General features: G+C 34.3%; 3 protein-coding genes across 4 annotated transcripts in view; all 3 read right to left on the minus strand.

The window, feature by feature from the left end:
* Nucleotides 1-23,762: 23,762 nt before the first annotated feature.
* LOC123533943 (sodium-dependent serotonin transporter-like) lies at nucleotides 23,763-97,345 on the minus strand. The gene is made up of 14 exons (XM_053519077.1): nucleotides 95,971-97,345; nucleotides 55,159-55,293; nucleotides 53,530-53,626; nucleotides 50,975-51,100; nucleotides 46,992-47,130; nucleotides 45,869-46,003; nucleotides 44,647-44,750; nucleotides 44,122-44,246; nucleotides 35,401-35,513; nucleotides 33,781-33,909; nucleotides 31,386-31,485; nucleotides 30,449-30,549; nucleotides 29,243-29,410; nucleotides 23,763-27,701 (listed from the first exon to the last, which is right to left on the minus strand). Exons 1-14 carry the CDS (start codon nucleotides 96,365-96,367, stop codon nucleotides 27,294-27,296), a joined length of 2,277 nt encoding a protein of 758 aa, XP_053375052.1. The 5' UTR covers nucleotides 96,368-97,345; the 3' UTR covers nucleotides 23,763-27,293.
* A 42,862-nt stretch (nucleotides 97,346-140,207) lies between these two features.
* LOC123535169 (uncharacterized) lies at nucleotides 140,208-143,576 on the minus strand. Of its 2 annotated transcripts, XM_045317726.2 has the most exons (5): nucleotides 143,081-143,576; nucleotides 142,703-142,892; nucleotides 142,014-142,233; nucleotides 141,500-141,649; nucleotides 140,208-140,936 (listed from the first exon to the last, which is right to left on the minus strand). In XM_045317726.2, exons 2-5 carry the CDS (start codon nucleotides 142,880-142,882, stop codon nucleotides 140,587-140,589), a joined length of 900 nt encoding a protein of 299 aa, XP_045173661.2. In that variant the 5' UTR covers nucleotides 142,883-142,892; nucleotides 143,081-143,576; the 3' UTR covers nucleotides 140,208-140,586. The 2 variants fall into 2 exon arrangements, with proteins under 2 accessions (XP_045173661.2, XP_053375053.1); XM_053519078.1 differs by having other exon boundaries at nucleotides 142,703-143,576.
* A 140-nt stretch (nucleotides 143,577-143,716) lies between these two features.
* Nucleotides 143,717-144,179, minus strand: part of LOC123535167 (collagen alpha-5(VI) chain-like) — a 10,295-nt gene continuing 9,832 nt past the window's right edge. The window contains exon 8 of the mRNA XM_045317723.2: nucleotides 143,717-144,179. This exon is cut by the window's right edge and continues 2,079 nt beyond it. The gene's annotated coding sequence lies outside the window, so the exon portion shown is untranslated.

Here is a 144,179-nt window from a genome sequence, read left to right on the forward strand (position 1 = left end):
CTGTTTGTGTTTCAATGGATCCCAGTTTTCTTGTTTCTAGCATATTGTTCTTGTTACTTCAATGAAACCATTATTCTATCCACGTTCATACCGTACGTAGATTGTCACAGTATTTGCTTTTAAAGCTCCAGTCACTTTGCCAGGTATCAGTACGTTTTTTAAATCCAGGATTTTACTTAAGTTTTCATTTTGTCATTTTTGGTAATATGCATAACAGTCATACAAATCATCAGTAGAAATGTCGGCCCAGTTGTTCAAAACATTAACAGGCGATTAAGCTAACAGTTAATTGACTTTTAGAGTTATATTTCGACATTTTAGAAAACTTAGAAAAACTAATGGATGAGTTAATGATTATGAACACTAAGATGTCTCTACAGTTAAACTATAATCTCGTACCAAGACCAGTACTTTGAATCAAAATTTAACAGCCGGTTAGTTTAACAGCCTGTTAAAGTTTCGAACAACTGGGCCTTGATCTATTCTTTGCTTAAGAAATAATAAATCTGTTCCTATATTTTATCAGTTAATAAAATATGGGCAGGAGTTTGGATGCGTAATAATTAAATCAAGAGTGCGTAGCACGAGTGATTTAATTATTCGCATCCAAACAACTGCCCATGTTTTATTAATTGATAAAATTATTGGAACATATTTATTATTTCGATTCTAACAACGCAAATAATTCGCATTTTACAGTACTACATTTTCAGCGTAATACGTCAATCGGGTCATATGCTGTTACAATTTACCCCCTATGGGTAGAAAGTGTTGTATAGCCAATGGAACGTATAGATATTTATTTCTTTTTTATCAGAATTTTGAGAAGTATTTATAAATTAGTAACCTAACAGCTCGCAAACTAATTATGAACAGAATCATCAAAATGGGCGAGTTGACCCTGTGTTACGAGTGACGAGCTTAGCTTTTATATGACGTCACATCATTATGACATCATACTTTATGTCATACATTTATGACGTCACCGCTGAATCATAATTAAGCTAATTGAATTCGCTCGTAGAGATCAGAACGTGTTTTACGGGCCTACACATAAGTCAGTACGACTTTTTATTATATTTATGTTTTTGAAATGCTGTTTTCAACCGTTTGGCCCTGAAATAATTCGTATGTAATGGAACTGAAGTAGAATCTCTTATGTTACAATCATAGGGGGGTGAAATGTAACAGCCAACCATGTTTTATCGTAGATTCATGTATAGGCGATTTCGCTATATGTTTATATAGCAATTGCTGCGGATCGTGTTAGAATTATTGATAATGATGATTTTGTATCATGCTTTTTGTAACAATAGTGTGTACATGTATGTATATGGAAGACTGACTTGTTCAAATTCTGTTATTTGAAAAAATATACAACTTCAATATGAAATATGAAAATACTACGATGCATCAGATCTGATAAATTACAGTAAGGAACAGAAACAAACGCAAAGATATTTAGGTATTATGTAGGACTTCTCTGGAAAACGGCAACAAATCTAGCCATTTGCTTCCCAATGAATAATTGTTCAGCTAATCGTGCATTTATTTAATATACGTCAGATTTGCTTGCAGAGTCTGCTCGCTCTATAAATGTGGGACAAACAATGTAAATGAAGACATGATATAATACACTTTACTTTTAAGTTTACATTTTTTAAAGATAAGTTTAAGATAGGAAGGCATCACTATAAGTTACATTTACGTATTTCAGACTTATTTTTTTTATATTTTATATGGACAGAGTACTGCAGAAGTAATTGATGTTTAAAGCGTGATGGGGTTAATTATTCATTTCAAACGAAGAGAAGTTTATAGTTCTTTTTATCTGTGTTATAATTATATTTCTTGTTATCAAATACTGCACATTTTATATACTGCTTAATTCTTTTAGTGCGTCTTGGGTGAATGCAGTTACAGACGCATGAGGGTAACACCAAAACATTACTAATTCATTCGCATGACGTTCGGTACAGGACTAAATCAAGAAAGTTAATGCTAAATGTGTGCGTTATGAGGCAGTTTTTTCGAATTCACCAGTAAAATACTTAATCGTAATTATTGCAAATAAACCTTTTTCCGCAGCGGCGTCTCAACTTTAATGACTTTACACTCGGCACCAAAACTTTTGAAAATAAATTTTGAATCTAAACACTGATCACCGGATAGGACATGAATTCATTATGACAACGAATGTTGAACTTCACAATGAATGTTAACTTGTTCATGATACAATGCTGAAAAGCGCATACGGATACAAAATCTTATATCTAGAGGTTCAGCAAAGTATGGACGTCTCGGCGAAACAAGTCGAATTGCTTAACTCAATAAATAAATAGATAAATAAATATTGGAACTATGCTTAAGTACCTATATCAAATTTATCTTAGCTAGGTAAGCAAACCAGCCTATACTTCCTTATATTTATTACTTCACTATCTGTATTTATTTCTTATTTCAAAGACAGACATAGCACTAATTCGGATTAATTGAATGACCCTCTTGTGCCCCGCCCTAAAATCGCGGCGTTGTCTAAACTTGGTAGCACTTGCTAGTAAAATTGAAAAAAAAAATACGATTTTACCTAAATTGCGACAAACGTCATGTACCTTGTGACTGTGTCATCGAATATATACCTCTTTGCGGTATAATGTCTTTTTCCTGAACAACATCCATTGTTTATCTGTTTTCTTAGGGAAAAAGAACACAGCCAGTATAAAGGTCGTTGCCTGAAGACGCCGGGCGCATTTTTATGAACTCTGGTGAGACCTTCAGCTTTTCCCGGAATTGCTGAATAAGAAAGTACACAGACAAAACTTGTTAAACAAAAGTCATATTTGTATTGGTCTACGTTCAGGGTTCACGCGCCTGGTTCAGCGTATGTAAAAGTGCGCGCGTAGACTTCTTTTTTGCTAAGTGGGAGTAAGATTTTAGCTCTTTCTTAGATCTAAAACTATCTGGATTGAGCACGACATGTGAGTTTTCTATCTATGAAAACTATTTGCGTGTGGTCATTACCAACTTTTAGTAACATCTCGAAACCGATAAAGCGGGACAGATCTACCTATCATAAAAATCAATAAAACCAATAATCCGATATCATCGCTATCGGACGGATTCGTTGATTTCCGTTCTAATTGTTGTTGTTGTAGTAACACGGGGGAAAATCGATAATTAACATCTTTGGTCATTATCTGATGTATTTACAGGCTGGCGGTTTGCTAAACGATGTACTTGAATTGAATGAAGTTTTGGTAATTATTAAAGTGAAAAATCAGATCAGATTCTGGGATATCCTTGCTAGAATTTAAGCAATTATAATATTTTTTGTTTCAAAATGAAGTTGATTAAGCTTTGTATTATAAATACGGAAGTCGAAAAATTATATAATACTTTATAAATTGTCAAATAAAAGTAATATTTAAGAATATGAATATGTTATCTAAAATATTTAGAAATCGTTACATTTTATACATCGAACACATAGATTTACTTTCTTTTTAATACATGAAACATCATGCTAACGTATATCTATGTACAGAAAAGAAATATTTACGCACACTGTCTGTAAATAAAATAAGTATTCAAGAATATGAATATGTTATCTAAACATCGTATATACTTCCTCTATACAAAGAAGTATAAAATACAATTTATTTTTATAGCTCTTTGCTCTATACGCGCTTTCTTTCACATATTATGAACATTAGAATATGAGCTTTTGATTCTAAAATATTTTCAAAATTCTAAACCACTAACGTTTTTCGATTTTCATCGCAAAAGGTAGTAAAAGCAGCAAATGCTCATGTATTTCTATAACATAAAGTTTGTCAGTAATTAAGTTTTGAAGCCTTCATAAGAAATATAGCATTTTTTTTTCAAGACATCTAAAAAGTATTTTATTGTCGAACGATCTGGAGGCCGGTCGCTTTAAAGAAAAAGAAATATAGAAATAAGACTAAATACTTAACCCTTACCATGCTGAACACGATTGGTTCTTCCTTTGAAATCAGTGTAGATCATGATCAGCATGCACATCCGTGCAGACTGATCATGATCTGCACTGTCTGCCATTCAGCCAGTAACTTTTTGGTATGCACCCTTTTCATAATTAATAGTAATGTCCAAACTGAACGATAGACAAGTTCATTATTGTAATTTAGCATGGTAAGAATTTAGTTTCTTATTTCGTGCCTAAATAGAAATATCATATTTGCGTGACATGAATAAGTACTGCTGAAAAATACTACTACCATAGTATACTTTAACTATAAATATATTGTTACAGAAAAAAAAACAACAACATTTAATAACAATAACTTCATCAGTATCTCAATTTTAGAATAGCAGACTTAACTAAGTAATAACTTAAGATTCTTCGTGAAATTTGGGCCAGGTTCTTTACTCAGTAAATATTTACGGAACAACCCTATTAACGATGTGAATTTTAAATTTGTACTGATTCTTCCTACTGTCATACGATTTATGAAATAAGGGTAAAAATCGTAAAAACAAATTTCATGAAAGAAAGGGAAAAGACTATATAAAGACAGAAGAAAGTGAAAAACATATATTACAACACAAAAACCATAAAACAATAAAAATACCTCTCACTTATAGTAAGTGGGGTAACATATCTTTTATGACCCGCCTTGAAACAACACTGACCGGATATTGTTTTCTCCTAAGCAATATTGTAATACACAATAAAAGTCAAAGGGTAATTTTAAGATATTTGTTACAATTAAATCAAATAATAGCCTGATATCGCAATTTTTTAAAACGAATGATTAAAGAATGTACCAAAAACATGCATTAATTTAAGAATACAGAATAATATATACAAAGAATTCGGAAAGAAGCAGAATTATCAGTTCATCAAGGCTATCTTTCAAATTAAAGTTTGGTCATATTATGAATAATAGAAAATGATTTTTTTTTTGTTTAAAAATTATTAAAATATCCCATATGAAGAAAAAAAGATGACCGCGTCGGAGATCGAACCCGGACCGCCACGGCAATAAAAAAGTCTCCAGATCGTTCGGCAAAAAATAATATAGGTATCTGGAAATTAATAAATTAATCATCGTTATATTTCTTAAGAATGCTTTGAAACTCAAGTACTGACAGACTATATTTTACGGAAACACATGAGAATTAGTTGCTTTAAGTATATTTTGCGATCAAAATTAAAAGCATTTGTATATTTATAATTGCGAATTAAAGACTAAATCCTCTATAGTGTTATTTTAAACGACAGCAGATCTAGGTTTCGGCGTTTCTGAGTTCAACAATTAATTTGTTTTAAATTCTCTAATTACAATTTTTTTTTTTGTCAATGTGAAGTTGCCTACAATTTATAGGCTTTGAGCTATAACAATTTGTACCGCCAAAGTCAGACTAGCAGACGACAATATTTTCCGTAACAGCTTCCGAGTACATACGGATAACGGCGGAAAATGCCGGAATTTTTTAAGAAATGTTCACTGTACACACTAAAATGCAAAAAGGACCAAACAAACCATTATAAAATTTAAAACAAATTACACATAACGAAAATTTAATAATTTTTCTACATTTTTAGGGGTATCGAATTTTTGATTTTTTGCGGAAAATATCTCATTTTATCTGTTATATTTGAAAAAGTCAGTTTTTTTATCCGTTTCCTACAGAGTCTATATGAACTGAGGTGGGTCTATTTAAAGTCAAAAAGGACCAACCAAATATTAAAATATTTTTTAAAAAAAACATTCATAATATCCGGAATAAATTAAACTTTAATTTGTGGGGTATCGAATTTTTGATTTCCAAATAGAACTTTTTCTATTGAAGTTTAAGTATTTTTTTCCTTCTTTGTTTATATAGGCAAATTTATCGATTTTCCAATAGATCGATGTTACTAAAAGTTGGGTAATGAGAAAACACAAATCCCACAGGGGTTCGTAACGGAACAAGGGTATATGGAGATGTTTCGGACCTCGTCCCATTGTTCATAAGGCCCAATTTGATGTCTAAAAGAGTCAGTATATGCCCCAAGTGTCAGATATTTCTGTCGCTCTTTTGAGTTTAAAGTTTACCTACGTCATAACCGAACTCTTGGTGTTTTACATCGTTTCAGTATGTACAACAGTGCTTACGTCACCTAATGTAAATATTGTTGTCCTATTTCTATAGATCAAACTTACAAACGTTTGTGTTTTGAATAAATGCATGAATAATTAAATGGTGATTTATTGGAAGCAAATCACTGGATTTATTTCCTTTTCTTAGTCAAGTCTTACATAATATCTTAATATCGTTGTGATGTTTTCAATTTCTGTCATTTGCTTATCAGATCTTGTGTACCAATAACTCTATTTCTAGTTTAGCAATGTTTGAGTGTAAAGTTATTATTTCTTTATACAATAATACCTAACATAATACTAGTATTAACCAAAACAATGTTTTGTATAACTAAGCAATCTGTGTCCGAGAATGTCTGCAGATCTTATGTAAACGGCACAGAAAATGGAAAAATAGGAGATATCAGAAATTTTATGAGTTTTCATATGTCATAGTGACATTTTTAAAGGTATCTTACAAAGCAATCAGTATATAAACATATTAACATATAATAACATTTATCTAGGTACTTCGTATAAGAAAACGGATTAATAAATTTGTAATTTGAAATAATGTGTGTGTTTGTGGTGTAGGTTTCGTTTTGGGGAGGCTGCGATTTTGGTACGTGGCATTCCCTGTTTGATATTTGTCTTTGTTTTCAACATTTTAAAATTTTAACAGATCTGCTTCCACTTTCAGTTTGGGGAAAGTAAAACTGTCTTTCAACAGTTTTGTACATATATTTAGATGAGAATATCTGTTTTCTTTGCAATAAAAGAAAAAATGTTGAAACAATATGTAAGAGTTTAAAAACTTGCAAATGAAATATTATTCATTTTTAAATGGATCTTTTTTCGTAACTGTCGTTGATTTCAAAATTGCTTAAAATGTAAAACGTAAAGACATGTATCAGAATATTTTTGAGCAGCGCAAACAATCTTCTCCTTCCAAAGCTTGCATTTGACATTAGGTACCTCAAAACACACAGATTTCATAGGATGCAAAATTTAATCGCATTTGAAAGAAAGCATATAACTGATGTGTCATTTAAGCAGTGAGAAAAATAGGACAATATTATATGTTTTCAGGAGGCCCAATATTGTTTTACGTCAAGAGATGTAAATGAGACATATAGGTATTTTGTTGACATAGAGCAAACTGTTTGGGTTAGTAAACAAGGAAAACAAGAAATATCTTTAAAAATAATGGTCGGCGAATTGTAATAAGGAAAGAAGCTTTCATCTAACATTTTTCAAATTGCAAAACTAAACACCGCACTTTAACAATTTAAATGGTTCTCTTTTAATTTTTCGCAAAGGTTTCGTAGGGTTGCAATTTTGTTTCGTTTATCCTTAGACGAATAATTACAGCAGTAGTTTGATGAAGATTCATGAAGCGGTTCATGAGAAGAGGTCATTAAACGTGTTTATATTTTTAGCTAAATTGGTCCCTATCCCCATTTGTAACAAAATAGCAAGAGACCTTACGATATTGTTACACATCAAGTTTGATAAAAATCCATTACATTTTAGTGGTTAATGCGAAGAAAGGCATATCTACTTTTAGCTATAGTGGTCCCTAATAGGGCCCAAGTTCCTATATAAATAAATTTTGAAGAGGACCTTATAATGATGCTCCAGACCAAGTATGACAAAGATCCACCAAGCTGTTCATGGGCATTTCTAGTTTTAGCTCTAGCAACCCCTAAAAGAGGTCAAATGTCCCAGCTGAACAAAGTTGGCTGCGGGCCTAATAAAGATGCTACAAATCAAGTTTGATTAGAATACATGAGAAAAAAATCAATTGAAGGATTTTTTTTATTTATTATTTTTATTTATTTCTAAAATAGGCCAACTGATCCCGCTTTAACAAATAGCATATTCGCTATTCATGAATCTCTGGACAATGACGTCACACCTATAAAAAAGTGAAGGTCAAGCAAAACATACAATTGTAGTTATTTCAATATTTCTGTTTCATAAGCAAAGTTTGACCGTAGTCATATCACAGAGATAAACTGTATGCAGCGTACCTTCATTTCAGGGTAATGAGATTCAGTCATTATATAGCATATATATAATAAAACAGATTTCAACTGAGTTCAATATTTGCAAACCATACTAAAGAAAAATATTCATATATAATAAATCAGTTAAATAATTTATAACAAATATATCAAAGCAAACAAGTACTCATTTTAATATGCAATTTGAAAAAGTCACAAAAGCAAGAAACATTTTCATATACAGACGACAATTGTAACAAGGAAAATCTTTTAAAAAGCACTTCTCTACATAAAAGACTCTTATCACACCCTTATTCATGTGATACGCAGACCGTATTCAGCTCTTTCTTTAATTTGATATATGTTGGTATTTGAACAGGTTTTTATCATATTTATTAATTTTACTTATCATTTTGAGATATATCAATATTCTTGCTAAATATACTAAGCCAAAGTTAGCTTTAAAACTGTGAACAGCGTCGTTTAGGATAAACGCTTTGTCTACATTTCACTCAGCGTAGCACAATCAACAGTGTGAAAGAAATTGACACTCTCGTCCAATCAGGCAGAGTGTTGCATAAATCTTCCATTTCGATAAATTATCTATAATGCGTTATCAAGTAGTTTGATTTGCAAACTGATGTCACGTTGCATAGGTAACGAAAACGAATTTAGACGGCGTCGCCGAAAAATAATGATTAAGTGTAAGAGTTTTTCACGAAATGTACATAAATACAAATTTCCCCTATAAACGGACTGCATGCAAATGTACAAAACAATAAAGATTATAGCAGACACATTGTGAGCATTGTACACAGCAAATATAGTAGGAACCACACATCGCAAAGTTGACCAATCAAAACTTGAAACTGTAGTGGAAAGATATAGCAGACAGGTTTTACTACAATTAATCCAATTGATGCCCACAAAACATTTATTTGATCAATGTCTGTAAATCCGTAAGGGTAATGCTCTCTAATATATTCAACCTTGATGTTTCTTGTCTCAGATCGGAAAGCTTCTGTCTGTTATAGTAACCCCAGAAAGATAAATGTTTTAAGGGCTGTCTAGTTATAAATTATGTCATTTTGCATGATTTGGCCAGAAAAAAAGAAAAACCTGTTACAATGTAGAATCTTCCTAAGCAATCATTTTATGTTTTAGCATAAAAAAAAAGATTTAACAGAGCCAGTCTCCTTTGCATGCATTTGGAAAATTTCTGAGTGAAGTACTTTGTTGAAGACGATAAAGGAAGACAAACTCATTTGATTTTCAAATTTACAAATTCTTTAGCATAACACGTGGCGGCTGTAAAATCTCTTCTCGTATTTTCACACATTGTTGTTGTATTTTCTGGTCCTTTTGGATTATGGAGTCCCTTTCTTTTTATTATGCTAGAGTTCCACTTAAGCTGATGCTAGGGGGCGTAGGGAGTCTTGCACATTTCATTACCTCTCATGAACAGACGCAGCCAAACAGAGTATATTATTTTCATTAGCTACGGTATATGCTTCCAAAAGATCTTCTTCTAGATTTTGATATTTATTATAAGATTATATGTGTGCGTTATAAATATATGTTATGTAAGAATTGTTTTAAACCAACTTACTTTAAAAAAAAACAATTTTCGACACGATTTCTGAACTGTGAGTGTATTTTTTACCACCGGCACACAAAATTTTGAAAAGAACTTATCGCCAGATATTTCATCTAATACATGATGTCGCAAAGAAAATGATTACACTCACACTTATACATGTTGTGTTCAGTAATGAGAGTGTTATCGCCGATTTTCGAATAAAGCTGCTATCTGAATCGACCATGATGCAACGTTGAAAAGGTGTGCAAATACAAAAAAAAAATGATAACAAGGGGTTCACTAAGGTACGAATGTCTTGGCTAAGAATTTCTTAATTTAATGAATAAATTATGCGTGATTACTCTTGTATAAGTGAAGGTGATCTTAAGCTCGCAAACCGGCTTGTACTTATTTCAATATTATGCTATCTTTCTGATCCTCCGGATATTATCGAAAGCAAGATGATGGGGAACATGTCGTCGGGCAGGGTAACCTAGAAATATACGGTTTACAATATTACTACTATAATAAATTTAAAAGAAAAATACTTTTGTAAACATACAACACAACCAAGTAAAGCATTACAATCTATGCTTCCACATAAACGTCTTATTGCATTTTATTAAGAGAAACGCTTATATGATAACACATTGACTGAATAATAGCAATATATTAATGGCTTTTTTTACCATTCAAGTTTGATATGTTTTACGATCTTGTGGTTTGAAGTGAGCTTCAAATCTCACGTCAAAAGTTTTTGACATTATTTCCGTATTAAGTGCATGTCAATTTGATCTAGAGAGAAGGATTTTGTGTTTGCATTTGCATTGTTGTCCCATATCTGAAGATCAAACTTCCTAGTGATTCGTATTGTGAATAAATGCATGAATAATTGTATGATTATTCTTTAGAAACAGGATTTGTTTCCTTTTCTTAGTAAGTCATACATAACATTTAAATATCTTTAAGATCTTTTTTCAAATTCTGTAATTTAGTTATTATAAGAATTAATCTCGACTCAACCAATGCTTGAGTGTAAAATCATTGTTTTCTTTATGCAGTAAAATCTGCATAGCGCTTGTATTGAGAAAAATAAATGTTCTGTGTAATTACGAAAGTTGTATTCGAAAGTGTCCAGACGTTATGTAATCGATAAAAATGAGAGAAAATATCTGTATCTTATAATTTAACTAATCGTTTGTTATGATAGTATATAGTGACATTGTTTTAAAAATACCTTACTCGTAGAGGGGTCTCTGTGACTGTGGTTAAGCTCGCCGACTTTGAATCACTTGCCCCTCATCGCTTTGGGCTCGAAATCTCGCTTCGGGCGTAGTATATTTTCACTTTAGAAAGCCATCCAGACGGCTTGCGAAAGGCCAGTGGTTATACCATAGTGCCCGCTAGCGCTAGAAATAATGCTTAGGGTTGGCGCCTTGGGTCTTCCTTTACAACCAAAACTTAAAACCTACAGCTGTGTCTATGCGACGTTAAATCCATCCAAACAAGAACAAGAACTTATAGGAAAGGTTTCCTAGAGATGTTACTGTATTTTGAAACACATGTTATGCCTGTTATAACGCATATTTTGACTGCTCATTGATTATTTTGAAGAAAACATAAAACTTTTTCTCTTTTTACAGATTTTATTACGTATACTTAACCAAAGAGCTAACCCGCCATTTGCTATTTTGCAATTAAAAAAAAAACAAAACTGGAAGTAAATTTCTTTAATTAAGAGGACAGTTAGAACCATCTATAAATATTAACATGTCAAAATATCAGTAGTATTAAATTACAAAATAATACAATTTATTCATTTTACTACCAAAGCTGGTTTTAAAAAGTCACAAAAATACACATGAAATATGCGTTTTGAAAAAATGAATATATACAATTTATAGAAATAAAAAAGTGTAGATTTTTATTTTTTATTAGGAAAGTTTTAAATTTCACACATATAACCAGGGCATGACAGCCATCATTCTGTTTGTGTTGTCATTTTCTTCCTGCATAACGTGTTTCGCAAACTTGTAAATTCTAGATGTTTTAATGTATTTTTGTCACTTTTCAAAGATGGGTTTAAGTCGTGCACTGAGCGAATTTATATTATAGCATAATTTGATTGTCAACAACATATATTTCTAAGCGTAGAATAAATTTGAAAATTGTACGTTCTGTAATTTTTTAATTACTGGCAAAATTGCTAATGGCGGGTTAGCTGTTTTATTCAGTATAGTTTTATAACTTATCTGTTTGACATATTTATCTAGATACTTCGGAAAGCAAAAAAAAAAATTAACATCTCTCATTTGAAATATGCAATCTTTAGAAATGTACATGTTTTTTAATACTTTCGCCTATGTATTAAACATACGATCTGAGTACGGACTAACAGATTCATATTAATCTGATGCCAATTAACAGTGTTATAAGAAGTTCCTTATTTCATTGTTTCATTTCAGTACAAATGTGTCTGTATTTGTGAAACAGTAAGAAACATAAATCTAGAATAGGTAATTTTCTTTTGCTTCAGACAAAGGTTATGTTGAATAGATTCAATTTATATGTATTTGAGTTTGAGAAGTTCGTCAGGTTCGTCTAGAGATAAACAGTTTATTAGTGTGTGAAGCAGTAGCTGTAGATTCAAAGAGGACATAGTAATCAGTCTGGATGATACATTACAAACGACGAAGAAGAATTACGCATGTTTGAATTGTCTACGTCAGTATCACGTGATTATGCCTAAGAACACAGGGAAGAAGTAATTTGCCAAAGTTGAAATCTAGCTCTACAAGTCAACTCTATTCCAATAAAAAATTTTTATACATAGTGTTCTTTTGAAAATGATATCGGTCGTAATGCATTTTGTCGGAGACAATATCGATCATTTCTTTGATCATGCGTAAAGTGATAATAAAATCTGTTTTAAAACTTAAGACATAATTTCCTTTAAATTATCTATAATTGTAACTTTCCTAGTAATTTGTGAATTCGAAACAAGGTACAACATGAAAATATCAACGGCAAATTGATATGTATTCAGCAAACACCACTAGAGATGTATACAAATGCCACACGTGCCCCTATTTACTGTCACTGTATGGCCATTCCGCCGTATATGCCCTTGTAAACGCTCACGGGGCATTACTTTAAACAAAAGTGGGATGGGGCGTTTGTTAACACGCTTCATATTTTAGTCAATATAAACTATAGATTCAACTTATAATATATGAATTTCAACTATCATAACACTATATAGTGCTGATCTCAACTTATGGCCGAAATTAACTTAGAAGTGGAAAACATGGGGAGTGCGTTAATTAAGGAAAATAAGGTATATTTCTATTTAGACAATGCAAGACTAAATAAACTTCCATTTATAATTTCATTTTAAACAACTCAAATCCGGAAAAGTAATGTCTAAAGGATAAAATCACCACTGATAAGAGGTGCTGAATACTGATAGTAAAGTTAAAAAAACCCTTACATTTGGGGTACCGACTGGGGGTTAGGGTACGATACCACCAGACATCATCAAGGAACAAAAATACAATGTATTAAAATTGTTAGGTGCACAGGGGTGGAGGAGGTGAAGATACCACGGGAAATTACTTGGTATCATGAAACGCAACAAACATGAAACTTAAACGAACGTTTACGGTCCTTTATTTGTGACTAAATCAATGCTTGCTGAGTAAAATTCCAAACAATACCCTAAATGCGCATCTTCAGATGCTGGATAACAATCCTTTAAAGACGCGCAACAAAATAACTGTATTCTTTTGTATTTCCATGATAATAATTATACATGGTTTGCATGAAAAAAAGGAGAAATTAGAAGTATCTAGTTACAAATTGACAGTGACATATATTAAACCAAGGCAATTAATGTATTAGTATGCATATACTTGAAGTAGTAATGTGAGTTTATACCACACTTTGTTTCTACAAAGCAATAAAGTTATTATTCTATGTTTTTAAAACTATAGTCAAAAGAGAATGACTGAATAAGTTTGCAGATGAATTTGTGAAAACATATTAATTCATAGAGGGCCTAAATTTTGTACCTGTCGTCTTATACCTGTCATCTGTATTATTTTAGTATTATCGGAATGATTTTCACGAAGTTCATCCGGGAGGAAAAAGTAGGTCGCTAGGTTATGGTGAGTCTTTAAGTAACGATGATTGATGACTACACTCCGGAAGAGGTATGTCCCAACGTAAGTCAAGTCCCAACGATATCGTGTTGCAAACTATCACCTACAGTTTTATCACGTGACCTCTCTCATCTGCTCATTTGCACAGAAAAGTGTACTGAGTTGTATGTTTTGTGAAGGATAAGTATATTTTACGTGAAAGAGAGATTTATAACGTAAATTGCAACAACTATATGAATTGTGAAGACAACATAGCGAAAACACTACCCAATATTACCTGCTAAAACGGAAATTGAAAGTAAAATTTCGCCAGCAATACTGATGTCATATTGATGCGCAATTAATACATTTTCAATTAGTTAAATGCTGTCACTTGTAAACGCTTTCCTAAATCTACCTTTTTATCTATAAAATATTGTCATATTCACTCGTTTAGCATATAAATGTACATATTTCATTTAGATCCACACTCTACACGAATGTTGGAACGTTTCATCAAAAACTAAAACAGTGTTACTGTTTCTCACTTACTGTGTTACTAAATATCAACGACGGAGATTTCATCTGAGAGAATGAACCTGTAAAAAGGAATTCCAGTGTATAAAGCGCGTTGATTTTTATATGATTTCTGTCTTTACATTTGCACTTAAATATATTTGAATAATTCAACGATTTGAACCAAAAAAACTTTACAAATTTGTGACAGATCTCACCGGCGGCAAGTCGGAGAATCCAATGCCTGTTGTTGAAAATGAAAATACGCTAGCTGACAAATTTGCTGACTTTTTCATGGAAAAGATTCAGAAAATACGGGACAGCTTAAAAGATTTTGAAAACTATAAACCATCAATGAGAAATGTGCCGGAATTTGGAAAATTTGATGAACTTAGTGAGGATGAAGTTAGAAAACTCATTAACCAGTTACAAACAAAGTCGTGTGAAATTGATGTTATTCCAACAAAAGTGTTGAAGTCATATTTAAACGAGCTCCTCCCAATTATAACTAGACTAGTGAATCTTTCATTGACTCAAGGAGTCTTCCCAGTGCAGTGGAAACAGGCAATAGTTAGACCTCTGTTAAAGAAAGCTGGTCTCGAACGTATATACTCAAACTATAGGCCAGTGAGCAATTTATCATTCTTGTCCAAATTGATAGAGAAAGCAGCACTGTATTTACTTAATAAACATGTAAATGAACATAATCTCCTTCCGAAAAATCAGTCCGCATGCAGGCAACATCATTCGTGCGAATCGGCTTTATTGAGACTTATCAATGACATCTTGGACGCTATGGAACATCAAGAAGTGACTGCATTGATAGCATTAGACCTTAGTGCAGCTTTTGATACGGTAGATCACGATATTCTTTTGGACGTTTTGAAATGTCAGTATGGTGTCTCTGGTGTTGCATTGGACTGGTTGAACTCATATCTGAGGCCACGGAGCTGCCGCGTGAGTGTGAATCAAACAGTGTCATCAGCACGTGAGCTTACGTGTAGTGTCCCCCAGGGAAGCTGTTTGGGGCCGTGGCTCTATCTCACGTACGCAGGAACGATTTTTGACATTGTTCCCCCGTCCATTTTCGTCTTTGGCTTTGCCGACGACCACACCGCAAGCACACGTTTTAAGCCCGAACCATCCATCGAGGCTAAATCCATTGGTGAACTAGAGGAGTTTGCTACAGATTCAAATGAGTGGATGAACAGTAACAAACTAAAAATGAATTCCTCAAAAACTGAACATATTGCCTTTGGAAGTGCCCCTCAGTTGAATAAGTTAAACATTCACGAGATAGATATTTGTGGTGATAAAATCAAGAGACAGAGTAACATCAGATATTTGGGGGCCTATTTGGACGAAACTTTAACTTTCAAAGAGCATATAAAAATAAAGTGTAGAACGGCAATGTTGAATTTTTTCCGAATCAAAAACATTCGCAAATATCTGACTCAGGATGCAACTGAAACCTTAGTGCTATCGCTGGTTATTTCGCATTTAGACTACTGTAATGTTATTTTATACGGTATTTCTGATTGTGACATCGCAAAACTGCAACGCATTCAAAATATGTGTGCGAAATTAGTTCTGAATCGTAGAAGAAGAGACAGTTCTAAGCAGGCACTCTACGATTTGCACTGGCTGCCGATCAAAGCCAGAATAAACTTTAAGATCTTGACGTACATGTTCAATTGCCATGTTGGAAATGCGCCTGCATATTTAATTGAACTCTTAACACCGAAAATCCCCCAGCGCTCCCTCAGATCCTCGGAGTCATCAGTTGACTGTTACATCGTCCCTTTCAACAAGCGAAAAACTTTTAGTGATAGAAGCTTTAGTACTATAGGGCCAAAGTTGTGGAACAATTTGCCGTTGAACATCAGACAAAGTTCTTCAATTGACTGCTTTAGGAAAAAGTTGAAAACGCATTTCTTCAGAGACTACTTTGCATTATTCTAGGTTTTGACTGAGTTTTAAACAGTGATGCTGGTGACAGTGATAGAAATTTAATGTTTGTCTGTGATAATTGTATGTTAGTAATATTTTAAAATATAGTATTATCATTGACTTTAAATTAATAATTGCTATTTTGATTCGTTTTAATTAATCTTATTTAAAATATTTTATATTTAATATTTTATTTCAACTTGTATTGTAAAACGCCATTGAATATGTTTTAAATGTAGAAATAGGCGTTTAAGCAAATAAACCAGTTTCAGTTTCAGTTTCAAAAGACCATTTCCAAAAGCGTGAAGTTTCCAAATGGTAATACTGTAATAATAATTTTGCAAACTTACATTTCTAATGAATTTCGACTAAATATGTAATCGTCGAAGCAAATCTTTGACAAACTTTGACAAAAATAATACAATACTTCTTATTCTCATATAATTCCTTCGGAAAAGTTACTTTATCAAGTTTTATTTATGATAGCATAATTCTTTCTTAGTTGAAAAAATTGATGTTTTATGTAGATGAAAAGAAACAAAAACTAATTAGTAGCTTTTAAAATGTTTTATATGTTTCAGCTGATCCAAGTTTTCTTGGTTGGCACTTCTGTGAAAGCATTATTCTATTCATGTTCATACGGTACGTAGATTGGGACAATTTTAAAGCCCCAATCACATTGTAAGGGCTATGTGTATCATGTACAGAAATGTCATCTATTACACTTTTAGTTTGTTTTGTGAATAAAAACACAACTTCAGTTTGGTCCCTATGAAAATGCTTCAATGCATTAGATCTTATAAATAACAGTTAGGAACAGAAACAAACGCAACGATATTCAGTTATTATGTCGGACTATGCTGGAAAACAGAAACAAATCCAGCCATTTGCTTCCCAATGAATTTGTTCAGTTAATCGTGCATTTATTCAAGAAACGACAGATTTCCTTGCAGAGTCTGCTTTTAAATTTTAAATTTTCATTTTAAAAGATAAGTTTAAAATAGGAAGTCCTCACTATAAGTTACGTTTATGTAATTCAAACTTAAAAAGCGCTTACATCACTGTATGTAAAGCTATGAAAGAATATTTTGTGTTTACATTTGCATTGTTGTGCTATTTCTATACATCAAACTTACAAACCTTTTGTGTTTTGAATCAATGCATGAATAATGAAATGGTAATTTATTGGAAGCAAATCACTGGATTTATTTCCTTTTCTTAGTTAAGTCCTTCAAAATATCTTAATGTCGTTGTGATGTTTTCAATTTCTGTCATTTGCTTATCAGATCTTGTGTATCAATAACTCTATTTCCAGTTTAGCAATGTTTGAGTGTAAAGTTATTATTTCTTTATACAATAATACCTCACATAATACAAGTATTAACAAAAACAATGTTTTGTATAATCACGCGATTTTTGTCTGAGAAAGTCTGCGAATGTTATGTAAACGACACAAAAATGAAAAATAGGTTGTTTTCTTTTCAAATGTCATAGTGACATTTTTAAAGGTATCTGACAAAGCAATACAGTAGATAAACAAACTAACATATAATAACATTTATCTAGGTACTTCGGATAAGAAAATGTATTAATATAATTTTGGAATTTGAAATGATGCTTCAACATTTTACAATTTTGACAGATCTGTCTCCACTTTCAGTTTGATAAATTCATTATTGGAAATATAAAGCTGTATTTCATCAGTTTTGTACACATGCGTTTATTGTAACAGTCGATATATTTAGATGAGAATATCTTTTTCCTTTGCAATAAAAGACAAAATGTTAAAAAAAAAAACATGTTAGAGTGTAAAAACTTGCAAATGAAATATTATTAATCCATCATGACATTTAAAATGGATCGGATCTTTTCTCTTAACATCGTTAAATTTAAAATTGGTTAAAATGTAAAAAAAAAATACAGATATGTATCAGAATATTTTTGAACAACGCAGACTCCCTTCTTCTTGCAAACCTTGCATTTGATATGACGCACCTAAACACCAACAAATTTCATAAAGGGCAAACAATCAATCGCATGTGAAAGAAAGCATATAACTGATGTGTCGTTTAAGTAGTGAGAAAGATAGGACTTCAGAAGGTCCAATATTGTTTTACGTCAAGAGATGTAAATAATAAAAGTGTATATTTTGTTAAAACAAATTCTCAAACTTGGAGAAAACTGTTTGGGTTAATAAACAAGGATAAAAAAAATGATAAGATTAAGTGTAAGAGTTTTCCACGAAATGTGCATAAATGCAAATTTCCCCTCTAAACAGACTGCATGCAAATGTACAAAGCAATAAAAGATTATAGCAGACACACTGTGAGCATTGTACACAGCAAATATAGTAGGAACCACACATCGCAAAGTTGACCAATCAAAAATGGAAACTGTAGTGGAAAGATATAGCAGACGGGCTTTACTACAATCAATCCATCTGATACCCACACAACGTTTATTTGATCAATGTCTTTACATCCAAAAGGGTTATGCTCTCTTAAATATTCATCCTAGATTTTTCCTGTCTCAAATCAAAAAGCTTCTGTCTGATATAGTAAACCCTGGAAGATAAATGTTTTAAAGGCTATCTAGTTATCATTTATGTCATTTTTCTTGCTTTTTACTGACAATTTTTTATTTTGTTGGATTTAACGTAGCACGGACACAATTTAGGTCATATTGCAACTTACCAGCTTTGATGGTGGAGAAAGACCCCTCCGTGCATTATTCCATCACGGGCGGGCACCTTGGTGGAACCACCGACGACCTTCCCACGCGAAGATTTTGTGAAAATATATACGTAAAGCAATCACTTAATGTTTAACAGAAAATTATGGTATGATTACAGAGCTATTCTATTTCGAATTTACTTTGTATGATTGTGTCATAATAAGTATGTACATGTATTTGGAAAATGTCTGTATCAGGTACTCTGTAGAACACCATCACAGAAGTTTAACCCATTTGATTTTCAAAAAATTATTATATGAGCCGCGCCATGAGAAAACCAACATAGTGGGTGTGCGACCAGCATGGATCCAGACCAGCCTGCGCATCCGCGCAGTCTGGTCAGGATCCATGCTGTTCGCTAATAGTTTCTCCAATTCCAATAGGCTTTAAAAGCGAACAGCATGGAGCCTGACCAGACTGCGCGGATGCGCAGGCTGGTCTGGATCCATGCTGGTCGCACACCCACTATGTTGGTTTTCTCATGGCACGGCTCATATCCTTTCTGTTCAGATCATTAATTGCATAACAAATAGAACACTGTTTTATCAATACTAGTATTTGGAAGGTATTACGACACATGACTACTATAAAGGCTATAGGAAAATCGCTTCAAATCATGGAATGTAACCGAGCAAGATAATAGCAGGCTCGGTTTGAATGAATCTATCCATTAGAGGTAATGAAATATACAATACCCTTTGCGCTCCTACTAACCAACGGCTCAAAGGGAAATTTTAGCCAGAGGTATTGAATGGACTGAATAACCCCAAAGGACGAGAAAACGAGAAATACAAGGACAACGCTTGAGTCCAAGTACGAGGACACATTTTACGTGTCACTTCAAGACTTTTCTATATATACGAAAATAATGATAATTCTATGCAACCAGTGAAAATTTATATACTGCAGAAACAATTATTAGTTTTAGGTATTTTATTTATTATAATGCATTTCAGCTAAAGCCGCAGCGGCGAGGGGGAGGAGGGTGTGGGGGAGAAGCATAAGGGGTCTTGTACATTTTATTACTTCTCACGAGCACACTCAATCAAACCGAGTCTCTGCTACTTTTTTATATTGTTACGTTTTAATCTTCGATTTTTTTTTCAACTTATAGGATAGGTTTTCTAGAGATATTACTGTGTTTTGAAACACATGTTTTGCCTGTTATAACGCATACTTTGACTGCTCATTGACTGTTTTGTAGAGAACATAAAACCTTTTTCTCTTTCAAAAATTTTTACGTATACTTAACCAAAGAGCCAACCCGCCATTTGCTATTTCGCAAATACATTTTGTAGTTTAAAAATTACTGGAAGTAAATTTCTTAAATTAAGAGGACAGTTGGAACCATCTATAAATATTAACATGTCTAATTTATTCATTTTACTACCAAAGCCCGTTTTTAAAAGTCACAAAAATACACATGAAGTATGCGTTTTAAAAAAAAATGAATATATACAATTTATAGGAATAAGAAAGTAGATTTTTATTTTTTACTAGGATCTTTTTTTAATTTCACACACATATTAAATGCTCTTTTACGATATGGCATGACAGCCATCATTCTGTTTGTGTTGTCATTTTCTTTCCGCATAACGTGTTTCGCAAACTTGTAAATTCTAGATATTTTAGTGTATTTTTGTGACTTTTCAAAGACGGATTTAAGTCGTAAACTGAGCGAATTTATATTATAGCGCAATCTGATTTTGTTGAAATTCCCAAACTTATCAACAACATATTGTTCTAAGCGTACACTAAATTTGAAAATTGTACGTTCTGTAATTTTTAAATTACTGGCAAAAGAACTTATGGCAGGGTTAGCTGTTTTGTTCAGTTTAGTTTTATATACTTATCTGTTTGACATATTTATCTAGATACTTCGGAAAGCAAAAAAAATTAACATCTCTCATTTAAAATAAGCAATCTTTAGAAATGTACATGTTTTGTAATACTTTCGCCTATGCATTAAACATACGGTCTGAGTACGGACTAACAGATTAATATAATGTGTCTGTATTTGTGAAACAGTAAGAAACATAAATCTAGAATAGGTAATTTTCTTTTGCAGACAAAGGTTATGTTGAATAGATTCAATTTATATGCATATGAGTTTGAGAAGTTCGCCAGGTTCGTCTAGAGATACATAGTATATTAGTGTGTGAATCGGTAGCTTTAGATTCAAAAAGGACATAGTAATCAGTCTGGCTGGTACATTACAAACGACGAAGAAGAAATACGCATGTTTGAATTGTCTACGTCAGTATCACGTAATTATGTATGAGAACACAGTAAGAAATAATTTGCCAAATGTACAGCTATAATGTAGCTCTATAAGTTAAGCTTATTCCAATTAATATAATTATAATTATGAATATTATTCTTTTGAAAATGATATCGGTCGTTATGCATCGCTCGAAGATTAAATCGTTCTTATCAAAGTAATACATGTATATCTGTTTTAGATCTTACGGCATAATTATCCACAATTGTTGTTGTTATATTTTCTGGTCCTTTGGGATCATGGAGTCCATTCAATTCATTCAGTGTAATAGAGTTCCGCTTAAGCCGGGGCTAGGGGGTGCGTGAGAGGTGTTGCATAATTCATTGCCTCTGATGAACAGACTCAGTCAAACCGAGTCTGCTATTATTCTGCTTGGTTGCATTCTTTGCTTCCAAAGAATCTATTTTCAGATTTTAAACATTCATTGAAACAAGGTATTATATGAAAATGTAAACTAATGAAAATTTATATGTATTTAGAAAACACCACTAGATATGTGTACATAGGACACAGGTACCCCGCTTACTGTCACAGTACGGTCATACCACCGTATATTCCCTTGAAAACACTCACGTGGCCATGCATTACTTTTTGCAAAAGAGGGACGATCATTAAGACGCTGAATATTCTTTTATATAATTTAAACATATACGAATGATTGAATTGTACCATTATAGCACCACTTTATAATGCTGATATCAGCTTATAGCCTTAATTAACTTAGTGGAAAATATAGGGAAGGACGTTAATTGGGGAATATACGGTTATTTCGTATTGAACAATGCAAGACTAGGTAAACTTTCATTTATAATGTCATTTATAAGAATTCAAAACTGGAAAAGTTATGTCTGGAGGATGTTATTACCATTTAGAAAAAGAGCTATGCCCTGAAAGTAAAAAAAAACGTTGAAGTGGGGCTGGAGTTGCCGTATTGGGGTGGGGGTAAGATAGCAAAAATTATCGTCAAGAAACAAAAGATAAATAAACTAAAACAATTATGTTGGAAGTGAGGGAGGTAAAGATACAAGCAATTATCATGAAACGCAATAAACATAAAGTTCAACGTGTCGGTTCTTTATTTGTGGCTAAGTCAAGGAACACAGTTCTGGTCTTGCTGAATAAAATTTCAAACAACAGTGCTCTAAATGCGCCACTTCAAGTGCTAAATAACAATCTTTTAAATAATGATAATTGGTGACTATTTTTTGAAGATATAAGCGACACAATTGTCGGACAAATGTAGATGTGTCGCAACGATAAGAACCCTTGGGAAAAATTTGATAAAGATAAATGCTCACGATAGTTTTGATCATATAAAGTAAACCGTATTTAATATAGGCTTGGAGGGAGTTGTGGATTCAGGCTGCTCGCATGAGCAGACTCGATCAAACCGATTGTGTCATTATTTTGCCTGCTGGTTGTGTTTTATTTTTTAAATTTATCCTGTTATACATTTTATATTTTCATTATTTTCGTTTTAAATTTAGGAATATTTCACGAATGTTTTGACAAACAAAATATTTGGCAACAATGGAATCCAATGTCTCCCAACAGACCAAGCGTATTGCGTCGTCATCAGAACGTAATTTCGATTTACATGTATATTAGATGGAAGACTGTCTAGTGGGTTCTTCTAGAAATAAATTCATTTCTTACGCCATCGATTTACAAAACCACGATACAAAGAATGACAAACGAATGCATAAAATAGAGGTTAGTATGCTATTTGTACAGAGTTTGGTTATTTAACCGTAATATAATGTGAATGTCGATTTTGAATATTTGATTAAGAAATATAAACATTAAATACTACTTCTTTTCAAAGAAAGATAATTTCTAGTTCGCTCGGTTAGGCAGGCTTTCCCACAGAAAGCTATTTGTAAATATTTAGCTTGATGATAACTACCGGGCATGTTTTAATATGAATGTATTATAAAAACAGCGTTTCGTGCTTTATTCTCTCTGAGGCTTTATTAAATCTGGGAGATACATTGTTACATAATTCGTGCATAATTCTGTTAAAGATGGCGATATTCTTATATAACTAAAATAAAAACTGTGCGATTAAGGATACCCCTTCGACTTTAATTCTTTTTTCAAGATCCTTTTACTTTTTTACAAAAAGTAGAATTTATAGTATATTGCGTTTGACTATATAAAATAAAGACAATTTTAAAACAAACTTGAAGCAGAGGGAATGTGTGATATATACAAACAGATAGAATTACCACACACATGACGACAGCACACATAAATAATGCAATTGCATGAATTATATAAAACCAATAAAGTAAAAAGAAGGTCAGTTGGAGGCATAGAACACAACCAAACAAAAACAAAAGACTCAGTTTCACCGAGTGTGTTCGATGACACAATAAAACATCTTTTATGGGCATGCTTCTGCGCTAGAGAACACATATTTGTCGGATTAATAAAATAAGTCAACCATTGATATCATCTGAAACAATTTAATGATTGTTCTACATTTTAACAGATCATGTTGTAAGCAATATGTACAATTTACACTGAAATTCAGATATAACAAATATTTTTTCTTGTAACGCTTTTCAGTGTGTATTTTTCTTTCTAAAACATATGTCATTCACAGAAAAGCTCAAGATAATCCATAGAAAATATACTGTAAAAGAATATGTAAGTACCTGCTCTCGTATCTTATTCAAAAGGTAATGGTACCATTGAGCGATTTAACAGTACTCGAAACTTCCGTTTCATGCATTTAACATTGTATTGAACTGAATAAACTGAATAACGGATAACATGGTACGACTTTTAAAACAAAGTAAATTCTTAGGTTTGATATCTTCTGTTCGATTTCTGTCTACACGCCTCTATGCAAAAACGCCAGTGTACTTGAGTAATGAGTAAAACAGAAGTAAGTTATCGAGAAAACTCGTACATGTATGACATAAATAGTCTCCTTTAATATCAATTAGTGTTTTATTAATATCAACTAAATCTGACTGATGATTGGTTATAAATACTCCAAAATATTCAAAAGGTTCTAGGATAAGATAAGAAAATAGTGAGCGGATATATGCTGCCTTTTACAGACATATTTCAGTTTACGCACATACAACTGTTTAAAAACTATTTGATCTTGAAACATGTCATTCCGACTATATTCAGATTAAAGAGATATTCTGGTAGAATATCGACTGGAAGTCAAAATAATGCAGCTTATTACAGAAAGTTATTTCTTCATTTTTATTGACAAGTTGAATTAAGACAGTTCTGAATGTTTGACTATCCGGAAGTGACGGCGTAACGGCATTTATCCGGAAAACCTAGAATAATGCCTGTTTAACACTTATATTATAGCAGAGCTACCGGCGACAGCGTCGCATTACGGTTAGACGTATGAAAAAGAAAACGAATAGAGAGATCTAACTGTGTATACTATCGAGTTGAAAATTCGTGGTACTTTTTGGAATCGGTGTTGTTCGGATTTTTTCCAGTACACTATGCACATAGTAATTAATCAGTAAAGACGTCAGTAGACGCTTGTTGTTTACGGTTGACAAAAGCGTCTCGCTTACTGCTTTGAATATTGAATAAAAATGTAAATGAGCGTTTGATAATAAGAAATTAGTGTTAAATACATTTTCTACGAAGAAAAAAGAAATAAAATACAATATTTTCATTTTGAAACGACTTTCGTCACGCTGCCATTACTGAACTTTATTATATATACTTAGGTTTGTCCAGATGACGTCATAACTCCACAGTGGTGTAGTGGTTAGCGAGTTTGCGTTGAAATCCGGAGGCCGTGAGTTTGAATCTCAACTGGACCAGATTTTTTTAATTCCTTTTTTATTTCAGTTTTTTTGTTTGTTTTTTTTTTGTATTATGAGTTTTGAAAATATTGTATAACTAGTCATTCATGTGAAATTTAACAAGTGTTTTGATGTCAGGTTCCAGTGTAGTGCCTGTGCAGTAGTCAGTAGACATAACTTTAAAAAAAAGCTTTAGGATCAAATTATACAGACATTGAACTGTGAAAAGCAAATAATGCTCTTCTCCCCGTTCACATTTTTCAAACGTTAGCTTTAATATCACTGACCAGAGTTTATCAAAAAAACTAAAACTCTTGGCGATGAATTATCAATAAACATCAAAAAGATTCTTACTACCATCCTTATTCTATAGTGCTAAAAGATTAACCATAAAAAAGCCATAGATTGTTAACTTAGAAGTTCAGTAAATAATCAGGGGTTTTCGAGAATTTCGTCAAACACTGTTTTTCTCTAGGTAAAATTCTGATCATTAACTTTTAAAAATTGCTAGTCTTTTTGGTTTAAAACAAGCTTTGTACAGTCATGTAATTGACAGTAATTTTCCCATACCAGGCGTCTATTATAGCAGTATTTTTGACTGAAAGTTGGACACATTTTTCCTTCCAAAAAGAACCAAAATTTGACAATAATGACATTTAAAAGAATTACAATAGTCATTTCCAGGATAACGTAAATTCTAATTTCTATTAACTTTGGAATTGGAACATTAACTTTTTACATTAAGTCCTCATTGCCAAACATTCACACGCAAAGAGACAGAATTCCTTTGGCTATTGGCCTAATGAGATTGTTAGGTTTGAAATTTTCAAGGTTCAAGCTTTTCAATTTGAAGGAGTTATCATTTGTGACTGGTTTCCAATATGATAATAATTTATGTAAAATTGTTGATGCAGTACAGAAATTATTCAAATACGTTTTTTTCTCTTTATCTTGGTGCAGATGTTAGTCTATATCGAACTTTCTTTTGATTATATATAGAATATCTTTCGAGTTTTCACATGTCAAGAATTAATCTTGATGCAGTCTAAAACATGCATTCAGAAATCATGAATTATCATTAATACTTATAATTTTAATAGATCTAATAGAACCTAAACTTCCTAAACGAATCCATAATTCCAGATAATTCCAGCACCACTCCTTTAATTTTTAAGGGGCACTGGTGATTTTTCAAGGGAGCTCTGTCTTTTAGGTAGCACCTAATTTCATATTATTTTATATTGATAAATGAGAGAACTAATCCAAAATAACTTAAAATTGACAGCAATCTAAGGCTCTGTTTAATGTTGAAAAAATGCGAAAAAGTAAGGACATAAGCCTTTAAATTTATTTGGCCATCTGACTGAAAATAGGAAAATCTACAATCATGAAAGTTTCATTAAAATCTTGTGGAGCTTATTCTTTACACATGTTTTCAAAACTGCGATTTTCTAAAAGAAGACCAGTGTGAAAATTTACCAGTGTACCATTATTTTCAAATCAGTTTATCAATTTTTCAGTGGTTGAACTTCCTTCAGATGCAATGACGTTTTGAGAACAATATTTGTTTAAAAAATAGAAAGTTTCTTTCTAGGGTGTTCATTACTTTCATGACTTTCTCGAATTGGCTACATATGCCAGGCTCGGGTTTTATCTTGAAAATGATTTAAAATTACATATTTCGCTTTTATGTACACTTTACTAAATAATATAATTTCACTTTTAACATAATATCTTTTTGTTTGACCATTTGTTACCTATTTTCGAGACTGTACATATTGTCAAGGCGTTTTAGCACCATTAACTTTGATACAGTCACTTCTTTCAGTTTCCACTTAATAACTAGAATAGTACACCTATATCTTCGATCTATCACATGGAAAGGTGACTGTAATACCTGCAATATGTTCTTTCCGGAACTGAATTAAATTCGACAAAAACTTTCTGAGTAATGTTGTGGGTATGACCTTGTCTGTCTATAAGAATGACAATGTACTGTCGTGTAGAGTCACTTATAGGAAAACACTGGTAACATTTTGTGGTAGCTTCTTTTCTAAACATATTGCACAAAGTATTTTACCTGATTTTTGTTTACTAACATTTTCATATGAAACGTTTTTTTTTTTTGGCGAAATCTTAACCCGGATATATTCTGAACTCTTATTGTACAAAATGTTGAAAAATGTTGAAATCAATTATTCGTTTTGACACCATTCAACACTTCAACATTGCTAGTCTCCTTTGAAAACTTCGAATTTTTATCATCAACGTTTGTGATATCTTTTTCTTCAATATTTTTTATATTGCCATTTTCAAAAATATGTTTTGTTCCGTAAGTATTGAAGCCGCCATTTGGGTAATCCGAAGTTTCATCAGGTATTCGCGTCTCATTTATGTTTGTGTTTTCTGTATCCTTGGTTACAGGTTTCTCTTCACTATGAGAAACATAATTTGTCATAGTTATGTGAACCTCTTTGTCTGTGGGATTAAAGGGAACTAACTCTGGTGAGTTCATGTGTATTACACCATTTCCATTTACCGTCCTGTAGTAATCAGGCATTTGCAAACTCGCTGCTGGCCGAAACATTTGTAGCAATTTCTGTAGTACAAGAAAAACAATTGTTTTATATGCGAAATATCATACAAAGTTGCCTTTTATCCGGAACTTCCTACCAATCTTTAACAAAATTCAGACAATTTTAGTTTTTTAAATTGGCAATACTACAGAGGTATACATAAATGCGAATATTAGTTTCTCCTGAGTAAATAACATTTGTGAAACGTACATACAGATACAGAACATGGTTTGACAGTTATGAATTTTTAATGCATAAATAATATTATAATGAAACTACAAGTCTCAGCTCTTAAGGTGTAACGATAAAAGTATATAATCATGTCGCTAGGGAAACATAGTGAGGAAATTATAAAGTTCCCAGGTGTAACGATGAAACTAAATAACATATAACCCGGAAAACATAGTAACTCACCTGTCTCAAGTCTCCAGTTGTAATGATGAAACTATGTAACATATAACCGTGAAAATACAGTAAGTAACTCACCTGTCTCAAGTCTCCAGTTGTAATGATGAAACTATGTAACATATAACCGTGAAAATACAGTAAGTAACTCACCTGTTTCAAGTCTCCATTTGTAATGACGAAACTACATAACATATAATTGGTCAACATAGTAACTCACCTGTCTCAAGTCTCCAGTTGTAACGATGAAACTATATAACATATAACCGGGAAACATAGTAACTCACCTGTCTCAAGTCTCCAGTTGTAACGATGAAACTATGTAACATATAACCGAGAAAACATAGTAAGTAACTCACCTGTCTCAAGTCTCCAGTTGTAACGATGAAACTACATAACATATAACCGGGAAACATAGTAACTCACCTGTCTCAAGTCTGCAGGTGTAACGGTGTAACGATGAAACTATATAACATATAACCGGGAAACATAGTAACTCACCTGTCTCAAGTCTCCAGTTGTAACGATGAAACTATGTAACATATAACCGAGAAAACATAGTAAGTAACTCACCTGTCTCAAGTCTCCAGTTGTAACGATGAAACTACATAACATATAACCGGGAAACATAGTAACTCACCTGTCTCAAGTCTCCAGTTGTAACGATGAAACTACATAACATATAACCGGGAAACATAGTAACTCACCTGTCTCAAGTCTCCAGTTGTAACGATGAAACTATATAACATATAACCGGGAAAACATAGTAAGTAACTCACCTGTCTCAAGTCTCCAGTTGTAACGATGAAACTACATAACATATAACCGGGAAACATAGTAACTCACCTGTCTCAAGTCTGCAGGTGTAACGGTGTAACGATGAAACTATATAACATATAACCGAGAAAACATAGTAAGTAACTCACCTGTCTCAAGTCTCCATTTGTAACGATGAAACTACATAACATATAATTGGTCAACATAGTAACTCACCTGTATCAAGTCTCCAGGTGTAACGATGAGACTATATTACATATAACGGGGAAACATAGTAAGTAACTCACCTGGCTCAAGTCTCCAGGTGTGACGATGAAACTATATAACATATAACGGGGAAACTAAATAAGATATAGCCGGGAAAACATAGTGAGTAACTCACCTGTCTCAAGTCTCCAGGTGTGACGATGAAACTAAATAAGATATAGCCGGGGATACATAGCAAGGAGCTGGCAGTAACTAACCAGCCAACTACCTCTGACCATTTTGGATATACGTAAAGATCCAGAGTCAAGCCTCCGTATGCCGCTATTGATAGTATGAACAGTATCTAAAATATATATCGAAATTCAATAGAGTAATGAAAATATTAACAGTTCTATTAAATAATTACATGGAAAATGTCACTCAATGTTTGAAATTTCGGCTGAAAACTTTAAAATACTATTTTTTTTTATCTGAAAGTCAACCATTTACGAAATCTGCAAGTTTACAAAAAATAAAGTTACAGACTATAGTACTGCAGACTTGCTCCCATATTTTAGATTATGTATCTATTTCAGAGTCAGAACGAGGTTGGATACAAACGGTGTATCATCACTTTTGTCCACTTGTACTAGAATTAACCAGAATATCAAAATATGTGATATATTGTATAAGTAGAATGGTATCGTTAGGATGAAAGTTATATTCTCTGAATTTTATATAAAAAAATATATTTTCAAATATATTTCAAATAAAGAATATTTCCTTAAGCTAATTAATCTGAAATTTAACAAGCAGAATAAACATTATATAAGCCAAATCTTTTGAACTTTGCAAAAATATTATGTGATACTGAAATAATAAGATACGTCCTCTGGGGTATATAGGTAGAACGTTATCTTTAGAGTATAATTCAAATCTTTAGATTTTTATAAACTATAACAGTTTCAAACGTCTCAACAAATACGGATAGCTGAGAACTATAGAATAAGATGGGGAGTATGCTGTTGAAATTTATTTAGAATTTCAAGATTATTAAAGACACATGATAGTTTAATTAACTTCAAAAAGGAAATTCAGAAAGTTCTGTTTGCACTGTTGTTTTAATAGATGATAAATATTGAGTCGGGTTTTTTACAATTTCAATTATTTAAATCTATTTTGCTGCATTAGAAAGGCGGGTCTACCTGATCGTTAAAGGGGGCAGTATAATTTGAAGTGAGCCGCACCATGTGAAAACCAACATAGTGCATTTGCGACCAGCAAACGGTTTCTCTAATTGAAATAGGCTTTGAAAGCGAACAACATGGATCCATGCTGGTCGCAAATGCACTATGTTGGTTTTCTCATGGTGCGGCTCAAGTAAGACATTGTTTGTACTTACGAAAAGAAACAATGGGCAAATGCCAGCCCAACATATCTTCCAATATAGCCCTGGCTGAAATCCCAGCATCTTCTCAATATCGTTTGAAAACCTCTGAACTCCTAAAGACAAAACAAATATTAACATAACGTAAGGTCGTATGTAAGTTGATATGATACAATAGATAATAATAACCATTATTTATTGTTTAGTGGCGCGGAGTCATGATAGTTCATTTATTGTTGTTGCTTTGCTTCTGTCATTCGGATGAAATCATCTCGCCACGAAATAACATTACATCCTTTGGCTTGATATCCCGTTCCTCTGGAAGATATCACTTTACGGCCTTTGGTTCGACATCCATTACTTATGGACGCAATCACATTACGGCTTTTTGTTCGATATCACGTAACCTCTGGGCGATATCACCTTACGGCCTTTGGTTCGACATCCATTACCTCTGGACGAAATCACATTACGGCTTTTTGTTCGACATCCCTTACCTCTGGACGCAATCACATTACGGCTTTTTTGTTCGATATCCCGTACCTCTGGACGGTATCACCTTACGGCCTTTGGTTCGACATCCATTACCTCTGGACGAATTCACAATACGATCTTTGTACCTCTACACATCACGTTACAGAATGCTATTCAATTACGGGTTTGGTGAACAACTGAAATACCCTCATTTCAAGGAAATTTGAACCCGAATTTTTTATATATCTTACGCAAAGAATGGAAGTTTATACATTATCATAATTTCAAAAGCATACCAGATATTTAAACAATTTAAGAGTTATTTTTTATGATTTACAGGAACACTTGTAAAAATAATTGCACCGCTCAATACCTTAGCACTAAGGACCATTTTTACAAAATACACGTTGTAGAGGATTTGATTTTATCAGGAAATTACAAACAAATCACGACTGAAAAAACTACGAAAGCATTTTACCATAAAACCAGTTGACAGCTATTGCCTCTATAAAACAGATGAATATCAGTGCAGTGGGTGCTGCATGAGTGTCAAGTAACGTAATTACATACTGTCCACCCTGAAAGTACAAAAACTGAAGGTAACCATAATTGCCTTACGTGAGTCTAGAAACATTATTATAATTGAGCCGCACCATGAGAAAACCAACATAGTGCATTTGCGACCAGCATGGGTCAAGACCAGCCTGCGCATTCGCGCAGTCTGGTCAGGATCCATGCTGTTCGCTTTCATAGCCTATTGCAATTAGAGAAACCGTTAGCGAACAGCATGGATCCTGACCAGACTGCCCGGATGCGCAGGAAAATGTATATACCCCGTGACTATTAAAATCACCAAAGTATGTTTAAATCTATAGAACTTTTAAATAAATCTAACTTGAATATTCTAAATAGATTGGCTGTATTTTGTAATAAATCTTTTAAAATGAGAAATGATCATTTGAACTGTTTGTTTGGTTGAAAGATGAACTATTACTAAAGGTATGGAACCGTTCTGTTTATCCGGGTAATATCTAGTACGTGTACCTATGTATTATACAGATTTTTGGTGCGTTCTAAAAACTTTTTATGTTACCGTGCAATTGACAACTGAACATATTTCAGTTACGCTAAACGTATATTTATAGAACGAAAAGCTTTATAAAACGAGTATATATAAAATATATTTAAACTGCGTCATAATATGGAAACGCACTATAAAAACTTCTTATTAAAGACATCATTTGTATGAAAAACAGTTAATAACGTCACACATGTGCGACATACATATGTAGAGGAGTTGAACAAAAACAACAACATTTAAGTGGGTTGAACACCAAAAACACAAAATACAAGCACTGAATTTAAGACAAATATCAGTCACATTCCATGTTCTCTCAGCCAATTTTAGATTTCTCTCTGATACAGCACGCTAATATCTCTTATAATCATTACAGTTTTTGCAGCCGTAAGCTGGTATGTTGTAGTGCACAAAATCTGACAGAATTTGTATTCTTCTAAGATTTTGGTGCAACGAACTTCATGACGTTTGCTTACATTTCTGTCCTTAATATTTACCGAGTGAATAAATATTACCTTGCACGATATGACATTTCCAATGCGTGCATTGAAATACTACTGGTTTATAATTATTAATATATTTATATTCATTTTTGGTAACACACGGTCTTATAACCTGCAAAAAAATATGTTTTTTTTTGTTTGTATAAGAGAATAATTAGCAAGCCGTATGCATTCAGAAATCAAGTTTATTTTATATGCAAATTAGAATCGAAAGTTTATGTGAGTTGCAGTTTGTGTAAGTATGTAAGTGTATCTGGAAAAAAATCAACTACAATAAATGAATTATGTAAAGAAATAGAATTTTTCACTAGTTAATCCTTTGCCTGCTGGCGGCAAGTGATTTTGTCTTTCCGACCAGTGCAGACCGAGATCACCCTGCACGGATCATGGTCTGCACTGTCCACTATTCAGTCTGTAAAGTTTTAGTGAAAACCCCTTCGAATAATAAGTGGTACTTCCCAAATTGAATGATGGACCAGTCCATTCTAGAAATTAAGCAGACTAAAGGTTAAAGATGCGGATGGAAATATCTGGTTCAGCGGTAACGAGACTGTCCATATCCGCCAAACACTTAACCGAGAGCTAGATATTTCCACCCCACCTTCAACTAGTGATAGATTCTTTTCCTTGCATACCGCATTCCTTAAATATTCAAAAATTTATTATTAAAGATGTATATGAATTTACAAATTTAATAAATTTCAATACGGAAGTCATCTTGTACTCCGAGGTGTAAAACATATTTTTTTAGCACAAGCAAAAACTCAGTAAAATCCTATCATCTTCCGTTTGAGCAACATTGCTCTCTCATTTAGTTGGCAGCCTAATATCAAGCATTATCAGGTTTTTGCAGGTAAAATTTATATGATGAGGTTCGTACAAAAACTGAAAGTTGCTGTCATTTATTTAAAAGCACGGTGCAGAGTACTGATTCATAACATTGCACAGATTAACCTGACACTGACAAAAAAAAACTCGCATACTGGAAATTTTCCTTGATATGTTATTGCTCTGCACGATTTCATACGTGCTCCATGTACTGATTCACCTTAAAACGTGAAGTAAAATATTAAAGACAAGACGTCTTTTTTCTGGCAAAACCTATGAAATTTCCCTTTCGAATGTGCTCTCAATGCATTCCGCATAATGCATTCAGTCTATTTATATATATCATCTTGTTAGCTTATTAAACAATATATTCATCTTTATTATCATTATAACAACTGCTGTAATTATCATCAATATAACATCTAAGACCATGATCGTGATGCTAAATGTGCAAGTCGACTTACGTAGGTTGTTGTTGGGAGTCCACCAAGAAAGCAGTAAAGAACAACAAAGAACACTACAACCTCTCGTTTTGCAGCAAGTCTTGGGTTCATATCACATACGGCAGTAATTACAGACTCTAAACCACCAAACTGAAACAATACATTTGTAATGATTTACAATGGTAGCCAAACTTAAAACTTCAATTTTACTCATTGAGAGTGGTGTTGAAAGTTCCAATGTTTTCAAATTCTCACAAATTTAACAGAAATCGTACCGTATTAAACAAAGAAAGTATATAAGAAAAGAATAAACAATCTTGTACAGACGCTCTGAGGTGACAAGTGTGCGGTGTTGCTATCTCGTGGCCACGAGATACTAACTCGTTCCCCCCAAAATGCTTTTTCGTTCCAGCGAGATACTTTCTCATGACCACAAAATGCTATCTCATTCCCATGAGTCCGTAATTCGTGCTCACGTGCTCACGAGACTTGTCACCTTGGAACTTCCGTTCACTTGCATTGTATAAAAAATCGTTTCCGGACGAAATGAAAAGAATGAAGAATAAATCAATAAATCCGCCACTGACTGATGGTAGCTTTACAAATGTGTAGCCTACGAAGCACACCTGAACAGTCATGCTTTAATTCTCTGTCCATTTAAAATCAAATACATTTAAAGGCAACATATGGGAGATGCAATATGTATAGATGTACAGACACATCGCTTTGTAAAGGTTGGTAAACCGAGAAAAAGGGACACCGAATATTACTAGAAAATGTCAAACTTCATCATTATTTCAACTTAATGAACTTGACAGTGTAAAACATTTCTCCAATGAGCTTAATTCTTAACTTTAGCGACAAAATATTGTTGATAGAATAAAATGTAAAATGTTCTAATCTATGCCTCGGCACATTGAAGTACCAGCCGACTATTACTGCTTAAAATAGAGCCTGAAACGTCAGAATTTTGCCATTCTGACGTCTGAATGACGTCTGAATTTCAAATCGGTTGTGTGATGTCATTATGTTCCGAGTTAAAATGTTTATTCGCGGCAATATTTCGCGGCAATATTTCAATTTTATTTAAAGTGGCATTATGCGCATCTTACTGCACATAGTGTGTTTTGGTGGCTGTTTTATTAAAAGCAATTTTCGGTTGCTGTGCATTTAAATATGTTAAATTAACGATAATGCCGCATAAGTATTTGAAGTTGATGCTTTAGAAATAAAGAAATCAGACTAATAAAATAATAGTGTTTTTTTTCAATCTCCTACGCAGTGATCTCCCTTACCTATAGGTAGAGATTTCTGAAGTGGAAGGGAAGCAACTCCTGCGTGCAGTTTGACTTTTCTTAAAACGACTGCCCCAGTCAAAATAAGAAAAGTCAAATTTGGAAAGTTATTATTTTGTATTGGTAACAGGAAGAGTCTGGTATATTGGGTTAAAAGCTATTATTAACTCCACCCTTTTTACACACACGTCTATTTCAGCTAGATTTTTACTAGAAAAATGTGCATAATTTCGCTTTAAGTATAAGAACAAATTCATAAAAAAAGAAGATTATATTTAATTAGAGCCCTGCAATATTTCTGCTATTTTACGGTACAAAGTCAATAAGCTGTACATATTTTACTCACACTGCTGTCCAGCCCCAGTGTTATAAGCAGCACAAAGAAGATGATCGCCCATACCACCGAACCGTCAAGCGTCGCAATCGCCTCTGGATAGACATAGAACACCAGACCCGGACCTAAAATAATGGAAAGATAAGCTTTTTTAAAGTTAGATTTTCAATAGGCAAAAGCCCACGTGATTACTTGAAACAGACTACATAATACTTCTTTAGCTTTGAGATCGATTATTATAACAAGAGGGCCATAATGGCCCTATATCGCTCACCTGTTATCACTGCACTTTAGGACCTTTGACCCCTAAGTGTGACCTTGACCCTGAAAAGAGCCTTCCGAAACATGCGCTCTGCACGTCGTTTCGATGAGGTGAACATTTGTGTCAAGGTTCTTTGAAATCCTTCAAGGGATTCAAGAGTTACAGAGCGAAAGGGAAATTGCTAACCAACAGACAGACAGACAGACGGACACCGAGGCGATAACATAATACGTCCCTTTGGGCGTATAAAAAGGAATCGAGATCTTATGGTGATATGTAGGACCACATTTGTAACAGATCGCATTTGTAACAGATTTCGTACGTATGCGATCGCATTCGTAACAGGTGAAATGTGTTACGAATGTGTTTGTCCAACATGGGGGTTGACATGAGAAGCACATATGTATCATGCTGAGTTTTATACTGCAAATGTTCAATGAGTTGGTGGTCATCGCAACATCATTAAATGACTGCCATAAGCATATCACAAGTTAGCGTCGTCGTCGTCGTCTAGGTCAATGACATCATAAAATTATTTGAGCCGCATCATGAGAAAATGGGCCTTCGGGAATCTTCGAGGCTTTGCATCCAGTGTGGGCCCAGATCAGCCTGCGCATCCGCGCAGTCTGATCATGGCCTACACCGTTCGCTGTTATTTCAAAGAAGGCTTATTCTACCTAGATATGAAATTTTCTGACCCTGATTCAGATGCATAAATGCACAGGTCAGCCTAAATATAGACTTTTCGGAAATTCACGGAAATGTCCGAATGCCAATTTTTCCGTGACGTGGCTCATTTTTTATATTCATTTCTGCATCCACAGCCACTACCACTTTAATATGATTACAACTTTAGCTACTTCTACTGTCACCTCGATTTGCTGAAATGTAGACCCACATGCCCAGGTCACTGGTTCGAACCCGGTGGCGACATACATTTGTAGCTGTCTTTCGTCATCCAGAGCTGTTTCAATTGGTTGACAAACAGGAAGCTGCTATGTCACGGGAAAAATTATATACAACTTGTCATGGACGGAGTCGTTAGCCTTAAGTCTAGGAGGGCCCGACCTTGTGCTGCGAACTAATGTCTATGGGATTTTAAGAAAATACACCTTATTTTCTAATTGCCCTCACCCCACTGAGTCCGTCCGTCTGTGAGGTACATGTAATAGGCCTTCTTTTATTATAATCCCGCCGGGAAATAGAGGAGGCTATGCGCTCGTGCAGTTATATATATATAAGTTCATGTCCTTGGTATAACTTGTCCATTCAGAGTCAGATTTTCAAATTATTTGGTACAAATGATCAGCATGGATAGAAGGTGTGTTGAGATTATGATCTTGTTGCTACATGTATATATCCAAGATCAAGTTCACAGCTTTGAACTTAGATTTTTTTTGTTATTTTGTTGTAATATATATGTTTGTGCTCGGATCATAACCCGCTTTAGTCAGATTTTCAAATACTTTGGTACAAATAAACACCATTTATAGACAATATGTATATATAGTAGTGATCATATTACACCTATTACTGCAAATGTCTTAAATTTTGGGGCCCTGTAGAATGGTTTTGATGAATATTATCTTGGATTGAGAGCGCCTGTTTTCAACAGTATTTAGGTAATACAGTTTCAGGCAGTTAATCTTACCCTTGATCCTAGAACGGACCAGTCCAAGATGATGATGATGATTATTATGATGATGCTGATAAAATGTCAGTAATATTAAAATCAGTACAACAGTATCTTTATGTTAGTAACAGACAACGTCCCAGCTTGAAACAGCACTGAGTGGCGAAAATATCAGCAGATACGAGTAGTTTTCACCCGGTCTCGAACGTGTGTCCCTCGACACTCTAGTCGATGGTAAGTTCTTCCCATTAATTTCAATTGAAATTATACCCTGGCTCATATACGAGTTTACACTCATATGTTCGTTTACATGTCTGGTAAAACGCACCTATACACGTAAGGTATTAACTGGGGGGATGAGAGACACAATATCTCTGGAAATTCTGGCCCTGACTAGGAATTCAACCCGCTCCGCCGGTTTCGTAATCTGCAAAACTATCCACTGCACCAGCTTCACCGATGGAGTTACTCGTGTCGTTCCTATACTGGCACGCGAGTAGTCCCCGGACAGAAATCGCATATATTTCGTCCTCAAAAAGCTTAAACAATATCAAGAATAAAAACGATTAACATATATAAATACCTCAGCTCCGGTATTACCAGTTTAGGGGTTTTCCTGTGAAATGACGTCGCGTTCGCGGGGAATTAGCGAGGCCCGAAAAGGGGTCTGTAGAACGTCAAATTTTAACATCCTCGATAGTAATGCCCGGACACCATTTTTACATGAATATTTCTTATCGGGAACTGCCCATATGAGCTAGAATTATAAAAAAGACAAATGATATTTTATACAACTGTAAAAAGATCGAATGTTTGCGGCAAATTTGTTTGTCCCAGCCACACGGAAAATTGCGACAACAGAAAATAGAATAATTAAGCTTAAGTCATGGACAATAACTGGCTAATCGAACAAATTATGAAATATTTTGGCATATTAGTATTGTTGTCACAAAGAAAATAAGTTTCCTTGTTGATAGTGTGTGTATCGTCTGCTAGTCTTGAAGTAAAAACATGAAGCCTTAATTTTTAAACCCTCCAGACAGACCTTTCTTGCGCATGCGCAATAAAAAGGGAAGCCCCGCAATTGAAAATGTAAACAGGTAACCATGCGGAAGGATTTCCACGATTATTATACTCCTACGATTACCTGTGAAAAAATAAGCTTGATAAACTTCGCCAAAACAAATGTCTGTATGATTAGGCACAAAAATATTTAGACGAATCGCGAAAATAGAGCGTTGCGGGAACGTGTCCGGGGACTACTGCTGTCCGGGGACTACTTGCGTGCCAGTACTGATACAAAATAAGGGTGTTTCCATACGAATGCAGACACCAGGCCTGGCTTCCTATGCTAGTTGAGACTGCCTTGATCTTGATTTTCGAGTGCACTTTATTTGTTGTTGAAGCGATACAACCAGCGAATTGCCGATTATAAAAGTTGAACAGGGATTGCATGTGGTGTATCTTCCCCTTTAATCATACATATTCATATACATGTATTCATGCATTTAATAAAAAAAATGAAATCTTACAAACCAAAACCTATATGGGAAATTTATAAGTGACATGTACATGAAGTACTATGAACAGACCAGTCATGATAACCGTTCGGTATTCTTGCCAAGGTTAATTGCCAGATAACCAACCAGTACCAAGATATTAACCTAACCGGAAAATCACTCTATCAACAAGAGGGTCGTCATGGCCCACTATCGCTCACATGAGTAATACTACACTATACATGTTATTAAATCTGCGATTTTGCCATTTTATGGGTCATAATTCTTAAGACAAATAGCGTGATATGGCTACTTAAAAAAGATATATAGTTCCTACGATATATAATTTCTAGGCAAGCTTGGTCAAAATCAAAACATAAATGTGATCTCTGTCATGTTTACAATGCTAGAATCAGCAAATTTTGTCATTTAAGGGGTCATAACTCCAGCAAAAATGTTGCTATATAGCTGGTTTTCGTAAGGAACCGAGATGTTATAGATATATAATTTCTTTACAAGTTTGGTCAAAATTGGTCTTTTGGTCAAAAGACTTCGTACAAGTGAGCTAAAACATGTTACAAATGTGTTTCAGATGTAAAAATGTACTTTTTTGTTCATTTTACCGATTGAAAATGACATGTGACAAATGTGATCAGATGTCACATCAAAAATCGGCATCGATCACATTCGTCACAAAAATTGTTACGTATGTGCTTGATTTCTGTTACGTATGCGATCTCATTTGTAACACGTGTTACATATGCGTTCGCATTTGTAACACCTGTTACAAATGCGATCTATTACGAATGTGGTCCTACAGTGATACAAGTTGTGTGCAAGTTTGGTTAAAATCAAATCATAAATGAAGCTGCTATTGTGCAGACAAGGACAAAATAGCTAATTTTGGCCCTTTCAGGGACCATAACTCTGGAACTCATTATGGGATCTGGCCGGTTCAAGAAAGGAACCGAGATCTTATGGTGACACAAGTTTTGTGCAAGTTTGATAAAATTCAAATCATAAATGAAGCTGCTATTGTGCTGACAAGGACAACATAGCTAATTCTGGCCCTATCAGGTGCCATAACTCTGGAACCCATAATGAAATCTGGCCAGTTCGAGAAGCAACCAAGATCCTATGGTGATACAAGTTGTGTGCAAGTTTGGTTAAAATAAAATCATAAATGAAGCTGCTATTGTGCAGACAATGTCAAAATAGCTAATTCTGGCCCTTTCAGGGGCCATAACTCTGGAACCTATTAAGGAATCTGGCCAGTTTAATAAAGGAACCAAGATCTTATGGTGATACAAGTTTTGTGCAAGTTTGGTAAAAATCAAATCATAAATAAAGCTGTTATTGTGCAGACAAGGTCAAAATAGCTAATTTTGGCCCTTTCAGGGGTTATAACTCTGGAACCCATTATGGGATCTGGCCAGTTCAAGAAAGGAATCAAGATCTTATGGTGATACAAGTTGTGTGCAAGTTTGGTTAAAATAAAGTCATAACTGAAACCACTATCGTGCAGACAAGAAATTGTTGACGCACGGACGGACGCACTCACGGACTGACGACGGACGACGGACGAAGGGTGATCACAAAAGCTCACCTTGTCACTATGTGACAGGTGAGCTAAAAAGGTGAAAGCTGAAAAAGAACATGAAATCATTTGATTTTGTTTAGTTTAGTTTAGTTAGAGAAACAACGACACACTTTAGGTCATATGGCGACTTTTCTAACTTTTCATAGTGGATGAAGACCCAAGGTGCCCCTGCGTGTATGATTTCAAGCATATCAAGCCGATACCTGGGTAGGACAATCGACTTTCTGTGAACCAGCTGGACAGCTTCTTCTCATAAAAGAATTCTATCCCAAAAGCGAGGTTTCGAACCCCACAAATGGCCCCTTATCCGCTCGGATAAAAGAGTAAAATGTATTAAAGGTTAGAAAAACAACTAACGCATGGCTTCACATTCCGAAAAAAAATGGCGAGTGACTAGTTGTAAGTTGAGAGAGATTCCGAACAGATAAGACACAATACTGATAATAAAGCACCTATTGTGTTAAAAAGCAATGAAGGAATTTCTCTAAATCATCATCAGATTGGTGCCATATCTTCATGATAATAAAACAAAATAATTCTACTTTCTTATGAATCATTTTGCTGCTGACATTAATCTTAATTCATTTAGAGTTCGGTATGCTAGAAATTAATGCGAACAGGTTCGTCTTAGGTGTTCGTGTCCGATAGCAATCCGATTGCAATCTTGTTTTATCTACGAGTTGCATACTTCAATAATGTTCGTGGAAACGAAATGTGTTCAATTTATTTTCCGTCATGCAATGGACGTCATCAAATGCTCAAGCACGATAAAGAGAAATAAAGATATATATACCTATCCGTCAATTAGTTCTCCGACACGTTTGAACTTAAGTGCGGTTTTATTTATATTATAATGACAAAATGTTTATTCAAAGAAACGTCTCGCATGCATGGCATGCATCGTGATCTTCGCTGATAGGTAGCAACATGCTCTACTTAAAAAATTTGACACTATTTGATAGACCGGAATTATATGGATTTTTATAAGCTTGAGTTTCGCATGAAATTGTTTCTTCCTTCTTAATCTTCAAGTTTGTTGCGAGTGAATGCCGAAGACATAAGAAAATAACTAATTACAGCAGAAAATCGCTGCAATGCAGTGTTTCTTGTCCCTCTTTGTCAGTACCCTCAGTTCAAAATTAAGATACAGAGTAACATACATATACAGTCAAACCTATCTTAAGCGACCATCTAAGGAAGCGACAAAAAATGGCTGCCTCAGGACAGATGGCTCTGTAAGGCATTCAGACACTAAATAGAAAAATGGCGCGAAAAATAAATGGTAGTCGCATAATGGCGGATACAAGTAGTCCTCAGTTTTTTTTGCTCTGTAGATCTATTTTCCTAATTTTCTTTGCAATATTTTGGTAAAATCACATGACAGATCTATGCTTGACATTTAGGTAGCGTTTTGATAATGAAATAACAACATGACAAAATTTTTCATGGAAACTTAGATCATACACCACCACTATAATTTGGGGTCTCGTTTTTAAGCTGATTTTGCAGTTTGTGTGTTTGGCTGAAATTATTTTTCTTGCATTAAACATGACCCCCACTTTTCTTTTGATTTTTATTTAGCACTGACAATATTCTTCAAGAAAATGTAGGTTACAGACATTTAAAATGGGTCCTGATTTGTACTGCGGCCATTGGAAATAGGTCAATTTCATATAGAATAAAGAACAACAGCTATTTAGTGTGTTATAACCTGTAAGTCCGGTTGAAATTAGAAAAAAGACAACAATAAGGGAAATTTGCTGACTGACTGCGCATGGCAAGTGGCTGCTCAATATAGGTGACCGCTGAGATGATTTGAAGTAAAAAATATCCCAGCCATGATTTGAATCTACGTCTATATTCATGTATACTGAGGGCTCAACCGATAAAGAATAAGTTACGACATTATATTCAAATAATCAAATTGTCACCAAAAGTCTTGATTATAACATTTAATATGAAAATAAGTCATATCTTGTGTCGCACAATCAAGTTATTATAAAAGCGCAACAGTTCTGTTCAAAACATAACTGTTGCACGAGATGCACGTGCTTATAATAAAAATCGACCGTGTGTAAGAATACATAAAAAAACATTGATGTCAAAATCGATCTAAACTTCGCATGTTATACAATATTTAAATAGCCTGACCGATCGGAACTTCACCTTTAAAAACATATTTTATAGGGTGACAGATTTGAAGTTTTACTAGGCGTAGACACTGTAGATTTGTACATTTATCATTGATAATTGATATACATTTTCGTGTTCCATTTTGACGTCGATCCAAAGTTATTTATAACAACTGTACAGATTAGCGGAATGATAAAATAGTTCTGGAAATACCAAGCAAGAAATAAAACTAATAACTCTGATATAGTGAACATGATGAGGGAAAGTTTGCTGGTAAAATCTTGAAAACCCATCAATCCTTCCTACTAGGTTATCGATTTGATGAGAGGAAAAAGATAAAAGTGATATGCGATGATTAATTTTAGATATTTGTAACACACTTGGCGGAAATACATAGAAGTATATCGTACTTATATACACGTGATGTTATTCAAATATGATAACAGTATTGTTTATCGTTTTAAAACGTTTGATATGAAGACCATTTTGACATTTCGAAAAATCTGGCACGAACCATGCGCATATTGTATTCAAGTTTACGCCTCACAATGTAAAATAATCTGGCTATTGTTTCTCTCTTCAAATGACATTGATCAGTTAGTTTACCGAATAATTTCGGTACATTATTATACAAAACCCATCTATAGAAATTAATGTTGTTAGGGAAATAAGGATTTTTCCCTCTTTGTTCCTTCTAAGAATTTCTTTCTTTCCTCTCAAGTTTTCAAAGAGCAGTTTTCATTATCTGAACGCTACTTTTATATTGATTTCGGTGTATTATTGTATACCAATGCAAAATCGATCCATAAAAATACAATGTTGTTAGGTAAAAGGGATTTTTCCCTGTTCCTATTTGTTACTTCTAAGTCTTTCTTTCTTTCCTCTCAATTTCCTCTGATTTCGGTGTATTATTGTATACCAATGCAAAATCGACACATAAAAATACAATGTTGTTAGGTGAAAGGGATTTTTCCTTGTTCCTATTTGTTACTTCTAAGTCTTTCTTTCTTTCCTCTCAATTTCCTCTGATTTCGGTGCATTATTGGATACCAATGCAAAACCGATCTATAAAAATATAATGTTGTTAGCGAAAAAAACTGTTTTCTCTTTGTTACTTCTAAGTCTTTCTTTCTTTCCTCTCAAGTTTTCAAAGAGCAGTTTTCATTTTTTTTACATCGCCTTACCTGAGCGCTACTTTTAGATTGTATTTTATGACACTTTCCTCAGATTCAGCATCGTTACGTATCCATCACTTGGTGCTAGAGGGCGTGAGAGGTGTCGCGCGTTTTACACCACTTATGAGCAGACTCAATCAAACCGAGTCTGTTTTCATTTCACTGGGTTGCATTCCATGCTTCAAAACGATCTACTTAAAGATTTTAAACGCAATAAAAATGTCAGAATTTCCATTGCAATTCATTTGGCTTTGTATGGTATTCATCAAACGATAAAATAGACCGTCTGCTGGAACACTTTGTTGAGTAACAACTAAACACATTAACATTCTACCGTGAGCTTCGAATACCAATTCTGGAGAGAAAAAATCTGTATCAAATGGTCGATGTTAACATGATATGGTACATTAAAATTTTGTAAATGACGTTACCTTCCACAGCCAGATCTTCTATTGGTATAACTAAACGATGGCTCATATAACCAAGCACAGAAAAAACGACGAACCCAGCAAGTAAACTTGTCAGACAGTTGATAACTGCAGTCACCATGGCGTCCCTAAATTTTGCAAAAAAAACAGAAACTTGATATTTTATATTTCTAAGAAATCACAAGAAAAGAGATGAATTTAATGAAAGTTACTATAACTGCTTCTATTGTTGGACATGCTTAATTATACCATATTCAATTTGAAATTATGTAAGTATGTTTTTTTTTAATCAGATATCCATTGTTTCACTTGCATGTCGTTAGAGTAAATAAAAATTACATGTACTAGTCCCAATATGACAGTCTTAAGGCATACTGTCTTCAGTTTTCGCTGGCTTATAGCAACAAATACTGCAAAATATACGAAGCTGGTTGTTGCAGCCTAAACTAATAATAAAATTTAGAAAAATAAACAAAGGTAATACAAACATCAAAACAGATTGGAGGCAACTGCTTTATTATCACTTACAAATAACAATTATTGTTGAACTTATTATAACTCGATAATGCTAGAAGTGTTCCAAATCCTGGTCCGAGACTGAAAAATATCTGTGCCGCTGCATCCAGCCAGACCTGAATAAATATGTAATAACTTGTCATCTCCAGAATAACTAATATGTGTTAGACAATTCTGAAATATAATTCAAACAGTGAAAGAAGTGTAGTTCTTGCATCTGTATATTAGATTTGTGTAAGTCCTTAAAATAAGTATCTTTATTGCAAAATATATTTCGTTATAAAACAAATTAGAAATAAATTTGAAAATACAGTAGGTAAGTCCCTATGTGAAATTATTCCATAAGGAACAAATTTAGATTTCATATAGCGGCAAAGTGCCGATTTTCATGTTAGTCCTTATTAGAAGAAACACATAATATAATTATACTATTTAAACCAGTTTATAAATAAGGTAAATATAGAATAACACATTTATTACTTGATAGCTGTGTATGTACAACTTTCACTTAATGTGATTCATGGCCTAACTAAAACCATTGTTTCAAAAAGTTATAACGGTTATGAATAATTCGCACTGTATCTTTTCGAATACTACTCACTGTACCTTTAATGCTCAGACAAAGTTATCGAACTTGATATGTAAAACAAGACGGTGATCGTAAACGTTTGTGTGAAGTTTCAATAAAATGCGTAAATAAGCTAAAGAAATGAGCCGTGCCATGGGAAAACCAACATAGTGGGTTTGCGACCAGCATGGATCCAGACCAGCCTGCGCATCCGCGCAGTCTGGTCAGGATCCATGCTGTTCGCTAACAGTTTCTCCAATTCCAATAGGCTTTAAAAGCGAACAGCATGGAGCCTGACCAGACTGCGCGGATGCGAAGGCTGGTCTGGATCCATGCTGGTCGCAAAGCCACTATGTTGGTTTTCTCATGGCACGGCTCAAATATCAAAAGAAATGAAAGCGTCTTTACATTTTCAATGCGGCAATAAGGAAATATATCGTCAAAACAGATGTAAGAGTTATGGGACCTGGTTTTCGAACTTGTCTTATCACTGCTAGTTTCAAAATGATATCTGCGTTGGTTCCATGAATTGGACGCGATGGGACATGGATAGACAGGAGAAAGTTATTCCTAAATAGCCCTACCACCAAACCACGTCATGAAGTAATAAACAAGGAAATAATTGAGAGTTTTACATTGATCAAATGCAAGAGAGCAATGACCTACGCCACTTTCTAGAAGTTTGCTCCAAACGGGTGTGAGGTAATATTTGATACCAACATCAGCTCCAGGCAAAGTTGCCCCTCTCACCAGTAACACAAGTAAAACAATATATGGCACAGTAGCTGTAATCCACACAGCCTGGAAGAAAGATCAACGTAATGAAATTAATCTAAAAATGATATTAAAAATCAAAAGTAGGATTTTACTATTTGATAAAACGTAATTCACAGAAAGGCACGACTAATTCAAGCTGAAATATGAAAACATTCAACATGATATACTGAACAGGGAATGGCAAAATTAAAAGTTAGTTTTTTATATGGTCTTTCCATCACAAAAAAGATATTTACGAAAGCTCTCTGAATCAGAAACAGGCAAACATTGAGTCAAATGAACGAGATTTGCATTCATGTTAGTTCAGTGTGCAGGCCTTTGAAGATTCGCGGTTAACATTGGGCTTCATTCATTTTAAAAAACGTAATCCAACGTATATTCACAGATTCCTTTTAATTCAACAGAACCATTTTTTTCAAATAGACCAACCACAAATAAAAACTGTAGTGGAAAGGTATATCAGACCGATTGCGTCAAATATCCATTCACAAGTATACTTTAATTGTATAAAAGATTTGTATAACAAAGGGGGGAACAGGGGAAAGAATAAATCAAAAGAGGCCATAAAAGAGAGGGCGGGGCATAAAAAGTTGGGGTGGGGCATAAAAGTTGGAAGTGAAGGGAATAAACAGCATAAACATACAAGACAATAAACATACCTCATAAAATGAAACGAACATAAAGCATGTTGAAAATTGGGGCTCCGCCTTGAAGCGGTCAGTGACCTACACAGAGGAAACGGCGGTTTAAAGGGCTTGTCTACGTAACACTAACCTTGTTTCCAACTACTTTGATAAGATTATGTAAATAAAATGAATTCCCGCCACGTTTGGACCAAAATGTTACACAGAAATTCATCTTTTGGAGCAAACATTGACTTTATAAAGCATTACTTGGATTCCAAATGATAAACAGAATCGTGATCAATAGTTTGGAACGTTTTACACTTAGTATAATCTACTTTTTTCAGCTTTCCCTGGGGTTAAAAACATAAATATATATAGTTTCTAACCTTTCCAGATGATTTGATACCTTTCCACAAGGCAAAATAAATGGTTGCCATGACAGCCACAAGACATAAACATAATGTCCATTTAATGCCACCAATGTCACCAATTCCAGTTGACTTGTCGGCTTCTAAAACACTGAAACTATAGGATATGACAAAATGAGTAATTAGCAATCTCGTCTTTCAAAATACAGTAACGTTGAAAAATAAGCTTACCCCGAAATATTGCAATATTGATTGCAAACCATCAACGATTTCAATATAATGTACATGTGTAACCAGTTGAAACATGTTGTTAATTTTAATTATGTGTCGCCTAAATGACATCTTTTATTTGAAGGTACATGTTACTTTAACATTGGATTTACTGCAAAGGCTTAAATTATTACCAATTTTAGTGCTCAATAGTGGCACCCTTCACAAGATATTGAACGCTTTGCGTTGGATGTACCGAGTAATTTTATTTTCAAACGTGTATATGTCTATGTACCCATTTCAGTAAGATTCTCTGTTATTTTTACAATCATGGCTATATAATAATACGTTATGTGTTTGAATCATTGGTAGCTAGCTTTGATACTGCGCATAAGAATTAGACAAGTACTGGAAAGTCAATTTGTGATATACCAGCTAACCGTCCTAACATTGGTACTTAACTTTAGATTCAAATTCCTCTCTTTGAAATGGTTTAAAATACGTTAACCTGACTAGGGCCTATTCAATAAATGACAAAACCTCGAACCTTAATGAATAAATAAACTAATTAAATGATTTCAATTAGATTTCAAACGTGCTAATTTTAAGGTAAGCCATTACATGTATGAATGAAAGTGTATGTTATACTGACACGTAACGTATGAATATATCAGCTGATTAAAACGTAGGTATAAAGTTGAAACTAACAAAGGTCTGCAATTTATTTCGCAGTATTTATACCGGTTCTTCATTCTTGTATACTGAATATAGGATAATATCGGTACGTACTAAATACAGGAGTAACGAATATGGTAACAGTTTAAAACTTTTTGACATTCGGTGTATATAATACTATCCGAATACGTGTTTCATCCAAAAACGCCATTTGCCGTTTGTTAGTGCTTCAACAACAACAGTAACAGTAATGCTTTAAATACATACTTTAGAACAGTTAACCTACCAATCTTGTCAAATTCATTCACTAACTTTTTCACCAGAGAAAAATCTTCCCATATAAAAACAAGTAGAAGGCAAAAACTTGAAGTATTGCTGAGTATTTTTCGATTTTTAAGGCTGCAGTAGATCATTTGAGCCGCGCCATGAGAAAATCATCATAGTGGCTTTGCGACCAGCATGGATCCAGACCAGCCTGCGCATCCGCGCAGTCTGGTCAGGATCCATGCTGTTCGCTAACGGTTTCTCCAATTCCAATAGGCTTTAAAAGCGAACAGCATGGAGCCTGACCAGACTGCGCGGATGCGCAGGCTGGTCTGGATCCATGCTGGTCGCACACCCACTATGTTGGTTTTCTCATGTCACGGCTCATTTCTCTTCCTCAGTATCAAAATGTTAGGACAATTTCAAACGAGTAACACTTAATTGCCACCTAACACGTTGCTATTTCAAACAAACTTAATTCTTAATGAAAGACCGGATTATTAAATTCCACAAACGTATTCAGTAGATCTTTATAATAATTTTTCTCCATTTGTCTCTTTGCAATGTAATCTGTAATCATAATTGTTTACACTTCTTGTTCAAATCCCTATTTGTAAAAATGATGAATTGATGGTAAATATTATTTAAAAAGCAAGACCATTTAGATCAGTTTTATATATCGAGGTCTATTTGTAGGGAGAAAAGGGATTTTATGAAACATATCCATATAGTATTTGCTAGGGTACACAATGACCAAAAAGAAATGCTATACCATGTTATCAAATAAACCCAAGTTATACAGCAAGTTATATCGCGAAAATAAATTATAAATTATCCGATCAAATAACTGACTGTTAAAAAAGAAGTAATTGTGTAAAACTGGTGGTAAAATTCGGTAAACATTTAAGAAAGATTGATGTAATGTTATCTATAGCTACTTCAGTCCATGAAACATAGCATACCCTCCATAGGTTCAATAAGCAAAATCAAGAAAGGGGAAAAATAATGCCTGTCTTATATACCCCAACTGATATAAGAAAAAAATCTCTTGTAATCAGAAAACGCTAAAAAGTTCTAGTCTGAATTACCTGTACGTACTTTTTTAATTTCAATAGTGTTGAAACAGAGAATGTCTTTACAAAGCCAGAATAAAGGTTCAATGGTATCAAGTTTGCTTATTTAAAGAGTTTTGAACAAAAGCACTTCAATGAAAAACAATTGAGCCGTGCCATGAGAAAACCAACATAGTGGGTATGCGACCAGCATGGATCCAGACCAGCCTGCGCATCCGCGCAGTCTGGTCAGGCTCCATGCTGTTCGCTTTTAAAGCCTATTGGAATTGGAGAAACGATTAGCGAACAGCATGGATCCTGACCAGACTGCGCGGATGCGCAGGCTGGTCTGGATCCATGCTGGTCGCATACCCACTATGTTGGTTTTCCCATGGCACGGCTCAATTAGATGCTAAATAAACTCGAAGACTTCTAGCAGGTAATCTTGGTTAAATTCTAATACTTTTAGATAAGATTGTGTGACATATTCTACATTTTTTCTTGACGATTTATTTTATTTAGTTTATTTTTTATAGCCAACATTGAATCCGCAGGAAACTTCTTCTTTTTTCTTTTCATGAGAGAGTTTTTCTGATTCTTCAAAACTATCGTCTCTATCAGCACTTTAAGATTTCCCTATCACCTTTTCTTTCTTTTGAATAATATACATTAATCTTTTTTACAGTCTTGATATCAGAATTGTGTTTACATGTGATACTTCAAAGATTACGTCTTATTGTTAACTGATACGATGTGTTTAACCTTGATGCTTTTCAAATAAAATGTTCTAATGTTGTGTTATTATTTTATCTTTCTGCTCTTAGCTGTATCTACTCTTTGAATATTACTTTTGTCATATCTCTTTTAAATCGAGTGATATTGTGGTTAAAAATTTGGCATACAGCCTATTAAACCATGGAAAGTTTTCAATTTTCTGTTGCAGTTTCAATCTCAGTTTGTGTTTTGTTTTGATAAAATAGAAAACATGTTTGGGACATTTGCCCATTTAGTTCGGGTTCGAATGTTTCGTTAACATGTTTTTGACATTTGTCTAATAAGCTAGACTTCGATTATTGCGCATACTTATATGCATAATGTTATCTTATTCTATTTGTCTAATATATGCGCTGGACACATCTGTTAAAAGTTGCTTCTCAGAGGAAACATTTATTGTATTTTGGATGTACATGTATTTAATTAGAGTTACGTTTCCGAAATGTTCACAATATCTGTAATTTCTATTTCAAAGCTCAGAAGGGTATAAAACAGAGGGGCGAACATACATAAAGTCTCTTAAATTTTTACTTATAATTATTTGCATTCATCTGGAGGAGCCACTCACATGGGAAACTGGTAGCGGTTTATACGTTATTCAATCTAACCGATACTGTTTTTTTTTTCTATATTGTCATCTATGCTCTTTTATACACAATACACCAAAAGACAAATATCTCATATGGGTACTTTTGTCAGTCATCTAAATTAAAGATTAAATAAAACGTCTTCACTCGTTATTTAGATTTCATGACATTTTTTGTGACAAAGAAATAAAATCGGCATATTTACAAATTCATTATGTATTATTACATCACTCCTTATATAATTCATCGGCCAATACTTTATGCTAAACAACCTGTATATATTTAGCTAATGTTTACTGAGCTAATAAGTCAAAACATTGATAATTGTACAATGGGAATTAATTTCTGATAGCATTTAATAAAAAAAAAGTATCGAATGATTTGCCTGGTGATAGTCAATACTATTGACCGAAGTATATACATGTACTATAAGACTTACTAGAAATATTCAAGAGCTGATGGATTTGTCTGGTTGCCGACAGTACTGCCATTGTTTTCGTGGATTATGGAGAAGCAATGAGGTGTGTTCCATTCGTTATCACAACTTGCCCAGGGAACTTCTGACCTATAAACATATAATTAAGAAAAATCAGGAATTAAGGAAATCTGGAACGTACGAATCAATAATGCATCTTGACTAGGGAAGTAACTTTAAATGTAAGAATAGTGATAGGGATATGGAGTTTCCTGCAGCTTGACACTAGATATAAGGATTGTGGTAGGGGATGAGAAAGATAATTAATATACCGTTCTATTCGTTATTGCAACTTGCCTAGGAAACTTCTGACAGACAGCATTATAAAAGCAAGAAGTAGATTCCAAGCATGTACCTTAGAAATTGAAGGAAATTAAACTTGATATTGCGAGAGAAAGCATTCCAAACCCAACTCGATTAAATATCGACTGTTTTAATATGTAAAAAGGAAAAACAACAAAGAGAATGAGTATTAAACATGTTCATCGACAATGTAAATATAAACTGAAAAACACTAGATCGATATAAGGAAGTCTATAAAGAAATATATCAAAAACATAAAGAAAAAATGGCAAGACTAAGAGTCTAACAAGAAAAGCCACTTTCGAAGAACGCAGTCAGCCATACAGCACTTTACATGGAAATGCGTACATACGCTCACAGACCGTGCAAACATGTACCTAGATAATAGATTATTTGAATAATCAAAACGCACACAAGCACACATGAAGAAGGAATACAGAAGCGCAGCGGAGAAAGTCGGTGGCAAAACCATCACAGAGGAAACTGAAATAATTTATTGGAACCAATCCTACCAGTCGACCAGTCGTATCAAATGCACATAATACCTTATCAGAACTAAAGCATGTACGAAAAGAAATAGCGAAGTTCGAAGTACCAAGTCCACTTAAAACCCTACTTCAGTGTTTGTATGGCTATATTAGATATATAACAAGAGCTGTCTCCGTAGGATGACACATGCCCCCGATGGCACTTTGAATGAATAGTTATGGCCGATGTTAGAGTTCAGGACCTGGGTCTTGCGCGCGACACATCGTCTTACTGTGTCACACATTCATGCATAGTTATTTTAAAATCCATGCATGAATGACAAAGATATGGACCGGACATGCCCATCAATGCACTATCATGAAAAATGATCTTTAACGTCTAAGTGTGACCTTGACCTTTGAGCTACGGACCTGGGTCTTGCGTGTGACACGTCGTCTTATTGTGGTACACATTCATGCCAAGTTATTTGAAAATCCATCCATCGATGACAAAGATATGGACCAGACACACCCATCAATGCACTATCCTTTAACGTCTAAGTGTGACCTTGACCTTTGAGCTACGGACCTGGGTCTTGCGCACTGCACGTCATCTTACTGTGGTACACATTCATGACAAGTTATTTGAAAATCCATCCATCGATGACAAAGATATGGACCGGACACGCCCATCAATGCACTATCCTTTAACGTCTAAGTGGGACCTTGACCTTTGAGCTACGGACCTGGGTCTTGCGCACTGCACGTCGTCTTACTGTGGTACACATTCATGCCAAGTTATTTGAAAATCCATCCATCGATGACAAAGATATGGAGCGGACACGCCCATCAATGCACTATCCTTTAACGTCTAAGTGTGACCTTGACCTTTGAGCTACGGACCTGGGTCTTGCGCACTGCACGTCGTCTTACTGTGGTACACATTCATGCCAAGTTATTTGAAAATCCATCCATCGATGAGAAAGATATGGACCGGACACGAAAATTGCGGACAGACCGACAGACCGACAGACGGTTCAAAAACTATATGCCTCCCTTCGGGGGCATAAAAAGTGAGACATATAAGCAACAAGGAGAAAAACAAACACATAAATAAACATATGAGCCGCGCCATGAGAAAACCAACATAGTGCGTTTGCGACCAGCATGGATCCAGACCAGCCTGTACATCCGCGCATTCGGATCAGGATCCATGATGTTCGCTTTCGAAGCCTACTGCAATTAGAGAAACTGTTAGCGAACAGCATGGATCCTGCCCAGACTGCGCGGATGCGCAGGCTGGTCTGGATCCATGCTGGTCGCAAACCCACTATGTTGGTTTTCTCATGGCGCGGCTCATATTGGGAACAACTGTACATTTAGACGAAGATAGCATTACTAACTATGTAAACACATCAATATGTTTAACTTCACAATATAGGTTCTTACTAATAACTTGATATGTGGCAGTTGACCTAAATCCATGACACTGTTTTTTTCCAATAAGGTAAACCCAATATTTGCTTTACAATAGATCTAGACGATATCTTGAACACCCTGGATTATTGACTCAACTGCCACATTATCAAAGTTTTTAGTACAAACGACCAAGTAAGCATTACGTTTTTCCTGATATAAATAAAAATCGACGCCTTTAATATAAAAAGGGAAACATTTGAGAAGTCTTTGAGATCTAGTCATTTTGTGGTCTAGCTAGTGTAATATATGAATAAAAAGGGAAAACTGTACCTGAATGATGCGATGAGATAGTAGAGTGCCCATGCGATGATTGTGTTGTAGTACATACCAACGTATGTTGCCACTAAACAGATTGCGAATCCGACACCTGGAAGTAATAAACATATAACACATGAATTAACTGGCCTGTGTCTAAATAAACCTCCGATGGGCATCACCACTTGCATGCGTCTAAATTAAAATTTACGCTTGCCTGCGTCTAAAATAAAGTTCCGTTTTGGCATCTCCAATTGCATGCATCTAGGGGCATCTTCACTAAAATAGCTGATATATCACCTCGAATAGCTGTAGCTTTGCCTTTTGCAATTTCCATACTTTAAAAGGAGAAAATGTTCAGTATTTCGTACATTCAGACTTTAATTAATGTGAATTCTCCAATATTTTTTTCAGCTGACTAGCCTTTTACCTAAAGTACCTAAGCACAAGTAACACAATTCACCCTTTCTTTAAAAGATTTTTGGTAATGTTTAACCCTTTTATGAAATATTTTATGTAAATTAAATGTTTTAAACATCCGGTCATTTTGTCGCTTATGCTCCCGCTTAAATGGGCGAAATCTTTATTTATGGCTAAGTTGAGTTTGTTATTTGTAGCCCCCCGCCCAACCCCCCACCCGCATTTCCCCCCTACTCCTTAATAGATTAAGCGCTGAGGCACAAGAGCGTCTGATTTATTCAAGGGGCGTATCAGATACCAAAATGTGCTGTATGGTAGTCTATCAATAAAGACTCGAGCAAGAGGAAGGCATGCATATTCATTATTGACAACGTGGTCTATAACTGGACCCCTAATTTAAACCAGAACCTGGAAAGGGGAGAGTGCAGTATTGAAATACCCGCACCATTAATTACAGTATTCAAGTTGAACGATTGCATAGAACGTGAGTTATATGGGTTGCAGCATATAAATAGAATGTTAGGTGTCTTTCTGTACTAGAAGTGATCGTGATAGTCTCAGAAAACTTCAAACCACTTGGATAGTGCCTCGCATTTATATTTGTCTCCAACTCACCTGTTTAATTCAGTTACAGAAAGACACTAACCTTATATTTTGCTCGTAACCTGGTGTGCCTTTTTGTACTGCGCTTTTTTAAAGCATTTTCTTTCAAATGTGCCTATGTTTGTGGCTTTATCAAACACATCGTCTGCCAAGCTGACCGGCATTTTTAGAATTAACTTACCTATACTGAACTAACTTGAATGCATTTTCGGATTCATGGTATGCAGATTATGTAAAAAGCTTCCTGGAAACCTACTTAGACTTTAAAATCTGCTTGGACTTTATGTGTCTTATTTTATAATAAACAGTTATTCAAAGTCTCACAAGTCATGCTATCTGTCAACGATTTATTAGTTATATGTGTTACGCAGAAAACATTTAAATTTGAGGATGATACCTTGCTTTGATTATCTTTACCATTTACGTAAATAACATTGAAAGAAGCAATACGTTGAAGCCAGTTAGTTCTAAAATAGGTCAAGCAGAAGACGTTTTATACTTCCCGGAAGTTGTCTAATTAAAATCAAAAGATTACTTCCGTCCAGGAAATGCGTCACTTTATTTATTGTTTAATGACAGATATCTTCCCACATTAATTTTTAATACAGAAAAAACATCTACCTGTAAAAGCGGGGCACAAATGTTTCCATATCTTGATTGCGCCACTTCTGTGAAACTGCCCAAGTGCCAGTTCCATGTAAAATAGGGGCAGCCCCAGGAACACCAACATCAGGAAATATGGGATCAAAAACGCGCCTGCAAAATATAGAAAAATATGTAACGATGAACTTGGTGTGTATCTTACAGTGATAACGGTTTTAAAACAACTTGAAACATATCTTTCCGCGTTAAAATTTTAAAACGACAATGTTTTACGACCGTGTGATCCCCTTGGGGAAGCAGGAGAATCAGAAGCACAGGAAGTGCAAACGTGTGATTATCACGGTGCACCGGCAACGAATATTTTAAAAAATAAATAACGTATATGATAAATCTATGCAAGCAAACATTACATTAACAAAATTAAACTGATTGCATGGCACTTGAATTCATCACCAGTCTCTGACATTAGATAATAAATAAAACATCTATCAGACTTTTGCATGAAATTCGGAGTGTGAGAAATGTTCTTCGTCGATTATTTGTTCATTTAAATACATCATGTTTGAGACTAATAAATGAGGAACATACGACAACTGCACATCAATCATTTTGATATTTTAATGAAACGCAATAATATGATGGTTTCTATCATATGGTATTTTTGGAAAGTTATCACTTGAAATTGATTTCATTTCTGGTGTATGAGAAGTCGGTCATCTTTATAGAAATATCATGTCTTTTCCTATCAGTGGCATAGAGTAACAATTTAGAATCATTTATATCCTAATAAAGTTTGTATTCAATGAAAAAATATTTTCATATTCATTATACGGAGAAAATTAAGATGTCAAAAATCTTTAACTGATGTTATATTTTTTCTGGCTTTTGATTTACGCTATTTATAGATAACAGATATATTGGTTGTCAGAAATATTCAATTAATGTATTTTGTCTGTTTTTACACTATTTATAAATAACACATTGATTTTCAGATATCATCAGTCTTCAGGACAGGTTCCGCAAAGTACATGTTTTCACACGAGAGCAAGCTGGATGATGCTTATGACGTCATTCGGCGTTTATCGGTGACGATACAAGACGTTTTAATGGCTGCTGTCGTCTGCACACGCGTTAAAAGGAACATGCGAATTTATTTTGCACTTACGAAAGTGTAATTCTGTTTCAAAAATTTGCGATGGAAATGATAGATAATTATATCCAACTTATATCTGTGTGGTTTATATTTTAGTCTGCTTCTTACCGTTCCAAGACGTCTCCATCTGATTGAAATATTATGTTTTCGAGAGATTTTTAACTCTTGATTTTAAACAGCAGTCTACTGCTTTAAGAATACCTAAGATTTGCGATATATTTGAAGATGTTCGTTAAGGTAGTTAAAAAACCAATACAGGAAATGACTCACATTCAACTGCATTTCTGTGGCAACATTTACTTAAGATTCTCTCAGTATCAGAAGATTGGTCCATGATACCAAATCCTAATGGTAAAGGTACATTTCTCTTAAAACTTTTTATTTATTTAAGACTTAATTACGTCCGCCAGAAATCTTGATAAAAGGAATGACAAATGTCATCCAAAAGACCTGCCACATGTCCAATACAGAAGTAACCGTGTATGTACAAATGTGTAAATTACTGATATTTACACAAAACAATAGACAGAAAAAGTAAAGGAATTAAAAAAAACACAAATAAAAGAAAAACTAAGAGAACACAGAAAAGCACGTCCAGTTGGGAACTTTGTACCAGTAAATATTACAAGATAAAGATTTGTATTAGATTTATGCCCTTGCACATGGTGCAAGTTAAAAAAAAAATTTATCTTTGCCATTCTATGGATTTTTCAAATATATGTAGGTCCTCAACTCGATTTATGTTAGACAAACAACATTACAATTGCGAAAACGATCATTTCAATCTTAAGGTGCTCTACATATTCGGATTCAAATCTGAATAAACCCCGATTTTTCAAAAGTTCAGAGTGTATTTAGAAAAGTCGGCAAATAAAAAAGAATGGGTAGTGTGCTTGACTTTTGCTAGAGTTATTTGAAAAATTTGGACCTCACACAAGTTTACGTAGGAAAATCAGTTTTCTTTAAAAAGATAGAAACGTTGCCGTTTTAATAAATTTACTCACGGGTTACCATTTATTCATAAATTGTTTTTCATTTCTTGATGCCCAGTCCAGTAGTTGTTCTACGGTAATGACGTTATCTCATTACTTCCGGTTTATCAAACGAGCAGAACTACCGTAACGAATTGATTATACTTGACTAAATCATGCCAAAGTTGAACAACCCTAAATTATGCTGCCTAAATGCATTAAAGCATCACACTACTGACTGTTAGAATATTGAATGTGTGCATTGCTGATGATCTTAACGTTGTTGATTCTGTCTGGCAAATTGTCTATGTTTAAGACGTATATGTGATGACTTTACTGCCCGAAGAACACATGGATCACCAAAGAAAATTGTAAAACAAATGTGCAAGATAAACAAAGGCTGTTGTAATTGGTGTATTTTAAATCTGCATGGAACACTCATTTTCGGAAATCGTGATCATATTAACAGATATGAAAACAAGAAAACAAATTACAGCACCATTACAGTTGTCTAATGAGTTTTTTCAACTGAATGAGATCGACTAGAATCCAACATATAACTGAACACTACAGAACATGTTCTGTACTACTATGTTTGTTCTTTACTCCCCGCTGGCGGGGTAGATTTACATCAATTTCCACCACCGTCCATGAACAGGTTCAATCAAACCGAGCCTGCAACAGTTTCGTTTTTGTCGTGTTGAGCGACCTGTGGAGTTTCCACTTTTTTATTTTACAAAGTCTGTTCAGATCAAGTTATCTGTAATGCAGTTTGTTTGTTCATAATGACACTGATAATTTCTTAGAAAACCCTTTTCTCTCTAGGCTCATATTGTTTTTTTTTTCTTCAGAAAATGCTATCTGAGAGGAATTATATTTATGGCAGACATTTATTTTAAAGGACTCTAATGACTGATGCCAGTCTACTGGCGGGGTAGCGTAGGTTTTTCAGCATACTATTAAGATAATATAAGATACAAGAATGAAACAGTAACGTTTTCAAATGAAACATGCTCTTTTCTCAGCATGTTTGTAAGTGTGTTTAATTCCCGGCTCATTGCTACGGCTTGACTGCGCGTAGGTTACGTGCTCAGAAATAATATCTGAACAAGTTATTATTCTATCAAATTATTTAAAGTCATTGATACGTTAATATTGAGCTGAGATTTACAGAGTAAAGATCTGTGATATTTTTTAAAACTTGGTCATAAAGTTTGTACCATATCAATACCAATTATTCACTGCATCAGAAAATATATCTTTTCATGTTGAAAGTCTTTAAAAAAATAAATAATAACTTTAAAGCACGTACAAATATTGACTTATAGCCGACATTTTACATTATCTAAGTATTTAAGGAGAAATAGCAAAATGTTTCAATTATAACAAATTATATTTCAAATATAATATATGTTATGAATTTTAACGATCTGCTTATATTGCATACTACTTTGTCGATCAACACGGACTTTGACTGATATATGCAAAATATTTAATCCTTACCCTGCTAAATTTCTATAATGAACTTGTCCATCTTTCAATTTGGGCAATACCATTTATTATTCGAAGGGGTGCTTACTGAAAATTTACTGAGTGAATAGCGAACAGTGCAGACAATGATCAGACTGCACGCATGTGCAGACTGATCTTGGTCTGCATTGGTCGCATAGGTAGAATCACTTGCTGCCAGCAGGCTAAAGGTTAAAGATGTTCATTTATGAACATGGCCTCCAGTCAACAACTTCTCCTCGCAACCGGGCATTCAGAACATCCGAGGTAAGGCAGTCGTCATGAAAATGGAGTAAATTGTGAGGGTCTGTGCTCTTTTTTCTTTGTTTCTTCTAGATCACGGGTGGTAAACGCGCAATCCAGTTCCCACTGGGAATACGCTAAAAATGGGTTGCGCGACTTCCGGTGCTGGTGTTGCGCATCAATATATACAAAATCGAGGGAGGTGGGTTTTTGTTTTTTTTTTGTAAATAATGACACATTTACGAGTGTTTTCGAAAAAAGCAAAATGCTATTCGACACAAAAATGAATAAAGATCAACTTATTAATTTAAGAATCAGCTCTGTTATCACGAGAACTCTGCTGGCTCGAACTGTCAAAAAAGCATGAAATCATGAAAAATGCCAATTTTCTAACTCTTGTGCCTTCTTTCTGGAAATGTGACGCTTCTAATGATCAAACACGTGTAAAACAGTCATGGATATTACAAACACTTGAATGAAATGTTGCTTTTGGGAGAAAGATTGGCAAAAAAAGAATCGGGAATGGGGCTGCGCCCCGGGAATGGAGTTGCGTGTATACATTATATACATTATGATGTATACGAGCAACTCCATTCCCGGTGCGCAACCCCATTCCCGATTATTTTTTTGTAAATTATGTCCCCGTTATGACCCCGTAAGCAGGATTTGAAGCAAATAATTTTGATATTCGTTACTTTCAACAGTTGAGTTATCATAAAATTAATCAAATGTCCTCAGATTAGGCATATGAGGTCAGAAACGTCCATCTTTGTTGATTTTATACTTTTTTCACGCTTATTGTGACGTCCCTAGAGTTTTTGTGACAATAGAGCCGAATCATAACTTACAAACCAGATATTTTACACATATGATGTATTATCATATTTGTGTCGAATAGCATTTTGCTTTTTTTTAAGAAAATTCATTCTTGTCTCATACTAAGCAAAATCATAACTTCACATACCTCAATTTTGTCTTTTTTTCACGCGCAACACCAGCACCGGACGTTGCGCAACCCATTTTAAGCGTATTCACAGCGGGAATTGGATTGCGCGTTTACCACCCGTGAGATATGAAAAAGTAAGTAAATGCAGTTCCATATAGATTAAGTAGTGCTAGTGAAAAGGTAAATAATATTCTGACATTTGATCATGATATGTATTTTTTCTTCATCAAACCGAACCTGCCTTGGTTTACGTGGCTGTTCTCTATTCATCTAACGGATCTTCACTAAGGCAACAGCAGTCCCTAAGTCTTGTGTAGCGGCCCAGTTATTGTTTTTCTAGTCATTTGGAATTAAATGATACAGTATCTGTATTAAACAATTCTGCTTTATGGATTACAAAGTTACGCCTATGTCGCTGCTACAGGGCGTGAGGGATGTCAGGCATTTTATTACCTGAGACGCATTTAAACACTGTCTGTTGTTGTTTTGATTGATTGTGCTCTTTACCTCTAATGGATCTTCTTATATATTCTATTATAACTGTAAAATGTCATTCGGTGGAGATAATTTATGGATCTGTTATGAATCTTCAATGTTTTCCCGTTCAAAAATTACGTGAACCAGCAGAATAAACGGAATTTTCTCTGTCTAATAAGAAATCTGAAATTAAGGACATTGCTGTATCGGCAATATGTCAACAGAGTAGTTCTTTAACTGTCTGAAAAATTAAACATGTATATTTGTCATGTTTTGCTACAGCTGGTGTATTTCGAGAAAGGAACAATATTCTAAATACATTTTATTTATTTATTTATTTATTTATTTATTTGGGTTTAACGGCGCACCAACACAGTAAAGGTTATATGGCGCCAAACAGGACTACAAAAAATAAATACATTTGATAAATAATCATATCGGGAAATGTTTGTTCACTTCTGTATTTGCTACACGTTAATATATCTGTTAAGATGATATTTTATATTAAGTTACATGCAAATATTTGTCAACTTGAGTTACTGCATAAACTGGATATGCTGCTCATTTTGATAAACGTATTAGCAAAGAACTTCTGTAGCACAGGCGCTAAACACAAGTATTTTAAGAAAATTGCCTCGATTCCAGACTTCGATATGTATGACAACAAAAAAATATATAATAAAACAAATTCATCCCCCATTTTAAATCTATTTGCCGCCTATTGTGTGCTTTACGACATTGCTAGATTTTCAGACAGAGTATTGTAAACATGTGCTCTGCTTGGCAAAGGTCATAATAATCAACATCATGTGAGAGTTACTTGTTTACGTAATTTAATCAGGATGAGAAAATATATTTACTCTGTTGACAAAATATCACATTAAAAGTTCCTATTTCATCAACGCTAACTAATCTCATTTGTAGATTCTTAGAGACTGCGTTGCTATTTTCAGCATGATACACATTGTACAAAGCATACACAGAGTTGTTTTGGTTTACTCATATATTCTATGACATTTCATGGTGATGAATTCTTAATGACAATCGAAAAGTTCCGTATTATTACACATGTTCCGTATCCGATTTCGGAATTTCCCGGCTGGCTACATTAACAGCCGAAGAGCACCGAATCAGGACACGAAGATTACGTAATTGCATGGAAATTGACATGAGCCATTACGGGTCAAGTACCTTAAGTTGTAATTGCAGTATACACATCACTCAACAGTAAATGTCTTCTACTCGTTTCCTTTCCATCACTCGATAGTTAATGTCTTTTTACACATTTCCTTTCCCGTTGTATTTCGAAGAAAATGTCATCATTTATATGGTTTCTTGTCAAGTTGCAGACAAAGAAACAACTTTAGGAGGCGAATAGAACAGACAGTAATCAATCAGTGGCTGCAGATTGTTTGATAAATATTTTAGCTTTCGCAAGTCTCATGTTTGTTCGATGTTCATTTACAAATTTCCTAAATAGCAGACTGTGATTAAGTCTGGCCAGACGGGAAAAATAACAAGATAGACAAATTATTGTAACAAATTAGCTTACTATTAAAAAACGTACTTCTATGACAAATTCATAAAGTGTAGACTATGTATACTGTACAGTACTGTAGATAGGAGAGAACCAAATTACTGTGAGAACTCGATTGGGTAATTAGGACATGACAGTATATACTCTATTTGTCGACAAGAGTTCACAACGATGCCTTTCATTTTAATGTCACTAAGGATCGCTAACCTGTTTTAAATTTTTTTCTAGAACGACTGGTTTTCCCTGGCTTTACATATTTCCAAGTTTTAAGAAGAATAAAAATGAATACATCGGTACTGTAATATGGTGTGACATTTTACTATGAATTCGTTTTGCAAAACATGAAACAGTAGATACCGTGATTTGATTTTAGATTCTATGCATGCAAAAGACGGACTACACTGCTTTGCTGCGATGCCTTGCCGCGAAGAGCCTTAATGAATGTTCTGTTGGTGCTCTAGCGTCTTCAAAGACATTGAGTACATGCGTATACAGTTATATTAAACCCTTTTATCTACCCCTTATCCTCCCTCTTTTTGTATTTTGCATATAACTAAAATGTACTTGTTGGATTTATGAAGCAACCCGTCTACAATATTTTTCCGTTACAGTATCTTTTTTTGTTGTGATGCATGGCTCTATGGCTTTGTTTGGGGTGCTCTGTGCTTCCGGGAAATCTACCCTTACCTTTAAAACATTGATACACATAAGCATATCAATATCTTCCAATGTGCTCATATGATTACTATTACGTATGTATTGGTGTCATCTGGCGAGCAGGAGTAAGTTTAAGAGTGGGCTTTGTCGACAAGAAACAGGGTCAAGCTCCCTAGTGATGGTTTGTGATGCTGACCGTTCAAATGTGGTGCCCTGTCGTGTTTCCGTGACTTTGTTTTCATCTACAGGTTTGTTCCTTCTGTGTTGCTATCATTGCATTCAATTCAATTAATGTATATGTGACTACAGTCTGTATGCACGTGTGAACATTTACACGTTTGCCAATGCCATGTAGAGTGTTCAATATTTTAATTTTTAAAAGACATCTAAAGATTTTATGGAATAATATGTTTCCGTTGTTTATACATTGTATGTAGATCAAACTTATTATTATAAGTGATTTCTTTTATGTGCTGTACTGGAATAAAAACATCATTTCAAAATTATTTGACAAAATTGAAACAAATTTTAGAGAGATGTATGATGTAAATATTCAATGTAAGAATTCCTAAAATGATAATAATGAGTATAGCCTCAGAAATTTGTTTTATGACCATGATAGAATATTGAAGGCGCCACTGACAAAACAATACATGTTATAATTGTTGTCGTCTGCAGTGGCGTGAAGAGAAATGTTTAGACTTATGAACATTCTTTATTTTCTTAGTAAGATACAGAATACCTGCCACATGTGGTTCTGGGACGATCTATGTATGAAAAGAATTGGAACCACTGCCTTACCCTTGCATGATCGTAAGAGGCGACTAATAGGGTCTTAACACTTGGTTATGCTATAACTCTGTGATTCCAGCAGGTATGCAAATTTTGATTCCATACTACATGTTTTTATTTCGATGTAAATGAGATGAGAAACCAAAATTTGTAGTCCTGTTTGGCGCCATATAACATATATTATGTTGGTGCGCCGTAAAACCGAAATAAATAAATAAATTAATTATAACTGATTAATTTAATTATGGTCTAATTTATCTGCTCCAAATCTACAAGAGACGTTTGTAAAATGGGGTTTTGTGGTCTGAATTTCAACGGCTGTAGATCAAAGCTATTGCATAAAAATGTAAGCATTGCAGATATAACAAAATTCTGAATAGATACCCAAAATAGATTAAGAAAAAAACATAAAAAATATATTAATTTCACCGAATAATCAGAGAAGTAATACATCTATTAAATATTGGATTATTTGATACTGGTCACATGTTGTATAAATTGTATATATTACATGCAATAGACTGAGCCGTTACCAAACTCAGCTGAGGCAATATGTGAAAATCTGGGTCAGTATGAAATAATCTAGGCTAACATGAGAAAAAAAATAGGATCAATAAAGGACTGGTTAAGATGAAAGGGTCAAAACAAAGTGGAATAATGAAAGTGACTTAATATTGGCCACATTACTTGCCTTCTGACAGTCGTTACTGAAACGAAAGAATGCTGCATCTAAACATCCAATTAATGAGCTAAAGGAAATACATAAAGCTTCAGCAAACACAATTGCTGACAAGACAAAATGTACTGGTAAATTGTCATTTAATTCGCTACTATGCGAATAATCATTTTATTAACTGAAATGAGGAACACAGTTTAATTGCTTTATACCTGTTGATAAATCACTTAAGAAGTGAAAAATGCCCCAGATGAACAAATGTTTATTAACTGAAATGCATCATGATAGGCACTTTTTTGTTTGCTTTGAAAACCTAGTTTCCTAAATTATAATAACATCAACAGATGTGTTAATATGAAAACAAATTAAGAGCGTTATTGTGGTTATGTAATGTGAAATTTTTCGGCTGTAGTCCAAGATCAACACAAATCTCTCAGTTACGAAAGATGCAGACAAAGTTGTGTTTCTAAACAACCTTGCTGGGGGTAAAGAAGATAATGTCAAAAAGCAATTAAGGTGTAAGACTGTTTTAAGTAGTGTTCCAAGGGAAAAAATACTTCATTTTCTTGATAATATTTTTTTATTAAAAAGAATCATTTTCCATCCGATTGCACCCTATTTCTGTTTAATACAGGGATGAAGGTGCTTTGGTTCTTCATTAAAATCCTTTTATTATTCATATTCCTGAAACCATTAGTAGCAAGAAAAAGTGTTATCACTGTTGATAGATGAAAGAGAACTGCATGTATGTGGATTCATGAAAAAAATATACGGGCGTGATGTCTCAGATACTGGATTTCATTTGGTCAACAACATAATAATAAAAGTAATGCAGAACACCCGTCATTCAACATTTATATTACAGCAACCTTAATAGTATTAGTATATTACGCATGTAGTACGCATGTTGATTTTTTTTTTCGAAAAAAGGAAATAAAAGCAACAAAAATATCAGCGATCCAATTAGTTGTCGTTCAACGATTTGAAAACGTACAATGATAGTGACAATTTAATGGTGAAATCTTGTAGGTTGCAACTTTACATAATAAACAGGTGCCGGTGATTGTTACAGCAGGTACGCTTTTATATGCCTAAAGATCTCTTTTCGCCAACTTACGATTTCATCAATACATTTGTATATCATTTCCATTAAACATACAAGTTAGCATACCATTACAGTTCCCGAATGCGTTTTTGACTGAATTAGATCTATTAGAATCCAATGTCAACAAATTTATCTGGAATTTCGAGTAATATAGAACATGCCTTGTTGTTTGTGTTTTCCCGCAACTCCCATTCTAAGGGGTTGACTTTGCTGAAATAAATGCAAAATAGTCCACAATTATACAAGGAGCTTTTCATGGAGATTTGTTGTTTCCACAATATATCTTATAACAATGTTTTGTTCACCCACACCATTGCATCCGATCGTTTAGTTTCATTACACTGTTTATATCTATTCAGGCCTTATATGAAAATCATATATATATATTATGAAAATCTAAAAATGTTTAAAGGAAGTACTGAGACAAGATCCGTGTCATTTTACTGTACTCAATAGCTAATTCTACAAATCGGACATTAAAAAAATCACTGCATCAGAAATACCGATATTCGTTCATTCACAGCATGTATTATTCATAGCACGTTAAAACGTCTTTATTTATTTATTTATTTATTTTTCATTTTAATACATTAATGAAACACAGAACGACAACGCGCAGTAAAATGTAACAAATACACGATAAATGTGAGATTATAATACAAGAGCTGTTATTAGCTTTTTTTAGATTGATGAGTTAACAGAACAGTGACAGAGAGAGGTGCGGGGGTGTGTGTGAGAGAGAGAGAGAGAGAGAGAGAGAGAGAGAGAGAGAGAGAGAGAGAGAGATCAGATCAACGTGTATATCTGTAGTAATCATACAATTATCACGAAATATAAAACAGCATATATGTGTGTACTCTATGCGTTTGCAGAAAAACCATAAAGAACATTACAAAGCAGACCAGAAGACAAGTATTAAGGCAGCTCAGTCCCATTTTACTCCTGAAAAAAAAACGCCAATCGTGGAGTCTTGCACTTGCTTCGTCTGACACAAACTCTCATATAATGCGTAATATATGAAAATATCATTAAACCGTATTAAACTGAGTAATTTGCTATTGGAACTACGCAGTTTTCAAAAGCTTAACTATCAATACAAAATAAATTCTACCATACATTTGTAGAAAATCCGCCCAACATCAACTGTGTACTTTGTGAAAATGCAAGAGAGTCAATTGTTTTTATGTGTTATGAAAAAATCCTAGTAATCAACATTCCAGAGTCATTTGTTTGCTTAATAAAACCATGAGATGAAAGGATATTTACTTTGTTCATCAGCAAACCACGATAGTTAATATTTCTCTTTTCGCTATGGCTCATTGACCTCATTTGTTGAGTTGCCATTTTCAACGTTTGTATGTGGAATCCTACATTGCATACAAGCTGTTATTTTAAGGTTTACTGATAAATTTAATTTGAACTTTCAGATTTCAATTGATGGGGACTACACTTTTTCCACGTTTCCTTTTCCGTTGTATAGTAAAAAATAATGTCATAATAAGTCAGATTTCTTGACAGTTTGCAGACAGTGAAACGAATCTAAGAGACCATAAAAGAGCACTCGATCAATAGCGGCAGTTTGTATGGCAAATGCTTAAGATTCGTGCAAATGTTCTGCTTATGAAGTGTTCATATATAGACATTTCTTGATTAGCAGGCATTGATTGAATGTAGCAGGATAATTTGAGTAACTAAACAAGTCTTATGATAATTGACAATGGTAAGCGTCACGGAGATATTTAGTCGCAAAATTTCTTTTCTGGCCCCAATTTCACGAAAAAACTTAAATAATTGCTTAGCTAAGTCTGTTATTTCAAATGCTTGTTTTTGTCTTTTTATGCGTCTTCAATGTTGACTTTTTCATCCATAACAGAACCGTATATGTCTATTTCATAGATCAAAACAAAATAATTCTGAATTTTACAGAAAACGAAGTATAGAAATAACAAAATATACTTAAGCAAATACTTAAGTTCGTTATATCGTGCTTAAAGAGAAATATCATATTTGCGTGGCAAAAATAATGACAAATACTACTAACCAGAGTGTATTTTAGCTATAAATACATTGTTGTAGAAAAAAAATCAACTTTAAATAACAATTACTTAAGTAATAACACGATTTTAAAATAACATACTTAACTAAGTAATTACTTAAGTTTTTTCGTGAAATTGGGACCTGGTCCCTCGAGTCCTGCTTAAGTAGTTGATGACTGAGGGTCGTTGTGGTGGAGGGTGGATGAGGAGTACTGAATATATAATCAGTCTGCTAAAATTTTGTTTTGTAACGTTTTGTGCCTCCAAAGGATGTTCTTACAGATTCCATTTTACACTACTTCGTTTGTCTGTTTGGGTTTTTTTAAATTATTTCAAAAAGTGTATTTATGTGGCAAATTCATGATGGCTACGGGACATGTTATCTTGAATTTGATTTTTGAAGTTTTACCCTGACGCTTTATGATATCACTTTGAAATATATAGATCTATTCCATTGGCATACATTTGTAATATTTCTAAAATGTTTTATGGTTCACTATAACTATCTGGTAAATAACGTTCAAAGATTATTTCGCAAGTTAAACTGAAACAAACGTCAGCAATGTATGAAAAGGATAATACAAGTAAGAATTTGTATCAAATTTCATCTGAAAACGACTTTAGTCTCAGACATGTTTTACGGTCGCAAAAGATGTGTATGACGTCATTCAGCCTTTATTGCATGTTTTAAAATGTTGCTAGACTACTTAAGTACTAGAGATCAATCAATGGCACAAATAATAATCCTATCTGGTATTTGTCTATGCACCTTTATGACACCACATTAAAAGGAACACTGAACTAACTGTATGGTTAAAAATTTAGAGATAAGTCATTTCATTTAAAAGTCAAATTTTAAGGTAAGTATTGATTTTTTTTTCTTGTATTATATATTTAATATGGTACGGTACATATAACATAGTATCTAAATTTCAATTTTAAAAGTGGATCTGAATTTACTTTATAAGGTTTAAAACATTTTCTGATGTCATACAATATCCATGTATTTGACATCTATTTAGCAGTCAGATAAATTCTTAATTATGATTAGAGATTATATATTTATCAATGGCTTGGAAGGTAGGACTACTTACACGAGAAATTACATGGAAATTAAATAAAAATTGTTAGAAAAAACTTAAAACAACACGCTTCAAATGACCAAATCTATTCTTAAGTATTATACTTGGTTTTAAATATTATATATAACGACTACACGTTGGTTATCTAATTTATTAATTGGGATTTAACATCCGTGTGAATTACGAGGAATAATTCAAAAAGAAAAAGAAAACGTATGAAAAAATTATGAGACATCAGCAATAAAAAAATGACACACAGTTTAGATGTTTTATATATCCGTAAACATCAGTGATGAAAATGTGCCAGCTAAACAAATAGTCATTAATCGAAATATATTGATGTGCAGATTTTTGTCTGTTTGGAAAATTCATTTTCCTAAATTACAATAACATCAACATACGTGCAAATATGATAACCTATTAAGAGTACGTAATGTGTTTACCCAACATGAACACAAACAGATATACCATACAAAACACGGCTGATGCGTTGATGGGGGTAGTGCATACTATGTAAAAAACAATTAGCGTTTCTGTATTATTATTAGATAAAAGGAAAACAGGATTTCATTTAAGACATTTTGAAAAACTGTTTTATACAATTGTAACTGATTTCCATTTGTATATACGTCCTTGTTCAACTTTCCCATTCGGTTTCCCCCCCCCCCCTCCCCCACACACACACACCCACCCACCCCGGCCCCATTTCGCCCCTTTACTATTTCCTTCCCCTCCATCAATATTTAGCATGAATTAATATGTACTTGTTGGATGTTTGAAGCAACCCGTCTGAAATATTTTTCCATTACAGCTTCTTTTTGTTGTTGGCTCTGGGGCTGTGTTTTTGGTGCTCTGTGCTTCCGAGAAATCTACCCTTACCTATTATCTTTTTTAGAAGGCTATAAGGCATTAGATTATCTGTCTAAGCTATGCCATTTTATTCCTTGAAACGAAAGAAGCATGAACAAGAGGAACAATAGGAATGCAGTGTATGCATCTATATGACACCACTTAAAAGGAACACTGAACTAACTGTATGGTTAAAAATTTGGAGTTTGAAATCATCCCAATTCACACGTATGTTAACTCCCTATGTTCTAGACTTATTAAATCATTTAGCTTTTCAAATTAATGGTGAATGGCAATCTTGGACTCGTCGATAATATCTCACAGAATCATACATATCGGACGTTGAGTAGAACTGTCATTGACCTTCAACTTTATGTTTTTATAAGCTCATCAATGAACATTATGACAATCTTTCAGGAATATTTAATATTTTGTAATTTGTCAAGAACAGGTCATCAGCACTTAGAACAGAACAAATATTCAAACGACGACTGGTCTGACTGAAAATAATTCCAAAAGAAATGTTACCATGGTGACTCTTTAACATGATTTTTCATGTAATTCCGATGCGTAAGAAAGCATGACCACCAGAGCTAATAGTGTTATCTTGACCTTTGAGCCAGGATTTTCGTAGAAAACTTTTATAAATGTTTCTGTGAAACCGTTTTTTTACAGAAAAGTTTCGAGGGTAATTCATTAAAAAGCAAAACCTTGCCTAGTTAAGAGTACTTGTCTCTTCTTGACAACTCTATTTCAAAATAACTTCATGTTCCGTGGGTGGCCTTCTACAAAGATTGTTAAGAAAATATAACTTGGCAGCCAGAACTGACCAATATAATTTAAATAGCATTTCCTTTTAGAATTTATAGAATTTGAGATTATTTTACAAAAAGTTTACTAAAACTGTTTAAAGTCAGCCTGATATATCAAAAATGACTTCTTGTTGAGATTGAACTAACTTTCAACATTTGAATGTGGGGAAACTTTCACTCCTTTTTTTTGCAGTCCACTTTTTTTAATGTGGCATGATGAGGTAGAGTATTATGCATTTGTTTTGTTATAGATATAACGTAAGCGGATTTAAGTAATTTTATTTTGCAATGTGCAGTTTTGAATCTGAAACCCATTGAATTTACCAATCCTGTAAATGCTTTCGGCGAACAAAAAAAAATTATGAACTTGTTAATTAACTTATCAAATAACCGATTTATACGCGAGATCTGCGCGTTGGGAGATAAACTTTCAATTTTCTATAATAAAATCCCACATTTCTACAGCCTAAAACATTGAAACCAATAGTTGGTTGTTACAGAATCTTGCCTTTAGTGTACTCAGTTGAAAAAAAAATCAAATATCGACAAAACAATTCTAAATCATCACCACACAATAGTGGAAAATCAGCTTCAGGATGTTGCTAGAAGTCCAGACAACGTATTGTAATCTGGTATTGGAAAAGGGAAAGGTCCTAGTAATCAACTTCATTTGAGAGAAACTTGTTTGCTTAATTAAATCACGATGTGAGAAAATATTTACAAAGTGCACAAGAAGCCATAATTCTGTCTCTCATAGCAAAACGTCTCACTAATCTCATCTGTATATTCTTAGAAAGTGCGGTGATCTTTTCAGCATTCGTGAGTCTCCAAATCAGGTTAAGCATCACAGATGTGTGTACGTTATGATGCTGTTAGTGATATAGTTGGCCACAGTTTATGTTTTACTTGATTCTAAATTTAGCATTGCTATTTTCAGCATTCGCATGACGTTTTTGTAAATGACAGAAGCTGCTCCTATATAAATTGGTGTTATAGCTCTGGGAACCATGGACTAAACATTCATTCGAAGACGCCTACCTTAAAATTGTACGAAATATCCCAGCCAAAATTTCAGAAAATAAGTTTTAGGGCCATATCTGTGGCTAGAATGTTTATTCTCAATTCTTTTTATGCATTGATTTGCAAAAAAAAAGCACAATTTTATAAGGGTAAACAAACCCGCTTAATGAAATGGTGCAGCATATTCTACTTCAAGCTGTGTTGATTGAGTACACTATGTAGATCATTATCACTGAGAGGCTTTGCATATGTCATTACCTCAAACCGAGTCTGCTAGGTTGCGTTATTTGCTTCCAGAGGATCTTCTACTTAGATGATTTGCTTTCCCAGTTGTTATTTCAACAGGCACACTAAATGCCATTATTTATAGAAAGATCGTATGAATCTCGCAGACAATGAAGGAATCTTTTTCACCTCTGTGTGGAACAGATATTAAGTTTATGTATTAAGTGTCAAAGCATTTTTGTACACTCCTGGAGATATCGCTGATATAAACTTATTGCATCAAAACTGTTGGAAATATTACTAACTCAATTATGTAAGCTTAGGAGATATATCATTATATCCAACGTGTACAAATCAGTCTGTAACTTTCGCAGTCTGCTTTTTTAAAGTATTCTGTCTGGTCTCCTAGTTTTTACGGAAATGGACTGCTGCTTTCTCGTAGGTTTTACGGAAATGGATGACTATTGAACTAATGAATGTATTCATAAATATATTCAAAGGAAATAGAATGAAAGGGAAAATAGTAGATGTGTTCAGCAAATAAAGTATTCGCGTTAGACTATATATTTTAAATTTTCACAAAAGCCAAAACAAATGCAACCTCACTGTTTCCGCAATTTTGTAAATAGTTGCTTTATTTATTGTAATGAAGCAAAAAAGTTCGTTGATTTATACCCTTAGACATAAAAAATCAAAAGAATATACACCAGGTAAATGACTTCAGATGAGCATATGTTTGTCCGATTGAAAACGTCGTTTTTCTAGAGTATAAACTAATAAACAGATATGTAAAAATGAAAACAAATCAGGGCACCATTATAGTTATATAATGTATGTCTAATTGAATTTACTCAGCTGTTATCCAACGTCAACTCTTATCTGACATAGACCATGTTCTGTATCAAAATAACCTGCTGGCAGTTGCAGTGCATATAATGTAAATGGCATTTCAGGTGTAAGATTCATTCAAGTGTTCTGCAAAATAACAGGACATGTACTAAGTAATTCATTATTTTATTGATAAATTGTTGTAGTTTGTTTAATACATACTCAAGACTTGTGCATTTATTCTTTTCCAGCGTGAATTGTCAAACGTTCTTGGAATGTTGCTATTTGTTCTTGATCTTTCTCCTGGTTGTTCTGACAAAGAGCGACAAACAAAAACACACAACATTACTCATTTTATCATTCCTAGACTTTGTCCTAGAAAGATTTACTGTTACAGTACTTAGAACCTGTCCTTGCATGACTTACTGTTATAGTTCATAGAATATATCCTTGCATTATTTGTTGTTATCGTACAGAGGATCTTTTTCTTACGGCGCGCCAACACAGTATAGGTTATATGGCGCCAAACAGGACTACAAATTTTGGTTTCACATCTCATTTACATCGAAATAAAAACATGCGGTATGGAATCAAAATTTGCATACCTGCTGGAATCACAGAGTTACAGCAAAACCAAGTGTTTAGACCCTATTAGTCGCCTCTTACGATCATGCAAGGGTAATTCATACACAGATCGTCCCAGAGCCACATGTCTGTCCTTGCATGATTAACCGTCATTATGCATAGAATCTGCCATTTCATGATTAACTGTTACTATGCATAGAAAATACCTTTGCATATTTAAGTGTTATAGAGTAAAGAATATGCCCTTGTATGATCTATATAATAAGTCCTTGCATGAATAAGTGTTATAGTGTATAGAATATGTCATTGCATGATCTATATAATAAGTCCTTGCATGAATAAGTGTTATAGTGTATAGAATATGTCATTGCATGATCTATATAATAAGTCCTTGCATGAATAAGTGTTATAGTGTATAGAATATGTCATTGCATGATCTATATAATAAGTCCTTGCATGAATAAGTGTTATAGTGTATAGAATATGTCATTGCATGATCCATATAATAAGTCCTTGCATGACTACGTGTTATGGTACATAGAACAAGCCCTTGCATGACTACGTGTTATAGTACATAGAATAAGCCCTTGCTTGACTACGTGTTAAAGTACATAGAATAAGCCCTTGCATTACTACGTGTTATAGTACATAGAGTATTCCCTTGCATGAAACGTGTTATAGTACATAGAATAAGCCCTTGCTTGACTACGTGTTATTGTACATAGAGTAAGCCCTTGCTTGACTACGTGTTATTGTACAGAGAGTAAGCCCTCGCTTGACTACGTGTTATTGTACATAGAGTAAGCCCTCGCTTGACTACGTGTTATTGTACATAGAGTAAGCCCTCGTTTGACTACGTGTTATAGTACAGAGAGTAAGCCCTCGCTTGACTACGTGTTATTGTACATAGAGTAAGCCCTCGCTTGACTACGTGTTATTGTACATAGAGTAAGCCCTCGCTTGACTACGTGTTATAGTACAGAGAGTAAGCCCTCGCTTGACTACGTGTTATAGTACAGAGAGTAAGCCCTGGCTTGGCTACGTGTTATAGTACAAAAAGTAAGCCCTCGCTTGGCTACGTGTTATTGTACATAGAGTAAGCCCTCGTTTGACTACGTGTTATAGTACATAGAGTAAGCCCTCGCATGACTACGTGTTATTGTACATAGAGTATGCCCTCGCTTGACTACGTGTTATAGTACATAGAGTATGCCCTTGCATTAAACGTGTTATAGTACAGAGAGTAAGCCCTTGCTTGACTACGTGTTATTGTACATAGAGTAAGCCCTTGCTTGACTACTTGTTATAGTACATAGAGTAAGCCCTTGCTTGACTACGTGTTATTGTACATAGAGTAAGCCCTCGCTTGACTACTTGTTATAGTACATAGAGTAAGCCCTCGCTTGACAACTTGTTATAGTACATAGAGTAAGCCCTCGCTTGACTACTTGTTATAGTACATAGAGTAAGCCCTCGCTTGACTACGTGTTATAGTACAGAGAGTAAGCCCTCGCTTGACTACGTGTTATAGTACAGAGAGTAAGCCCTCGCTTGACTACGTGTTATAGTACAGAGAGTAAGCCCTGGCTTGACTACTTGTTATAGTACATAGAGTAAGCCCTTGCTTGACTACTTGTTATAGTACACAGAGTAAGCCCTTGCTTGACTACGTGTTATAGTACAGAGAGTAAGCCCTTGCTTGACTATGTGTTATAGTACACAGAGTAAGCCCTGGCTTGACTACGTGTTATAGTACAGAGAGTAAGCCCTTGCTTGATTACTTGTTATAGTACATAGAGTAAGCCCTGGCTTGACTACGTGTTATTGTACATAGAGTAAGCCCTTGCTTGACTACGTGTTATAGTACAGAGAGTAAGCCCTTGCTTGACTACGTGTTATTGTACATAGAGTAAGCCCTCGCTTGACTACGTGTTATAGTACAGAGAGTAATCCCTCGCTTGACTACGTGTTATAATACATAGAGTAAGCCCTCGCTTGACTACGTGTTATTGTACATAGAGTATGCCCTTGCTTGACTACGTGTTATAGTACAGAGAGTAAGCCCTTGCTTGACTACGTGTTATAGTACATAGAATAAGCCCTTGCATGATTACGTGTTATAGTGCATAGAGTATGCCCTTGCATGATTAACTGTAACAGTGCATAAAAGCGGCTGTTACTGACTTTAAAACTAACAAGAGGAGTACAATTGTAGTCCGTGTGATACAGAAACTACACGCTTACAGTTTAGTGTGGTAGCATTATTCAGACAAATGCATCAATTCATGACATCATAAAGTAATAAGTTCTTTTCTATTATTATTATTATTATTATTATTATTATTATTATGAAAAGAAATGAGTTTTTGAGTTTTTTTTTACAATTTACGCCCGCCCAATGTCTCGTGTCGCCACAAGCGTTGAACGTGTTCAAGTATAATGGCTTTGTGAAATGATAACATGCTTCTATAACGTGTTTTATACACACAAGGGAAGAACCAGAACTTAAACCTAAGTTGGCTGGGAGACGCACATCAGCAGCTAAGAAATTTCCGGTAGCTTGGTCTGGAATTGTACCCGGGACCTCTGGGTTGACAGTCAAATGTGTAACCAGAATTCGAGATACGAAAGGCTTAAAAACAACTTGTTTGTAGATATCACAAAAACTGATCATGTTCAAAACTTTCATACATGATTGTATGAAGCTTTTAATATTTTTTTTTCGTTTTCATGATACATATGTCATTTTGTGTGACATTTAACACAGACTTTCATTCTCTGATGGTTCTCAGTGCTTATATATCTGAGTGACAGCTTTTGATGTAATACAATTACGACGTTCTCAACAGTGATAAACAACTCTAGAAAATGTATAAAATAACCATTAGCTGTATAAAATGTTATGTCCATGTGCTCTACTGACATCCGGTGTCATATCATCACGGTTCGCCTTTTTTTAAGAAAACAAAACGTTGCTATTTCTTTTTCCTATCGCGTCAAATTGTATAAAGCATTTATTATGTTTGTATACTTATTCAATTTATCACATTCTATGACATTGTACTAGTATCTCCCTCCATTTGTTACTTTTATTAATTGTAAAATGAGACAAAAGATTTGGTGGTGTTATATCTGTGGAGACATCACTTAAACCCATTTACCTTAATCATAATTGCAACAACAGATCTGTTAATATGGGAGCAAATTACAGCGCCTTAATAGTTATTATATACAGTAATGCGTTGTTTCCAATCATTTGTAAAATTATAATCAACTGCCAACAGACCATGCTGGTCTTCTGATGAGGGTAGTGCAGATAATACCATTGGATGAAATGGGTTTTCAATTAAAACACGATCCTATATAGGTAGAGGGTAGGTTCTACACAGAAGCAAATGACTATGACATACAGCCTTGAGAACATGAGCAGCCTTGTCCAATAAAGTATCAAACGTAAAGTGAACGAAACGCAGTTGCCATAGAAATTATATAAAATTATTCTGTACTTTTCAAAAAAAGTATCGTTCTCTATAGCATAATTTAAGTCACAAATTAAACTTGAATCTACAAGGAGAAAGAACTTTCATGCCTTAATTTTCAAGCATAGGTTCTGTTTATGACATTAGACGACATTCACATAATTAAATACGACTTGTAGATAAAAGAATAGTTCGTTCACAATGAATTTAATTTATAGAAAACGTTTTTCATATTACAAACTCATGCTTACAATGGCTTAATACTGCAACATACATAATATTTAAAGCTTTAAAACATTGTTTTATTTTACGAAATTTGATTGTATTCGTTGTCTTGTTTGGTTTGGCTCATGAGAGTCAAACATATAGGAAGTGTAGCCATTTTCTAGGTTTGAAGAGCAACAAACAATAATCACACAACATTACACATTTTATAATTAATTAATTCCTTGACTTTGTCGTCTAGAAAGATTTACTGTTACAGTACTTAGAACCTGTCCTTGCATGACTTACCGTTATAGTTCATAGAACATATCCTTGCGTTATTTGTTGTTATATCCTTTCGACTACCGCTATCGTACACCGACGCACTACCTGAGACGCCAAATGCAGACTAAATTTTTTGGGTTCTCCATTACCGCTACTGTTTTGCAGACGGGCTTCCGCAGACGATTAATACGTACCAGAAAAATGGGGGTGCTCATTTCCATAGCGTATAATGCAGTATTTGGGTACTTTTAATCTTTTAATGTTGCAGCATTTATACTCCTCATGTCGTTACGGCTCGCAAACCATATTTGTAGATATCACAAAAACTGATCATATTCAAAACTTTCATACATGATTGTATGAAGCTTTTAACAATTGTTTTTCTTTTTCATGATATATATGTCATATTGTGTGACATTTAATATTGACTTTCTTTCTCCGATGGTTCTCAGTCCTTATATCTTAGTAACAGCTTTTGATGTAATACAATTACGACGTTTTCGACTGTGATAAACAACTCTAGAAAATATATAGAATGACCATTAGCTGTATAAAATGTTATGTCCTTGTGCTCTACTGACATTTTTACTTAATTCCGGTATCATATCATCACGAGAAAGAAAATACGTTGCTATTTCTTGTTCCGATTGCGTCAAATTGTATGAAGCATTTAATATTTTCGTATACTTATTTAATATGACACTGTATCTCATAAAATTTGATGGTTTTATGCCTGTGGAGACATCACTTAATGTAAATGTTTGGAAAACTGGTTTTCCTAAATTATAACTACATCAACAGATCTGTTAATATGGGAGCAAATTACAGCGCCTCACTAGTTATCTATAGTAATGCATTTCCAAATATTTGTAAAACTGAGCATGCTAGACTGTAATCCATTGCCAACAGACTATGGGAAAAGTGTAGATAATGCCATTGGATGAAATGGGTTTTCAATTAAACCACGATCCTAAAACGGGTAGGTTCAAGACAGTAGCAAACGACTATGACAACTGTAGGACCACATTTGTAACAGATCGAATTTGTAACAGATTTCGTACGTATGCGATCGCATTCGTAACAGGTAAAATGTGTTACGAATGTGTTTGTCCAACATGTGGGTTGGCATGAGAAGCACATAATGTTTCATGTTAAGTTTTCAATCAGCTGGTTTTCATCGCAACATCATTAAATGACTGCCATAAGCATCATCACAAGTTAGCGTCGTCGTCGACGACGCCAATTTTGCCATTTGAGCCATAACTCCGAGATAAATGGCGCGATATGGCTGTTTTAAAACGAAGTGAGATTATATATAAGTTTGATATAAATCAAATGATAAATGTTGTCTCCATTATGTTGACAAGGATAAAATCAGCATTTTTTTGCCAATTCAGGGGCCGTAACTCCAAGTCAAATGGTGCAATACGGTTGTTTTGAAAGGAACCGAGATTTTATAGATATATATGTTGTGTGCAAGTTTAGTCAATATAAACAAATAATGTGGTCTCTATCGCGTTCACAATGCTAAAATCAGTAATTATTGCCATCTCAGGGGCCATAACTCCAAGACGAATAAGGTGATATGGCTGGTTTTCGAAAGGAACCGAGATATCATAGATATATATAAGTTCTGTGCAAGTTTTGTCAAAATCAAATTATAAATGTTGTCTGTATCGTATTTACAAGAAAAATGTGAACGGACGGACGGTCGGACGACGGACGACGTACAAAAGGTGATCACAATAGCTTACGTTGTCACTTCGTACAAGTGAGCTAAAACATGTTACAAATGTGTTTCTGATGTAAAAATGCACTTTTTTGTTCATTTTTTTCCGATCGAAAACGACATGTGACAAATGTAATCAGATGTCACATCAAAAATCGGCATCGATCACATTCGTCTCAAAAATTGTTACACATGTGTTTGATTTCTGTTACATATGCGCGATCTCATTTGTAACGCCTGTTACATATGCGATCGCATTTGTAACACCTGTTACAAATGCGATCTGATACGAATGTGGTCCTACAACATACAGCCTTGAGAACATGAGCAGCCTTGTCCAAGAAAGTATCAAACGTAAAGTGAACGAAACGCAGTTGTCGCAGAAATCATATAAAATTATTCTGTACTTGTCAGAGAAAATATTGTTCTCTATAGCATAATTCAAGTCACAGTAGATAAGTGGATTTATTTATTTATTTGGGTGTAACGGCGCACCAACACAGTATAGGTTATATGGCGCCAAACAGGACTACAAATTTTTACGATCATGCAAGGGTAAGGCAGTGGTTCCAGTTATTTTCATACATAGATCGTCCCAGAACCACATGGGGCGTAGATAAATGGAATATACTTTATTTCATAAGGTATAGATTTGAAATATTACATGCAACTCCGGACAATTTACTTTGTTCATTTATTTAGCATGAGAGTTGTAAAGATTGAAAAAAAGCAACTTTTTTCCGCTTTATTCAATCACGATGTGAGACGACTTTCGAGACAAAGAAGCCACAATAATGTATTTCAACTTCGTCTGACGGACACTCGTTGTCAATTTTAATCACGATATATTTGAAGAAATTTACTGTTTTTGACATGAAGCCACACTAATGTATATCATGTCAACTAGACTCGATTATCTCATTTGTAGACTGTTCGAAAAAGAGTTAATGTTATCAGTGTTACTGCAGATCCTTTGGAAGCATAGAATGTAGTCAAGACACGGTTTGGTGCAACATCCTTTATATCGTAGCATCGGCCTAAGCGGCTCTCGGTTATACAGATACATTAGATAAACTCAAAATTCCCAAAGTACTTGAACATATGACAACAGAAACCTCTTAACAGAGATACTAATATATCAACAGAAGATTTAACAAGGGAAAGCTTTCTTAATAGAGATGCTAATATAACAATGGAAAATTTAATAACAGAGAGACTTTCCTAACAGAATTAGTAAAAGACAGAGAGCCAAGGTAAAGACTGCTGAAGTTCGTATATCAACAAGTGACCGAGTATTGCAGTATTACAAAAGTAATACAGAAGTCCCCTACCGGTAGTGACCTTGACCTTTGACCGACAAGCGTAGGTCATATGTTGACACATTGTGACATCCTAGGGAACATTTCAGTGTAGCACTATGATAAAACATCAATGCATATAAAAGTTATGGAGCGGAATCAATTTTTACTTGACCTTCAATATTGACATTGACCTTTGACCTACAAGCATAAGTCATGAACGTGCATAATTTACGATGTACCCCAGGCAACATAATTTGGTTTGCAAGACCGTGTAGTCATGCTATGGATTTCAATGAACGTAATCATATATTACATATTAGCTTTTTCAACAAGGCTACCGTTATAAATTAGGTAAATACTTTGCTAAATTTTACTATCTTAATTCAGATTTGGTTTTAAAATATAACAGTAATAATAAAGACACTTTTCCGAGAAGGTATTTCAAAACCGATTGTGAGGATGTGGTATACAAACTTCTTAATATTTTGGGCCATGGCAATTTTCCTATTGTATTTAGTAAAATTATTAAACTTTTCACTAAAAGAGGTTACGACCCAACTGTTTTGAGACACACCGCATGTTTGGTGTTCAGCCCTTTTACAGTTGGACGCTACGCTTTCCTCTTGGATTGTGGCGGAACAGGTGGAGGACTCTGATAGGTGGTTCTTAAATCCGACCGGGACTGCGCTATTCTGATTTCTGCCTTCTGGCCTGTTTCCTCGGGCCCTTAAGGGTGTTTCCCTTGTTGTCTGTCTTCTGCAAAGGCATTGAGTACATGCGTTTTAGGTTCATAAAGATTCCTTTTTATGTAAATATACAAGAGTATTTTTGAGTTTTACATAACATGTCTTCTGTTGCCTTTGCGTATGTTAGGGTTTCACCTGGCGGGGATAACTTTTATTTACACTGTCCTGTGACTTTGGAACGTGATGGGGGTAAGTGTGAGGTACGGTGCACCATAAAACGGTTTAAGCTCCCCAGTGGTGGTTTTGCCAGCGTTGCCACACTGTGTTCCTTTATTTGTTCATTTTGTCCTAGTGTGTTTGCTTTGTGCGAGTGTGTGTGATTTGTGTGAGTGTGTGTGTCGGTCGTATGCTGGGTTAACGTTTAGGGAGGCTGCGTATTTACAACGTGGCATTCCCTGTTGGATATTTATCCTTGTTTTTATACCTGCGGAGACATCATTAGGAGTACAATTAAGCGCCGATAAAACAAATATTCCTTAATCGAAATACTTTGTAACGAAAATATTCAATATAACACAAATTACTGCCACAATAACAAATAATAGTTGCCTGGGACATTTTCAATTATTTGAGGTTGACTGTGATCTAATGTAGACTTAACAACTCCTACCATTACAGATATTGCAGACTATATGAAAGGCAAGATCCCAGAATGTCTCAATAAAGGCAAGTTTTTGATAACATTATTTTATTTCATACCAAACTTCACTTAAATACTATTTACATGGCCAAGCTATTTTTTCAAGATTTTATTAATTCAGCTAGAAAACGTGGTTTAAAGTGCGGCATCTTGAAGGGCACTATATGTTCGGAAACAGAACCTCTCCTAAATGTTGTGACTAGGAACTGGTTATACATTTTTCTTCTAAATCTTTCACAATGAATGTACTGAATAGTGTTCTCCTTTACTCATTTACTAGTATATTACTTAGTTATACCTTTAAAAATGTACGTTTTTCACACTTAGGAATGTATGTTAGATAAAGAAATGATTTCGGACAAGCCTTGTTAAAGAATTTGTGAGCAAAGTGTCACAGGTTTTGTGTCGTTCTGTGTTATTTGCCGTCACTGAAAACAAAAGTAGATTCAATTTTCATATACTGATACATATGTTCATTTTTTAATTATTTTTGACAATATGATTATTGTTATTCGGAGTCAATTAAGTGACTACAATTGAACAGATTATATAAATAGCAATGTACTCCTTAAACTAGAGAATGTTGAAATGGAATATGGAAAATACGTAATTCACGAAGCGTAACAGATATCAATTGGTGTAAGGGAAACAATCGATTTTACCGATCTGGCTTAATAATCAAGGGACAATACTAGTACTCTTCTAATCACAGTCTCATTTCTGGACATGTCATCACTGGTCCACAGCTTTGAAGAACCCATACGTTCCAAGAGTTGCATTGAACTGATAGCGTCGGTGGGTGAGTGTTCGAAACTATCGACCCTTATGGAATGTATTTAGATTTGCAAAGTTAAGAGGTCGACAACAGTAAAATTAATCTGAATTCAAATGAAATAGATCCTAGACTGTTCTCTTACAAAATTGCTTAAATTCCAGATTATATTGCATACGATATTTCGTTACTGTTTTTGCTATTGGAGACATGATCAACTTCATTTTGAGAGTTACTTGTTTACTTAATTTAATCTCAATGTGGGAGGATATTTGCACAGTGAACAAGAAGCACGGATGATGTTATTGCTCGCTTAAATGATCAACGTTAGACTTTGTCTTTCAAATTCTTAAAATGTCACCGACTGTAAATCTTATTCCATATAGTGCTATTTTGAAATATAACAAACATATTACTTTTGTCATTTTTCATTTGTTTATTATTACGGATTATACATTTTTTTGTTTTTGTTTTTCTTCTGCTTTTTTGTTTGTTTGTTGTTTTGTTTTTGTTTGTGTGTGTGTGTGTTTTTTAATATTGTATAGTTATCTAGCGGCCTATTATTTTAAAAGCATATATGATACATGTACATATTGCCATATTCTTTGGCTTAATTTGTCATCAGTTAATCGATAAGGATATCCGTCGGAAGCACAGGACCGAACCAAGCAGAATAATAGCATACTCGGTTTGATCGGAACACCACTTGTGCCCCATCTATATGCAAAAATAGCAAACTAAAGACGCTTCTATGACATTAATTTATATTCTGGGAACTAGGTTTGAATGACAGATCATGGTGATATGAATTAACCACATTGAGTAACGTAATTAGATTAATTTTAGTACAAGTCAACTTCACAATAGACAAATTACGAAAAACCAACACCTTGGTTTACAAAAATATTACCGGCATACTATTCGACAACTATTAAACAGTTTAAAAGCACTGACCTCCAGATCGTACGACAACAAAATAGAGAAATGTTTGGGTATCAGAAAATTATTGCTATATTTCTAAAGTCATTAAGCCTTGAAACATGTTATGAAAACGTTGTTTTCACTGTTTCCATTCTAAATAGAAAAACGTTTGTAACGGGGTACCGGAGGTAAACTGCCTTAATTATAAATGCAATTATATTTAACGACCATTATGTATGTCTTCCTCTGTTGTGTATCGGTCCAGAGCGCAGGAAATAGTTTATTGCCGCGGCGATCCGGTTCGATTCCCGACTCGGGCAATTTTTTCTTGATTTGACATTTTTAAGATTGTTAAGAAACAAAAACTTATATTCTGTTGTTCATAATATGACCAAACTTCAACTTTAAAGAATGATAATTTAGCTAAACTCTAGAGGTCATTGCCTTTAACAGCCTTGTGAGAAGTACAAAATGTACGTCAGTCTTATAGAATATATCAACGTTTGCTCGAATTTTGTCTTTTATTCTCTGTTGAAATCGCCCTTGAATTATTTTACAATAAATGTCTCACATAATGTTATCAACTAATACAGCCAATATTGATCAAAATCTCAACATAAATATTCTATTTTTCACTTTAATTTCCGTACAAAAAGAAATATGTTGACCTTAGTGTCAATAATATGTCCGGCCTTTCCAGTAAACGGTGGATTCTTGCTCATGTGGTTATTTACATAATGAAGTAAACACACATAATGGTGGGTAACCGTAGTTGCGTCAGATTGCTTAAAAAACATTAACCCGTACATATACGTTTGTTCAATAACTTAGGTCGTTAGCACCGTAAAACATAACCTCAGAATTCCCCATCTTTTATGTTATCATCAATCTGCTAGGCAGAATGGAGTAGATCATGTCCTTGTAAAGGAGCTTGGGTCACATGGGGGATTCTACAGTGACGTCACACAAAAACCCCATTATTTTCCATAGATCTACATGCACTTCCAATTTTCATAAGACTGTCATATCTCAGTGAAATGAAACATATACTGTTCATACTTATACTCTGTTAATGCATAAAACACTGCCCTACAAAATAAAATCAAAATAAGAATTGCAATTATGTTCTACAAAAATTTACAAAAATTAGTTAAGTTATTTTCCCCAGTTGTCTTTCAGTTTATCATTTCAACTCAGTTTTTGTTCTTTTAACACGCTGGAGCCCGCCCGCTTAGCTCAACAAGGGAGAGCGCAAATCTAAGGATCGCGGGGTCGTTGCGGGGCGTATGTTCTGCGCGACGATTTGATAAAAGACATTGTGTCTGAAATCATTCGTACTCCAACGCTGAGTCATGTGGAAAAGTTTGCAGTTACTTGCGGAGAACAGGTTTTTACTGGTACAGAATCAAGGACGACTGGTTATTCATGCCGTTACATAACTGAAATAATGTTGAAAAACGGCGTTAAAAAACGGCGTTAAACCCGAAAGAAAGAAGCAAACAAATCAAGAACACTGGTGAAAGAAAATTACAATAATGTTGGAATACATGTAAGTCTATGGGAAAATAGTTCTGTGAACTTTGAACACGTTATTGTATAAATTTCATTCTAATTTCGTAAACATCTTATTTATTACAATTAAGGCATCCGGTCAACAAACAAGCATGTTCCATATAACAGTGCTATTAAAATATATCAAATATTGATGCCTGGTAAGCTCATATAATTTTGATTTCACTGAAAGTGTACTGTCTACTGAAAAGGAAAATATAAATTACCTGACAAAAATATGTTATAAAATTTCTATTTTTTTACTTGATAGCTAGTTTTCAATGATACTTCAACTGAAATCCAGTTATAACAGTGTGAGAGTATAATTTCACAGTCAAAAACATGACTGTAATGATTCGTGCATATTATTTATGGTTATCTTATTTACAAATTATTGTTCAGCAGACACACCTCTTTCAAATGATACAAAAAATGGGGGTCACCAGGCATCGAAAGTTTACCTATGTGGATCATATTATTAAAAACATTGACAGTAAGGATCTGATTTAATATGCCGTAATATGCTAAACGGATATATTGGATGTTGTGGATGTTTCTAAAAATAGCGTTTCGATGTCTTTCCGTATACTTCCAGTCCGTTCGTATTTCAAAAATGGACCGTTTTGTATCCTGTTACATCCGCGAGATAACAAAACCTATCTAAGCACATGTATATTGTTATTTTGATAATACCCTTCTGGCGCAATTTCGTATGTTGATAAAATGCATGCAACAGCTATTGAATGTTTTCTCTAACTCTAATGGAATATCTCAGATAATGCCATCATTTACAATTTTCTTCGCTTGCAGAAAACTAATTCTGTATATTGGCCGAGTTGAAATTGAAACGTAAATGATTAATTTCAGTAGATGTTAAATAAACAGTTTCATTGTCTATCCTAGGCATTGAAGTTGAACACGTATTTATTATTTCTACATTTGCGAATTTATTGTTTTGTTGGCGTTGTATGCAGTACAGAAGAATAGCGGTCTTGTATGATGCCAGTATGACCATTTTATTATTTTTGTCAAATAACATTTAGCTTTTTTTTGGCATTTAGCATTTGGCATTCCAAGTGGCGCACCTTGCATATGTTTTAACGAAACCGATCACTCTATATTAAAAAAGTTCTGCTTGCTCGACAACTAAGCAAATTGTATCAAGTTGTGCACAGCGTGTTATTGTAGCATATTTTGTGTATGATGTCATGACTGTATCAAAATAACTTGTATAAAAAAACTCATAACTGTCACTCAGGAAAGATTTTGGCATACTTGCACTATTTTCACTTCACTGGCATTTGAAGCAGAATGTAGTTCCAACCGATGCACAGTTATTTGTGTGACTTGTTTGTTATGGCACTAATTCGGTCAACAGGTGAGATGAAAACAAACTAATGTCAGTTTCAACCTAAATCATAATAGACTGTATAGATGTACAAACGTAATCTGGCCATTTTCTGTCATTCTGTTAGTAAGGCTGTTTGAGACAGGGTTCATCAAAAGTAACAATTGGACAATAAAATAGGGTTATTATAACAGTAGCTTGATCTGGGATGCAGTATTCGGCTCGAGTTGATTTTGCCAGATCGGATCTCACGAGGCGCGCAAGCGCCGAGTGTGATCCGACCTTGCAAAATCCACGAGAGCCGGATACAAAGTCCCAGATCTAGATACTGTTATAATGACCCTTTTATTATATACCTTTACCATTTTGATTCTTGTTTTGTTCTTGAACGAAATCTTCAATGTTTATCGATATTAAATGGAACTTAGTGAAGTTTTAATGTGCGCTATTTATAGAAATGTGCCGGGTCATGCATATAATTGAAAATAGTCCGGCAGCATACAATACGGAAGGTACAATACGGAATTTAAAAGGTACAATACGGAATTTATGTCTGTCTGTTCATATTTATTTGTAAAATACAAGCCGATTTTTTACAGGATTTTTATAGGTATATAATAATAGTAGATACAGTGGTACTAGAATCTGTTGTATATTTCTGTAGTTTGTCTGTATACATTTTGTATTATACTTAAATTCATTAACTACCCATTTTTTCCCTATTAAACAATGATATGTCGTTTTATTATTTATTCACTATTCTGTAACATCCTGACTTCATTTATGGTTACAACAAATTCATTTATGGATGTCCATAATTTATTTATGAATATCTTTAATTCATTTATGGATATCATAAATTCATTTTAAATTTATACTACGATATCGTTATTTGTTGATACCGTTAAATGCATTTTTCGCTATCACAAAATCATTTATGAATATCCATAATTCAATCATTGGTAATCTAAAGATCAGTTTAATTTCATGATATTTTTTATTCAATTTAATGATATCGTAAATTCTAACTTATGATATCCATAAAAAATTAGATATCACAAAATGAATTCAAGATATATAGTAATGTAATATATAGTAATGTATAGAAATAAAATAAAAGATATCGTAGATGGATCGACTTTGTGATATCACATGAGCAATTTTGGATATTTTACATTCGATTCCTGGATATTATTAAACAAATGAATTATAGATACAAAAAAAAACCCCAAAGAGCATCAAAACTGATTTTATAATATCATCAAATGAATTAAAAACGTGCAATAATACTATTGTATACGAAATATTGATATCAATAAACTGAAGTTAGGATATCATAAAATCAAACGTATTTTGAGATATCCTTAAAAGACTTACTGATATCGTTAATTGTACTTTGTATTGAATATATTAAGAATATCATCGGATCGATTTAAAGATATGAAAAGGTATTTGTGAATAGGGGTATCCAATATTCTATTTTTGATTTTCTTTAAAACATTTTATGATATCTTTAAATTGTTTTAGGATATCACAAAAGACATTGATTGATATCTCAAATTTAAAGTAGTGATATCATTAAATACTCTGCATTTAGATATACATGTATCACAAAATACTTTTAATGATATCATAAATGGAATTAAGATTTCATAAAATGAATTAAGAAAGGAACAAAATAGTGTGCATGAATAGTATAACGGCACCCAATACAAATAAGACTTAGAGTAGGACGATATTGTGCTGCGCAGCAACATCACTGTTTGTATGTCACAACATCAAACTTCATAGCTGTGCTGAAAATGGATATAACAAAGGAGCACAATTTTGTAATCCTTGATATCGTGATAAAATCGAATAAATATATCTGTAAACAGTGATTTTCTCTGCGCCCTCGTGACTAAATTGTTTCGCATTTAAACCTTCCAAGCTATGAAATAACTGTCTGAGATATATGTCTTTCTTAAAGGCCTGCTCCCGTCCTACCTTTTAATCTTAAATTGTCACTAAAAAAGCATGAAAATCCTGACTATGAACAGTGGCGCCTGTAAAAATAGAGTGTATTTCATATAAATTCTATACGAAATACCCGTGGTTTTGCGTGCTAAAGTGTGGTACGTGGCTGTTAACTGTTACCTACTGTATGGGTTGCATACACACAAAAGAATTTGAATAGCCAGGGAGCAGGGCTTTAAGATACATTTCTTTACAAGTGAAATTTCATCTGAAGGATGTATTTCCTTTCAGAAACAAACAATCTAATCACATTCATCCATTACTAATTAAGCGTATTTAAACGATTCGTCCAGTTTAAAACATACTCCATAATATGTTGTATAGATGTGGGTGTATATACCTCTCATCCCCTTATATAGTTTTGCTCACTGACTTATAGTTGGTCGGTACAGCATTTGGTTTCCGGTCAATAACTGGGTCTTCAGTGGTCAAACGCCTTAGGACAACTGCTTGTGATACGTCCTTTAAGGGATCAGAAGGTCAAAGGTCAAGGTCACGATGACCTTAAGACTGAAATTAGTTTCCGCTCAATAATTAAAAGAGCACTTTAGCCTACATTCGTAAACCTTCATAAGATGATTGAGAAGTTATAGGATGACTGCCTGTAGTAGGTAATTTACACCCCCTTCCCTCAGCTGTTGCAGACATCATTAGGCCGAGCCGAAGTCAAAGTCACGGCATGCCAAATTACACAGCTGCTACCAATAATATATGTGCTTTACAAACCGGTCTTGTTAATCAAATACTTTTTATAACGACAACACATACTATGAAAAAAGGACGCTTTAAGTAAGAAAACAGCATTCTTGGACCGTTACATCACACAGTTCAATATCTAAGAAGTTTTGCCAAACCAATCTTAGAAGAGATTGGCCTTTGGAGTTTTAGACTTCGCTTTACACCTGCCCCTTTACCCGTTTTCAAAGTTGCCCCACCAATATTTGATAGGCATCTACGCCCCCGCTTCAGAAGAACAAGTCGAAAAAAGGCAATATTTTTTAGTACTCGAAATATTCATAACGTGCTTATGCAATAAAGATAAAAAGAATGTAAACAAACTTAAGTATAAGTACATTTAATAGACCTTTATCGCGGACACGGACATGGGAATGTAAATGTAAACGTACTCTGTACTTCGTTCAAATTTGGGGGGTTTTCTCAAACATGTTTTAGGAACTTGTATTAAGAATATATATGATTATAAATAAAAGCGCATAGTGAGATAAAAGTTTAGCCCATTAAAGTAGCATGTTGTATAGGCTAATGAGCGACCTGTGGAGTTTCCACTTTTTCTATTTTACAGAAAGCAGTCAATGCGTAGAAAAAATACAGATCTTTGACCTATTTGTTATTATGTGGGAAAGGGTAGGCTGTACTGAAACAATAAAAAAAAAGAAACACAAATAATTGAATAAAAGAAAGGAATATGAATAGAAATTACAATGAATAACTGAGGGTCGATGTAGAAGTGTATCTTGGGTGGGGCAGGGGGCTGTGGGAGGATGAGGGGTTTAGGGTTTGGGTGTTTTGAATAATACAAATTTGATCTATTTTAATGTCTCATATTTTGGTGATCAGTGTGTAAGTTTCAGTGTGTTGGAGGAAAAATTAGAAACAAAATGAGCTGTAACACGGCCTGTAAACACTGGCTCCACCTGTTTTTGGTGGCAAACGAGGTGAGTTGAGTCGAAGAAAGAGCTAATGATACTTCCGAGGTGGCGCTAAGTTATAAAGAAAGTCTACTTCTGTAACAACATGGAACAGAATTTCAGCTAAACGGGTATATGGTTCCAATCATAAAAGGTTTGGATATATTGGCAGCTGCAGCTAATTTTAAACTTATTTGATACTTAAAATAGAGACAAACGTTTGAGGTTAATCTTGGGATATTACATGCTTATAAAAACTCCAGCTTAAGATTCATTTCAGGTTGCTTGGGTCAATGTTGTTGTATCTAAAACGATAAATCTTGTTCACCGATTTACTATACTAATTTGATTGAACTAGTTTCACCAAACTTGGTTATTACGTAGAAAAACAGCTACCGGGAAATGAATTTAGTTCTGATTGAGACATATTGTCACCAGACTTGGTGTATTGCTAAAACCACCTTAAGAATGTATTTTTGGCCGCTAAGATGAAAAAGATCAACTGTTCAAAATTTGTTTTACTGATTGGGTTGATTGTTGTCAGACTGACAAGTTAAATGTCGTTAATTTACAAAACTAAAAGACTATTTTATCAAATGGCAGGCAACAAGTAAAATTAAAGGAAAGTGATATTTTATTAAACTAAATTACTTATTCCTAGCAGAGTATACACTGTCAAGAATTATAAAAAATATGCTGTGTCTTGATAATTAGGCAAAAACATTTGAATTTGGTGTCTTAGAAAATAAAACGCATCTCTGCGGTTATGTTTTTCAATTTTTATGTTTTGAGAAATCCCCCAGATTTTGACCATAGTACATAGTACGTGTACATTGTCCGTGTCCGTTGTAAAGGTCTAATAATGCGTGCATTGACTTCTCTGTGTTGATTTATATACAGAACACCGTCAGCAGTTAAATTTCTTAACAAATCTTAATAAATATCTGTAAAACATTTTGATTAAGCACTTTCAATTATTTCTTCTCTCTCCTGATAAATTTTCCAACTGATTTCCCAAGGCAACGAATGTTTATATGTCTATACATGATAATCTAGATGGAATTTTTTAATGTGTGTCACGATGTTCAAACTTGAATCTCGGTATTCTAATTATAGAATCATTGATACAGCGGATCAAGATAGGTGGTTCAAGTCGTCGAGGGAGAGTACGAACCTTGCAAAATCCAAGACAGCAATATTTGATAATATACCAGAACCAGTTCTTTTCTAGAAGCGGGTTGTCTCAAGTTATTATATTTTGAATGGCAACGGTGTATGAAAAGCTAAGCTGGATAGGGACTGAGGTTTCAATATGTCCAGTCAAAAGAGCGAAACCAGTCGCGGATGCTTAAAGCGACATATATATATATATATATATATATATATATATATATATATATATATATATATATATATATATATATATATATATATATATATGTGTGTGTGTTTGAATAATATATCTGACTATATTTTATTGCAGGATAAAGAGAAAATTGTGCTTTAATTGTAAAAGAATGCTTTTACTAAAATGTCTTAAAAGGCTCTGGGGCCGAGGGGAGAGGTTCGTATTCGCCAGGTAGGATCGGGCTGCCAAAACACACAACTTGTTTCAACTCTTACCTTCAAGACAAAGAAAAATAAATGTCAATAAAAAGATATATTCAACATCCATATATCTGCTGACAGAAGTCAAGACGTTTTTGAGCCAAGGCACGCTGAGAAAGGTCATAATTTGTACCACATTTTGCATTTTAAAAAGAAGTATGCATCGCTTTTTCTTTTTTTATCCCTTTCAGCAATTCTGTGATTCTTCATTTTAAACGTATGTTTGTATCAAATATCAAATATAGTCACAAATAATGTCAGTTACAAATATATTTAAAAGCCGATTTAATATGACATATGACAAAGGGGCAATTTACAGAAGTCTTGTTGTATTCTACTTTTACATTTAAATACAATGATATTTACAGGTGCATTTGGGTCCATCTGCGAATGACCCGCTCTACAATTCTGTATCTGAATATAAATAAGGTCACACTTTATCATATTTCTTTAAAAGAAGGCATCATGACATTTTTTATCTTGTTCGCATTTCTATGTTACTATATTTTAACAGTATTTTTATCAGATATCAAACAAAACAGTTCAGAAAATTAAAACATATGACCTTGGGATAACTTACTTATAGTGAATTCATGTTATTTATACGCTACAACCATATGTTTTATCCTACAGTATATGAGAATAAGAAGTAATCGTCACTGATTCTAATGATTTCTCATGACTTACATATTAATCCGTACAATTTTCATGTGATATTAATCAGCCTGAAACAATGTTGAGAAAATTACTAAATCTACATAAGTAAACGTAAACTGTCATTATGCCCCCACATATTTATTTTGGGGGCATATAGCATTGCTGCTGTCCGTACGTACTTATGTCCGTACGTACGTACGTCCGAGCCCACATTTTGCATACTTAAGTGGCTATAGGAACAATAGGTAACTGTACTTTTTCTTTGATGTCATTCATTCCATAAGGCTTTTATATGGCTATTTTTCTTTTACGTGGCTAAAAGAACAATAGAGAGAACAAAAGAGTAGCCACATAAATACCCATATGTAGGAACTTCCGTCCGTACGTCCCTAAATCTTTTTATACCGTTTCTGCTGTCCGTACGTACTTATGTCAGTACGTACGTCCCTAAATCTTGTGTGTCCAACTCTGCCCACACTATTAGCCTTATTTGCTCCAAACTTTCAAAGATGAACAACCTTGATGCGTTGATGACCATACAGGAAGGATTTTTTCTGTTGGTTATGGCTCTTTGATAGATTTTTTGCTATATAAAATAGTTGTGTGTCCAACTCCTCCCACACTTTTAGCCTGATTTGATTCAAACTTTCACAGGTGAACATAAATGAATGATTTTTTTCTGTGACTATTTTTTACTTCAGTTATGGCCCTTTGATAGTTTTTGCTGTATCGAATATAGAACAATCCTGTTTGTCCAACTCTTCCCACACTATCAGCCTGATTTGCTTCAACCTTTCACAGATGAACAAGTTTGATGTGCAGATGACCATAAAGGAAGGATATTTTTCTGTGACTATTTTCACTGCAGTTATGGCCCTTTTTATAGTTTTTGCTATATATAAATGCCACAGTTTGTGGGGGCATCTGTGTCCTACGGACAATTTCTAGCTTTTAAGTGGTCAAAACTGTCCAAATTTCTCTGACCTGTTTTTTTTTCACTGTCTAACAGCACCAATATTTATCTGCCCACCCTTTTAACAGCAGGCGAACGGCGAAGACAGTGGGCATTGTACAAATGTCAGCAATAACTTTTTTTTAGATTTCGGCAGGATTCAATCGATATGAAATTAAAGTTACAAAATGAACACCTCTCTTTATCACACAGGCTGTCAATCAGTAATATGAATAAGTTCTAAGACTGTCGTTATAAATTTTCTTGTGTTATCGGTGCGTGTTTGAATCCCATTCCATGTACGCCAAAAACTCTTAGTACTGTCTCTGTTAAATGGTCACGAGATTCAAAATTGCAGAATACATGGGCTTGTTTAAGAATTGCCCGAGGATCCTAGACAATTTTTAACCAATATTTTGCATTAGCAAAGAAACCAGTCAAAAATTTTGTGAAGAAAAGTAACACTATGTATTTTAACGAATTCGGTAACCAACTGTGCATTCAGTTCGTGTGTGTTTTTCGTTCGGTTCCGTTTCGGCGTATATGTGAAACTGAATTTGAGAACATGGTTCGAAAAGATTCCTTGAAATCAATTAAACAAATTCATTATTTAAGCTACGTGTTATAATGAAAGTGAAAATAAACTTTCCTACTTCTTTTAAACATTATTTTATGAGTATACTGAAACTATTAGGGAGCATAAGAGTGCATAAAGACAGGTCTTGTTACTGAAGAGAGACCGATTGGTGAACCGCCAGCTAGTTTAATACTGGTTACCGACTGCCTACCTGCCTGGTGCCTGGCATTAAAAAATAGGAATCGGGAAGTAATGCTGTTCAATGTATGTAGGTGTCTCATACGACATCATTCAGTAGGGGTGACACTATAAACTTTACTTTACTTTTATACGTGTACAGCTAATTAAGAAAACAAACTGAGACAATTTATTTTACAATACTGGATTAAGAATGAAATAATTTCTGACAGATTTATTGTTCAGCTATGAACTAAGCGGTAATGACTGAGAGAATATGACTACAAAAATAAAAGTCTGTCAGTTTTAGCCGTTAAAAATGTGTAGGTCAGAGCACAGTAAAAGTCAACAGAACGTTTTTAATGACGACTAACCAATATAATTGTTACGTTTGCCGTAAAATGTCGCCCCGACTTCATCTCAGTGTTATTATATTTCCTGGCCCTTCGGGATCATTGATTTCAACTCATTTAGATTTGAAGATTGAATACTGCTTAAGCCGGTGCAAGGGGGCGTGGGCAGTGTTGCATTTTCCATTACTGCTCATGAACAGACTCAATCAAACCGAGTCTGCAATTTTCACTGTTTGCCTTGTTCTCGGTGCTTCCGAGGGATCTACTTTTCAGATTTTATAACCTCCCACTAGTTAGGTTTTCATTTTACACAGGTGTTGCAATGCAATTAACTTTTTATAAATAAATCAACCTTATATTGGTAATTATAGAAAGAACCATTGAATCTTTACAACGTTTGAGTGGGTTGGGGACTTTTTTTATATACCTGTTTACAAACGATAATTAAAACCAATCATGACAGAAATAAGTATAGATTTAAGATGACGATTTGACAGATAAGGCCGTTGTCAAATAACAATAACTTAAACTAAAACAGGTAGGACAGATCTATTTGTCCAAATCTAGATTTTCAGTTAATCAATCATGCTTATTACAACATGTCTCACAAAAGTAACGAATTATCTCATGTTTGCATTTTGCATAACCCCTTTATCATTTATCGTCAAATAATCGTCTTTTATCTGTATTTTGAACACTATCCTTTTTTGTTATTGTTATTTTCAGTTCAATTCTCGATCAAAGACATTTAAATTTCTAAAGATATTTAAAGTTCGTTCCCCTTTCTATTTTCTATACACTTGAAATCCCGGCATCAAAGGACTGCAGTATTTATAGAAATCATCTATTGTCAAAATATTCAACAAAATGTAAATAAAACATCTGGGTCATTTCTATACTTTTGACAGTATGAATATAATGTATGTAATTTCCTCCGCAATCATATTCACAAAATAAGTGCCATTTAACCTACATATGAATGTTCAGTCGTTTTAAAGACATTAAGCAACCAGCATTTTAACTAAATCATTTTCGTATACAGCCAAATTTGTCACTCGGTCAGACCATAAACTATGATATTTTGATGATTACAAGGGTTCTATGTGTTGACTAATCAAGATTAGTGAATGATTTTTATGAAGTGATCATCTCGTTTAACAAAAGGTGACGTCACAGGAATGCTTATAAATAAAATTATTCTAATTTTATACAGCCATTTGAATCACAGAAATGTCGTTCATTCTTTATGTAAAATCATTTTTGCGAATAAGCCGATCACATGTTGCGAAAAAAAAAACTTATTCTGAAAGTTCTAAATAAAATATAGATGTTTGTACCATCCTTTGTTGATAAATTGGTCTTTAATTACAAATAATCAAGTAATTATCAACGTCCAGGACGTTTATCCACAGAGTTTTGTCTGACTTTAAACTGGGGTGCCGCTTTGATTTTCTGAGCAACGGTTAATAAAGGTAAACACAACTTTTCACGGTAGTATTTTTCAAAACTCTTTGAAAGGTCCAGCCACGGAACTTTAATTTTCGTATCTGGTTAAATCACCGACTATGTATATATGTTTAATAAATAGTGTAAATAATCATCAATCTTGGAAAGATAAATTCATGTTTTACCCTTACATTCAAGTGTACCACTTGACGTGAAAAAGTGTGCAATGTTTAACAGAGTTGTGTAATGTCTCTAATATTTTCAAAGAGCTTCATTTAAATGACAGATCGTTTCGTATTTACGAGCGTTTTATCAAAGGAAACGCTGTATTACTTCCCGGCTTAACATGACAAAAAAAAAACCAAACAAGCTGAATGCAAACACATTTATCTAAACAAATTATATAATGAAAGAGATTTATGCATTTCATTATATCTTATATCCTTTTACGAAAAAAAGACTCTACACTTTACTTTTATTCACCCTTAATGTTCATTCAAAAGAGTAAATACTCTAAAATTTGACTTTACCGATTTCTCCTGTCGTAAGGAGGAGAACAAAAACTTAAAGTGCAGCAAGACCAAGTTTTTCCCCTTTCTATTTCAATTCTCTACACTGCTCCCCTTTTATATTCAAATTCTTAGCTAAGACAATTTTAAGAATGGAATAAAGACAAATTTCAGAATGCGGTAAAGACAATTTTCAGAATGAGGTAAAGACAATTTTCTGAATAAAAGAAAGAACAAAATTTTATGATATAAGGAGAATTTTCAGTAATGTTTTAACAACAATTTTCTGAATGAAAAAAAAATCTGAGTTTTCCTCATCAGAATGAAATCTAGCGAATTTTCAGAAAAAAACTCAAGACACTTTTCGAAATGTAACAAGGATAATTTTAAAAATATAGTAAACATACCTCCTCCGTTTTTATAGCAGATATACGGGAACCGCCACACGTTTCCAAGGTCCACAGCAAACCCTATAACGGATAACAGGAAGTCCACTTTTTTGTCCCAGGTCTCACGACCTTTTGTACTCTCCTCACCTTCTTTTGTTGAAGATTCATGAATCTGAAACACATTTCCATCTCTTTCCACATTTCCGTTGTCTTGCGGTACGCCTGGTCCATTTTTCTCGCCAAAACCGTCCTTTGGTAAAAGAGGTTCTGTCACGGGCTCGGGGTCAGTGTTGTCTATATCAGTCACTTCCGTGTTGTCTTCGCCATTATCGTTTGACAGTTTTTCCGATGAAAATTCCTCACCATATTCATTATGATTAGCACGTGCAACATTTATATCCGTGTGATAATCCATTTTGACATTGAAGAGCACAGTAATGTAAATATATCATACAGTACCTAGACGCTTGATGTACATGCGTTTGTTTACTTATTAATTAGGTAAATATATTAAGCTAAATACACGTCCTTCTTTTTAAATAAGCCATGAACAGAAATTAACCAATTTTAAATAACTTATTGATAAATTAGTCAAACCGAGTTTGAGATCAGATTGTAAAAAAAAAAACAACATAAGACAGTACCATATATTGTAAGTTAAATCCAATCTCAGTTAAAAATATACGTGCACATAAAATCTAAACGTATAAAAATTAATAATTCTAATATATATTACAGTCGATTTATTAATAACGACACTTATCACATCCAGTCGTTTTCTTCAATAGATACTGAAGAAACTCGCACACACTTCAACCTAGAAATCTGGCAATTCCATCACAAAAACTGAAAATCGCGCGCCGTTTTTAAAGATACCAGTCGCAGATAACACAGTTTTCTCTAAGAGAGAAATTGATGCAAACATCACGAATTTGTTGAATATGATAGATTTAAGACATCGGTGAAAGCGCTATAAATCTTTTATCCGAATTTAAAAATCGGTGAATGTTATCTTCGGACGTTAATCCAATATACTGCTCTGACAATATTACTTTATCGCTCAGATTAGATTCTGTTCATAAAATCTTTTAGCTGAACGCACGTATCTGTTAATACGGAGTACCCCGGCTGAATGAAAGAGAATGTTTTGATCCGCATTTAAAGGTCACCGGCAATTTTCGATGTAAATACAAGTCCATATTCTATTTAGTTTTTGTCTGATGTCGGCACACATTCATCACGACTTCTTGAATACTTTCCCAACGTTTAATAAGCTGATAACTGATAAACTACTGAGAAATATCTCCGTGAAACATTTCTATATCGCATCTGCATTTATCACAAGATTTAATATAAAATAAAATGCAGTTTTCATTTCGCTTTATTTTGTGTGTATGTTTTTTTTTTCACATTCTTCATATAAAACATTTATGATTTTTTTATCTATCATTATATCATTTTAAATTAGTTAAGTACACTTCTTAAGTATATTGACAGTTTGTCATGATGTTATCAAATTTGAATTAACATACCCGTATAAAATAAGATTTTTGAAACAATTCCAAACGTCAAAAGATAAAATAATCTAATTCAAATTATAAGCATTTATAAGCCTTCCTGTGTTTTTATAATATCGGTTATACACACAATTCGGTGCGCCAATTACAGATTTTAAAGGGACCCGCCTCTAGATGTGGTTTTAAAGGGACATGCCTCCAGAACGTTTCGAAATATTTTAATAATAGATACAGTTGTAAATAAAATGTAAAAGCGGGACGGAGTTTTTCTGGAGTTGTTTAATTATTATAAAAAGGTGAAATTGTAGAAAACTATCCACTGTGTTAGTAACATAGTAAATAATTGATGAAAAATAGAATACCCATCATTTACACAATACGCATGACTCATTAAACAACAAAGTTCGTATTTATTTATGATCATTTATAATTGATAGACATTCTAAAGACATCTGACCCTTTTCTCAATTTTTTTTCGTGGGGAGTGGCTGGAAGGGGGAGATATGTACATTGTTATGCGGGTTGAGTTGCTCTAAACTTCATACAATGTTTAGACTTGAAACGTACCCAAGGTGCCCCTCCGTGCATTATTTCATCACGAGCGGGCACCTGGGTAGAAGAACCGACCATCCGTAAGCCATCAGGGCCCAGTTGTTCGAAACTTTAACAGGGGATTAAGCTAACAATTGATTAACATTTAGGGTTAGTTTTCGACATTTTAGAAGACTTAGAAAAAAAATGTATGAGTTAAGAATTATGAAATTTGAAAATTCTTAACAATAAAATCAAAATATCATACTAGTGTTTCCCACCAAGACTAGTGTTTTGAATCAAAATTTAACCAGCGTTTAGTTTAACAGCCGGTTAAAGTTTCGAACAACTGACCCCTGGACAGCTTCTTCGCATGAAGAATTCAATGCATCAAGCGAGGCTTAAATCCACATCGGTGAGAGGCAAATGTTTCGAAGTTAGCGGCCTTAACCACTACAAACTGAAACAAAACCGAATGCCAGACAATAACGAATGGGATGACCCCTGTAAATAGTAAACGCCCTGTAGAAATAACCGTACAACTTCGAGTACGATAACCATATAGTTACAACTATCCAAGTGAAATAACCCTGTAAGGCTATATAGCACTGAAGGCAAATGCCCCTTAATTACAACAGTACCATATTCTATAACCCTGTCAGAGAAAAATTTTGATCACTCAACATCATCCCACCGCTCAAAAAGAAAAAAAATACAGCGTCATATTATCCCTACATTTAATATACGAAGTTTCATGCTGCGGATATTTCTGAAAGAATCCTGTTATGCGAGACAATTCTGAATTGAAAAAATGTATAAATATTCAGACTTATCGAAAGCGACTTCTGCAAAGATAAAATAATTGCATTAAGATAAGTGTTATTAAGGCGCTCGCGCGTATAGATAACAGACACATTAAGTTAGACAGGTTTGATTAAGCATAACTTCAAGACGTATTTATGCATTTCACTGAAGATGCTTCAGTAGTTATGTTATCGAATTGATCGTTGATTTCTTCAACAGTTATGTTGTTAAGTTGATCGTAGGTTCGTAGATTTTTTTCGGCGAACGCCGTCTAAGAACGAATTCGTGACCTGGACTAACCCATGCCACGTGACTTAAGTTTGCAAATCAGATTACTTGATAACGCATTATATATGATTTATCAAAATGAAAGAGTTATACAACACTGTGCCTGATTAGACGAGAGTGTCTATTTCTTCACTTGATTGTGCCACGCTGAGTGAAATGTCAGACAAAGCGTTTATCCTTAATCTAATCAAAGTACTGAAAGTACAGGAAGGCTGGCTACCACAAAACACTCAATGAAAACTGTGCGGGAAAGATGTTTGCAAAATCTTAGATATTATTGGTTTTCCATATTTAACTAAGGCGAGCATAGGGTATTGTTGTGATCTTTATTAACTTGTGCATCCAAGTTAAAGTTCAATCGAGAAACCTAGTTTATCGAACGTAAACATGAGTCCAAGAGAGTAAACTATAGTTTAAGCCCGTTATACTGTGTGTTCGCTCGAAAATTTATGTTAGTATTCCATAATCATTGTTTTTCGACAAAGAATGTAATTGTTGGATAATTTGATTGCCGAGAACCATTGTATACGGACGTGAACCTATGTTTACGACCTTGAACTTGGATTTACGAGCTTGAACCATAGTTTATGAACGTGAACATAGGTTTAAGTTCGAAAAACTTGGTTTCTCGAACAAAACTATGATTTTTGGTCATTATCCTATGTTCACCAGCGTTAATCTATTTTTACGGTTGTAAACCCATGTTCACGGTCGTAAACCTAAGTTCACGATCGTTAACATATGTTCACGTTCGTAAGCTATGGTTTACACCCGAGAACCCTAGTTTACTTCCGTAAACATAGGTCCACGCTCGTGAACTTAAAATAACGGCTGAAATTCAAAGTTCAATTGAAAAACCTAGTTGAAACCTGGGTTCACGGGCGTGTTTTCGCCCGAAAATATGGGTAAGTATTAGAAAAACCTGGTTTTACGTTCGAAAACCCTTGTTTATCTGTAATTGTTAATTCTACTTTTTTTTACCGTAAACCTGGGTTAACGTTATTATTGGACAATTGGCGTGCCATAACCGTTTAAATATGTTTCTTACGAAGCGATAATAAACATTGAGGGACATAATATCAGATAAAATATAAAGGTAACAAACACAACATCTATATTTTGATATGCAATCCCCCACCCAACACACACATTATGTGTGAATGTATGAACATTGATCAAATGGGGCGATTTTCTTGTCGGTATCAGGGACATTTTGGGCTCGAACCCCGCTATAAACCGGACTGTTAATGATTATTGTCTAGTCATGTTGCTTCCTTAATACGATGGTTAGGAAAATTGGCGTGCCCGTAATAATGTATTTTTTTAAAGAGTATTCAATTCCTACCACGAGATTACTTTAACTATTTTTTCAGGAGGGCGTAGGTTCAAACCCTACTAGGACCAAACTTTGTTCATTATTTTTCTTTTTTCGAGTAAGATAAACTGTTGGGTTTTTTTAAAGACATATTATCATTGATCTGTCGTACAAAAGCGGAAATGTTTTATTTGATTAGCCATTTCTTAGTCATTTCTTGCTGTTTCAAATGAATTTGACCTGAAGGGTGAATGTTTAGACATCTTTGAAAAATACTTAATTACATTTGTAAAGGTTCTTGATTTTGCATTTATTTTTACAAAATTTTGAATAAATGAATATAGGTAGGTGTTACTTCTGCCCTATGGTTCTTTATGAATGCATAGAGCAAGGTCATAATTTTCAAAAGTTGGAGCTTAATTTCTTTCCGATTAAATCCTTTTACTCGAGGCTCCCCTGAAAAATTGTTATCGCCAATTTTATTTTGTGTTTTATAATTGTTACGCAATATTTTGAGGTTTCATTTAGAAAAATATTTGGTAAAATGAATTCTCTGTGATCATTTTGCACAATGGCTATCACTATGAAATTTGTCTCTGCTTCAGTTGGAGGAAAACATATGGAGACATAACTTATACAAAATTATCAAATAAACAACAAACAAACAAACAACAACGACACGGTAAAAGCCATTTAAAGATGAATCACAGTGCGAAATCTGTTAACTTCAGAACTGTATCAAGTTAGTGCAATTGTTAAACATTACCAATACGGGTCCACTATCTTAATATAACCTGAAAAAAGTTGAAAACTTGTGTTTAAACAAAACTCGCTACATCTACACCCCCACCCTTAAAGCAAATTGGTAACAAAGCGCTTTTTCGGCGAACGCCGTCTAAGAACGAATTCGTTACCTATGCCACGTGACTTCAGTTTGCAAATCAAACTACTTGATAACGCATTATACAATATGGAACAGAAATATTGAAATAATTACAATTGTATGTTTTGCTTGACCTTTACTTTTTATAGGTGTGACGTCATTGTCCAAATATGCATTTGTTAAAGCGGGATCAGTTGCCCTATTTTAGAAATAAATAAAAATAATAAATAAAAAAGTCCTTTAATTGATTTTTTCTCATGTATTCTAATCAAACTTGATTTGTAGCATCTTTATTAGGCCCGCAGCCAACTTTGTTCAGCTGGGACATTTGACCCCTTTTAGGGACTGCTAGAGCTAAAACTAGAAATGCCTTTATACAGCGTATCATGAACAGCTTGGTGGATCTTTGTCATACTTGGTCTGGAGCATCATTATAAGGTCCTCTTCCAAATTTATTTATATAGGAACTTGGGCTCTATTAGGGACCACTATAGCTAAAAGTAGATATGCCTTTCTTCGCATTAACCACTAAAATGTAATGGATTTTTATCAAACTCGATGTGTAACAATATCGTAAGGTCTACTGCTATTTTGTTACAAATTGGGATAGGGACCAATTTAGCTAAAAATATAAACACGTTTAATGACCTCTTCTCATGAACCGCTTCATGAATCTTCATCAAACTACTGCTGTAATTATTCGTCTAAGGATAAACGAAACAAAATTGCAACCCTACGAAACCTTTGCGAAAAATTAAAAGAGAACCATTTAAATTGTTAAAGTGCGGTGTTTAGTTTTGCAATTTGAAAATTGTAAGATGAAAGATGAATGTTAGATGAAAAATTCATAAACTTCTTTCCTTATTACAGTTCGCCGACTATCATTTTTAAAGATATTTCTTGTTACATTATATCTTTCAGTATTCGTCAGAATGTTTAAAACGAATTTAGTATAAAAATAGCCTAAAAACAGATATAATGTGGTCATTTGTTGCTTATCACGTTACTGTGGCAATCACGCGGCGATTACGTCACTTAGTACCTATAGCAAATGATCTGAAAGAATAGTTTCTTAAAACAAGCCCTAAATATAAGACATGACATAACTCATATTACTATAAGTTCATTTTAATTGATATTTCATATTTCTTATTTTCCACGTTATGTCAGGTCGTCGAATAATGCGCAGTATAATTCATATCGACGATTGTTTCTCGGAACCAGCGTTTGTTTACTTATAGACCGAGGTCATAATCTATAACGAAGCGGTCAACGTTGAGTAAGTTCCATTCATACGGACATTTCATTCATGAAGGCGAATTAATTTACCATCATTATGCAATATTTTCTAATGTTACCTTTCAAGTATTTACCATTAGAAAAATAAAACATTATAATAATATGTTTGCGCAAGTAGATCTATTGAAACAGGTAAGTTTAACAATCTTTATACAACTCTATGGCAAAACTGATTAACGTGGCGGACTATTCGAATTGCGCATGAAATTATATTTTGTGTTGTCAGTCTCAGCACCTGTTGAACTTTACAGAAACTCGATATATGGTTATAATAGTCTGGCGAATATCGCCAGCCTAAAAATGATAAGTAAGTGTTGTTTTTTTAATAAATATAATAAAAACCTGTTCAAATAACAACAGATATTGTGGTGGACGGATAGCTCAGTGGTTTGCAGGCTGGCCTAACAAACCTGAGGCCGGGGGTCCGATCCCCGGCAGCTACTCGGGAATTTTCAGAAATGCTTTTCAGTGTTTCCCACCCAACTAGAGGTGTACTGGTCAGGAACCCAGGCAATCCTTGAGTGTATCAGTGCTATACACTTGGCACGTTAAAGACCCAGGCTGTCTATTCGCAACGAGCTAGGCTAAGTTAGCCGGACAAGCCTGTATATTATTTCTGATCTCTCTGTCGTGGGGGCTTTGTCTCACTCTGTCCCTCTGGTCAGATCGCTCTGTGTCTGTACTAGTAGGATAAATTATGCGCCCTGTGTGGCTGCATTTGAACTATATAAATCTGGTATAATAATATGATAATGATAATTATATTAACTTGCACGGTCTGTGTATCCCAGTAATGAATCAGACGTTATGCAGCAATTTGACGTCATAACTGACTTCAATATGTTCTCTTACAGGTCCGCGCCTCAACCATTGTTTACCGCAGAATATAACATGCCCTCTTTATTTAACTGGCAATCAGATAATACATGTTAGAATACTATATAGCTCTGTCATAATTCAAGCCTTGAAGAGAGAATTTGAATGTGAAAACAGCAATTTCATTTTCTTAATGACAAAAGCAGATACAATTGTTTAGAGAATTACATTCATGGCATTTCCCATCAGTACTAACACCCACGCACTTACTTTCTCACGCTAGATTACACTGCTCGTTATATAACAGTCAAATCAATGTAAACCATATCACATTCAATATGTTATATCTGACGTCAAAAATCAAATCTGATTTAGATGAATGAAGTATAAAAATGCTTAATGTTTATCACAGCTGAGCACTGAAAGTTGGAGCTTCCTAGCAGAAAGATCCACAAGAAAAGATAATTTGTCTAATTTTTATATTATCAGCTGGTAATATGCAGTTAATTAATTGTATTTGAAATTAATAAGTTTCTAATTTTTCAATAAGCCATCGGCGAAGTATCATTGCATGTAGTCCGGTGATTTGTTGATGGTAATACGTCTGACTATTAGTTCAGAGGTCTGGGGTTCTAATCCCGGTCCAGGGCGGCAATGAAACGTTTTATTAGATATTCTTGAGTGTTTCCAACCGAGCTTATGCCAACACAAGTTCTTCTTTAGACAGAAGGCTTTGCGTACATATGTACCGTACGCTAGACATGTTAAAGAACCAGGCTCTCTAGGCTTAGTTAACCGGGCATGCCTCTCTCTCTCTCTCTCCCTCTCTCTCTCTCTCTCTCTCTCTCTCTTCTCTTCTCTCTCCTCTCTCTTTCTGTTCTTCAGGCTTCGTCTCGCTCTGCCCTTTTTGCCATATCTTCACCGGTAGAGGATAATTTGGCGCCCTTGAGTGGCTGCCGTTGTTTGTGCTTGTGTTTATCCTAGAAACCTCTCTCTAACGTATTCTGCGTAAGTACGATTTGGGCACGTTCACGCTTCTATAGAAGCCCAGTATTGTGTGAACAGTGTTTAACCCCGCGATATAATTGCCATGACTAGAAACCTGACCGATTTCGAAACAAATAACATGGCTTTATTCACAAAATCTCTCAGTTTCATTCAAGACATTTTGCCAGTTTATTTTAACTAGTTTTGTTACTCTCGACTCAGAGACAACTGTTGATCAACAGCCTGTGCCAAGACTGTTTTTAAACCGGAGAGTATTGCAGTGGTCTTCAAATCGTTCTTTTTTTTTTTAACTTTTTTTTCGGGTATGCAAGGACTCTCACTAGAGTCACAGTAAAAGACTGCTATTTGATTTCTACTTTTTGTTTGGTGTCAATAATCAAAACTGGAAAAGATTACTTGACGACATCCCGTCAAATTCTTTTGTGGTCATGTGCCAAAAGGACAAATGAAGTGTGTATAATGAAAAAGGTTTAACTAAATATGTTATTATTCATAATTTATTATACCTCACTTTTGTCTATGGTAAAATCCCATTACCCGAAAAAAGAGATATTTTGACTATCAGAAACATTTTCAACCTTTTTGCCACGTGACCAAGTGAAAGTGACAGTCAGGTCATGTGACCGCGCTGATATTTTGAATGTCATACAAGGGCAAATAACTGCTTCAATTTTTTAGCCAATTTCCGTTCGTTTCCGTATTCACCGTATGCAAAATCGGCATTATAAGTAAGTTTCTATTAGGGTCGAATGATGCCGAGATCGCATTTGAAGGATAAGTAAACGAACGAAAATTGTTAGAAGATCTACGGGCCCATTACCTTACAGAAATGTTTTGGTTATATGGATAAATGTTTCTTAATTTTATGATTTTATAACTAAATATGGTTTAAAGTAGGTCAATATTCACCCGAAACTCTTCAGTTTTTTGAAATCCTGTTTTATTGATATGATTAAACTAAAACTAACGATCTAGGGAGAGCCCTAGATAATGTTGGAATAACTTTTGGCCACATCCATTTGTACATTTGTAGGTATTTGTCTGAATGCTTGTATTTATTTATTTATTTATTTATTTATTTACAATAAAATATAATTGAATTTTAGCTACTTAGTTCCACGGATCCATCCCCAGTCTGTTGTTTCAAAAAGTAAACCAATGTTGCCATTAAAAATCCTAAAATCATTTTTCTAACCTAACAGCAGAAAACTGCAGAACACGTCCACCCCATGCACTGTGTTTTTTTTTATTTGATTTATCAATTAAACCTTATCTTGATTTCAAAATATTTTTGTATACACCTCAATTTCAGGTTTCTCAGTAAAGTATGTCAAACGAAGGACTCGTTCGGCAGTTTGTTATGAATGCAAAGTAAATCAAAATTAACAAAATAATCTTTTCTAACATGCGACTATTTATTAGCATCTTTATTTATCTAAACTATTTGAGGTACAGTCACTTAATGTACTCACTTCTGCGGTTTCATGTGGGCATATGACCGGACGAAATTTAGTATATTCTTATAGATGTTTGTATAAAATCGACTCTAGTGTTTGGTACATATACATTTTTCTGTATTTGTGCCGCCACGCGAGTATGTAAAACTCATTCAAACCGATTCTTGTACCATTATGCTTGGCTATATTTCATTCTTCCAAATTATCTTGTTATAGATTTAGTTAACTATACAATACATGGCGACCGTTATTTTTTCTCGTACTTTAGTTCAGAGTTTGTTATATTTTCTCATCCTTTTGGATCACGAAATTCCTTCCATTTACCGCCTAATTAATTTCCCTCGAGCTAAATCTACAATTGAATATTTTCCTATCATTATAGGCTGATATTTACTAAAATAGAAAAAAATCATTAGGAAACACCACAGGTTGTACAACACGACAAAAATGAAAATGCTGCAGGGTCTGTTCATGGACGGTAGTGGAAATGCATGCGACCGTCCACGCCCTCTAGCCACTCAACATTTACACATGCTACAAATACAAAAAACAATTTAGAGACATCGTCAGATGTGTTACCACGGCGGTGCGCACGGAACCTTTAATGATACACTAGCGTGTAATTCCCTTGTTCCCTGTGAAAATAATGGGATTGCCCGAAATGAGAAAACAATTGGCAGAACTAAACAAACTGGAATTTAGAAAGGGGATCTGAGGTTATGGAGCCTGCATATCACAGAAACTGTCAGAGGGCAAAATTAAAAAGCAGGCCCAAAAGCGGCGATCAACCTTTTCTATCATGATCATCATGTCACATCCGCTCTATTTGAGTTACAAGAATATTTCTTATCTGATTACAAAAGCAGATATATTTTACGATTTACGTTCACGGTATTTCTCATCGATAATAACACCTATCAATATTATCACCCACGCATTCAATTTTATATGATATATACCAGCGGGGATTTAATTGTTCATTATATGAGCCGTGCCATGGGAAAACCAACATAGTGGGTTTGCGACCAGCATGGATCCAGACCAGCCTGCGCATCCGCGCAGTCTGGTCAGGGTCCATGCTGTTCGCTAACAGTTTCTCCAATTCCAATAGGCTTTAAAAGCGAACAGCATGGAGCCTGACCAGACTGCGCGGACGCGCAGGCTGGTCTGGATCCATGCTGGTCGCAAACCAACTATGTTGGTTTTCTCATGGCACGGCTCATATATAACAACTAGTTAATGTATTGTTACAAAGATACTGAGTATTTCAACATATCTAACAAACATAAAGATTCCCGATTCAGATGAATGAAGAACAGAGAAATTTAAAGTGAGCAATGTAAATAGGAGTGGAAAGCTTTTAAGAATATTATACAAAAAATATTCATCCGCAAGAAGTAAAATCCTATTCCTCCCAGAACTGATCAAATGTTTCAGATGAACCAATTAAACTTTGTGCATTTACTTTTTAGGGTGTTTCAGGGACCGTTTTAGGTAACATCATGGTATGTTTAGTAAATAATAGTATAGTATACTATAATGTACATTGTTACAGACAATTACCCTCGTCTTCAATGACTTCAAGCTAATGTTCTCTGACCTTAGGCTTATGTTCTCTGACCTTAAGCTGACGTTCACTAATATTAAGCTAATATTCACTGACCTTAAGCTGATATTCATTGACCATAAGCTGATGTGATGTTCACTAACATTAAGCTAATGTTCATTGACCTTAAGCTATAAATGTTCACCGACAATAAGCTAATGTTCACTGACCGTAAGGTAATGTTTACTAACCTTAATTAAGCTATATTCACTGACATTAGGCTAAAGTTCACTGAACTTTAGCTAATGAACACTGACCTTATGCTACTGTTCACTGACCTTAAGCTAAGGTTCACTAAACTTAAGTTCATTGACCTTAAGCTAATGTTAATTTACCTTAAACTTAATATCGATGACCTTAAGCTTATGTTCATTGACCTTAAGGTAATGTTCACTGACATTAAGCTAAAGTTCACTGACCTTAAGCTAATTTTCACTAACCTTAAACTAATGTTCACTCACATTAAGCTGATGTTCACTGACCTTACGCTAATGTTCACTGACCTTAAGCTTATGTTCATTGACCTTAAGGTAATGTTCACTGACCTTAAGCTTATGTTCACTGACCTTAAGGTAATGTTCACTGACCTTAAGCTAATGCTCACTGACCTTAAGCTACTGTTCGCTGACCCTAAGCTTATGTTCACAGACCTTAAGGTAAAGTTCACTGACCTTAAGCTAATGTTCACTGACCCTAAGCTTATGTTCACTGACCTTAAGGTAATGTTCACTGACCTTAAGCTAATGTTCACTGACAGTGGGTTAAAGTTCACTTACCTTAAGCTTATGGTCACTGACCTTAATCTAATGTTCACTGACCTTAAGCTAATGTTCACTGACCTTAAGCTCATGTTCACTGACCTTAAGCTTATGTTCTCTGACCTTTGGCTCATGTTCACTTACCTTAAGCTTATGGTCACTGACCTTAATCTAATGTTCACTGACCTTAAGGTAATGTTCACTGACCTTAAGCTCATGTTTACTGACCTTAAGCTTATGTTCTCTGACCTTTGGCTCATGTTCACTGACCTTAAGCTAATGTTCTCTGACCTTAAGCTAATATTCACTAACCTTAAGCTAATGCTTAGTGACATTAAGCTCATTTACACTGACCTTAAGCTGATGTTCACTGATCTTGAGCTGATGTTGACTGACCTAAGTTAATGTTCACTGACCTTAAGCTCTTAAATCCCCCTTTAGGTATGGTTTCGTCTGACCTTTTGGTGCTATGGCTTCGGCAAAGCCAACGAGTACATACGTTCGCGGCTCCGTAGGTTTTGATTTATATGTCTTTACAAGAACATATCTTGTGGTTTGGAATGTGTTCATGAGGTTAGTGTTACGTCTAGGAGATTCATCCGGTGGGGAGTAACTTTCATACCCTGTCTTGTATATAGGAATATGGTTGTTGTTTACAGGTTAAGGCGACTCCTATATACTAGTTTAAAATCCTCAGCGGTGTTTTGCAAATAAGTATAGATAAAGTTTATGATTCAATTCAGATTCCACACAGAACCTGATATAGCTGGACGGCCACCCGTTATTTACTTTTTTAACATTAACAGCTGAAAAGACACCATGGTACCGAAACTGCGCGGACATGGCTAACCAATTTTAACGATTTAACAAAATGTTGATTTTTGACGTAAGGCAATACTTATTGCATGTAAAATTGTCATGACAAATTAATACACAATATCTGTAATATTTTAAATTATACATATACACTATTCTAAGAATCATTTAGCTAATTTAAAGGTCCTATGCTCGTGGACATTGCGGTAACATGAATGCGTTGGCGTAATTACTAACGAAGATACCATGATTGAAGTTTTCAGATCATGTCTATTTCTGTCATTACAGCAGTCTAAAAGTATATTTATAGCTTCCGGGAAGAGTTTCGTGTCGAACAGCGTAAACTGTATTGTTAATGACACGGGTTAAGACATGACTTTTCTAAAATAAATTTTGTTAACGATTTCCTCTGAAAGCGATTTTCTATAAAAGTACAAGAAACACAATTTTACATACTTGTGTTTAAGCCTTGAAATAGTTAACTGTTTACATATATTTAGCCATCTGAAATCAAATGTTTTTTCTTTGTTATATAATTTTAATCAACGCAAAATGTCAGAAATAAGGTTAAATCTTAATGTGAAAAATTATTTAGAAAAATTTCGTTCCTAACGAAGATCTATTGCTCTCATAGTTTTGTTTTTTTTTTCAAAATACATTCTTCAGGAAAAATTTTGTGTTCGGTAAGTTAAACTTTTCGAAACAGGTACTTTAGCAAAATTTTGTGTTCTTTATCCCATGACGGTAACAAAATTAAAAGATGAATATCCAACAGGGAAACCCACGTTCCAAAAACACACCCTCCCAAAAGCGCAACCCACAGCACGCGGACGTGCACAAGACTAGCACTAATAGAAGAACGCGCGCACAGACAAATATAAAGCAAACACATAAGGACAAAACAAACATATAAAGGGACATTTTGGTACAATATCTGAAACATTTCATTTAAAATAGAACCGCCGACTGAAAGTTGCAAGAGACGAAGGATTTAATATACCTAGCAATAAAACATTTTCTTAAAACATGCCTGATTCACTTAAACCCATTATAAAGTATATATATTCATAACTGTGACCAAATCTAAAATTTCTGCACACATTCTCTTGTTTAGCAATGAGGAACATTATTTGCCTGTGTAAAATAGGTTGTGTACAGTGATGTATTTACCTAAAGAAAAAAAATCTAATAGAAAACAGAGAATATAGACAGAACCTTGTAGTAGGGTATATACAGTATCTACATGGTTTTATGCAGTTTTTTGTCATTTAGTACATATTGAACAAGAAACTGCTGTATGATACTTTATCATTAGGGATTTTCTATAAATGTTCAACCCCATAATTACGATAGTGCTAAATACCACCTCAGCACCGTCCTTATCTTATCCTGTGTACAGGCTGAAAACCACTACTTGAAATCCGGCATATCAGATATTCAGAAACTTATATTTCCAGAAAGAACTATATCGCTACTATAGAAACAGAGAAAGAAAATGGGATGCCAACTTTTATATAAGAAAACTACAGTTCATTAAATACAACCCGCTGAATTTATTCTTTTTCGCCTCTTTCAATGTCTCTTTTCGAGACATAAAGTTCTTACGCCGTCATTTCGTCCTAGCAGGCCGAAGACCACAGTTATTTTTACTATACAGTATGTTCTATATAGACACTGAACACTATTGCAATTTTGCATGCATTCCAAACCCCGTAAAAATACCTGCACGCAACAGAACTATTCAAGAGAAAAAATTGCAGCCACAATAAACATGGGGTTGAACGGCTCTTTTTTCCACCATTTTGAACCAAATCACATGTGTATGAAGAATACTCTCTAGATGGCCACAAACAGGCAAAACTGGACCTATCAAAAGGTCATGTTATGCATATTCTGACAGTCTCATTCTATCAAAATGTACATGTACCTACTATTTCATATCCCCTCTATTCAATTATGCCATTTATTGCAGTCTTTCTTTCAACAATTCACCAATATTTACCATCAAACAGAGAAACTATTTTCCGCGTAACCACTTCCTTATAGCTGTGCTCTGGTGCCAGCATGCGATAGAAACATGCCGATTTCGACAGAATGCTACATATATACATACTGAAACGCGGCAGAGTAAAAGAAAATACGATGCTATTGAGAAAGGGCACGAGGAATGGAAGAAAGATTAAAACTATTTATGATTGAACTACTTGTGATAGACCAGCGTAGGCATACGTTCGATTTGTAGTGATCAGCCTATAAACTGATGCTCAAAAGAAACATGTAATAGACCGACGCCATTTTAAATATTCAACAGGTAGTAAAATATAGGAACAGTGTGACATATCTGCTTGGAACTCTGTATTTTTTTTAAATGGCCTTTCATAATAACATACCTGTACACTGTGGATCGTGAAAGTTTCGAGATAATTTTCATCGTATTACATTAATTCTGATGATATTTCGTCTGAGATGGAACATTTCATAAAATACCGGAGAAAATGTGAATTTTACAAAAAATGAATCGTCTTTGCCAATGGAAACTTTCATCAAAATTCCAATGAAACTAGGTAAAGATTCTGATCGTAATCTTTAAGGTTTGATTTGCATAACGTGTCTTCAAACTTCATTTATCTCAAATCGGTAACTATTTATAGATGTTAGAATGTAACAATGTAAAGAAAATCTTAAGATACGGTTCTATGAAAATATACGTGATTTCACATCAATTTTGATCAATCATATAGTTCTCATAGGATGATTAATGGAAAATGTTCTTGGTTATTCACATCGCTGAAGGAATTGCCCAGGAAGGCAAAATGCCACAATGTATTTCTTAAAACACGTCTGTCTCCGTAATAAACATAATCTTTAAGCTGGGGAGAATAATGCGTCCATTGCATCAAAATATAAACGGTATCCAGGACGACCTAATAGCGTTCATGATTCTTTTTATTATGTGTTCTTAGTAGAATATTGCACACTTTTTTGACTTGGAAACACATTACCAATATAATATAAATTTATCCATTGTACTTTCTAAAATGCATTGAAATATTTACATTTAAAGTGACATAAATACAGGGCTTTGTTTAATCGTCATATTTCATATTTCTGGTTCCTAGGGCCAGTAATGGGTAAAAAGGAACAATAAAAAAAAGACAAAACGGGTCCATAGGGGAAATGAGTGATTGTCCCGTTTTCTATATATATCGAAGTTTTTGCTAAATCAAAGCACGAAATTACAACATCAAAACGTTTTCGATACACAAGTTTGTATTTTCAAAACAGTTTTCAAAATGCCGGAATCATTTGTGAGACATTCCATACACATGAATGTCAGAAACGTTAGAAACATAATGGTAGTGGTAAAAAGCATAAATTTCCTAAGGGATGTAGACGCTATTCAATTAATTCTAATAGATCTTAAAGACTTGCATTTGATGCATATGTCAGCCAATAACAAACCATTCTGATTACTGATACAAGTATGAAAAATATACACGGACGAACTATATAGATATATATGTACAAACTGGAGAGAGGAGAGAACTATACCTGCTATTTCAAGATTTATATGATTATAAAAAGAACTTCATATTGAATTTCAATATTGTTCTAATACTATCTCTTGAGATCATTGATACATTTGTTATATGATATGGTGGATTAAAATTCATTTTCCAACAATTTTAATCAACTTGTTTTCGTATCAGGCTTATTTGTAAAGTGCAAGTTTTGTGCTTCTTAAAAGTTGTAACTGAAGAAAGACTTTTAATTACCGATAAATGGTTATATTTTAACGAATCTCTTTACTTAATAAGTATAAATAACTAATTATGTGGAAACATCTGCTAAAATTCTCGTGATACAAGTAATCCTAAAAAGAAACTCAAGTTGTTTAATATATTTTCTTTTAACGAAAAAAATATAAAGATCTTGGGCCAGTCGAAGAATAAATGGTCTAAGAATTGTAATAATCCTAAACAATGCTTTCTGCAATGGAAACTTTCATCATCAGATAAACTTAAAGCTTCTAGTACAAATGCTATATACCAAACTAGTTGCAAATATTCTTGTTGTTTAATCTTTATTTTTCGACTGATAAGTTTCAGATGTAAGAAAGAATTGTTTAAGATTATTAAAGAAAATGTCGCTAAAATTTTAAAAGTATAGCTGGAATGCCATATCCAAATAAAAACAAAAAAGTCGATTTTTTTCCATATCGAAGGTGAGTTTTCAATTCTACACAGTTGTCTGAAAACCGGGCTGTCACCTGACTCTCGTGCTGTAAATGACATGTAACTAACTACGTTAATGTAGTTGATTCGTGCAATTCTTTATTTCTTTTTGTTTAGGTAAAACTGGAAACAAAATCAAATGCTTTGGTAGTTCCTATTTATTCGTCATATATATAGATTTTTCGCTCCAAATAATTTTTTTATTTTATGGAAGAAAACATAGCGTTACGTTTCACAGCTCTGTGACTGTTTACCTTTGTTACTTGATGATGACAGTCTTGTATACGGATGTAAAATTCTTACGCTTTGTTTTAATATGCTAAAAATATGGGGAAAAAATGCTTAAAAGAAAGTAGTTTGTTGGTTTCTATTTTTACTTTTATTTGTTGATTATTTCCTGAAAGGAAAACGATTTTAAGACTGGTTGTATGTTATCGCCCAATAAGTTACCCTCAAGCCGGATATTCCCAACTACATCTACTCAAATATTGAATCTTATAGTCTGTCTTTACGGAAAACTTTTTTTCACCAGTATAAGCTAATCATGTTCACTTTTTTCCTCATGATCATTATCATGTCACATCCGCTCTATTTCAGCTACAAGAATATTTCATATTCTGATTACAAAAGCAGATATATTTTACGAGTTACATTCACAGTATTTGTTATCGATAATAACTCCTATCAATAACATCACCCACGCATTCAATTTTTATATGCTATATACCAGCGGGATTACACTGTTCATTATATAACGACCAGTTAAAGCAGCATGCCTCCAGATTTGGTTAAAAAAATAATCTTTCTTTCAAATTGAAGTTTGGTCATATTATGCACATAAGAATATGATTTTTTGTTTCTAAAATATTTTAAAAGTTCCAAATCAAGAAAAATAGATGACCGCGTCGGGAATCGAACCCCGGACCGCCGCGGCAATAAAGACATTTTCCTGTCGTCGTAACCAATAGCGCTATAGCTGAAGTAGTGAATAATGACTTCGAAATATAGATATTTATAATCGAGACAGTTTACCTGGAGTAAAAGCGTGACAATTTTCATCGTAAAAAGTAGTAAAAATAGCAAATTCTCATGTGTTTCCGTAACATAAAGTTTGTCAGTAATTAAGTTTTAAAGCCTTCTTAAGAAATATAGCATCAAGATATCTAAAAAAAAATTATTTTTGTTGTTGTCGAACGACATGGAGGCATGCCGCTTTAGTGTATTATAACAAAAATAATAGATATTTCATCACATTCAATATTATCTAACATCTATAAATAATTCCGATATGGATTAACGAAGTATTATGGTGGCTGATTACTGCCATTTCGTGTTGGCGGGGCGAAAACACGACAACACGAAAACTCGACAAAAATCTAATTTGTCGAGTTTTCGTGTCGGCGGGCGAATACACGAAAACACGACACATTTTACGCGAAAACTCGACGTTTAGAGGGCGCCGACATGACAAATTTATCTGTCGAGTTTTCGTGTTGGCGGGTATAAATATGTCGTTTTGGTGGCCTTTATTTGTCGTGCTTTCGTGTTTTCGCCCCGCCTACACGAAAACAGAAAACTCGACAAATTAGGCATTTATCGAGCTTTCGTGTTTTCATGTTGTCGTGTTTTCACCCCACCGACACGAAAACACGACAAATACTTTTCAGACATCTCTTATAAAACGTAGAGTTAACTTATTCTGAAACCAGTGGCATAGAGTTTTAGAAGCATTTTTCTTTCTATTCGAACGAACCGTCAATTCAGAATTTATTTATATTCACTAAAGATCTGAGATTATAAAACAGTACAACAAAGGGCGCCAATACGACATATTCATACCCGCCAACACGAAAACTCGAAAAATGAATAAGTCGTGTCGGCGCCCTCTAAACGTCGTGTTTTCGTGTTGTGTGTTTTCGCCCCGCCAACACGAAAACACGAAATGGCAGAAATATCAGCCACTATAATGTATAGAGAAATATTGTGTGAGCAAATTAAATTTGAAGCATATTTTATAAAATATTCAACCGCAAGAAGTGAAATAATTATTCCTTCCGAAACTGATCATATGCTTCAGTAATATCTGAATCGATTAAGATTCTGATGTTTCAGGGACCGTTACAGGTATCATCATTGTATGTTTAGAAAATCATAGTTTTGCAATAATTTGTTTTTCTAATTGGATAGTATAAACCATGAAAGTCTTCTTCCCTGACTTTAAGCTAATGTTCGCTGAGCTTAAGCTAATGTTCACTGAGTTTAAGCTAATGTTCACTGGCATTAACTAAGTTCACTGAGTTTAATCTAATGTTAACTGAGCTTAAGCTGATGTTCACTGAGCTTAAGCTAAAGTTCACGGAGCTTAAGCCAACGTTCACTGACCTGAAGCTAATGCTCACAGAGCTTAATCTAATGTTCACAGAGCTTAATCTAATGTTCACTGAGCTTCATGTAATGTTCACAGAGCTTAAGCTTATGTTCACTGACCTTAAGCTAATGTCCACTGAGCTTAAGCTAATGTTCGCTGAGTTTAAGCTAATGTTCACTGAGTTGAAGCTAATAGTCACTGAGTTTAAGCTAATATTCACTGACTTAAAGCTAATGTTCACGGAGTTGAAGCTAATGTTCACTGAGCTTAAGCTTATGTTTACTGACCTTATGCTTATGTTTATTGACCTTAAGCTAATGTTCACAGAACTTAATCTAATGTTAACTGAGCTTAAGCTGATATTCACTGAGCTTAAGCTAATGTTCACTGAGCTTAAGCTAATGTTCACTGAGCTTAAGGTAATGTTTACTGAGCTTAAGCTTATGTTCACTGAGTTTAAGCTAATGTTCACGGAGCTTAAGCTAATGTTCACTGAGTTGAAGCTAATATTCACTGTGTTGAAGATAATATTCACTGAGATGAAGCTAATGTTCACTGAGCTTAAGCTAATATTCACTGAGTTTAAGCTAATGTTCACTGAGTTTAAGCCGATATTCACTGACCTTAAGCTGATGTTTAATGACCTTAAGCTGATATTCTCTGACCTTAAGGTAATGTTCACTGACTTTAAGCTAATATTCTCTGACTTTTAACTGATATTTACTGACCTCTAGCTAATGATCTTTTCGAAAGATACTAACAATTTCAACTGCAGGTTAGAATTTCTGAAAACAGTTCAAGTTAATTCATATGTGAATATGTTAACAGTTTATAACTGCGCAATTAATACCCTGTCGCCGCTTACTCCTGTTTAAAAAAAATGCTGTAAATCATTTGGTTCAAACCGGGTCGATACTTCGGTGCTTTTCTGCTGTTTTGTTAGATAAGTTTTTTATGTTTTTGTTTTGACAGCATTTATTTTGATTTATAAGTTTATTAACTCAAAATTCAATGCCTTTTTGCTCTCTGAAAAAGTAAGTCATACGGAGGACATGTTTGGCAGTTTGTTATAAGTAAAAGGACTTAACCAAAATAAACAAAATATGTTTTCATCACCTGTCTGACTTGTTTCATTCTACACTTCGTCACACGCGCTTGTTTTAATATGGTCTACCAACAAGCTTCTTCGGCAGGGCTACCATGAGCTTCATACATCGTCTGCTAAACTTAATCACCCCAATGCGGAATTATGATTACATTTAAAAAAGTTATCTGAAGGTTCTTTTCTTCAACGACAAGGTATTTCACCGCCTGACTTTAGAGAGATATGACATATAAAGTTATCTGGCATAGCCATTTCTGACCATTGACCTTTAGCCAGCTGGCCGCAAATGATTCTGCCATTGCGACCAGTGTAGACCAAGATTAGTCTGCACGTCCGTGCAGGCTGATCTTGGTCTGTACTGTTCTCTAGTCAATAAGTAAATTTTTAGTGAACACCCCTTCGAATAATAAATGGTATTGCCCGAATTGAATGATGGACCAGTCCATTTTAGAAATTTAGCAGGCTAAATGTTATTTATTAGTCGTTTTATTGCAACGGTTATGGCCATATTGCTATGAAATAAAGTGCCCTTTTGCAGTTTGTCACACGTTGGCGGGACGATGGGACTCTATGACAGCGAACTTTTAAATTCCCCTATTAGAGGTACGGACTAGTTTCGTCATGCTCCTAATGATTTACCTTTTGGTGCTCTTTTGATGCTATGGCTTCAGCTAAGTCAACGAGTGCATACGTTTACAGCTTCGTAGGTTTTTTATTTATGTCTTTACTTGAGCATATTTATGATTATTTCAAAATGACATTAGATAACGCATATTGCATGCAAATATACCAAAACAAATCAACATGCAATATCTTTAATAATTTAGATTATACATAAACATTTTTTAAATAATCATTTAGTTAATGTTAAGGTCTATTACTCGTGGACATCGCGGAAACATGAATGCGTATGCGTAATTTCTAATGGAAATAACATTAATGAAATTCTCAAAGCCTGTCTATTTCTGTCATAAACGGAGTCTTAAAGTATAGTATAGCTAGCGGGAAAACTTTGTTGTCTTGAAATGAAAGCGTTTAATGACATTGGTTAGGACGTGATTTTTCGTGTCGAACAGCGCAAACCGTATTGTTAATAACACGCGCTAAGACATGACTTTTCAAAAATCTTTTCAATGATTTCCTCTAAAAGCGATTTTCTGTAAAAGTACAAATAGGCGCAACCTTACATACTTGAACAATGCAGTGGAAATGAATGTTAACGTATATATATAGCTATCTAAAATCAAATGTTATCTCTTGTGATATAATTCCAGTCAACGCAAAATGTTTGAAATTAAGGATAAAATTTATGTCAAGAATTATTCAGAAAACGCTCTACAACTTTGGCTTATTCTAAACACGTTCTTTTGGAAGATCTATTGTTTTTTAAAAAAAAAACAACGTTCTTTAGGAAAATCTTGTGTTCTGTAACTTTAACTTTTCCAAACACGTACTTCAGGCAAATTTTATGTTCTTTATCGCATGATGGTAACAAAAAATCAAAGATGAATATCCAACAGGTATAGCGGCGTTCCTCAAAAGCGCCACCTACACGCTAACGTGCACAAGACTAACAAACATAGACGAACACGCGCACAGACAAAGACAAAGCAAACGCATAAGGACAAAACGAACAAATAAAGGAAAATACAGGAACAATCCAGAGCGATACACGGTACAAACATAGAACCGCCGATTGAAAGTTGTGACAGACGAAGGATTTATCATACTTCAATCAAATATATTTTAAAACATGCCTGATTCACTTAAAACCATTATAATTTATCTAATACCAATAAGAAAAAGTTATTGAAAAGAAAGCCCTTCATTAAGAGATTAGAAACTGTGACCAAATCTAAAACTTAAGCACACATTATCTTGTTAAGCAATGGGGAAATCTACTTTTCTATAAACTGGTAGACGTCCTAAATTGTAATATACGCTGTGCACAGTAATGTACGTAATGTAAAAATCCAGTAGACAAAGAGAAAATATAGGCAAAATCTTGCAGTGTGCTATTTCACTCCGTGAGAACTACGTTCCAACGCAAGTCATGTCTAAACGATATCATGTGACATATCTCAACGACTTCGGGTTACGGTATCGCTCAATATGACACGGCTTATATAATTTTCATATATATTAATTACTTTGATTATATTTACTTGTGTCTTGACATGAACATGAATTCAGATTCCAAAAGTAATTGCATAGATTGATTAAAACTTTTAGATTTTTAAAACAGGCGTCTGTTATTAAGAAAATAAAAATATTTTGCTATTTTCCAGAATAAAACAATATACTACATTTTTTTAAAAGCAATATTTACAGACATTGTCATTGATCGATTAAAGTCAATGCCAGTTTTAATCTTAGAAATATATTTCTGCAGCTGCTTTATCATAAACACGCAATATTTATTTAATATCATGTTTCTCACTCTAACCGATGATGTTACTAACTCTAAACGCGACACAGGCAAGCGTTACTGACACTCATCGAAGTCTTGTGACTTAACGCATTACTTAGGCCTATATTCGAGTAAAACATACCAGCAAGTCTATGACTGAAAATCAGAATTTGTTCAAAGTGTGTAGTTTTTTATCATTTAATGGTACCCCCAAAATATCTTTGTCCAAATGAAAGCAATATGTACGAGGTGGCTCGGAGTTGAGTTATACTATAACATGTGCACACTTTAATTGTTATAAAGTCTGTAATAAGATTCTTTTTAAGCACATGAAGAAACTAAGCAACATAGCGCGACTTTAGGAAGAATGAATGCATAGTTCCCGATGCAATTCTAAAAATCTTTTTTTTTTATAATTACTACACGTGTACTATTCATTATAGCAACGATAAAAATTTTGTTCTTTAGCTAGAGTTGAACTGAAAATGTCCTAGTTAAAGAACTTAAAAACGTGATGACATCCATGAAACTGACGTCACAATTGGCGACACACACCTGATATGAAACGTCAATATGTATAGGTTATTAACTTTGTATGTGGATATATGCACTTGTTCTGAAGCGGTACATGTAATATTGCGCGACTTTAAATAGGAAACCAAATGGAAAATAATTTTAGGTATGTAATAATGAAAAATATTGCACGATCGCGGTCCACTGAAACAAAAAGGGAAATATTTTTAGGTATGTAATAAAGAAAAAATATTTCTTGCACACCGGACTGGCGTTTCCGTAGGTTTTGTCCATGCATGCAAAACCCATCTTGCTGGTAATGACAACTGGCGCTTCATGCATTGATTATATGTGGTATTGTACATGTGAACTAAGACAATATCAGGTACCTTGAGACCTTCTCTCCATCCTTTTTACATGTAGTATATTTCTCGGCCCAAAATACGTTATTTTACGGAAAGAACATACCGTTACGCTACAAAGGATAAACCGAAACTTTGTTATTGTGCTTTACTGAAACGTTATAACTTCAGTTAACGGACGTTAATTTCCCGCGCAGGGCGTACATACTCTACCATAAGAAAGAGAGGGTACTGTAAATAAAGAATTTCTATTTGCTTTGAATTTCTATTATTATATGTAAAATACGATATGCAACAAAAAAGATCTGTTAGAAACGCATAATTGTATACGGTATGCAGGAAAAAATGAAGTCATGTGTTAAAGAACTAGATATATATATCGGTCCTGAGGGCACTTGAGTACGAGTTAAGACGTCTCAGGCTCCTAATGACATTCGCAGGTAATAATGATTATCATGTGCGGACAAAATGAGCAATACATCTGCACATGATGACGAAAATATTTGTTACGAAATAGCCAATTTACTTGTAAAGTTCTGGAGGTAATGCTTCACGATCCTGATTATAAATATAATATTGATTACCGCGTACGAATGCACGTACTATTTAAAAAGTGTGAATGTTAAAGCTATTTTGAGGCCATTTAGTAACTATGAAGCGTTCTATGTCTCTACACAATTAAAAATATAAGGTTCGTGGTGATGGAAAGTCCTTGGTGCTTCTCTGATCATTATTCCATATACGGACGGGCATCTTGGTAGAGCAAACGACTTACTGCAAGCGTACTGGATGGATTTCTTAATAAAAATCCCACACCCAAAGCTAAAGTTCAAGCACATAGTTGAGAGGGCAAGTGATTCGAAGTCAGTGACCATTGGCCTCGGAGGTCTTTCACGTTTTAACTTACAATGGGTGCACGGAATATACAATGTCATTTTAAATGATTTATGTAAAATTCATACAAATCATATTATAAATCTTGTTGAATATAAATTAACCCTCAAACAAGATCTCTTAAAGGAATCTATTGCAACAAAACAGATTGTTTTCACAAGAAATAAGTGAAAAATGTCAAACTTCATTTTGCACTATTATAAACTACTATAACTTACAACATTGCTATGGAATTTGATAATAATGGAAGTAATTCTATAGCGAACACCTGAAGATACTTGTTTCTATTGTAGAGCATAAATTTTACCTTTAAATTTTCATGCTGAAATTGTATATGATTTTATGCATCCAGTTCAAAAAATTTTACTTCAGCCTGCGTAAGACTATAACGTGTAAAATGATGACGACAAATATATTTTAGCCGCGCCATGGAAAACCAACATAGTGGGTTTGCGACCAGCATGGATCCAGACCAGCCTGCGCATCTGCGCATTTTGGTCAGGATCCATGCTGTTCGCTAACGGTTTCTCTAATTGCTATAGGTTTGAAAGCAAACAGCATGGATCCTGACCAGACTGCGCGGATGCGCAGGCTGGTCTGGATCCATGCTGGTCGCAAACCCACTATGTTGGTTTTCCCATGGCACGGCTCAATTATTTTGTCATACTGATAAAACTGTTGTACCTTTCTCAGACGTACGCATCATCCAGTCATTTATGAAAGTGTCACAGAAATGTTCTCGACGTAAAGATGAAATGAACAAAAGAATTTTCTGCAAGATCAAATGGTAATTGTGATGTTGAGACTTTGCAACACTGTATGTGAGACGTTGTCACATAATCTCTATTATCGTTGCGGCCTTGCAACATTTATATAGCTTACATAAGTGTATTTGTAACTAGTTCGTTGTATCTTCCAAAATGCTGCAAGTAGCTTATATAAGTTCCACACATCAAACTCATCTTTTAAGTTTTGAAAACGTAGAATCAATTGTTTATTGCACAAAATAAATGAATCAACAAGGTCAATCGGAGCGACACCGTAACTTCATCGTTGAGATATGTCACATTAAATCGATGAGACTTGACTTACGTTGGAACGTAGTTCTCCCGGAGTGTATTTACAAGGTTTGATTGCAGTTTTCTGTCATTTAGTAAATATTGAACAAGAAATAGCCGTATGACACTTTAATCATCATTAGGGATTTTTTTCTGTCAGCAAATATTCAACCCAATGTATTGGTGTTAATTTTCATTACTAAATTCCACTGCGAACCAGCGCCTTTATCTTATTCTTTGCGCAGCTGCTCAAAATAAGCATTTGGTAGAACTATGTCGTTTGAAAAATTCTGTAGGTAAATAGTAAAATTTAAGAAAAGTGTGCTTATATTTGTTTTTGGAACATCGTGGAAGTTTCAAAATAATTTTCATCGCGTTTTCATAGTGTTGACATTTCATCCAAGATAGAATGTTTCATAAAATACCTGAAACAGAGAGCCGGAGTAAATGCAAATTTCACACACACAAAAATGAATCGTCTTCGCCAATGGAATTTTTCATTAAAATTCCAATGCCAACAGCTAAAGATTCTGATCGAAAAACTTTGAAGGTTTGATTTGCATTGCGTGCCTTCATGCTTCATTTATCTCAAATTGGTAACTATTTATAAATATTAGAATGTAAAGAAAATATTAAGATTATGATGCGTTTCTATTAAAATTTACGTGATTTCAAATAAACTTTGACAAAACATAATATGAGCCGCACCATGGGAAAACCAACATAGTGCGTTTGCGACCAGCATAGATCCAGACCAGCCTGCGCATCTGCGCAGACTGGTCAGGACCCATGCTGTTTGCTTTCAAAGACTATTGCAATTAGAGAAACTGTTAGCGAACAGCATGGATCCTGACCAGACTGCGCGGATGCGCAGGCTGGTCTGGATCCATGCTAGTGGCAAAGCCACTATGTTGGTATTCTCATGGCGCGGCTCATATAGTTCTAATAGGATGAGTAATGTAAAATGTTCTTGGTCATGCACATCGCTGAAGGAATTGAATACGTAGAATGTGCTGTTCAAAAACTTATAAACTAATAAAAAAATAATTAACAGTATCTCCAAGTATAATGATAACCACTTAAATTGTACTGTAAACAGTACCCTTCCTGACCAATTCTTAGTATGATATGTCACATTTTCGTTTCGGTGGTAAACACGTCACTGATACCCGTTGTGCCTTGTAATCTGAGGTGAAATATGTACACTTAACCTTTAGCCTGCTGGCGGCAAGTGCTTCTGCCTTTGCGACCAGTGCAGACCAAGATCAGCCTGCACATCCGTGATCATGCTCTGCACTGGTTGCTAGTCAGTCAGTAATTTTCTGTGAACACCCCTTCGAATAATAAATGCTATGGCCCAAATTGAAAGATTGACCTGTTCATTTTAGAAATTTAGCGGGGTAGAGGTTATAACGAATCTTCTAATGTCCTGCGATATCTTTGTAATTATCTTCTAAATTGCTTATAGTACAGTTTTGAAATTACTCACATATTTAGACATATATATTGAAAAACACATGTGGAAATTTCTACAAAATCGACTGATGCTAAAATATCATTTTATCTCTTTTACTGCCTCAATGAAAATTTGAAAAGGTCACAAAAATACACATAAATGGCTACAATTCACAAACAGGCGTACTTTCTTTTAAGGCGGAATCAAGTTTGATAAAAACAAAATAACTTCTTTTTCCTGACATATCATAGATCTAAATCTATGATCTATTAAATCTTAATTGTGCTTGATGTTGACCATATACCAGTGAAAAGTCAATATCTACACCGCTGTATTCTTATAAATGATATTTCATCATTTTACAAAAACGCTACTTCTTGTGACTTTTTAACCCTAACCCTGCTAAAGGGTTTCTATAATAAACTTGTCCATCTTTCAATTTGGACAGTGTCATTAACTGTTAATAGGAGTGCTTGCCAAAAAGATACTGACTGAATGGCGAACAGTGCAGATCATGATCAGACAGCACGGACGTGCAAAATGATCTTGGTCTGCACTGATCGCAAAGGCAGAATCAATCGCCGCCAGCAGGCTAAAGGTTAAAAATGGGTAGAGGTTGTTTAATGAGATAAATAATGTCTTTGCACATTTTGATTTTTTTGAAATTTTAACATATGTATTAAAAATGTAAATGTACTGTTCAAATTATGATAAAATACTGCAAAAATATTGAGGTGGCGTTAGAAGCGTTTAACCCTTATCCTGCTAAATTTCTATAATGAACTTGTCCATCTTTCAATTTGGACATTACCACTGTTAAAATGGGTGCTTACCAAAAAGGTACTGAATGACGAACAGTGGAGATCATGATCAGACTGCACGGACGTGCAGGCTGATCATGATCTCCACTGGTCGCAAAGGCAGAATCAATCGTGTCCAGCATGATATGACATAATCGTCATATACGGGGGAAAAGGAACAAGGATCAATAAATCGTAACAGACAAATCGGGTGTTTAGGGGACATCAGTAATGTCCTGTTTTCTAAAATATTTTCCGGAAGTAAAGTAACAAATTGCATTCCGATACACATTTCATTCTTTCAAGTTTGTATTTTTATTAAATCTCTCAAAATGCCGGAAGAATTTCTAAGACGTTCCATTGCAATGAATGCCTGAAATGTTAGAAATATCTTTTCCAGTAGAAAACTGTTGTGGTAACTAGTGCAAATTTCCCAAGGGAATTTCATAGAAGACACTATTCAATTAATTCTAACATATTTTATAGATCTACATTTTAAGTTTGGTGCATGTCAGCCAGTAACAAAGAGTTCTGATTGCTGGTACAAGTGTTAAATATGTATATTGACCAACTTTATCTGCTGCTTCAGGGTTTATATGATTATACAAAGAACTTAGGAATTACAATACATACATGCTATTTTGTTCTTATGATGTCACTTGAAATTTGAAGTTTACTTTCTTCAGTAAGGAAGAATGAACTAAGGACAAAACATTTTGAATTCACATTTCAAACTTTAGTACTTTTTAATTAAATAACAGTACCCAGATTTCAGGGAGACAAAGCAAACGCATAAGGACAAAACGAACAAATGAAGGAAAATACAGGAACAATCAAGAGCGATACACGGTACAAACATAGAACCGCCGATTGAAAGTTGTAACAGACGAAGGATTTATCATACTTCAATCAAATATATTTTAAAACATGCCTGATTCACTTAAAACCATTATAATTTATCTAATACCAATAAGAAAAAGTTATTGAAAAGAAAGCCCTTCATTAAGAGATTAAAAACTGTGACCAAATCTAAAACTTAAGCACACATTATCTTGTTAAGCAATGGGGAAATCTACTTTCCTATAAACTGGTAGACGTCCTAAATTGTAATATACGCTGTGCACAGTAATGTACGTAAGGTAAAAATCCAGTAGACAAACAGAAAATATAGACAAAAAAACCTTGCAGTGTGCTATTTACAAGGTTTGATTGCAGTTTTCTGTCATTTAGTAAATATTGAACAAGAAATTGCTGTATGACACTTTTATCATCATTAGGGATTTTTTTCTGTCAGCAAATATTCAACCCAATGTATTGGTGTTAATTTTCATTACTAAATTCCACTGCGAACCAGCGCCTTTATCTTATTCTTTGCGCAGCTGCTCAAAATAAGCATTTGGTAGAACTATGTCGTTTGAAAAATTCTGTAGGTAAATAGTAAAATTTAGGAAAAGTGTGCTTATATTTGTTTTTGGAACATCGTGGAAGTTTCAAAATAATTTTCATTGCGTTTTCATAGTGTTGACATTTCATCCAAGATAGAATGTTTCATAAAATACCTGAAACAGAAAGCCGGAGTAAAAGCAAATTCCACACACACAAAAATGAATCGTCTTCGCCAATGGAATTTTTCATTAAAATTCCAATGCCAACAGCTAAAGATTCTGATCGAAAACTGTGAAGGTTTGATTTGCATTGTGTGCCTTCATGCTTCATTTATCTCAAATTGGTAACTATTTATAAATATTAGAATGTAAAGAAAATATTAAGATTAAGATGCGTTTCTATTAAAATTTACGTGATTTCAAATAAACTTTGATAAATCATAATATGAGCCGCGCCATGAGAAAACCAACACAGTGCGTTCGCGACCAGCATAGATCCAGACCAGCCTGCGCATCCGCGCAGTCTGGTCAGGACCCATGCTGTTTGCTTTCAAAGACTCACGGATGCGCAGGCTGGTCTGGATCCATGCTAGTGGTAAAGCCACTATGTTGGTATTCTCATGGCGCGGCTCATATAGTTCTAATAGGATGAGTAATGTAAAATGTTCTTGGTCATGCACATCGCCGAAGGAATTGAATACGTAGAATGTGCTGTTCAAAAACTTGTAAACTAATAAAAAAAAAAATTAACAGTATCTTCAAGTATACTGATCACCAATTAAATTGTACTGTAAACAGTACCCTTCCTGACCAATATGTACATTTAACCTTTAGCCTGCTGGCGGCAAGTGCTTCTGCCTTTGCGACCAGTGCAGACCAAGATCAGCCTGCACATCCGTGATCATGCTCTGCACTGGTTGCTAGTCAGTCAGTAATTTTCTGTGAACACCCCTTCGAATAATAAATGCTATGGCCCAAATTGAAAGATTGACCCGTTCATTTTAGAAATTTAGCGGGGTAAAGGTTATAACGAATCTTCTAATGTCCTGCGATATCTTTGTAATTATCTTCTAAATTGCTTATAGTACAGTTTTGAAATTACTCACATATTTAGACATATATATTGAAAAACACATGTGGAAATTTCTACAAAATCGACTGATGCTAAAATATCATTTTATCTCTTTTACTGCCTCAATGAAAATTTGAAAAGGTCACAAAAATACACATAAATGGCTACAATTTACAAACAGGCGTACTTTCTTTTAAGGCGAAATCAAGTTTGATAAAAACAAAATAACTTCTTTTTCCTGACATATCATAGATCTAAATCTATGATCTATTAAATCTTAATTGTGCTTGATGTTGACCATATACCAGTGAAAAGTCAATATCTACACCGCTGTATTCTTATAAATGATATTTCATCATTTTACAAAAACACTACTTCTTGTGACTTTTTAACCCTAACCCTGCTAAAGGGTTTCTATAATAAACTTGTCCATCTTTCAATTTGGACAGTGTCATTAACTGTTAATAGGAGTGCTTGCCAAAAAGATACTGACTGAATGGCGAACAGTGCAGATCATGATCAGACAGCACGGACGTGCAGGATGATCTTGGTCTGCACTGATCACAAAGCAGAATCAATTGCCGCCAGCAGGCTAAAGGTTAAAAATGGGTAGAGGTTGTTTAATGAGATAAATAATGTCTTTGCACATTTTGATTTTTTTTGAAATTTTAACATATGTTTTAAAAGTGTAAATGTACTGTTCAAATTATGAAAAATACTGCAAAAATATTGAGGTGGCGTTAGAAGCGTTTAACCCTTTTCCTGCTAAATTTCTATAATAAACTTGTCCATCTTTCAATTTGGACATTACCACTGTTAAAATGGGTGCTTACCAAAAAGGTACTGAATGACGAACAGTGGAGATCATGATCAGACTGCAAGGACGTGCAGGCTGATCATGATCTCCACTGGTCGCAAAGGCAGAATCAATCGTGTCCAGCATGATATGACATAATCGTCATATACGGGGGAAAAGGAACAAGGATCAATAAATCGTAACAGACAAATCGGGTGTTTAGGGGACATCAGTAATGTCCTGTTTTCTAAACTATTTTCCGGAAGTAAAGTAACAAATTGCATTCCGATACACATTTCATTCTTTCAAGTGTGTATTTTTATTAAATCTCTCAAAATGCCGGAAGAATTTCTAAGACGTTCCATTGCAATGAATGCCTGAAATGTTAGAAATATCTTTTCCAGAAGAAAACTGTTGTGGTAACTAGTGCAAATTTCCCAAGGGAATTTCATAGAAGACACTATTCAATTAATTCTAACATATTTTATAGATCTACATTTTAAGTTTGGTGCATGTCAGCCAGTAACAAAGAGTTCTGATTGCTGGTACAAGTGTTAAATATGTATATTGACCAACTTTATCTGCTGATTCAGGGTTTATATGATTATACAAAGAACTTAGGAATTACAATACATACATGCTATTTTGTTCTTATGATGTCACTTGAAATTTGAAATTTACTTTCTTCAGTAAGGAAGTATGAACTAAGGACAAAACATTTTGAATTCACATTTCAAACTTTAGTACTTTTTAATTAAATAACAGTACCCAGATTTCAGAAAGAAATTCTGAGAAATAAAATTCTATTTACTTGAATGTCTGAAAATGTGTTAAAGTCTTCACCTGAAGAAAATAGTACACATGTCCTAAGGAAAATAGCAGGCATTTTTCATACAAGACGCTTTCCGATGTGTTCTAAAAGAGAATTTACAGGCTCTGAGGTCTGCCACACAACAACAAATGGTTCTGATTACCGGCACACGTGTAATTGATATAAAAGGACAACATATGTGTATCTACTATTTTGAGATTAATGAAATAACCAAATATTATTTCATAATGAATTATAATCTATACATTTTATATCAACTAAAGTCAGAATCAATCTGAAACTTGCTATACGGATAACTGCAGTTTGTCCAATAGCACATGTCGGCCAACACGATATAAATGAAAATGTTGCAGGCTCGGTTTAATTGAGCCTGTTGATGAACGATAGTGGAAATGCAAGCTACCGTCTACGCAATCTAGCCCCGGATTGAGCAGAACTAAACATTTACACATGTTATAAGTACCATAACATAATTTAGAGACACCCGCACCTTTTTTGCTTATGGAATAAAATAATCGTAAAAAGAAAATACTTGCAGTATCATATCACTATTAAATAATCAGTAAAATGTAAGTAATTTGGCAATTATTACAATCAAAAACCCCTCTCTGCAAAGTTAATATTATAAGATTCTTTCACTGGTTGTAGGTGCAGATAGGAATATCCGGCCTTGAGGGTAACTGTTTAAGCGGTAACGAGGCTCCCTGACGAGTTACCGCCTAAACAGTTACCCGAGAGCCGGATATTTCCATCTGCACCTATAACCAGTGACAGAATCTTTTTCTTGCATACCGATTTCAAGAAATAATAATAAAATAAAACCAATCGAAAGGCTTTCTTTTTAGAACTATTTCTTATAGCAGTGTATTTAAACAAAGCGCGGGAAACCAACGTCCGTAAACAGGAAAGACGTCATGACGTTTCAGAACAAATAACAATGTTTAGTTCCGGTTTTGTTTTATCAGTTGCAGCGTAACGTTATGAATTTTTTAGAAAATAACGTGATTTGAATCGAGAAATATACTTTCAGGAACCAATAGGAACTGTCAAGGTATTGAATTTTTATTCCGTTTATTAAATAAAATATAAATTACTACATAAATCTTCTACATATATGTAGTTCGTAATACGTCATTTAGAGCACGAGAGTCATCTTACAACCCGGGATGTAAGATGGATTTTTCCAGCACCGGTAAAAATACCGGAAATCCCCGTCTGATATGCAAGAAACGTCAATTAATCGTTTTTATTAATATTCCGTCCTAACTTATCAAAATATGATAGTTCATTAATAGTCAAAAATATATCTGCTCAACACTGTCATTACATTGCCTCCTGTTTATCACTATGTACAGTCTTGATAATACCACCCTATTTTCAGTGGCCTCTTTGGGCGATTGGTTGAGGTCAACGGCTTCGAATCACTTACCGTTTATCGCTATGGGTTTGAAACCTCGCATGGGATGTAGAACTTTGTGAGGAAGCCATTCAGGTGGCTTACGGAAGGTCGGTAGTTCAATCCAGGTGCCAAGCCGTGACAAAATACTGCACGGAGTCGTACCTGTGGTCTTTCTCAACCATTACAAGCTGTAGAGTCCCCATATGACCTATAATTTGTCGGTGTGACGTTAAACCCAGCAACGACAAAAATACCCCATTTTGAATGTGTTACTTTCACACAAAACACAATGATAAATATCCAGTAGGAAAAGTGAATACCTCTCGAAACCCCGAGACTATAGTAGTGTATGGATGTGCACATGATTAATATATACACAAAAACAGAAAGACAGAGTAAAACATTGAAGTGGGTTCATATATTATCACATAGTGCATAGTAAATAGTGCATAGTGCATAGTGCATAGTACATCGTGCATAGTGCACAGTGCACAGTTCATTCTGCATAGTACATAGTGCATAGTGCACAGTGCATATAGTAAAATCGAAAAACAATTATTCGAATCTACAATGACTGTTTCAGATACTGTCATTTCTACATTCGATGTCTAAAGCAACGGTAAATATATAAAAAAATCTAAATACATTGAGTTACACATATAATTGCATTAAAGCAGTAATTCATATTTGTTATTCATCGTTATATTCGAAAATACTATCGAAAATATGATAATTTCTTGCATACCAGACTGGGATTTCCGGTATTTTTACCGGTGCTGGAAAAATCCATCTTACACCCCGGGGTGTAAGATGACTCTCGTGCTTTAAATGACGTATTACGAACTACATATATGTAGAAGATTTATGTAGTTATTTATATTTTATTTTGAAAAACGGAATAAAAATCCAATACCTTGACAGTTCTTCTTTGTTCCTGATAGTATATTTCTCGATTCAAAACACGTTATTTTGTCAAAAATTCATAACGTTACGCCGGAACTGATTAAAACAAAACCGGAACTAAACATTGTTATTTGTCTTTGAAACGTCATGACGTCTTTCCTGTTTACGGACGTTGATTTCCCGCGCTTTGTTTAAATGTGATTACATGAATAGTTTACAAAAAACAGAAAGACGTTAACATTGATGTTTATTATTATCATAGTGCATATAAATAGTGATATGCATAGTGAAGTAATAGGATTGACAGTGCACAGATCTGGTTATGCATAGGTGCCAGAAAAGAGAATTATCCGAATCTACGGCGTATACTGTTTTATCGGCTAAACACGGTTAAAGAAATCCTACTAGTTACGCCTAAATTCATTAAGCATGATTCAGATGAAATTCACGTTGACTACAAATCCATCGAAAATATGTATGTAATGTGGCCACATTTGCTGCCATTTATTTGTACATGTTACCTGTAATTTTCTACTTTTTAAAGTCAGCTTTTAATTATTTCTATTTTTTTTTTACCAGTTTTAACGCTTCATTAAAATCTGTTAAGTATTATTTTTCCTTTTTGAAATGTATATTCTTGCTTCCTTGTTACGGTTGTTAAGTGAGTTCTTTTGTATCATCGTAACCACCAGCCTACTGGGCACTGTCAAGTTGTTGATCACAAAGAGCAATGCGTAATGTCATCAATATGCATAATTGGGCAAATGTTACACCGAATGTAATTTAGAGTTATCTGATAGCATGTTCTATTTGAATATTTGCTCTTCTATACAGTTAACATTATGAAACAAGAATTCGGAAATCGTACTAAAAATTTACATTCCTATATAATCACAACGTGTTTATATTGACTACGTACAGTTTAGACAATACCGCTTCCATTGAATACTTTGCTTTCAAGGAAAACATAAAGATGGGTATCTATATATGGGAAAGCGAATAAACCTCTCCAACCCCCACACAATAGTAGTGCATGAATGTGCATATGATTAACATAAAATCAAAAATATAAGGATAAAGTAAAACATATAGACAACGAGGACAAAAATACACACTCTGGAACAAGCTTACAAGTATCTTGGAACGGTGGATGGCAACACCAACACTGGGGAGTTTGAAATAGAATAATGATGCACAAAAGTTCAATTACTCTTAATCAACACAGTGCTTTTTTAAAAAGTTACAGATCATTTTTATTAAATGTGGCCCTCCAAGATGAATTCCTTGCAGAGGTAATGGTAGCAAAAGGCATATCACGTAAAACACAGACACGTCCTTGTAAATCTAAATAAAAGGCAAACCTGAAACTGGAAATAACAACTTTAAAATTTCACAGAAATACATCAAATTACGTTTATTTTTTATTTCTACAGCAGCTTTAAAAGTATATTCGGAAAATATTTCCGAAGCTGTCAATTTTTATGACGGTCTGTAAATTGTCAACAAACATATTTTCGCCAGATGAAAATGATACTGATAAGAGCATAAATTTCCCCAGGGAATTATCAGACACATTCCGAACGTAATGCTGCTAGAAGATTTAATAGATTCGCATTAAAGTGCGTGTTCTGCCAGTCAGCAACACAACTTTCTTATTACTAGTGGAAGTGTGAAAAATATAAAAGCTTTAAATATATCTGCCATTTCAAGATTTATAGAATATCTCAAAGGACTTCACTTACTTTGCTGGAACAAAAACATCGTGTATGTTTACGTAACAAAGTTTCAAAGATGTTTCTGAAACTGATATTTCGGATTATAAATTACAATATTGCTTCAATTATATTCTTCTGTAATAAACTCCATTTCAGGAGGCAGCAATCTTTACATGATACAATTAAATTTCTTTGCCAAAACATACAAAAAGTACACATCCTAAATGGTAAAAGTTTTGCAACTAGACATTGTTTTAGGATAAATACATTTTGTGTTGACCGGCCGTTCCAAGGTAATCGATCCATACTGCGTTGTACCTTGTTGTTAGGTTAGTATTATTGTCAGTGCCCAATAAAAGTCTAAGGGTCTGTAGTAACTAGATCAACAAGCTAGTATGAGATAAGATTTTCGAGAACAGTATACCAATGAAAACGAATTGTTCTGGTATGTGGTAAGAAATGGCGTGTAGAATACTTAAGTGTTTTGTTTTGTGTTTTTGTTGGTAAAGTTAAGACCACCATGATTGTATATTCTTACAACAATGAGAAATTCCTTTTTACTGTTTTATTATCAAAAATACATTTAAATCATATAAATATGGCAAAAAATGTAAAAATAAATAAAATATTTAAATCGTGCGATATGTATCAGACACAGCTTTCATACATTGCAGCAATCTACTATTTACAAAAATGTTCATACAAAAAGGCAAGTACTGAGAGGTTCTTTAAAATGCACATTGGTGTAATAAAGTAACACGAGGAGGCTCTTAATACTTAAAATTGCTGTTTATTTCAATTTTCACAATTTTCTGCAGTTTTTATCATTTTCAATGAATCAATTATCTTTTGTATAATTTCCAAATGACCGTTTTAGGCATCCGTGGTCGAGTTGTTAATGTCACTGACTTTGGATCCAGCCATCCATTTAGCTTGAGGAATGCCGACGGTTCTACCCAGGTGTCCACTAGTGCCTAAAATAATGCTCGGAGGAGCACCCAAGATGTTCCTCCGCAAAGAAAACTGGACACCATATGACCTACAATTGTGCCGTAGTGAAGTTACACTTCAAGAAAAGAACTGATCACTTATTGCTAAAGCTAAGTACAAAAATGGACACGTCATTTGGCTTGACAAACACCTGACTTGTTAGCTGACCAGTTAATATATTAACCAAATAAATGTCTGCATGCATCTTTGCAGTATTGTACGGGACAGTTTTCTGCCATACATTGTGTTCTGCACCACTGGACAGCAAATATATAGCGTGTTTTCCAAGCAGACGTAGCTTCGCATTTATTGTTGGTTCCTGCGTTTAGACTATTGCTATCAATAGGTATAAATCCCGGTCTAGCCGTTCCAGACAGACTATTGCTATCAATAGGTATAAATCCCGGTCTAGCCGTTCCAGACAGACTATTGCTATCAATAGGTATAAATCCCGGTCTAGCCGTTCCAGACAGACTACTGCTATCAATAGGTATAAATCCCGGTCTAGCCGTTCCAGACAGACTATCGCTATCAATAGGTATAAATCCCGGTCTAGCCGTTCCAGACAGACTACTGCTATCAATAGGTATAAATCCCGGTCTAGCCGTTCCAGACAGACTATCGCTATCAATAGGTATAAATCCCGGTCTAGCCGTTCCAGACAGACTATCGCTATCAATAGGTATAAATCCCGGTCTAGCCGTTCCAGACAGACTATCGCTATCAATAGGTATAAATCCCGGTCTAGCCGTTCCAGACAGACTACTGCTATCAATAGGTATAAATCCCGGTGTAGCCGTTCCAGACAGACTATCGCTATCAATAGGTATAAATCCCGGTGTAGCCGTTCCAGACAGACTATCGCTATCAATAGGTATAAATCCCGGTGTAGCCGTTCCAGACAGACTATCGCTATCAATAGGTATAAATCCCGGTGTAGCCGTTCCAGACAGACTATCGCTATCAATAGGTATAAATCCCGGTGTAGCCGTTCCAGACAGACTATCGCTATCAATAGGTATAAATCCCGGTGTAGCCGTTCCAGACAGACTATTGCTATCAATAGGTATAAATCCCGGTCTAGCTGTTCCAGGTAAAATAGCTCCAATTTGCACACCACCATGTCCAGACTGGAGGATGTTATACATGCTCGTACCCGATGAAGCAATGGAAACATCTGCGCAACCATAAAACTGTTCTTGCAGGTCGCAGCCTTTACAACATTTGTTGTTACTGTCACAGTCCCAGTTGCTGGCTAAAATAAAATATAATTTGGAATAAGTTCCAGATGTGAAACAAAAGTGCGTAGTTATATTTAAATAGAACAGAAAGAAACATCTGTACTACCATTATCATTTAATGTCGCTGCCACTTGTTGAATTATCGCATTGGCAATATTTATATTTTTCATACTTGTCTCGGGTATCTTATCTGTACTGCCAATACCATTAACAATTTTGTCCAATGCTCTTGCATCTTTATTGATATGTCATTTCGAACGTCAATAACTAATTTCTGTCTACTTCCGCTGAATAAAACATTTGGAAAGAAATCGTTTTGCATTAACAAAAGATAATAGGTAAGGGTAGATTTCTCGGAAGCACAGAGCACCACAAACACAGCCTCAGAGCCACGTATTTGCAAAGTAGGCCCACAACAAAAAGAAGCTGTAACGGAAAAAATATTATAGACGGGTTGCTTCAAAAATCCAACAAGTACATTTCAATTTTATGCAAAATATAGCAAAAGGGGGAGGAAGGGGTAGGGGGTAGAAAAGGGGGGTGTTAATTTTCAATTTATTTTATCTCTCCTACAACAGTTACAGAAATATACGTAAAAATACCTGTATTCCATTTCCACTGCAGGACACACTGGAAGCATGTTAGACCACGTGGTAAAACGAGATTCAATGAGAACTTCTTAGTTCCTTCTCGAAGATGCCATTTTGTTTCTCCATTTGGTTGCCTTAAAATGTTCATGTCCAAACAAGATTCTGTAGAAAGACAGACTGAATTAAGAAATTTGAACAAAATGTAAAAATCACCGATGCCAGAAATATTGAACATGATTTCAACCTGTTTTGTCATTTGAAAAAAAGAAATTTGATTATTATATTTCATGATTTAATAAGGACATTCTTTAAACATTTTGGTTCCTTACCCGTTACTGGCCTGTACGGGTTATTGTTTTGGACAGATACGAAATTCAAAGTATCCTCCGTGATTGGTCGTGATGTCGAGGGTAACGGTTATCGTCCGGCCTTCCGTGTAATGGCGTGAAATGGTTCCGGTTGCATTCGTTATCTCGACGTCCAGTAAAAGGAACTCCGCAAACTCCACAACGTCCGCCATTTTGATGCCACTGAACTTTTAATTTTTAAACTACAAAAATAATAGCAAACTATTTACATTCACTGCCAAGTTTTACAGGAAAAAGCCATTACTTTCGTATAAAAATTTAGATGAAGTATTATTAATGGTGGTACTTTCCGCTAATTTAACGTCATTCACAGCAAGATATAACTTTTTCGCATAGGCAACCAAATGTCAAACACAACATTCAGTTATAATAGCTAAAACTAATTTTTTCTGATGCTAAAAGGCTATATGTATATTTTACATTAAAGTCAGGCATCTTGTTTTTATCCGAGGCAAATTGCAATTTAATGTAGGCTGGCGCTGCTATTAGTGGATTGACATGGAGTCCCAGTGAGGTTAATACCTGTCTAAACGGGCAAAATAAAATTCACTCCTCGAATTTACATTGTTCTTCTAAACGCAAAATACAGAAATAGGAATTTGTTATTTCGAGCAAGATCTGTAAAATATTATATCATAACCTCCACAGAAAAGTTGATTGTCGTCATAGTTGACTGGCGTTTGGAATCCATAACTCAACATGCTTGATCTAGATGGTGGCTCCACCAGGCGACCATGACCTTCAGTTTGTATCACATGCTGTATGAGTATCAAGCAGATTGGGAAAATTAATTTTGTTATTGCACACATCATTTCTTGTAACCTGGACAAAACATGATTTGATAAAACAAAGCACGAATATCACAAAAAGAACAACCGTCCGCTATAACAAAAAAGAAAAAGAAAAATTACATAAGTTATATTGTGTAAAATTTTGAAACTATTGTTTCTTAAAAGTAGTTTAAACTGACCATTAACGTGTCAATTAAGAAATCAAGTCACTTAACAAAGAAGATTTACCTCTTTTGGATCCGCGTATCTAAGTCGCTTAAATGTTAAAGATAACTTGGTAGTGTTTGCTTTTTGAAGAAAGTATATATGAAAATGTTTCAAAATAACAGTCTTGCAGGTTTGAAAATTTTATGACAGGTACAGAATTCTGCACTCTTTTATAGCACAACTTTGACTAGTATGTTTACAAACAGTATTGTGAGTCAACGATATCAACATCCGTGTATACCCGCAGATAAGTTATACAAATATGCTCCTTAACATTATTTTTGGTATTTCCGTTAACATTATCAATTTCTTTCATGGTCATTGAGTTGAATTATGAATGAAAGTACCTAAGGTGTTGAAAGCTGACGTAAATTTTTACGAAGGTGTGACACAAGAGTTTATTTGTGCACTGATAACGTATGTCACATGGGTTTAGTTCTAAGCTGGCAACGTATTCACCGATTTACAAAGATAAAGACGAAACGTAAATGTTGCCAATCAGTAAACAAAAGTAATACTGAAATTCGTTCAAATGACGTTTCCGCGGAAAGGTGAAAAAAATGTTTTATTTTGCGCGTAACACGTCTGATATCGTTGCGATCTCGTTCACTTATAACAATGATTAAACAAACCACCCGAATCTCTATCAAAACATATAAACAGAGAACGGACATGCTCTTTTGCGTGTGTTAGAGATTCACCTGGCGGGGATTACTTTTATTTACACTGTGACTTTGGAACATGGTAGGGTAGGGGTAATAGTTTAAGCTCTCCAGAGGTGTTTTTGCCAATAACCGTTCAAAGGCGGTGTCCCACTGTGTTCCTTTATTTGTTCGTTTTGTCCTCGTGTGCTTGCCTTGTATGTGAGTGTGAGTGTGTTGGCAGTGTGCACATCTGCGTACTGTGAGTTTCGTTTTGGGGAGGCTGCGTTTTTGGAACGTGGCATTCCCTGTTTGATATTTATCTTTGTTTTTAACTGTATTCATCTATGTAATTTTCCATTACAGTGAGGTCGTTATGAATTCCCATTTCAAATAATGTAATTTTGTATCATTATAACAGTTTTCCAAAGAAATTCTAAAAACTGATAAATTTATGAAAATCTACAATATTAGAAAAACCTTAGCCTGAAGAAAAAGTACAAATTCCCGAGGGAGGTTCCAGGCATATTTCATACAAAACGCTTTTCACTGTTTTCTATTCTTTTTATAATTTTGGTGGATGCCAGCAAACAACAAAGGGTAAGATTACTGTTACAATAAAACGACAATGTATATTTACTATGTTATGAAATTTTATAAAATTTTTAACATTTCATTACGAACTGCAATACGAGAGTATACATTTTAGCAGATTATATAAAATATATAAACGTTCAATTAGGTCTTTAACCTTAAAATTTAAATATTCTGTCTATTAAAATATAAACAACTATAAACAACTTTAAAACTTCAGCAACATCCCTCTAATGTTATCACAAGCATTCGATAGGAATTCAGAATATGATCCTCAGAAAACGTAATTTGTGAAGATCTGTTCATTCTCGAATATATGTTTCCTTGATGAAAATATAGTGCTAATAAAGAATACTAATTTCCTATGGGAATTAACAGACACATTTCAAACATACTGCTTCTAAAAGGTTTAATGGATCTGCATTGAAGTGTGATTTCTGGCAGTCAGCAACACACGTTTCTGTTTACCAGTGAATGTGTAAAAAATGGAAAATATATTTGCTATTTCAAGATTTTGAACATCTCAGATGATTCGACGCTTAACTAATGTGCGGAGATGTTCTGAAACTGAAAAAAAAATACTTTCATTGCTGCCTGGAGAAATTAACAAGCTTTACGTGACACTCGTACTCCTTGCGCATTTAACGTTCTTATCCAAAAAACATTTAAAAGCAAATACCTGTTACTTCCTACTAGATATGACTCATATGACCCATCGATGTCTGAAATATGTATTACTCTCCTTTTGTTTTGACTGACCGTTGCAGGCCCAAAAGGCTGTGTATGTATTTTGTAGCTTTGTTGCTATCCTACCGCCGCTTGACTCTCTTGTTTTGGATGTGTTAGTAACAATATGAAAGCGCATGACAGCAAGTTGGCAATGAAATAAAATCTCGAGTAGTAGCTTAATTTCATTTGTTATTTGCAAGCGACTGTAAATAATAGATAAAAAGTAATCAATTTTGTTTCTTATTACTTGCAATGTTGAAACTTGGTTAAAATGAGCTTTCTGATGTCAGTCTACAAAAATGGCAGGCAATGGAATTAATACAGATGCTAGCGTCATATAATTCTTCATGTTTGAGAAGAAGTCACCCAAATGAATTACGGAATATGTCCCTTGGCCATATAGTCATTAGTTTCGTGTCTAATAAGTTTTGCCAAACGATTTTCAATATTATGAAAGTACATTTTTTTCACAACACGTAACAAAATATCTAACGCCTCCTCGATATCCTGACAGTATCTTTCATATTTCTGACAGCACTATCACTAAATCGAGCAATGCTATGATATTGTTTTATCTGTTTACTCAGTTTTAAAAGTCATGATATACATTAATATGTAGACTCTACAAACGAGTCAAATACGTTATAAAACAGACATTTAACGATTAAACAAAGTTACTTCTTGATTCTTTGTTATCTTAGAAAAGAACTTGACTTTAGATTGATATTTAACATATATCAGTGGAAATTCAATATCTTCATCTAGGTATTATGATAAATTACATCTGTTCATTGAATGAAAACGAAATATTCATCCGTACTTTTGAAACATTTTTGAAATGGCTCATCGGCCGTTTTATAAATGGCAAGATGTAAGTACGATTTAACTTAAATTTTAATATGATATTGACAAAAATGTGTAAGAATTTCCGTAACTTTAATGTCAGAATTATCAGAGATATACACTGCCAAAGATGTCAAGAGGGTGGGTGTCGTTGCCACTAAAAGTTTCGATTAGTATAGTTTTATTTGCTCGTAAATATAAATGAAAAGTTACAGCTAGGTGATTTAGTGAATATTAAGCATCATTTTACTTAAAAGAAACGAAGTCCCCTATTGCGATGGTAACGTCATAACAATTTGATATAAAACAGGAACAAAGCAATGGATAAATATCAAACAGTTAAAGCCACGTTCCAAAAACGAAGCCTCCCAAACCGCAACCCATAGCACACCGACGTGTACACAATCAAGCAACAACATACAACACACGCACACACGAGGACAAAACGAACAAATAATAGAATACTGTGGGGCACCGCCTTGGGCCACTAGGACTTAAACCTGTTTATGGTGCAATTAACTTCACTCTAAACATTGCTGTTGTAAATTTATGTAAAAAAAACAAGTCTGTTGCTGGAGATTGCTGCTCCGACCTTTTCTCAGACCTAAACTCTTTGTGTAAGTTAAGGGCAAGTAATACAAACCACAGGTTTCGTGTTAATAAGTTCCTTGAGCAATTTCTTATATGTGCAAACTTTTGTCGTCAATGTTTCATTTTCGTGATAAGTGTACTGCTTTTTGTATTTGGAAAATCAAAAGTAGAAGGGTGCCTTTTGACCAACATGTAGATTATATGTAAAGACTTTGGCTGGATGTGGGATGAAAATATGTTAACAAGAATACAAATCTATATTTCACGTTTTATTAAAAAATACTGTAAAAGTTGTAAAATAGAAATAATAAGATACATACGGCAAAATGACAAAATAAATAAAATATGTAAATCAGACAATATCCATGACACATAGTTTTCATACAATTGTGTTCAAATCATTTGTAAACGATCACTACTTTTGTAAGATTCTTTAATACAGTAAAAATTGTATAAAGTAGCCGCCAAGGGATGGACTCAATTTTGCTGTTCTAGGCAGATGGCTGCTTAAGACAACTTGAAATTAAAATAAAAAGTCATTTTATACAGTTAGCTAAATGGCTACTTAAGGCAAGCGACTGTTTAACACATGTTTTCGTGAAGGCAAGTTCAAGTTGTATACTTAAATCTAGATGTGCTACAACCACCTTATAAGTATTTGCATGCATCTTTACAGTATTGTACAGGACAGTTTCCTGCCATACACTGTGTCTTGCACCACTGGTCAGCAAAAATATATCGTGTTTTCCAAGCAGCCGTAGCTTCGCATTTATTGTTGATTCCTGCGTTCAAACTATTGCTGTCAATAGGTATAAATCCCGGTCTAGCCGTTCCAGGCAAAATAGCTCCAACTTGAACACCGCCATATCCAGACTGGACGTTGTTATTAATGCTCGCACCCGATGAAGCAATAGAAACGTCTGCGCAGCCATAAAATTGTTCTTGCGGACCGCAACCTTTACAACAATTGTTGTTACTGTCACAATCCCAGTTGCTTGCTGAAATGAAAATAATTATATTTGGGAATAAAGTTCGAAATATTAAGCAAAATCTATACAGAGATTCAAAAGACGTCATTTAACCTTTAGCCTGCTGGCAGCAAGTGATTTTGCCTTTGCGACCAGTGCAGACCGTTCGCTCTTCAGTCAGCAAATTTTCAATGAACAACCCTTTGAATAATAAATGGTGCTGCCCAAATTGAATGATGGACTATTCCATTGTAGAAATATAGCAGGGTAAAAGTTAAGAAGCTTTATGCATCTATGAAAATCTGTTTGCCTAAAGATTCATCAACTATTTTTTGTAAATGTTTTATGAATTTCTGAAATCAAAGAATGTTTAAACTTAAAAACTAAATTGTAGCGTTGTTAGGAGTTTTCTTGTGCAGCTATTATTTAATCAAATGCTATGAAAGCTTCATTTATAACAGATCATTTCGGACATAGCTAATAGAAGTTTTCTTCCTCTAAAGAATACAGTTAAAAGGGAATCGTTTCGCGCGACACTTTTTAATTAACTTTGATTTGTAGTACATAAGATACTAAACTATAGTGATACATACCTGTATTCCATTTCCACTGCATGACACATTGCGAACATGTTAGACCACGTGGTAAAACGAGATTCAATGAAAACTTCTTAGTTCCTTGCGGAAGATGCCATTTTGTGTCTCCATTTGGTTGTCTTAAAATGTTCATGTCCAAACAAGATTCTGCAAAGAATTCATATTTCAATTTAATTGTTTGATATCACCTTTTCTTATGCAGAACATCAAATATCAAAAGCTAAATATTCTGTAAAAAGATTTATTAATTTATTTATTAGATAAAATGAAATATATGAGAAAAACCTTTTGAAGTATAGAGCGCAAAACCAATTAAAAAATAAAAGCACACTCGGTTTAATTGAGTATCTTTATGGGAGGTAATGAAATGCATGTGCAACGCCACTTACTCCCCCTAGCACCGGCTTAAGCGAAACTTATCCGTAAAAATTGAATGCAATAGAATGTCTAATGAGAAATTATCTTAATTCTGCTTATAATACATGGCATCATTGATCATTTTGTACCCTACCTGTAGCTGGTCTGGTTGGGTTATTGTTTGGACAGATATGAAATTCAAAGTATCCTCCATGATTGGTTGTGATATCAAGAGTGACTGTAATCGTCTGACCTTCCGTGTAATGGCGTGAAATGGTTCCGGTTGCATACTTGCCACCAGCTTCGTTATCTCGACGTCCATTAAAAGGATCTCCGCAAACTCCACATCGTCCGCCATTTTGATGCCACTGAACCTTAAATTAATCAGTGTAAAAATTTTGACATGCTATTTCCTCGCATGATTTTATAAAACATAAGCGATTATTTTCTAATAATTTTGGTGTAATCTTATAATTTCCCTCGTTTGACGTCATTCGCAACAAGGTAAAACCCTTTAAAAGTCTGCATTCAAATGTCCATCAAAGAACATTTATTTATAATTACTAAAACTCTTTTGTCACGGCAAAAGGCAAAAGGATACACCTACACTCTAAATCAAAGCCAGGCACCATATCTTTATTGGAAAGCGAGATACAATTTGATGTAGGCTGGCTTTACAAGAAGTACAAGTGTGGTTTATACCGGTTTAAATGCGCAAAATAAAATTTAGTCCTTGAAATTACATTGTTTTTCTAAACGCAAAACAGAGAAATCGGAATTAATTGATGACGCATGCGCTTTATCATTTTCAAGGAAGCAATTTTCATGTTTAGTTCCACTTACATCATAACCTCCACAGAAAAGTTGATTATCGTCGTAGTTGACAGGTGTTTGGAATCCATATCGCCACATGCTTGATCTAGACGGTGGCTCCACCAGGCGACCATGACCATTACTTTGTATCACGTGATATATGAGTATTAAGCAGGTTGGGAGAATTGATTTCATTATTGCACACCTCATTTCTTGTAATCTGAAAATAATCGAAAATTATACTAACGTATGCATATACCCAACTTTCAGGATCTTTTTACAGATTTTATTCACAAGAGTTAGACAACTTAGTTAAATATACATATCTATAATTTATATGAAAATTAAAACTTTGAATTTTCAATCTAAAATGATATAAGATGATAATACAAAACAAAACCAACTTACCTCTTTTAGATCAGAGTATTTAAGCAACTAAAATGTTCAAAGAAAGTTTTTACAGCGTTTGCGTAACTAATGCAGAAAATAATTATGAAAGCAATTGAGAAAAATAGTCTTGCTGGTTTGTAAAATGTCTGGTTGGTGTAGAATTTTCTGCCAATTTATACCCAATATTTTGAGCAGTTTGTTTACAAATATCAATATGAGTCAATGCTATCCACATCCGCGTATACCCACAGATAAGTTATACAAATATGCACCTTGACATTTTTTCTTTATTTTGGTATGTCCATTGACACATTATCAATTTCTTCCAGGGTCAGAGAGTTTAAACATGAATGAATGTACCTAAAGCCTGAGACTTGACGTAAATTCTTACGATGTTGCGACACTAGAATTTAATTTTGAATTAAAAAGATATTTGTATATTATTTGTATATTTACTTAATGTAAGCGAAAACGATTGTATTTCTATAACCGTTAACGTAGCCATTGTACATTCATACGTATACAGTAGAAATCTGTTATAATGACGTTTTTGATGGAAGTTGAAAGGGTTCGTTTTTGTGCGTCAAACATGTTGATATCATTGTACTTGAAGACTCTCTTACAAATGATCGAACAAACTCAAATACATCGAAGTTCTGCTTGACAACATTTATTACTACAGTATTTTTACATATAACAATAAACATCAGTATTAGCGTCGGCTCAAGTTGAACTTTTATAAAAATTTGAAATGAATATATTCAGTGAATGTTACAACTTACTTATACTGCATGACGTATGCCGTATACATGCTTTTTAACATAATGCTATTTTAAAGAGTTGGTTTGAGATACAAACACTCCAAAAGACAACCAATCCCTCAAAAACTCAAAAATAAACATTCTGTCTAGATTTCGAAATATTTGACATAAATTTAGGGATGTGAAAATTTCAGGCCAGTTTATCCAGCATACCTAAAAGAAAAAGGTCACTATGTTCGAAAATGTCTACGTTACCCTGGCCTCAAGGAATGAGCAATAGTAATTAATACTGCCATAACCACATCAGTGATATCATTTCCAATGTTTTAAGGTATTATTTATGATTTCTGAAGTAC

This window comes from Mercenaria mercenaria, chromosome 12 (genome assembly GCF_021730395.1).
Source record: "Mercenaria mercenaria strain notata chromosome 12, MADL_Memer_1, whole genome shotgun sequence".
NCBI lineage: Eukaryota > Metazoa > Mollusca > Bivalvia > Venerida > Veneridae > Mercenaria > Mercenaria mercenaria.

What these genes read in the sequence shown, in the direction of transcription:
- LOC123535169 (XM_045317726.2), bottom strand. Translation starts at nt 142,882, where the DNA reads ATGAGGTGTGCAATAATGAAATCAATTCTCCCAACCTGCTTAATACTC. An exon ending in TTTTCTGTGGAGGTTATGAT is followed by an intron (nt 142,234 to 142,702) that starts GTAAGTGGAACT and finishes GATTAATTTAAG; the next exon opens with GTTCAGTGGCATCAAAATGG. An exon ending in GCAGTGGAAATGGAATACAG is followed by an intron (nt 140,937 to 141,499) that starts GTATGTATCACT and finishes TTTTCATTTCAG; the next exon opens with CAAGCAACTGGGATTGTGAC.
- LOC123533943 (XM_053519077.1), bottom strand. Translation starts at nt 96,367, where the DNA reads ATGGATTATCACACGGATATAAATGTTGCACGTGCTAATCATAATGAA. An exon ending in TCAGCTCTTGAATATTTCTA is followed by an intron (nt 47,131 to 50,974) that starts GTAAGTCTTATA and finishes CATATCCTATAG; the next exon opens with TTTCAGTGTTTTAGAAGCCG. An exon ending in GTATCAAATCATCTGGAAAG is followed by an intron (nt 46,004 to 46,991) that starts GTTAGAAACTAT and finishes TCTTTCTTCCAG; the next exon opens with GCTGTGTGGATTACAGCTAC.